This window comes from Carcharodon carcharias, chromosome 14 (assembly GCF_017639515.1).
Source record: "Carcharodon carcharias isolate sCarCar2 chromosome 14, sCarCar2.pri, whole genome shotgun sequence".
NCBI lineage: Eukaryota > Metazoa > Chordata > Chondrichthyes > Lamniformes > Lamnidae > Carcharodon > Carcharodon carcharias.
The window spans coordinates 36,208,793-36,352,971 of NC_054480.1; the positions used below are offsets into that span (position 1 = coordinate 36,208,793).

The 144,179-nt window shown below is 40.9% G+C and overlaps 2 protein-coding genes across 5 annotated transcripts; one reads left to right on the forward strand and one right to left on the reverse strand.

Moving 5' to 3' along the window:
- Positions 1-348: 348 nt before the first annotated feature.
- Positions 349-6,690, forward strand: LOC121287515. Its single transcript, XM_041205448.1, has 3 exons — positions 349-528; positions 3,460-3,911; positions 6,631-6,690. The coding sequence occupies exons 1-3, from the start codon at positions 435-437 to the stop codon at positions 6,688-6,690; spliced, it is 606 nt and encodes a 201-aa protein (XP_041061382.1). The 5' UTR covers positions 349-434.
- Positions 5,874-116,390, reverse strand: LOC121286910 (zinc finger protein 704-like). 4 transcript variants are annotated; one of them, XR_005945099.1, is made up of 10 exons: positions 115,299-115,780; positions 114,505-114,746; positions 32,083-32,192; positions 30,397-30,629; positions 24,669-24,769; positions 20,730-20,991; positions 15,581-15,685; positions 11,822-11,937; positions 9,159-9,340; positions 5,874-5,970 (listed from the first exon to the last, which is right to left on the reverse strand). XR_005945099.1 is itself a non-coding variant. In XM_041204169.1 (9 exons), the coding sequence occupies exons 2-9, from the start codon at positions 114,744-114,746 to the stop codon at positions 9,229-9,231; spliced, it is 1,281 nt and encodes a 426-aa protein (XP_041060103.1). In that variant the 5' UTR covers positions 116,194-116,390; the 3' UTR covers positions 6,780-9,228. The 4 variants fall into 4 exon arrangements, 3 of the variants coding, with proteins under 3 accessions (XP_041060103.1, XP_041060101.1, XP_041060102.1); XM_041204169.1 differs by lacking the exons at positions 5,874-5,970; positions 115,299-115,780 and adding an exon at positions 116,194-116,390 and having other exon boundaries at positions 6,780-9,340; XM_041204167.1 differs by lacking the exon at positions 5,874-5,970 and having other exon boundaries at positions 6,780-9,340; positions 115,299-115,777.
- Between the last annotated feature and the right edge of the window lie 27,789 nt (positions 116,391-144,179).

Genomic DNA, 144,179 nt, shown 5'->3' on the forward strand with positions numbered 1-144,179 from the left:
CATCTTTGGCAATCTCTTCTTTGCCTCCACCTATCATTGGCCCTCTTATCCAGCTCTACCTTTCCCACCCCCCTCAACCAGCTTATATTTCACCACATTTCTATATTTCCTTAGTTCTGATGAAGAGTCATACGGACTTGAAACATTAACTGTATTCCTCTCCACAGATACTGTCAGAATTGCTGAATTTTTCCAGCTATTTTAGTTTTTGTTTCAGATTTCCAGCATCCGCAGTATTTTGCTTTTATATAAGCTATACTTGCTTAGCTCAGCCATGTCTCTTGGTCAACAACTAATCGATAAATTCTTTACCTTATGGAGAAAATGTTTTTCTCTACAATAATAGGAGACTTCAGTGGAACGTTGATCAAGACATCCAACGTAAGGCGTCGCTATCCTGTGGAATGGCACCAATGTGAAAACATTTAATTACAATGGCCTTGAAGACATTTGCATTTAACACCACAGAGATGCAAACGTCCATACAACCCTATTCATGGAGCTGGAATCCTGCACTTTGCATAAAAGGTGATTAGTCTTTGAGTGTATTACCTTGAAGTCATATAATGGCAAAGGGATAGTCTCCAACATAACATGGAAGTGGACATGTAGGAAAGTGATATCTTGAGTAGACTCAATGAGAATTTCTCTTGAACAACAAGAGCTCAAACCACCAATTAATGATTTCTAATTATTAATTAGTATGGTTGTTAATGAATTTGGCACAGGGATTTCACATAAGCAATCATGCAAATATTATGGACAAAATATTGTATTGGGTTGCCCAATGATTTGATCCTTCTTCATATTTGTGACTACCTCCAACTTCAATCCTGTTCAGTAAAATAGTTGAATCACTATATTTTGATTTTAATATCCTTTGATGGCATACTCAGTTTTTCATCTATTGATATTTATGACTCAATTATCTGTTTCATAATTGCAATAGCTAGTTTCCTCTTCTATGATAAATATTTCTTTCCAATTCCATAAAGCCAATATCCTGGTAACATCAACCCTGTTAATCTACAAAACTTCTTGATGCATAAAACTTGATTCCAGGACAGGAAAGAAAAAAATGTTTGTTGACTTACAAAACAATGTTTTTCTCATCTCTTGCCATGGACCTTCCTTGACTCTGCCACAACTTTTCTAATCTTACTTTTATTGATACTACCATAATCATAACTTTTCAATCTTTATCTAGTTTTTCCAGAGTTTCAAATATGCTATCCCTATGCACTCTTATCCTATGTGTGGAAATCAACACATCTCATAATTTCCTTTTCTATCCCAGAACCTCGAAAAACTGGAATACCTCACACCTGCCTTCCTCACTGCTCCTCTGCTGAAATCCAGACTTTTAAAACTGAACCTTGCACCATTTAACAAAAATTGAATTGCTCATCTTCTCGCAATCCTTTTGCTCTCGGTAGTGTCCTACCTTGATCTTTTACCTGGGTTTTCCAATTTGAAAGAAAGCCACTCTTGCTGCAGCAGATTGGAAAAATTAGACAACTTTGCATCTTTTATATTAAAAGTACTTGCAATGAGAATTCTTCAATGGCGGAGAACTGCCAGGGTCATTTTGATTCCAAGTTCACTATTACAACTGACTTAATGGAATTAATGCACTTAAGGTTCATCATCTTGTCCCTAATGTCCATCTTTCATATCAGTGTATTGATGTTACCATCTTTTTCTTTACAATGAAATAGTTCAAGGCTTTTGGCTCCAGATGGAGACAGGCATGTTGTTGAAAATCTACAAGTTTTTATCGCCAGATAAACCTCTGTAACATAGGGAATCAGAAACCTCTGCATTCATTGAACTTGAGAATCATGGTGGTCAAAATGTTTATGTAGCATTGCAGCTGAGGCTACCCACTCCTTATTATCCATTTCGGGGTATAATTTGTTTCTATTTGATTTAAAATATTTTAGTACGTTCAATTATTTAGTTATGGGAGAGTTCTGAAAGTACACTATTCAACAATATTCCAATAGTTTCAGTGATTAGTAGAAGTGGATACAGCATAGTGCATGAAAGATAAAAACCATTATTAAAGTTCAAGACTTAAAAATGAGTCAAAAGGACACCAACCAAATACTGACATTTTCACAACGATACAAACAAGATTCTGATAACCATATCTAAGGAACCTTTCCATTACTTTCAAATAGTATTTTATTACAAATAGATTTTTATCTATAGCACTAATAAATCACAGAATATTTACAATGTTTAGTTAAAAATACTTGTAATTCTGAACCACTGCTTATATTACCAAATGCAATACTTAAATAAGCCACAAAAAGGCGCTAAAACATTCCGATTTGTTTTGTTCAGCGAGATGAAATTTCTTCAATTCGGATAAAACTATACCCTTAAAATGTATCATTATGTCTTAATGCTGACAAAAATAGAATCTGGTATGAGCCCATTAAAAAGTCAACGGATGGAATCGTCCCAGATTTGGACTAAGTGCAGTAGTGGGCGTGAAAAAAAAGTTGTTTTACCAGCTGGCCACAATGGCGGGGTTTTGCACTGTATGTCCCCTTCCCGGCACATCCTGCCTCGTTAATAATGCATTCATGGAAAACACTTCAGATAGCTGGAGGGCAGGCTTGGATTTGCTCGCATAACCATGACCTCAGTGCTTCCTTGCTGGGAGCACCATATTTAAAGTGCACCAGAGCACAACCTATTGCATATCCACAGACCAGGACTGCTCCAGGTGACGGATGACCCTGAAAGCAAAGAAGAAGGCAGCCCCAAATTTAGTGACGCCTCTTTGGGGGATATGCTTAACGCAATGGAAGGCCACTACGATGTCCCCTACCCCCATTCTGGCCGCAAGAGGTCCACCAGAGTCACCAATCCAGCCTGGGAGGTGGTGGGAGCAGAAGTCAGTGCCACTGGAGCACAGAGGAGGTCAGCCACCCAGTGCAGGAAAAGGATAAATGCTCTCATCTGTTCTGCCAGGGTAAATTAACCACATCATTACTCTCAACTCTCTCACTCACAAACCTTTCACACATCCACAGGGTTCTCACACCTCAAGGGACAACACCACTAATTTTCTCACATACCCTCACATCTCCATTAGGCTCATATCCTCTGGAGCTTATGTCCCCATCTCACCCATGGCCCCGCTCACCAAACATTCCACAGAGTCACATGCGGCCTGCTCTCTCACTCCATCTATTTTCATGCATGAGAAGCCTGGTCACAACAGCAGGGAGAAGTCCCAGACCGGGGATAGAGTGGCACACGTTCGACCCCTCACTCACTTTGAGAAGCTTGTCAGTGAGGACATGGACTGTGCTTGCGGCAACAGTGAAGTCACCCATGTGAAGATCCTGCGCCATATCAGCCCCCTCTCAATGCAATTGTGAGTGCTCTCTCCTGCTTTTGACTCTGCTGCCATGCACTAATTAGCTGTACTTTGATTAACAGGGAGCTCTACCAAGCAACTGACACCCTCAGCCAGTCAGTCCCTCAACTCCAGCCAAGAGGGCACCTCCTCCATTGAAGAGCTGGAAATAAGCAGCCTAGAAGACCCATCATCACGCTTACCCACTCCCTCCACAGCACAGAGACACACAGCTTGGTGGGACCTAGATCCAGAGAGGCTTGGGTTCACAGTCCAGTGGTCACTGGACATGTGTCTGCAACAGGAGGCAGGTTCAGCCAAACTCCCCAGCAATTGGAGGACTGCTGGAGAAGAGGCATCTGAGAGGTCAGAGTCAGATGATGAGCCTCTGGATTCAGCCTTCCAATTCATCGTGAAGCGTCAGCAAAAGACAGGGAAACATCACGCAGAACTGTTACAACCGAGTTGGAGTGCGTTCGCCTGCTCTCTGATGAAGTTTCCTTTAAATTTTGTCTTTTGTATTTGCAGTTTCCCTGTAAGGGGCTGCCTTTTACTTTGTTCCTTATTTTGTTAATTTAGTTTAATTGGTTGTGACCTGAAAGAGTTGTTCTCTGGTGCCCACATGTGCGCATGGAGGTCTCCATGGGAGGGATGCCGGACGCCATGAAGATCCTGGTCCAGCAGAATGTGGAGATGCGTGCAGACCTGCACTCGATTGTGGTAGCTGTGGGTGAGTTCCTGCAGTGGCAATGTGAGGGGGAAACGGGGCACCTTCACATCCCTCCAAGTGCTCTTCCCCTCAAGGAGTCAGGCCTGGGCCCGTTGGCACCCAAAGGGAGGAGGAGCTGGACACCCCTGCGTCATCCACTCATGAATCTGGGGCTGCCACTCCCTTTGAGACCCCTTTGCCTGTGACCCTCTCACCCTTGTCCTCTGTCACTGTAGGAGCAGCTGGCCCACAGGAGGACAGCAAAAAAGCCGAGGCCCTCAAGACATCAACTCTCTAGAGGGCATATGCCAAAGTCATCAGAGGCAACAGGGCCAACTGTTGCACAGGCTTTCTCCACCCCTGCTGCAGATGTCAGGGCAGCAATTAGAAGAAATTGAAGGCGTAGAAAAGTTAAGAAATTCTGACCACAAGTGGTTGCATGGGTGAACACATTTTGTCACTATATAATCCGAAAATATATTCACCTTCACTGAATAGTGTGTAATGTCTTTCAGCTTTATTGACGGGCTTCACAAGCTCCCCTCCTGCACCCCCCTGATTAGCAGTTCAGCTGTACCTCCACGAATGACTCTGGAGGGAGATTTTTGGAACCTTGTGCAAGTACTCTCCCACACACACATTTATCATCCATCACACTCATCTCATTGTCCCGCGCATTTTCAATGCTGCCTGCTGGGATTTTCTTTCAGTTGTCCATCTGAGCTGACCTGCATCTCCACCCACCGACTGCATTCCCATACAGCACCTGTTCCCACCCAACACAAAGCTCCGCTCACTTTTGATTTAAAAATCATGGTCGTCGTGAAGTCTTCGATCAGCTCCCCTGTCCTTTCCCCATCACTGTGGACCTCCCTGACATTACCTTGCACCTCCCCAACGTCACCAACCAACCCAAACTTGTCATTCCAGGATGTCCAGGTGAACGTGCACATTCCTTACCTTCGAGGAACCCACCCTCATTGACCTCCCTGATCACCTCTTACCCACCCCCAGGGTCCATGTCTGCCTCCGAGTCCCCACCAATCACCCTCGCTGCCCTTTCTACTGTTACCAATGTACCCCTCACCCTCTCGGCTCCCTGTCTCACTCACCATTCCCTCCTACCACATGCACCCTCCTCTCCCTCCCCCTCCCAAACTCATCTTCACCACCCCAGTACACCTTCCTCTCCCACTCACACCTAGACTTTCCTCTCCCACCCTCATTGACTCCACAGACTCTTCCCTTGCACGTTCACCTGGACAGCACCCCCTTACTCCCTCCTCCTCGGTCACCTTCCCCTTTCCGAACTCCCTCCCTTACACCTTCCTCCTCACTTGCGGCATTCTCCCCCGTTACACCGTCATCCCCCCATACACCTTCCTCTCCCACTCACACCTAGATCTTCCTCTCCCTGCCCTTTGCCGATCATCCATAGCAGCCCATGGCTGAGACAGACCTGAAGCATCAACGAAGACCTCCCACCTTCTGAGAGCTGCTTCGTGGCAGAGCCATGTGCATGAGGATCCACCCAGCAACGATGCACGTGTTCCTCCAGGGTCCAGTAGTTGTAGGGCTCCAATATCTTCTCCTCCTCAGATGTCCGCAATCTGAGCAAGACCCTAACAGTAAGTCCCGACTTCTGCACGTCACATTTGTCCAAACGTGGGTTCTGGGCTGATGCTTTTTCCCGCCGAGGTAATGGTCAATCGGGTGTGAACCGATTTCTGCCCTTCGTGCCGAATTGCTCCCCCCACTTCCGCCATGATACCCACCAACAGGGCTGGATGATTCCGCCCAACGCTTCTCACATTAAAAAGTTGCTCGGAACGTTTGTGTATGAGTACCTTCTTTACTTGCTGCCTTAACAGATATTAACCTGTTTCTAAAATAAAATAGAAATTAGCAAAGAACTTCATATGAATTCAACAAGTGTCAAGATATACAGTGTGGTTTCATCATTATGGATATTTATCTATAATGATAAAACAAAGCTCAAAATGCGAATAGCTAATTATTGTCTTAGCTATATTCTGTACATTCAGCTAATGTCATTAAAAAACCTTGGAACTAAACTTTGAATATTAAGAATTTATGCCTGGCTCTTGTAAAATTGTCATTTTAGTTAGAATGTGGAGATTGAATGTTGTTAACATAACCTCTAATCAGTACCATGTTCCTGATCTGCTTATGGCAGACACACTTGAGGTCTGAGGTTGTTTTTATGTTGTTGTTGCTGTGCTTAGATTAGTAACTGTCGTTCAGGATCCAGCCAGGCAATATCTCATTTATGCTGCCTGGCTTTAATGTATATTGCCCTGCCTAGAGGATAGCACTGTGCATCCTTGCTTATGTGTGTGCACACAGAGATCAACTCTTAACTGTTTAAATGTAAGTGTGTTGACCGTGAAGGTGATTCATATGAATTCTTTAAGCTTAGTTGGTTCCACAATGGGCAGTATTTTCCAGGGGATCTTGACCAATCTGCTCTGGAGTCAAATCAAGACTAAATTCAGTCGTAATCCAACTTTGTGTTGTTTCAAAGCAAAAATCACTTTCTGGTGATGCTAACATTGCTGTAAACACATCCTGGCTAACAGTGTGAAGCCTAGTTGTCAATTAGTGCTGGTGTTCAGTAAGACCATCTATTTACACCAGTGATTTTTTTTTAATGCATTACAATTTAAACAAAAGCAGTTCTGAGGATCTTTATTTCTTGCATTTTTTAAAAAAATATGAAACCCAGCATTACATTGGCACGTAAACCTCAGCAGTAGGCATTGCTGATCATGTAAGACATGACACAGCATTACAGGTGTATGTACAGAAATAAGAGGTCCTTTCCATTCTGGTTAACTTAATTATGTTCCTTTGTAAAACCATGAGGATTTTGCACCCCCACTGAAAGACAGTATGGAAACAAATGCTGCACCTCTCCAACATTAATAAAAAGCACACTATACATATTATCATCCATAACTTTTTTCATACAAAAAGTGCATTTTCCCCAAAAGGATTATGATTTCTTCACCTGTTCAATGATTAAGTTCTGAAACCAAAGTTGGTACAACTGCTGGTAATACACATTCTGTTTTCAAAGCAGAAATAAAGTTCTCTCTTGGAATGTTTACTGCCACAAATATGTAATACAAATAAGTTTGGCAATAAAACAAGCTTTGTTGTGGGTTGAAGTTTCCTTTGCATAATGACATATGAAAAATTAACCATTGATCATTTTTTCCCCGCATACAAGGAAAGAATTAATGTAATGAAAGCTGCAAAAGTTAACAGTTTACATTCATTTGCTTATGTCACCAGTTGTGGTCAAAGACCAGTTTAGAGCTACTTATGCAAGATCTATTTTACAGGTAAGCCCTTTTTTTTTTAATCAAAAAAAGAAAAAAAAAATCCAGTATATAATTAAAAATATTAGAGTCTCTGCTTTTCCATTTTACAGTTGTTATAAACATTTAAATCCTGAGAATACAGCATATCATAATAAACTGTCCATGGAGAGACTTACTTTGGTATGTTATCTCTAAAATACTACAATATGAACACTGATAAAAACCAAAGAGATATGCCTGGTTTTCCTCTCTAATTACAGAAACAAATAGTTCATTAGGGCTGGATTTTGCAGGGATTATGGAGGGGCCAGAATGTCAGCACAACTTAAGAACATCTTCATATCTGAACATTATAATGATTTTTTAAAATCTGGTATACAAAGCAATATTTTCTTTGTACAGCAATCAATCAACATTTTTTGACAATATTCATTGCCATCTACTTCAATACGTTTAAACCCTTCAAAAAGTGACTTACTCACTGGCCAGTGACTACCTGGATGGAAAGAAATCTTAAACCCTGTATTTAATCAAACTGCTAAAGTTTTAAGCTGCCAGTTCCATTCACTGTTAAACATTTGGCAGAAACTTATGCCTGAAGACCCGCGATATAACTGGTGGTAAATTGGATTGGATTTAGCTTAATATCCTGGTACGAAAAGAAGGTGCAGCATTCTCTGTTGGTCACAGTAATCAACAGTAACCAATCAAGAAAACAAAAATAAATTGCAGTGGTGAGCAGATACAGTTATGCAACAGCTGAAAAAAAATCTGTAATGGCAACCAGCACTGAAGAATTAACTAAAGACTGTGAAAGGATGGTTGTCATACATTCATGAAAATGGATCCTAAGTTCAAAACCATTTTCATCAGGTTTTCTTCTCCTTTCTCAAAATACTCAATGAAAGCTATGCTACAAGTCTTACTTTACAGTGAAGAGTCATTATTTACACCTCACATACTTCCTCACAACTACATCATGTTGCACTTTTGGCAACCTCCATGTGTTTCTAGAATTATTCATTGTGCAGTACAGCCTAGTGCAATTCAACGAGATTTTCCCGTTGGCACATCCTGAATTTTCAGGCAGGTCTGACCCTATTTTTACTTCCAAATTGCTAGCCAAATTTTATAACAAAAATAGTTTTAAAAAAACGTATGACAGCAACAAACAAGTGTTTTCACCATAAAAACAATTAAAATTTGGTTAAAAGTTTTTTTTTCTCCCCTCCACACACTATCAAAAACCAAAACTGTAAAATTTTCATTTTTTTTAAATGCAGTAAAAGCAAAGCTTTACAGCAATAAATTCAATTTGCTTTCTTCTTAAAAAAAAATCTGCATGTGTTTCCTGAAACAATACCAGTCTCACGAGGAACCCATGGTCCAGCAGTGGAATGAAGAGTCAATTGTTCTCCAAGATTGAAGATTATTTTAAAGGGAGCAAAATAAAATGAAACAAGAGGGTAAAAAGATAGCAGCCAAAAAGCCTGCTGTTTAGGAATTTCATCAAATAGGCAAAGATTTAATTATTAAAAAAAAAACCAGCAAAATTGCCAGCTGGTTCAAGTGCCATTAAAAACACAGCAAGTTCAAAGAAAACTGAAAAAGCAAAAACAGTCACCATACGTAAAAAAATTAACTTTTTTTGATTGCATTCACACATAATTACAAGTGCTTCATCCAAACAGAATCATGCATTAAGCATTCCCTGCTTTTAACATACTTTGCTCTTTTCTTGTTGCCATTGATTGTTCAGGAAACAGCAGTGTACAAAATTCAGAAAGTGCCATATTTCAGTCAACAAACCGCTGGCAGGCCTTCTTCCAGCGACAGGCAGTGCACCACATATCCCTGTTCTCCATTCCATAAACTTTTCGGCATTTCTTTCCTTCACCCCTAGGCTTCCTGAAAGGAGATGCATGTAAATTTGTGAGAAACAGTTTGTGAAAATTTTTCACTCATACTCCCGCTACCGAACTTTTTTATGAGAAAAAAACAAAAAAACTACGGATGCTGGAAATCCAAAACAAAAACAGAATTACCTGGAAAAACTCAGCAGGTCTGGCAGCATCGGCGGAGAAGAAAAGAGTTGACGTTTCGAGTCCTCATGACCCTTCGACAGAACTTGAGTTTGAGTCCAAGAAAGAGCTGAAATATAAGCTGGTTTAAGGTGTGTGTGTGGGGGGCGGAGAGATAGAGAGACAGAGAGGTGGAGGGGGGGGGTGTGGTTGTAGGGACAAACAAGCAGTGATAGAAGCAGATCATCAAAAGATGTCAACGACAATTGTACAATAGAACACATAGGTGTTAAAGTTAAAGTTGGTGATATTATCTAAACGAATGTGATAATTAAGACTCTTGGACTCGAACTCAAGTTCTGTCGAAGGGTCATGAGGACTCGAAACGTCAACTCTTTTCTTCTAACTGGGCGACCGCTTTGCAGAACACCTGCGGTCTGTCCGCAAGAATGACCCAAACCTCCCTGTCGCTTGCCATTTTAACACTCCACCCTGCTCTCTTGCCCACATGTCTGTCCTTGGCTTGCTGCATTGTTCCAGTGAAGCCCAACGCAAACTGGAGGAACAACACCTCATCTTCCGACTAGGCACTTTACAGCCTTCCGGACTGAATATTGAATTCAACAACTTTAGGTCGTGAGCTTCCCCTCCCATCCCCACCCCCTTTCTGTTTCCCCCTTCCTTTTTTTTTTCCAATAAATTATAAAGATTTTCCTTTTCCCACCTATTTCCATTATAAAAAAAAACCCCACTAGAGCTATACCTTGAGTGCCCTACCATCCATTCTTAATTAGCACATTCGTTTAGATAATATCACCAACTTTAACTTTAACACCTATGTGTTCTATTGTACTATTGTCATTGACATCTTTTGATGATCTGCTTCTATCACTGCTTGTTTGTCCCTACAACCACACCCCCCCTCCACCTCTCTGTCTCTCTATCTCTCCGCCCCCCACACACACCTTAAACCAGCTTATATTTCAGCTCTTTCTTGGACTCGAACTCAAGTTCTGTCGAAGGGTCATGAGGACTCGAAACGTCAACTCTTTTCTTCTCCGCCGATGCTGCCAGACCTGCTGAGTTTTTCCAGGTAATTCTGTTTTTGTTTTTTCTTTATGAGAAAGCTGGGCCAGCACATATTCCTCCCTGAGTCACAACTACCAGCAACACTTCAGAGGGCTCAAATGCCACTCTGATCATTTGAGGTCTGGTCAGCTGTGTTTTATTCATTGGCTTCAAACTTATGGACAGTTTGAGCCTTTGGAAATTCCACATACTCCAAACCATCTATTTCAAAACTTTTAAGGTCACAGAGTATGATACCAAAACAAACACGATTACAGAAGCAATACTTTTCAAATGTCTGCAGTAGCTTTGTAACTTATTAACTACATAGTACAAAGCAAACTTCTCACTGTCCACCTTTAGGATGGGACCCATAGTTAAAGCAAATAGGTTTCTCAAATGGTTATTTATTCAGCCTAACAGTCTGTAGATTGATCTAACCTTGATGATAATGTGATCAGGTTAAGCTGTGGTGTGATTTACTTGTCCAAATAGAGAATCCCCATCATTTGAGTTTTTTTTTATCAAGAGGCCTGCAAATTTTCACTGCTACTAGACACCCAAATCTGGCATTACTTAATTATGAAGAAAACTGACCAATTTTTAACAGAGGGGAAAAACGGCTGGCTAAATTATCCACTATTATCAGCAGAAAAAATGTTGATACATTTGCTGCCTTATTAAAGTTTGAATTTTAGTGGCAGACTCAGTTCACTGACTGCTACTTCGGACAACAGCAATGTTTACACTGCGACCTAAATTCACAATTTAGTTTCGCTTTATCCATATTATCTTTTTTCAAAAGCCGGTGGAGTATTTGAAAAAGTTGAAAGAAACTGAAGAAATGGCCTCCAAAAACATATGCATGCAGGTGCTACAAATATGGAGTACAGAAGTATGCAGAACAAATTTACAGGGTTACAAGGAAAGAGCAAGGGAGTGGGATAATTTGATTGCTCTTTTAAAGAGCTGGCACAGTTGAAATAGGCTGAATGGCCTCCTTTTGTGCAGTACCATTCTATGATTCTATATCCATATTGGTTTTGTAAAGCACTGTGGAGTTGCTATGTGATTAATGTCAACTGCAAACACTAATCAAGTCATGCATATTGATTTCCTTTTTCCAGATATAATGAAGTGTTATTGCAACTTAAAATTTCTATAAAAGATTATTAGCTCAAAATTGATTTTAAAAATGACATATGCTACAGTAGGTTAACAGAGCTTTTTTTTGCTTTTGTCACCAAAATTGAGTGCCTTGCACCAAACTAAAGTCTGGAACATAAAATAAAGACAGTACCTTGTTCCTGTCCCTGGTTTTGGGGACGACACGAGAGAAGTATGTACCTTTAAGGATGGGTGAGAAATCTGTCGCTTCTCAACAATACTGATTGGACGAATTTGTGTTAAAGGATCCTAAAGGTAATCAGAGATTCAAAATCAGTTCCTACTTTCCACAGCACTACATCAAAAAGTACAAATAAAAAGCAAAACAATGCAAATGGGAAACAAAAACAGAATAGGAATAGCCGTGTCTGAAATGTTGACTTGCTGTTTATCTCTACAAATGTCAACTAATCGGCATTGTATTTTCTGTTTTTGTTTCAAAAAGTACAATTTTAAGTTGATGGCTGTATGGAAGATCCATATTCTATTTCTAACCCATAAATTAATCAAGTGTCAATTATCATCTCTTTTGCATTAGGCACTCATTTCTCAGTTTTCCATGTACAAAGATGTGTGTTTTATGTGCTACTTTGAACCATTGATGGTTCTAAGGGTCAGCTCAATCAGCTGTTATCTTAATTGTTTGACAGAATTGCTACATTAGATTCTTCCAAGCCTCATAAGAGTACTGATCCTTTGGATAATTGGAGCTGCAAACCTAATTTTACATTCCTCTTCTGACATATCAGCTTGGACTATCCAATTTGACACAAGCCTGACCCAGAAGAAGGGTCCAGTGCAATTTGCACCAACTATTCTTTAAATGTCAGGGTCCACCATGAATATATTTTGGCTGAGCTCCAGATAACATTAATGCTTCGAATTGGGATTTTAGCCAACTGTGGACAGGAAGTAATTAATATGCTACTGGCAAAATTTAAAATCCTGCCAGCATTTTAAAGGACCAGGCAATATCATTGCTGTTGAAAGAAAGATGGTCGCAGTTTGCAGACTGGTTGCCAGTTCTTCAGGAGGCCAGAGATCTCCAGATTCTCTGATGGTGTAGCAGAAATATTCTTCAGGAAGACAAGACAGAAAATGCAACACTTAAGGCAGAATTTAGCTCTTGTCAGGTGGGCTTGGCGGGGACAGTCAGGAAGCCGTCCGCAATCAAGGCCAGAAAGCGATTTCACCTTAGCGGGCCAATTAAGGCCAGCCCAGCATGAAACACGAGTGACAGCGCTGCCTGTTTGGGGTGGGGGGTGGGAAGAGGACGAGCGGGGCGAGTGTGAACTCCGCACATGCACACATTTGAGAATCTCCCTGAGGCACAGAGCTGCCTCTGAGATGAGGTTTCAAAAAAAGATTAGAAAAGTGTTATAAAACATGGCCCCTTATGTGACTCTGTCATGGAATTTGAAAAGTTTTATTTCATTTTTATTTGATGTTAGAAACCCCATCCCGCCCGTGAATGAGGTTTCCAACAAAGTGCAAAGGCCGCTTGGCCTTTTCGCCTGCCTGCCAAACGTAAGGTTGGATGGGCAGCAAAAACTTTAAGTTAATTGATCCTTTAATGGCCTTAATAGACCTTTTTAATTGTTGGTAGCCGTGCTGGCCGACCGAACTATAGCACGATTGCACGTTGACATTGGGACGCTCGCCCGATGTCAACGTGCGTCATTTCACACTCGAGCGGATTGGGCATGCGCCTGCCCACAGAGGTGAAAATTCTGCCCTTCATCAGTGGCAAAGATCACCGCACAGTGCCATCTCCACTATTCCTGCTTGACCAGGTAGCATCTCAGGTTTAACGAACTTACAAGTCAAAGTGACAGAAATAACTAACACCATGTACAAATTCACTGCAGCACTTAGGAAGATCACAGCCATACCTGGAGTTCAGTCACAAGCTGTGAAAGAAGTTTGACAAATTTCTACAAGATATTGGCATCTTTTTTGCATGATCTACTGCTCGCACTACATTAAAATGCTTTAATAGCTTAGCAATGTGGCGAGGCTTCCAAGTGCCCTAGAGCTCAGCCTTCACTTGGATATGTTCATTCACAATTTTTCTTTTACATGAGGAATACATTGAATGTAATTGTTGCCTGGCCCCTTTATGCATGCTGGCACCTGGATTTACTTCAGGTCACAGGGGAAAAAAAAAAGGTAATTTTCACTCTGCACTTATTTGTGAGTGAGCGGGCACACTACAGAATTATGACACATGGTTCCACAAATGTCCAACCTCTTGCACCCAATGAGTGAAGGGTACAACAAATCCTGAGCACAGAAGCCAGATAACATATTAGAAAGCCCCGTGACAGCTGTGGGCTTGTGATAAACATGTGTAGCGTGTACATTAACTGTCAGAAACAATGAAATCTTCATTTCATTCCTTATGTGACCGCTTCCTCCAGATGCTGGAGAATAAAGCAAAAACTGATCATGACTTTCATTTGCTGTCCATGGTACCTTGATGAGTGCAAAACTACAACCATGCTTGTCCTCAAAATATTGACTGTACTTTATAAGTAATTTTTTTTCATTCTTTCATGGGATGTGGACATCGCTGACAAGGCCAGCATTTGTTGCCCACCCCTCATTGCCCTTGAACTGAGTGACTTGCTCAACCATTTCAGAGTCAACCATGTTGCTGTGGGTCTGGAGTTACAGACCAGATAAAGATGGCAGATTTCCTTCCCTAAAGGGCAGTAGTGAACCAGATGGGTTTTTACAACAATTGATGATGGTTTCATGTTCACCATTACTGAGGCTAGCTTTCAATTCCAGATTTATTTATTGAATTTAAATTCCACCAGCTGCCATGGTGGGATTTGAACCCATGTCCCCCAGAGAATTAGCTTAGGCCTCTGGATTCCTAGTCTAGTGACATTACCACTATGCCACCATCTCTCTCTTCATTGGCTTAGATTCCCTGAAAGGCATCATATAAATGTTAATATGACAATCATCTTGTTAAAACCAATTGCTGTTAAACAGGTGATGGGCATTAATGATACCTTCTAAATAGAATAAAATGGTACAGCTGGAACACTGTGTGTGGAAGCTAGTAGCACTGAGGAATTGTCTTGGAAATAAACCAGCTTTAACCAAGAGACCTGCCTGGATTAATTCTTTCACCACAACCTCTTATTGTGATTAACAATAAATACAACATTTTAAAATTATGATTATATCTTGCATTCAGAGTCCCCATAGAATATCCCACTCAGCTCTTTGTATGTGTGATGTCAAGCCTGGACCAAACTGACAGAAAGAAATGCAAATATGTAGGATTATCCAGAAAACCTAAGTAATGCACGAAAGAAAATGCAAAGGATGCACAAATATCCAAAAATCAATAAATGATGAAGTTACTTCCTCTTCAAGAGGTCTGTTTCAGCAGAACAGGATCTGGGTATCCTGTGAACCAAGTTATTATCATTAAGGTTTCTGCTCTAGGCAAAGGAGTGCCTCAAGATATGAATGTCAATATTGCACCTGCAATATGAGGCAATGGTTGCGGGCTTGTGTTCTTTCTCCAGCATTAAAAAGTCTATAGGGCTGATTTTGTGCTGCTCATGGGATCTTGCAAAATCAGCCCTTTGAACATTTTGACAAGAGAGGCAAAAATAGCCCATAGACAATAGTATTTGTAGACAGGAGTGAGGTCCCAAAAATGGCTCAACGGGTTACAGCCTTAGTTGTCCTGGCTGGAAGTCTGGGTTACACTGAAGGTATGTAAACAATAATGATTGAACAAAATAAAAGCAAAATAGTGTGGATGCTGGAGGTCTGAAATAAAAACAAAGTGTTGGAAAAACTCAGCCCGTCTGGCAGCATATGACTTCTTTGAAACTGAACAAAAACTATATTGTATAATGCTCACCTGTGAACCTTTAAAAATTATAGGTGGAGACTGCAATGATATGCTGAACCCAGTACCATTTGGCATAAGTTTTGATGATACAGGGATGCTCACAGGAGCTGTAGCCTGTAAAATAAGAAAATAACTAGATATTTAAGTCTGTGGTGATAATAATGAAAGAATATGCTGTGTTCCACATGGCATCTCAACGGATTGGAAGCACATGGGTGTGTAGAACTGAGAAGGTCCCAAAGTTTAAAAAAAAAGCTCTTCTCATATCTCTCAAATTTCTTTCCAAACATTATTCAGCTCCCTTCTGAATTTGCTGATGTATCTACCTGTATTTTTTTAAAATTCTTCCATGACCCATCGTTGATTGCTCTTGGGAAGGTGGTGAGCCGCCTTCTTGAACTGCTGCAGTCTGTGGTGTAGGTACACACACAGTGCTGTTAGGGAGTTCCAGGATTTTGACCAGCGACAGTGAAAGAACAGCAATATACTTCCAAATCAGGATGGTGTGTGGCTTGAGGGGAACTTGCAGGTGATGGTGTTCCTATGCATTTGCTGCCCTTGTCCCTCTAGGTGGTAGAGGTCATGAGTTTGGAAGGTGCTGGTGAAGGAGCCTTGGTGAGCTGCTGCAGTGCATCTTGTAGATTGTACACACTACTGCTACTGTGCATTGCTAGTGGAGAGAGTGAATGTTTATGGTGGTGGATGGGGTGCCGATCAAATCAGCTGCTTTGACCTGGATGGTGTTGAGCTTCTTGAGTGTTGAGGGAGCTGCACTCATCCAGGCAAGTGGAGAGTATGCTATCAAAACTGTGCCTTGCAGATGGTGGACATGCTGTTTGGCATGCAAGTAATCCTGAGTTGTAGCTTCACTAAGTTGACACCTCATTTTTAGGTATGCCTGGTGCTGCTCCTGGCATGCCCTCCTGCACACTGCATTGAACCAGGGTTGATTCCCCGGTTTAATGGTAAAGCGGGGGATATGCCAGGCCATGAGGTCACAGATTGTGGTTGTGTACAATTCTGCTGTTGCTGATGGCCAGCAGTACTTCACGGATGCCCAGTTTTGAGCTGCTAGATTTGTTTGAAATCCATTCCATTTAGTCTGCTGGTAGCTCCGCACAACACACTGGAGGATATTGTTAATGTGAAGGCAAGACAAGGACTGTACGGTGGCCACTCCTACCAATACTGTCATGGATAGGTGGATCTGTGATAGGTAGATTGGTGAGGACCAGGTCAAGTAGATTTCTCCCTCTTGTGGGTTCCCTCACCACCTGGGCCGCAGACCCAGTCTAGCGGTCATTGTCTTTCGGACTCGGCCAGCTCGGTCAGTAGTAATGCTACTGAGCCACTCTTGGGGATGGACATTGCAGTCCCCCACCCAGATTACATTCTGTGCCCTTGCCACCCACAGTACTTCCTCCAAGCGGTGTTCAACATAGAGGAGTACTGACTCATCAGCTGGGGGTGCAGGGTGGTAGGTGGTAATCAGCAGAATGCTTCCTTGCCCAAGTTTGATATGATGCCATGCGACATCATGGGGTCCAAAGTCAACGTTGAGAACCCCCAGGGCTACTCTCTCTTGACTGTATACCACTGGTGATGGTGGTGTCTGGGACATTGTCTGTAAAGTATAATTCCGTGGGTATGACTATAGTCAGGCTGTTGCTTGACTAGTCTGTGGGACAGCCCTCCCAATTTTGGCACTAGACCTCAGATGTTAGCAAGGAGGATGTTGCAGGGTCAACAAGGCTGGATTCGCCATTTTTCACTTCCTGTACCTAGGTCGATGTTGAATAAGCCATCCAGTTTTATTCCTTTTTGTAGGGTTTGTAGTGATTTCATACAGTTGAGTGGCTTGCTCAGCTATTTTGGAGAGCAATTAAGAGTCAACCACATTGCTGTGGGTCTGGGTCTGGACTCCATATGGACCAGACATACAGACCAGCAGATTTCCTTCCCTAAAGGGCATTAGTGAACACGGGGGTTTTTACGACAATCAACAATGATTTCATGGTCACTATTAACAAGATTAGCTTTTTAATTCCAGATTTATTAACTGAATTCTACCACCTGCCATGGTGGGATTTAAACCCATGTGTCCAGAGCACTAGCAAGGAGGCTCTGGCTTACTAGTCCGGTGATATTACCACTGGACCACCACCTCCCTGCAAATCTGTCTGTATTAGACCTCTGGATAGTCTATTGGCACATATTCATCATCCTGCATGAAGTAGTTAAATTATAACTCATCTGTTCACCTTCCCTATCCTGACTACAAGCCTGTGCCCCGGTTCGAGTTATGCTCAAGTTAAACTATCTATAGCGTCCAATTTATCTGTGCCCTTTAAGAGTTTTGAAAGTTACAATATTATCTCACCCAAGTCATCTTTGCTTTAGTGTCACTGGTCTCCTCACATAGCTGAAATATCTAATCACTGGTCTCCTTGTGTCCTTTCCAAACCAGCATGCCCCCATCTTAGCATGGTAATCAGAATAGTACACCAGCTGAGGCTGAAGCAGTGCATGCACGCTATTGCCCCCAAAACCAAAGTGGTGCAATCTTGCTATGATCACCTACCTGAAAAATTTATGTTCTATCCCTTTGGTACTGCGTCCAAAGATCTTGCCTGTTTTTTAAAAAAATTATTGCTGTAGCACGTTGCACTGATGAGTTCTACAAGCTATCCACCAGAACTCCTGAATTCCCTCTTTTGTGTCCTGTACTCTAATGTCATTCATCTTATATTCCCTCTTCCTCAGTTTTACCACCTGATACTGATCCACATTAAAGCAATCAGAGGCATGCTGTAGGTATCTGGAAGCATTGCGTGCCAGTAAGCAAAGTTTGAAGAAACACTACTTTACAGAAAGGGAGAAAAAAAATCTTACTCATTACTAATCCATCAGCAACAGCCAGGGAATACCTAAGACAAATACTTAAAATCAACTGCTACAAAGTTATTTGGGAGAGTAGAAAGTTGCAAGTTCAAACCCCAAAGCTTCCTGTCACTCAAATAAAATCCAAAGTTTGAAGTGGAATTCAGTTTCAGAACATTCAATTTGAAAAATGATCACTGTCACTGCCAGCTAATAGTAGAGCACTACTAACAGCAAACAAAAGAAAAAGGACTTGTATTTACGGTCTTTTACGACTTCAGGACATCCCAAGGCACTTTACAATCAATGACGTACTTTTGAGGTATAAACAGAAAGTGGTGGAAATACCCAGTTGGACAAGGCAACATTAGGCCTGCTGAGTATTTCCATCATTTTCTGTTTCGGTTTCATATTTTTCAGCATCCACCATATTCTGCCTAAGTACTTTTGAAGTGTAGTCACTGTTATAGTGTAGGGATGCAGAACAGCAAAAACAATCTACCGTCATTAAAACTTCAAGCCCGCCCATCTAATTACTGCTCTCAATTTAATCAGCCATTCATTTTACCCTTATAACTTTGGCCATGTTCTGCACTTTGATTCTTCACCCATGTTTCTTGAGAATAAAATAGGACAGATTGGGATGTCTATAAGGAAGGAACTGATTTAAACAAGAAACAGGAATTTCCCATGATATTTGTAGATATTTCTGCAAAGATTTTTTTTTGTTGAGATTCTATGTACTCAAATCAGGATGTTAATGTACAGTATGATCTTTAAAGTGCAAGTCTAAACACTGGGACCCTTGAATTATGTTGTGGAATACTAATGTATGATTGTTTAAAGCATGTGTCTAAAATTCTTCTCTCTGCTAATTTACTAATTTGTTTTCAATAAGTTAATGGCAATGCTAAAACAGCAGAAAAAGAAACTTCAGACAAACATGTTAAATGATTGAATGCCAAGGCCAAAATATGCACTGGGGCAGGGCAGTTCTATCAATAGATACCACAAAAAAATAACCTATGCATTTTCAAGTTCCCACAGGAATACATAAAATCTAGTTAAAACTTGCACTCTCTTCAAACAGGATAGTAACTTGCACTGTAGCAATCAAAGTTTTTTTTTTAATAAGTAACATCCAATGTAGACTAACACAGTGACTTAAAGAGGAAGTTAGAAAAGCTTTCACACAGAGGTTGAAGTTCTTTGAAAGAAACCACCATTGAGGCAGAGTCCATATATTTTTTAAAAAGAAATTAGATAGTCACTTGAAAAGGATTGAAGATATCTGACTGCCCTATTTGCATCCAGATCCAAGTAGCTTGTGTGAAGACCTGATGGGCTGAATGACTGGCTTCTGTGCTTCAACAATCCATTACAGCATTATAGTTTTTGTATGTGGGTGTGGGGAGGGGTGCCGAAATGACGAGCCTGCTGCCTGTGCGCACATTCTTTTCAGGTTCCACTTTCTGCAGAGCTTTATGACTGATCAGCATGGTAGCAGGGACAGGAACTCAAGCATTCTAGCCCTGATTTTCTCACCAGTGCTTGTAGCTAAAGGCTCAAAACAAACTACTCTCTAATTAGACAGCATTTTACCAGAATTATTTCTACTAAAACAGGTTTAAGACAGAATAAAGCACATTATAAACATATTAGTCATTCCTCAGAATCAGCTTACCTCAGTGGTAACATTCTTACCTCCAAGTCACAATGTTGTGAGTTCAAGGTCCGCTTTAGGACCCAAGAACATTAACCTAGACTGACACTCCTGTACAGCACTGAAGGGCTGTTGCATGATCGGAGCTGCCATCTTTTGAATGAGATCTAAAAGTAAATGGATGCATGGCATAATCTGAAGAGAAGGTACTTCTCCCAGGATCCTGGATAAAATACCTCACAACCATTAGCAATGACAGCAGATAGTCGACCCACTTTTCATTTGCTCTTTACTGTGGGTAACTGAGCTGCCATGTTTGTTTGTAGAACAGAAACTACATTTCAAAAGTATTGGCTATAAATTGCTTAGGGATGTCCTGATGACAGGAAAAAGGTTCTATATAAAAGCAAGTTTGTTCTTTCTTTCAATAATGTTTGCCGAAATAAATCATAATTTAATAAAAATTATCTATTGAAAGCTGAGCCAATATTGTGTCTGATTAGTAAACAAACCTTAACTATATTAACAGATTTCAGGTAGAGTTTTTAGCTTTGAAAACCAAGCCAGATGGGACTTGTACAGAAGTTTTAAAATCATGCTTTGATTTTTATTTACCTGGTAAGCATGGTCAGTGCGTACATGATACAAATTAGTTGGTGCGGACTGGCTCAGAGGGGTCACTAACTTCTCCTCATTCTTCACCAAAGCTGGATCTGAACACCCAGAATCCACATTAGGAAAAGCTGGTGCCATTGTGGTAGTTGGAGACATTGGTGTAAGGCTACTCAATCCATCTGTCAATGAATCTACATCCACATCAATCTCGGAGTAGTAGAAGTCTTCTTCGCCATCACAGTGATCAGAGTCACCATTATGCCTGTAACATACAACATACGTATGGTCATAAAAGCTTCGCACCATTCTTTGTCACCTACTGATGCAATTTCATAATTAGCTCAAGACATTACTTTTAAGTTTCTTGCTCAGTTGTTGAATTCAAAATGACTTTGCTTCACAGATTTGTAGGTTCTGTTCTCTATCCTGTTTATTCTTTGTTATGAGAAACCAGAGTTTGTGTTTACTCTTCCATTACCTTTCCCCAGCCTAGCTCCAACGTTTTTATCCTCAGTCTGGATTGTTGTATTTGCCACCTTGCCCATTCTACTCTCTCTGGCAATGCCTTCACCCGTTAAGACCTGCTCTCTAGAATTCCTTCCTAAATTCTCTTTTTTTCTTGTCTTCAAGTATCTCTACCTTCAAATATCTCCTCAAAACCTTGTCTTTTCATCATCACCCTAGCTGTTTGGTATCTCATTTCCTTCCCCACCCCTCCAACCCACCCCACCCCCATCATCCTTATAAAGCACTTCGGTATCAGCTTGGTCCCATAGAGACAGGTTTGAAGATGGGACCGGAAGCAAATTTGGAGATTAGGGTGTAGGTTGGCAGACAGACCTGTTCCCACAAGCTTGCTGCAGGCAGTTGAATAATGGCAGTGGCTACCCACCTTGAGAGGAGACGGTTGCGTAGTGGCAATGTCGCTGGACTACTAATCCAGAGGTCCAGGCTAATGTTCCGGGGTCCTGGATTCAAATCCCACCATGGCAGTTGGTGGAATTTAAATTCAACTATTAAATCTGGAATTGAAACCTAGCCCCAGTTACGGTGACCGTGAAACAATCATCGATTGCTGTAAAAACCCATCTGATTCACCAATGTCCTTTAATGAAGGAAATCTGCCATCCTTTCTTGATCTGGCCTACATGTGACTCCAGACCCAGTGCAATGTGGTTGACTCTCGAATGCCCTCTGAAATTGCCGAGCAAGCCACTCAGTTGAAGGGCAATTTAGGAAAGGGCAACAAATGCTGGCCTTGCCAGTGATGTGCACATCCCATGAAAGAATGAATAAAAAGTGACAGGTAGCCAGTAGTGAGCAATTAATGGCCTAACGAAGGAAATGGGAAGGATTCCGCCAGGATAATTCCTATGTTGGAGCAGACCCCCACTGAGGGCTGAGCACAGTAGCTCCGTGGAGTTGGCTTCCTGGCGCGAGGTTGGGTGGCTATCAGAGCCAGAGGCTCCATACTCCAATGATAAGGCATTTGCAGCCTAAACAATTCCTCCAGAGGGGTTTCCCCTATGCTCAGATAGGCCTTCCAGATTTGTCCCTCTTCATTTTATCTGTTTTATGAATGCTTCTGAGGGCATCTGCATTTGAGTCTCCTCACACACTCCTTTCAGCCTCAGCAGCACCCACCTCCCCTGGTGAGGCTGCCGGTCTTCCAAAGCTGCGAGCCCTCTGATTGGGCTTGCAGCCTCAGGATCCTGCAGAAGATCAGGTGCAGAGTTGGCCAATTAGGGGGCTGCCTCCTGGAAGGTCTTAACCCCAGGCTGTGGGGAAATGGTTCCCATTCCTGAAAATAAACAATCAACATAAGATTCTGAATTACCTGGAAAAACTCAGCAGGTCTGGCAGCATCGGCGGAGAAGAAAAGAGTTGACGTTTCGAGTCCTCATGACCCTTCGACAGAACTTGAGTGAATCCAAGAAAAGGGATTTCTTGGATTCACTCAAGTTCTGTTGAAAGGTCATGAGGACTCGAAACGTCAACTCTTTTCTTCTCCGCCGATGCTGCCAGACCTGCTGAGTTTTTCCAGGTAATTCTGTTTTTGTTTTGGATTTCCAGCATCCGCAGTTTTTTTGTTTTTAACATAAGATTCTGTCCATTGCGCCTGGGCTGGCTCTTTGAAAGTGCTATCTTCCTCTTCCCATTTCTCCATGCACATTGAAATTTATCCCTGTTATAACTGTCTTATCAGCTTATCCTCTCACTTTAAGGAATTTTTGTATCCAGACCTCTAAATCTCTGCTCGTCAAATTCCTTTTACAGTTTTAGCATTTAGTTTAAGGTTATCCCATTTCTTTATGTAAAATTTTACTCCCCCATAACAACCGGATTGTGTCCTCCAACAGTTGTATACAGTTCTCTTCAGTTAACCATACTCTCTACTTCTTGGGTTATCTGCAAAATTTATTACTATACCCTCAATTTCCAAGTCTGGATTATTACAGATTGACAAGAGCAATGGACAGAACACTGAGCTATGAAGAAACCAGTATTTAAACCTTTACACCAAAAAAAAAATTCATGAATCACTATTCTCCTTCTGGCTCTTAACCGATTTCTAATCTATCCTGTCACAATCCCTTTAAACATGAAATGTCCCTTGCTCCAGATCATTTTTCAAGCAGTTTGTCCCAAGGATTTTGCAAAACACCATGTTAATTCCATTTGAGATAGATGAGCAGCACAGTATTTTTTTTTAAAAAGGTTTCAGTATTAGTAAGTCACATGATAGTCTCATGTATTGCAAATTGTGATTGTGAATGGGAAAGTATCTGCGTAATATTTAAAAATACAAGTAAACTGTGGCGACAATTGCATGGAAACTTTGAATTGCCTAAAAGGGACCGTTAATTTTCCTTTACTCCATGGGCAGCAGACTTTCTACTTTTCTGGAAAGTGCAGGCATGCTAGAAGCCACATATATTCACACACAGGGTCCTTAACTTTGCAGACAGAAGGAGCATGTCCAACTAAACAACAGCTTGGTGGACAGCCATTCCCTGGTTCATTCCCCATAGCAATGCCTTGACCAGAGTTGACCTGCTTGGTTTGAATTTGAAACACAAGCTCGGCAGTTAATAGTTAACTATTTTCTGCTGCTTTCACCAACCAATCAACACACTCTTCTCATGCAGTATAATTTGCTGTTCCCTTTACTGTTGGTTTATCTTGCATAGCTGTCCTGATGAGTGCAAGATGAAAAGCTTTGATAGCATGTCTCTTTTTTCAGAAATACTCAAGAATTCTCAAATACAAGGGCATACTCAGAGCATCACAGAAATTTCAGTACAAATTGCATTTTAGGGTTAATATTTAACCTTAGTATTAACTGAATAGCAGACACTTTACAGAATGTGCAGATTACCATGTTACAACAGATGATGTTGTCAAAGAAGTGATCTTAACACCTAAATCACTCTTCACGATGTATTAGTATAGAGTACTGTAATTAATGTGGTATTGCTTTATTTGGTCAAAAAAGTTAGGCTCCCGTTCAAGGATGCAAACCTTATTTTTAGTAACTGAGCGACAGGAGAATGGGACCATGAGGTCACACTGCTATTAACATCCAAAGATAACAGTGGTCCCAACAATATGAGGAGTTTCAATTGTTCAAGAACTCTGCATCACATATACCTTAATAGGTGAAAAGTGTTGTCAATTTCTGAAATGGAAGCCATTAACCAATTCAAACCAGCCAGTCTCAGACTGCATTCAATTTGAAATTCAATTAATAATTCAGAAATGCATCAAATCACAGGTAAAGCCTACCCAAGAAGCATCTTTTTACATAAATGCTAAGCAGAAGATTGAAAATGATATGATGCTACAGATTTTTATAAATAAGAAAATGGTACTTGAGGAAGAAGCAGCAGTTTTAAGATCATATGTCTGACAATTTAAATGCTCAAGTTTCAGACCTACCCCAAATGGAGTGTGCGAACGTGTTTCTGTATCCCTGATGACGTACTCAGAACTTTCCCACAATTCTTCCACAAACATTTAAACATGACCTTCATGGAGTTCTGCAAGAGTGGAACAGATGAAACAAAGTGAATACAGCATTTATACTAAATCCCAGTAAACACCATAAGGAAAATTCAGAGTGGCAGCATTCCGAGCACATAGCTTCACTAGCAGCAAATCCAGGAGGAGACAGAATCAGGGTTATAGTTTTATGGCTTTTTGCTCGGAGGAGAGCTTCACCGAGTCTGGCTTTTCAGGAACAGGGAGAAAGCTAATACACCCTATCAAGCCTGTCCCGGTTTCATAGGTCTGAATGTCAAGCTTGGCGTGCACGCCAAATGGGCAGTCCCGGAAGCGGAGGTAAAATCTGCTCCTGGACAAGATCACGTTTCCAACGCAATTTCAGTCTGGGTGGCCAATTAAGGGCCGCCCAGCGTGAGACGCGTCTGCTCAATGGTCGGAAGTGCTGGGCGGGGGCCTGGCGACCCATGGGGGATTTAAAAGCAGTAGAGGCAGTTCCCTGAAGGTTGCCAGGGGACACTTTGTAGCTTTGAAGTTGTTTGACGAAACATTTTTTTTCAGCTGCAATGGCATCTGCACCTGCTGGGCATGCCAGGCTGGAGGGCAAGTCCTGTGGGCACTCGGCCGACCCGGTTCTCGGATGAGTGTATGGGAATCCTCACGGAGGAGGTCAGTACCAGGCGGGACATCCTCATCCCCATCCCCATGGATGGCAAGAGGCGGCCATTACCCCTGACCAAGAAAGCATGGACAGAGGTGGCAGCCAGGTCAGCAGCCAAGATAAAAACAAAAAAACTGCGGATGCTGGAAATCCAAAACAAAAACAGAATTACCTGGAAAAACTCAGCAGGTCTGGCAGCATCGGCGGAGAAGAAAAGAGTTGACGTTTCGAGTCCTCATGACCCTTCGACAGAACAGCAGCCAAGATGTTGTGTGACGCACATGGGTGCAATGCCGAGATCATGGGCGGAGACCCCTCCTAACCTGTTCATATTGACGAGGTATGAAATGGATGCCTTGGCGATAGAGAGCCAGCGCCCAGCTTGTTCCACCGGTCATGGAGAGGCAGGGATCTCTGACGATGGTAAGAGTGCAGTGCACAGATGTGAGAGTGTCAGAGTGTGTAAACATTGTTCTGTTATCTCATCTGTAATGGAAACCTCAAACCTGAAGTCCCCATTGTTCATTGAAAGACGCTGGTACCATAATGCAGATCTCCATTGTCTCGCCAGCCCGCCTAGCATGCGCAGTGACAATCTGATGATTAATTCTAATGACATGTCGTTTTTCTCCCCTAGAATAGCCATCCAGTCAGTCAATGAATGCAATACTTCGATGAGTACCCGTGACACCGGAGGACCAGTGGCCGTCAGGTGCACCTGCATCACACCCCCTCTCTGCACCAGGCACCAATGCCGATACCAACACCTCAGTGGACATCAGATCATTGGCTACAATGTTGGTGCACAGCGGTGAGGGCATGACGCACTCACATGAGGAGCAGGTGGAGGCAGAATATGCCCAGGGTGCCAGCAGTTGGGGGACTGCTGGAGACCAGGACCCATGCTGAGTCCGAGGCAGATGATGAGCCTCTGGATTCATTAGGCGGCAGATTCTGGATGTCCAGCAAGATGTGGAGGATCTGCTGGAGATTCTTGAAGGTTTCTGTGCCATGGTCTATGTCATGGAGGAGTCCATGTGGAGCATAAGTACTGCTTTGACCCTCAGCACCGAGTGCACTGCCTCCTTCATTGACAGGGTAGTGAAAATCATGGAGAGGCAGTTCTAGGAACAGGATCAGGGGTTCCTGGGGTTGCAGTCGGACCTGCAATCCCTCACGCACTGGCAATGACCTCAGGTGGTCAGTGCCAGTGAGAGATGGATGAGACACCTAGTATCTCTGCTGGGTGCCGGTCCATCAATGGCGAGCAGTGAGGTCCAGACCGACCTCACATTAGCACACGAGCTGCTTGTGGTCGCTGGGGGCTTCTCTCAGGGCGCTCCAGATGATGGCAGCAGCTCCTCCACCCCTCTGCCAGTAACTGTGGCATTACTGTCCTGCTCAACCTTTACTCCCCTGATAATTTCAATGGAGCATGTGAATTATGAGCATGGGTTTAAACTACAGTGTCCCATGGTTCAATGTGTTGCAACACAGCCACACCCTAGATGGGGTGCAGCCTCTAACATAGTTAAAACTTAATATGAATTTACATACCAACAAGGAGGAACGCTGCTCTTTTTAGGATATGGTACAAACTTACGCCCTTGGGAACTACCTAAGTACACACAAGTCAAGATCTCTTGTTCACTCATATATGGAAGTACGTGAAAATGATTAATACTTCACTATTCCACATAAACAATTTGAGCCATTTGAAGCCTTTATTACTTCTTGGACAAGAGCCAATGTGTGGCTAAAAGTAACTGACAAGGATTTCTAAAATCTATGCTTTGGACTCACCAAAATTTGTGCAAGGAACACAACCTGTCTATTCCAAAATTATGTGCAAGGTGGATTTCACTTTACCTTCTGACAATCTCTAACCAGTTCTTAATTGGGAGCAGATCCACAGCATGAGGGAACCAGAGTTCCCTAATTGCCTATTCCTTGTACAAGGTGGGAAAATGAACAAATGCAGGAAGAAGTACTCTTTTGAAGCTGTAGTTAAAGGTACAGTTTGGGTCATGTAATACAGTGATGCCCTAGAGCTAAACTCAGCCTGCACCGGACCCAAGAAAGCCACATGCCAACAAGGCACAAAAAAAGCAGAAATGTGCCACTGCCCAATGCATCATGTAAAAATTCAAACGAAATCTTTGCAATTTTATTGTGAAGTTTGTCTCCTTCGTGTGTGGTTTCCAATAAATGTATAAAAATCAAGTCTTTATAATCAGAGTCTCTACAATCTCAGCTTTTTTTCTTCCAATGCACCACATTCTAAGCTTGAGACACTGATGTTTAAGGTTCTTAATCTGTAGTGTTTTAACCGCATGCATGTGAAACAAGCTGAATATATACTTAAAAAGTAGCAATGACTGCAAAAATGTAGAGCAGTTAGATCTTCCCACTTTAAGTAATTATTAATCTAGACTAGGAAAGTGCAATGGCCATCCCCTCCCACTGTCAACAAAAGAAAATAGCTGCAAGGAGTTTTAGTGAATATGAAAGACAAAAAAAAACTCAAACCCAGAAGTGAACAAGCCTGTTCAACAGCAGAAGGCTCCTCTGTGGTTGGAGCAGAAATTACATTGCTGGGGCAGTTCCAAGTGCCAGCCATGTTACAGCCCTCAAATTAGATTTTAAGCATTATAAACACACAAAGCAAAAGACGCACACATACATCCAAAAGAGATAATTTAAGACTAACATGAGAGCTTTAGAGAAGGAATTACTGAGGCATGTAAAAAAAATGTGCTGTAAAATTGCATTGGTAGCTGATAATAAAAGAAAGCAGAAATTCCAGTCACATTTTTCCAGTAACTGCAGGATTGTATGTGGATGGCTCAAGAAATGAAAACTAGTTATATAGGGAAAATAGCTGGATTTCTGCTAACTTCCAATTCAGTTTCCCAAAAATAAAAACTTAAATGGCTTGTAGAATAAGTTCTTTATAAAATACCTCGCTAAAAATCTATATAATTTTTATTTTATTTCCAAGAACATATTTAGGTGCATTGACTTTAAAGAAGGTGTACAGTATTTATGAGACAGCCAAATCATCAGTTAAGCCCAGGCTTTCTTACATGCACAACAGAGGAATGAAAGCCTTAATAACATACCACAAGACCAAAATGAAAAAAAGAGCTTGAATAAATGCAGTGGTCTGTCGCAAGTTGCAAATTCAATGGAGTTGCATTACACTCCCAGCAGTTTTTTTTAAAGAACGGGTGTTGTTCACTTGCTAGTGCAAGTTTTCAAGTAGCCTGCACTACTGAAACAGACTCTGAAAACACTCCAACAATGTAACCATGCAGGGTGCCAAAGACAAATAGCCTGCAGCTAATGCTAAGTTCCAAACTTGAGCACTACGATAGCATAATTGGTTTTAGAATTTAATATTCTTTGCAGGCAGGCTAAGTGGTTATTTGTTCATGTTGACACAAACTTTATCTTTTCAGTTTCCCACTCTATGTACACACCTATTTCATTCTATGAACTTTCTTGCAAGACGATTTACCTTATGTTTCTGTCCAATAAAGTTGTAACGTCCTATTAGCTTTCTAAATCCATACTAAAAAAAATGATAGAATATTTTAAAAGCTTCATGCAACACTGGGAAAAAAAAATCAGTATTGTAGAAAAACCATATTACTGTGTACAATAATTGTGGATTTCACTAATAGAAGCACTTCAATCTGAGATCAATCAGTGGATTATCTCCAAATAAACATAACTTTCTAAAGTTTTTCTTATCTTTGTGATTCATTGAAAGGTGTATTCCCCTCCACCTCTTCCCCATTATTCAAACACTCATCCAAAACACAACTGATACAGAAATAACATTTATAAATTCTGCGCAAAAACATTTTGTCATGGTGCAAGTTTCAGGCGATATTCTCCTACTCCCTCTATTTTCCTCTATTTTCTGCACAATATCCAGCTGACCTATCATCCCAACCTTACTGACCTCATCTACAAATCCCTCGTAGGTTCACTCCGACCTAATTCTACAACTTCCCCGGCACTACATCCCAGCACATACACACTGTTTCATATTTGTAATGTGACGCATCCCTCATTTCTTTCACAACCAATTATGTTCCACCAAGAATGGCACAGCCTTCAGCTATCACCACCCAGTACTATTAAGAGAATTCTCTCTCTAAACCTCAAATGTTTCATTGTCTATCTCCAACCTTACCCTCTGTTACTCCCCATCCCAATTCTTTTCCACAGATGCTCCTTTATTTTCAATTACTCCCCCATCTTGTAAATCACCTTGGAATATTTTGCTATATTTAAGATTCCATAAAAGTGTAAACTGTTACTCAAGTATGACTGGAGGGGGAGACTGAAACTATGACGTTAATTTTACCAAATATGTGCTATGCTAATTGCCAAATCTTTTAAAAATGACAAATTATGTAAAGAAGCCCAAAGTGGCTGTAATGACGCTTTTATCCCAGGTGGACAGTCTCTATATGCATTTTGTGTAGCGTTATAACAGAACATATAACAGGATTCTTCAAAAAATTATATTCAGCATTACAAAATGATGCTGTCACCAATACTGAAGAAATCAGTGCTCTTCCACCATAGATCCCTTATCATTAGTAGAGCTCTCCAATGTCTCACATGGTTATTTACTTTACACACTGATCTGAATAAGTATAAGGAGATTTTATTTTCAATCCTGACTAAAATTGAGTTTGGTTGCGTGGAAGAAGAATCCTACCCAGTGATTTCAGGGCAGATGACACACAACTAGGGTTGCAAAGCCAATTATTAGGAGAGAAAGAAAAGGAAAAATAAAATGTTTAAAAAAAAGCTTAATGGTTGCAACTTTCATACCAAGCCAATAAGCAAAACCAGCATAGGCAATGACCCAGTTGGGTTAAAGCTAAACACTACATTGGTAAAGCAATTTACAGACCAATTAAATGGTTTCTGGTTAGAAAATAAAATCACTGAGCAGGTCCAGTCTTGAAATAAAAATCAAACCTTTCTTTTCCTGGGAGCGGGTTCTTCAAACAGGAAGTGGGATGCCTCTGGTTCATCAATGCCATCATCTGATTGTCCAGATAATGGTTTGGAGCTGTCACCTGGCAGTGGTGGCGATGGTGTGGATGGGTTGGAGTGGTCACTTGGAATGTCCCAACTCCAATTACCACTAGTAGTGCTGCTGCCGTAGCTGGCAGACAAAGTTGGCCCCTCCTTTGACACTTTACAGTTATCTGGAAAGCAAAAAAGCAAAGTCTGATATAGTAAAATAAGGTAAGTACAGAGGTCAACGTAATTAGTGGTACACAACATATACATAAATACACAAGACACAAATAAGTGGTTCTGAAAACCATATGCAATACTGAGTGAGCTTTGAATAAATAAATGCTTTGAAGGAAATTAAAATCCTCTATTTTCCTTCTAATAAGGTGTACAGCAAACAGACAAAGTAGGCAAACTACCTCCTCCAAATGTTCTCTCCAATGCCACTTTTCAGTTGTCCTCTAGAAGAACTGTACAGCAGCAAACCAAAGATAAATGCTTCTACAATCTTCCTTTCTCATTTAGGAATTTTCCAAAAAGGCATGCAGTAGAGATGGTAAATTCCTTGGAGCAGAAATTGGAATGTCCCCTTACTCATGGTACTATGAAATAATAGGCCGGCAAACCAGCTGGACATTTATGGATGGTATCTATTACAATAGGCAATGGACACTATCACCAAACCAAATTAATGGTTGCTGAGAAAGCAAATTGCAAAAATAATTTAATAATAATCATTGCAAAATACTTTAAAAATCTGATTGAATTGAATTGCAGATAGGAGGTACAGTATTAGATTGACAAACAAGAGAAGAGTTATCCTTGACTGTAAAAGTGAGTAGATGTGGATTAAACAAGGAAGAAACAGTACTGGATTGTAGAATGGGAAGACGAAGAGAAAGACTTGCATTTATATAGTGCCTTTCATGACCACAGGACATTGCAAAGTGTTTTACAGACAGTACTTTTTGAAGTGCAATAAGCCTCTGTTTCTGTTGCAAGAGAAAGGGAAAGGGAGAAAAAAAGCCAACTTTGGTTAAGTTCAACAATTTGAAACAATTTTTGGACCACTGGAAAACTTAATTAGCCTGTTTCCTAACCTTTTAATTGCCTTTTTTTATACACTCCCGCCCCCCACACCATAATTTTTAACTTCCAGCAATTAAGGTTTTGTATAAGAATCCCAGCTAGCAGCAGCATTCCCAATATTGTTGCTAATATTTGTTTCAAATTCACAAAGAATGTTCCTGCATTGCATGAACATGAAATGCCTGGATTCTAAAAATACATGCAGGAAACTTCCTGCTAGTGCACTGACGATGACCGCGTTTGGCTGTCCAACATGCCACTTTGTTAGCAAGCTGCGGATAATAAATGGATGCCAAGTTGCAACTTGTCAGTTTCCGAGGCTCATTCTGACTCCACAGAAACCTCAATCTCCCTAAGGGGAAGCAGTTATCCTCAACTGGGACCTTGCTCCTGTGGTCTAGCTGAAATTAGGAATTCAGCGTGTGAAGAATTGTCAGGACATGAACGCGTCTTACCACAAGCGTGTCAGTGGAACTATTTATTACAGAAACAATTTTGCAAAATTAGAATATCCCTGACTGAGCATAAAGACAATCTGGTTTAAAAGCCTACCTAATATGTGTGCTCCTGAGGGTGGACTGCGCACCAGTGGACTGGTGGAGAGACTGGTCAAAACTGCAGCTGCCATAACTTCATCCATGTCAGCTTCTTCTGAAGGTTTCCTGTAAAACCACGAATTATACTGTGAACAACACTGTTTAAAACTAAAAACTTTGCATTTGTCAAATCTGTTTACAATGCAAATGGAATTGTCACCTTATGTTCATGTTCATTCTATTCACTGTGGAAAGGAGGTAGACTTAAAAACATTTTAAAAGTTTGTTGACTTTGAAATACAGTTGATATATAGTAGAAAACCAGCTGTTTAAAAAGACTGCATGCAAAATTGGGAATAAGTTCACATTTTGAAATTTACTGCTTTCCCCAGACGACTTTGTTTTATCTTTATTAATTTTAGACCCTTATTGCATTATCCAGTGTGTTGAAATACATTGCACAAACATTGGTTCACTCCTACTCTGTGGACTGTACATACCGGCTGAGAACTTGCACTTGCTCTAAATTTTTGATCATTTCACACATGTGCTTACATTCTTGCAGCATCGCGAACATGAGTGCATGGACAGCAATGCTCTGAGTTTCAGAGAATGCCAAAGTGTTCAACATGAGCATAGTGTGAATTTGTCACCAATATTTCATCTATTTACTGGCCTAAGAAGTCACATTTGCACCAATAGATGAATATACAACAGCAACGCTACTGCATGTCTTGGTGGAAATCATGAATTACAGGCGTTCAAGCAGAGCAAACATTTCTCAACTCTTGTGGCGGGTCCTGCTTGTGATGGGGTTGGAAAATCCCGGCCTTGGGCTACTATCTTGAGTAGGTCTCAGTGTGGCAAGTTGAGATTCAGCTGCTCTGCTTTTTATGTTGCAATTACACATTTAAAACAAAATCATTGCCACACTAAACTTTTTACAGGTACACAAACAATTACACTTTGGATTACATAGATAAAACACTTAACTAATTATTTCCTCTTGGAGAATGAATGCGAACTTAAATAGCACCTACAGTGAGGATTAATAGCCAAGAACAACAACATTATGCAATGGCCGAACTCTCTTGTTTTGCTGGGATTAGATTTATCAAGACCATCAAATTAAATTTTATACATGCAGGACCAAAAAGGTTTGCCATATGGAAAGCTGGCAAAAATTAACTGATCACTCCTGACATGAAAGCTTTAACCTTCAGATTTAGAGGTGCTGATTGGCTTGGAAAAAAAGGTCTTTCAGACCCAATTTTTTGGCTACATTTCTACAAGTGTTGCTCTCACCCAAACCTCTCACATTAATGACAGGCCTGGGTAAGCATAGGGAGCAAGGCAAGCAAATTGTTTAAAAGGGCTTACAAAAAAGAATAAAAGGTTATACGAGCTACATCAAGGTACATTAGTTAGAAAGGTTGCAAAAAGCTAAAATAAGAGAGTGGGCAAGATGTGGCAACCAAGGATATAGTTAACTTTTTCAATTTAAAGACATTTACGATGGTATTTTAGTGTTTATTTTGTGGAATAGAATTAATACTGTAATGAAAGTTACTCTGACATTTGAGTAACTCTGACTTTCAAATAACTTTATTACTATTAGGATCATGCTGTCTGAACAGATACTTAAAATATATTTGTGCCAGGGAGATCAGAGAAGTTCCCAGAGTCTGCCAGCAATGTGAAGGTTAAACAATTCTTTACCATTTGCTGGAATGTTTCATTTGCATGCTAAGCAAAACACTCACTAAGTTGAAGAAACACCATGGGCAGAATTTTACGGTCCCACTGAAGTCAATGGACATTTGGATGGCTCGCCGTGTTTTATGGCCCCAACCTCACCTCAACGGGGCTATAAAATTCCACTCCATGAGCAGCTGGATGAATTCCCTAAACATAGTTATCACAGGTAAACCCAACACGGACTTAAAACGGCACAGATTGTCCCCATTCAGTGATAACTCCATTTCATCTGAAGATGAGTGGCACCCTTTACAAATATAATTGTGTATTTCTGGGCTATAGTGCCTAAAGTGCACTGTGTATTATGCCATACATGTGCTTCACATGGTCCAACCTAAATTCTTAAGTTGCATTTACACTACATAAGTTTAGCAGCATTGCAAAATGGTTTCCACTTTTCCCTCACCAAACTTGTGTCGTGAAAATTCAGACTCAGAAGTCCATTCCGACTACAGAGCGTAGTGGACATGCTTCGCAGTCTTATCAGACTGGGCTGTGAACTCTGGTTTAATTTGCATTTAGAATATACCCAAGGTGTCTAGATGGGGCTGAATTCCCTGGGTCACTTAGATACACTTTTAAAGATTGGGGGGGGGGGGGGGGGGGGGGGGGCAGGAGGGGAGTTTTAACCTGCTAAGGTGGGCAGATGCAAGTGCTTGCAGCAGTTAGAAGAGGAAGCCAGCAGGAGGAAACCCGCCAATTTCTGCATTTAACTCAAGCGTGTTTCATAACGTGAGGGAAACCCCTGTGGGACAGGCAGGTCGGTTATTAACATATGTTAGAAGGCAGTGGAGTGCATTTTAACCCTGCATTCTTTCTTTAACTGTGAATGTATGGGTTTCCTAGGTTTTCTGGAACTCACCAAGTTGAACAAGGCAAGAAGATATTGGGGATTGGCAGGGCTGAGCAATTGACAGGTTTTAAATACTGTAATATGACAGCTGTTCCTTTGCCCAAGTTTTTGTTCACAGGACTTACTGCAAAGATCATTGCCTCCTTCCCCCACTGGTGCAGTAGTGTGCATCATCAGCAAGATGCTCTGCAGCAACTTACCAAGGTTCCTTAGACAACAACTTCCAAATCCGTGAACTCTACCACCCAGGACAAGGGTAGCAAAGACTTGGGAACACCATCATCTGCAAGTTCCCCTCCAGGTCATACACAATCCTGATTTGGAACTATTTCACAGTTCCTTCACTGTCGCAGGTCAATATCCTGGAACTCCCTTCCCTAACAGCACTGTGGGTGTACCTACACCACAGTGCTACAGAAGGCAGCTCATCACCACCTTCTCAAGGGAAAATAGGGTTGGAGGATACATGCTGGTCTTGCTAGCAATGCTCACAAACCATGAGCAAATAATAACAGAACAGCAGCAACCTTCTCCTCAACCAACTGCTGCTCCACAGGACAGAGGGACTGAACACAGAACTCCAACTCACAGGAAGTGATACCACCGACACAGGATCTACAGACAGAGTAGCAGCTTTCTGGACATGATTGAACATCAGTGCCTCAGGAGGCTCAGACTTCCACGCCAGGTTGTTGCTGATATTTACAGCCTCCTGCCCCCTTCCAAGTGGGCATGAATTGCCAGTGGCACTTAAGGTCAACACAGCCCTGAATTTCTTCACCTCCAGTTCCTTCCAGGGAAATTATGGCAACATCTGTATAAGCTCACAATAAGCTACACACAAATGCATCTCCCAGAAGGTGAATGCCATATTTGCCAGGGCCAACACTTACATCCATTTCATTGCTGATGAGGCCTATCGAAATGAGAGCCCCTCAGTTTTGATGCTGTGGCTGGATGCCCACAGTTGCAGGGAGCCACAGGTTGCACACATGGCAATCAAGCAGATCACCCAGCAGTATTCCACTCCATCAATGTTCGGCTAGTATGTAATCACTGAAATATTATCTTTATGCAAAATACCCAGAAAGCTGCCATGATGTCTTCACTCTGCACCAGTCAAGACTCCCAGATATTCACACCGCAAGCAGAGTCAATGGCAACTGCCAATGATTCTCAGAAAAGGTAGAACCAAAGTCACCCAAGAATAAAAATGTTCACTGAGTAAGCCGCTGAGACACTAATGATGTAATTCAGATGTGTGAACAGGTCTGGTGGACTGCTTCAGTGTGTAGCAGTGTGTCCAGAATGATAGTGGTGTGCTGCACCTTCCACAACATGGTGCAGCAGAGAGGACTGGTGCAGCAGGAGGAGGAAGGTGATGACTTCTCTATCGTTGGAGGAGAGGAAGAGGACGAGCAACAGGAGGAAGAGGAAGGGCCTGATGTGGCGAGGGGTCCTACAGCCACTCACTTAGGCGCAAGGAATGCCAAGAGAGACTCATTCAGTTAATCTTAGGCAGCACTAGCACTTACTGACATCCATTGCTGGTCTTCTACTCCTATTATACCATTTTCCTCAAGGCTGAAGGCCATTTGTTAGGTGACAATGGGGAGGACAGAGCAATGGAGCTTTGAAATAAGTTTATGATTCATAAATATTGAACATAAAAGGGAGATTCTAACACAATATTAAACACTCAACTGATTACCTTTGTTCACCTACAAATACCACTGTGTCTCCAGCAGGCTACTCATCCCCCTGCTGTGATTGTTGAGATGCTTGTGGCTGATGTCCTCTGGGTTTTGGAGCTCCTGAGTGCTCTGCCAAAGAACTTGTGCAGGGACAGGCTCAGTTATTGGGATAAGAGGCAGCATGTGGAGCTCAAGGGGGTCTGGTGGGGGCAATGGGGAGAAATAGCAATGCTTGAACAGAGTTCCCACTCCCATGTCTCCCTTCTCCATGTTCCCCATCATAGGACATCCACACTCCCCTGCTAGCCACGAGCTGGACAGCACTTTGCCACACTTCAGTGAGAATGCTGAAGAGCCAAGGTGAGACTTTCCTCCATCCTGTTTAAAGCGGCAGACTGAGTATGCAGGCTGTTGCCTGCCATGCCTGAGGCTGCATACAGATGGCCACTCTTTTCATGGAGGTAGGCATCATTGTATCAGTCTGAGACATCATGGCACTCATGGTGGAGTTGGACGCTTCCAATCTCTCTCCGTTCGTGCAATGTCTCTGGAAATGTTGACTACACTTCTCACATTTTCTGCTTTTTGTACAGAATCATCCTCTGTCAATGACTCCTAAGGCTCAAATTCTGTGTCCAGATAAGCAGAGCTTGGAAGATCCCTTGCCAACCGACAGGGACTCTCCACTGCTGTCACGGTTTCCAACACCTGATTCTGTTCACTTATGACATGTGCCTCACCATGTGACAACCCAGTGAGATGAGCTGAGTTGGTGTGTGGGATAAGTATGCAACCTCTAAGTACTCTTCATTTTCCTTCAGCTCCTCAAGGATGCTTGCAGGGTTTTTGGGAGATGACAGACAGAAATTAGAACTGACAAGATAAGAGGATTCTCAGTTATCACTGTGCAGATCATCATTCTTCATTACTCGCTGACAAGCCAACATAAATGAGTGTTGTATGCCATGTCATCCCCAGATCTTCTATCTAATATCCATGCATGCCAAGAGTCTGTTAATCTCCACTACATCCTCCTAGGCAGCTGTCAAAATCACAATGATTGGAGGGCCATCCTTGGTTCCCTGCCTCTCCCTGCTGTTGCGTCCTCTTCACCTGCAAGGAGAAAAAGAGTTGAGTGCGAGAAATGTTGAGAGGATGGAAGGGCAAAAATTGTGGAGGATTACTGTGATGGATGGGTGTGATATGACTATAAGACGAGGGTGAGTGTCAGTTGTGGTTGATCAGATGGGGATATGAGGAGTTGCCTTGAAAGAGCTGAATGTTTTGCAATTTGTATAAATTTTGAGTTTTGTGCCTTGAATTCAGTAGTAATAAGACCAAGTCTTATAGGTTTCTTACAAAACTAAATTAAACATTTATTAACAGAAGAAATGATTTAAAAGACACACATAGATCTACAAATTACTACTATAAGAAGTTCTAAATCCCCTAGTTAACCTAACTCCCAGTTACACTTTTGTTAAGGCAACAGTAACACACACAGCTTTTAGAAGACCCAGGCAAAGAAACATGATACTTTGAATTGGATTATTCAGGGTGAGTTTTCTTTCTACAGTTCTTTGTAGATAGCAGCTTGAGGCATAGATGCTGGAGGATTTTTCACCTTCACATCTTAGGATGCATACCCTTACACACAGCCTTCTCTCCTTTATCCATATTTTTCCCTTTGAATTTAAATTCCCATTGTTTCACTATGTCTTTGTACTCCACCTCTCTAATAATGAAAATCTTTCATAGTACCAATTTTACCAATAATCTTTGGGAAAAATAAACACACTGTTTCTTAATTTCTCTTGGCTAGGTGAAACTTTTCACCCCTTCCTCTGAAATCAATCTAGTCTGGTTTATTTAAAATGCAAATGTTCCCTTTACACACGTTTACCTACTTAAAATTTCAAACCTAGCCTATCTTCTGTTACATCAAAGTCTTCAAACCAGCTGTTTTTAATTCAATTAGGTCACACACACCCCACTATTACTCTACATTACAATAAATTCCAATAACATTATGAAAATTATAACTTCCTGACATCCCCTGCCTTATTAAAAGATGAACTGTCATAATTTAAAAAGACGGCTTCATTTTCTGAACCCATCTTACCTTACCTCCTTCCTATACTTATTACACTATTACATTACCAGATTCATAACAATAAATACACAAATCCTTGGTATCAACAAAAATCATTCCAGTGTCCAGGTTTGAAATGTTCAATTTCCTTTTTTAAGCTTCAAACTCTTGACAATGCATCTGTAATCAGATTTTCTCGCCCCGCTACATGTATAATCTGTAGATTAAACGGTTGCAGTAATAAACTCCATCTGAATAGCCTTGCATTCTGTCTTGAAATTTGTCCAGAAACTTTAAAGGATTGTGCTCTGTATAAACAATTGTTTCTGATGAATTATTTGCAACATAAACCTCAAAGCGCTGCAACGCTAACACCAAACCCGAAGTCTCCTTTTCCATTGTTGAATATCTTCTCTGTTGTACGTTTAACTTCTATGAAAAATGCTCTATTGGTTTTTCAATTCTAACGTCATCTTCTTGTAACAGTGCAGCCCTAATTCCTATATCAGCTGCGTCAACAACCAACTTAAATTGCTTGGAGTAATTGGGTACTGCCAAAACTGGTGTCAGAGTTGATACAATTTTCAAACTGTTAAATGCCTTCTGACACTCCTGTGTCCATTGAAACTTTTTATTCTTTTTTAGTAGCTCAGTCAACAGAGCAACCACATTGCTAAAATTTGGTACAAATTTCCAATAAAACCCACTTATGCCCAGAAATATCAAAACTTTTTGTTTTGTTGTAGGCACGGGCAAATCCACTATAGCCTTGACTTTCACATCTTTCGGAGCCACCTTACCATTTCCAATGATATGGCCCAGATATAAAACTTGCACTTTTGCAAATTCACTTTTAGCCAAGTTCACCACCAAATTTGCTTCTTGTAATCGAGTAAATAATTCTTCCAGATGTTGTAAATGTCCCTTCCACTTCTGACTGAAAGCTATCAAGTCATCAATATCAACAGCACAATTGCTCAGACTGCAATTACTTTGATTGTCAGTCTATGAAATTTTGCAGGGGCATTTTTCATACCAAACAGCATGACTTTAAACTGAGATAAAAACAAAAAAACTGCGGATGCTGGAAATCCAAAACAAAAACAGAATTACCTGGAAAAACTCAGCAGGTCTGGCAGCATCGGCGGAGAAGAAAAGAGTTGACGTTTCGAGTCCTCATGACCCTTCGACAGAACTGTTCTGTCGAAGGGTCATGAGGACTCGAAACGTCAACTCTTTTCTTCTCCGCCGATGCTGCCAGACCTGCTGAGTTTTTCCAGGTAATTCTGTTTTTGTTTTTGACTTTAAACTGATATAGTCCATTTGAGGTCACAAAAGCTGATATCACCTTTGATCTCTCCGATAACGGTACTTGCCAATATCCTCTTAGCAAGTCAATCTTTGTGATAAATTGATTGTCCAATTTTCTCAATACAGTCTTCCAACCGTGGTATAGGATATGAATCCGCTTTTGTCACCGCATTCACCTTTTGATAGTCCACACAGAGTCTTTATGGTCCAACTGGTTTCGGTATCAGCACAATGTGTGAACTCCAGTTACTGAAACTAGACTCAATTACATCATTTTGAAGCATGAATTCGATTTCTTTCTGTACTTGTGATAACTTTGCTGCATTTAATCTATAAGGATGTTGCATTAGCGAAGATGAAACTTCTACATATACATCATGTATAGCTAAATTTGTCCGCCTCAACTTATTTCCATAAATATCTGTGCATGACTGCAATAGCTACTTCAAATCACTTTGACACTGGTCTGGAAGGTAACTCAATATTACATTTAAGTTTTCAAGTACCCCCTTGTTATCCCATGTGATTAGAGGAAAATCAATTTCAGAATCTTGCATTTCTACTTCTTTCTCATTATCTACCAACACTAACACCTCCCTTTGGTCCTCTTCCCTGTCAAAAGTACTTTGTAACCATATTTACATGATACATCCTCTGCTTCTTTCATCTCTCTGGAGTATTTATTAAGTAATTTACTTCACTCAATTTCTTTTCAATCCTGTAAGACCCACTAACCCTTTCCTTTAACAAGGCACCCAGTACTGGTAACAGAACTAGCACTTTCTCCACAGCAACAAAACTATAAGCTGTAGCTTTCCTATCTGCCTTCACTTTCATCACTGGCTCTGGTATCTTTAAATGTTCCCTGGCCAACTCATATGCTCTGTCCAATCGCTCTCTGAAGATACATAATCCAGGAGAATAGTTTCTGAATTTTAACCCACCAATTTCTCATGAATCAATTCAGTGGTCCTCTCACCTCATGACCATAAACTAGTTCAAAAGGGCCAAAACCAGTCGATGCATTAGGAGCATCCCTAATAGCAAACAACAAGAATGGAATTCCCCTACCCCAATCCTGTGGATAATCCTGACTATATGCCCTGTTCATAGTTTTTAAAGTCTGAAGCCATGTTTCCAAAGCCCCTTGTGATTCAGGATGGTAAACTGTTGACTTGAACTATTTTATCCCCAAACTGTTCATTACTTCCTTAAACAGCTGTGACATGAAATCTGAATCCTGATCTGATTGTATTTCTTTAGGCAAACCATATCTTGTAAAAACATTTAGTTAACTCTTCCACAATTTTCTTTGTTGTAATATTTCTCAAAGGTATTGCCTCATCTATTATTGTCAGTAAGTACTGATTTCCACTTTTAATCTTAGGGAGAGGTCCTACACAATTGATCATGACCCTAGTAAAAGGCTCTTCAAATGCTGAAATGGGAATTAAAGGTGCGAGCATAATCACTGCTTGTGGTTTCCCTATTACCTGGCATGTGTGACATATTCTACAGAATTTGACTACATTCCTATGCAATCCAGGCTAAAAAAAAATGTTTTTGTATCTTCGCCTATGATTTTCCAATTCCTAAATATTCCCCCCATTGGAATTTTACAAGCTATCCTCAGAATCTTATTTCTATATCTAAATGGTACTACAATTTAATGCACCTCCCTCCAGGTTTCATTTGCTAAAGCATAATAAAGCCTCAATTTTCTCATTAAAACATTACCCTCAAGGTAATAACATTCTGGAATAAACTTTGCCTGTTTCTGTGTAAGCTGTATAATATAAATGTCTTATTTGCGTATCCTTTTTCTGTAAATCTACTAACTACCTTGAGTTAAACACTTCAGCTGCATTGTCCTATGTTCTTTCCTCCTGAACAATGTTATCCAACACAGTGTCAGCTAATTGGACACACCTTCCTTCTGCCTTTGAATTTACTGTTCTTCTTGTTTCAACCTATGAGCCTATGATCTCATTATCACACAATCTGGAAACAATCCAGGATGCTCTCTCTGCAACACTTCTGTTAAAAACACTTCTTCAGGGCTGTTCAACTACCATAGGCATAACTCGTATCTGTGATCCAGCTCTATTACCCAAAATAAATTGAACCCCCGCAAATGGGCAATTTTTTCATCACTCCAACAATCACCTCACTGCTTTCCACTTGCTCTTTAAATTTACCTTCCACAATGGAATAGGTTTAGCTTCTCCATGAACCCCACTTATTATCACCTGCTCCTGCAATATTCCCTCTGAACAACAAATGTCACTATCCCACAACATTAAAGATTGACTAGCCCTACTTCGCTTCAAATTTTAACATTTTTACCTACTCCACCCTATACACATGGAAAGATTTTCCCTTCACAAACAAAAATTTTTAAATATTTCTCCAAACTGCACCTCAGAATTCTGTTGAGTAAATTGTGAACACATTCCCACTTTTTTACCTATCACTGATTCTTCCTGTTTTACAAGTACACAAACCATTGTTTTTTCCTGTGCCTGAACCTCAGAACCCACAGTACTCTTACTTCTAGATCTTTTCTGCACCCCTATAATTCCAACAGATTTTCCCGGCAATTTCCAACACAAATATTTCGTGTGTCCAACTTTATTACAACTAAAGCACCTCAATTTTCGAATGTCACTTTTACCCTCAGCATCTTCCTTTTTATTGAGAAAAAACTTCCTGGGAATTTCCAACTACTCCTTCTCTTCCCTGACTACCCACCTTCCTTTCACCTTCCCACTTTCTATCCTTATCTGATTTAAAAGGGTGACGAAATAAAGGCTTAGCTCTATGAACTAACTCATAATCATCAGCTGTCTCTGCTGCTTGTCTTACTGTTTCAACCCTCTGTTCTTCCACAGGAGTTCTCACTAACGAAGGAACAGAATCTTTAAATTCTTCCAACAGAATTACCTCTCTAAGAGTTGCATATGTCATCTCCATCTTCAATGCCCGTATCCATAGGCCAAAATTACTTTGTTTTACTCTCCCAAACTCAATAAAAGTTTACCCAGGCTGTTTTTCTCATATTCCTAAATTTTTACCTGTATGCCTCAGGGACCAACTCATGTGCACTCAAAATAGCCCTTTTTTTTAACCACATCATAGTTCATTGACATTTCTTCTGACAACGAAGCATAAACTTCATGTAATCTATCCACCAACCTGGATTTTAACAATAATGTCCAGTTCTCATGTTTAACTACCTTCTCAAATGAAATAAAGAATGCTTCAACGTCTCTTTCCTCAAACTTCGGAAAGGCTTGTACAAATTTTAACATCTCCCCTCTAGGTTCTGATCTGAAAACAAGTCCTTCCTCACCTACAGGTATCTCTTTTTTAAATGCCTGCATTTTAAGCTAGAATTCTCTCTCTCTTTCTTTTCCTCCTTTTCTAACCTCACCATTTTGAATTCCCTTTCTTGTTTTCCTTCTCTTTCCTGCCTTTCTGCCTGTTCCCTTTCTTTCTCTGCTGCTCGAGTTCCAATTTTTTCATTTGCAATGGAATTCGAGCCCATCCCAATTACCCACCCCTTGGAGAACGTGGTTTCTCGGGTACTCCTTCCAATTTCAAATGCTTGCTATACCTTCAATTAAGTCTGAATTCTTTGCTCCTGCAGGTAATCCCAATTGTAACTTATCCACCAATTCCATTAACTTAACTTTATTTACCTTTTGTAAACCAGTCAAAGTTATAACTTCATCTTCCAGACAAGCCTTAGCAACTGCCAAGGCCATATTGCAGTCTCACCACTTTGAAAAAAAGAAACCTCACTCCAACTCCTGAATTCAAAGTGCTTCTTGTACCTGTAATCTTAAAATTCACCCAGTCAAGGAATTTCAAATATATCCTGCAAAAAGCCCCCAACTTTGTTATGACACAGCCGATGGTAAATGCTGAGCTGCTCAAATCGCAAAAGGAAACCTGAAACAACTAACATAACTATTTTGCAATTTGTATAAATTTCGAGATGCCTGCCTTGAATTCAGTAGTAATAAGACCAAGTCTAATAGGTTCCTTACAAAACTAAAATTAAACATTTATTAATAGAATAAATTACTTAAGGACACATAGATCTACAAATTACTATGATAAGTTCTAAATCCCCTAAATAATCTAACTCCCAGTTAAAGAAACGGTAAGGCACATAGATTTTAAAAGACCCAGGCAAGGAAACACGATACCCTGAACAATCCAATTCAAAATAAGTTTTCTTAACTTCAGTTCTTTGTAGACAGCAGCTTGAGACATAGATGTCGGAGGCTTTTTCACACTTGTTTTAGATCTTAGAATGCCTATCCTTACACACAGCCTTCTTGCCTTTATCCATATTTTCCCCTCTGAATGCAAATTCCCATTATTTCACTATGTCTTTGGACTTTACTTCTCTAATAATGAAAATCTCTTATAGTACCAATTTTATCAGTAATCTCTGGGAAAAATAAACACACTGTTTCTTAACTTCTCCTGGCTAGGTAAAACTTTTCACCGCTTCCTTTGAACTCAATCTAGTCTGGTTTATTTAAGAATGCAACTGTTCCCTTTACAACTATGTTTACTTACTTAATATTTCAAACCTAGCTTATCTTTTGTTCTACAAAGCCTTCAGACCAGCTGCCTTTAATTCAATTAAGTCACACAAACATATTCAGACACAGATCCCACTATTACTTTACATTACAATAAATTTCAATAACATTATGAAAATTGTTGTATCTTCCTGATAGTGCACCTGCAATGTTTGTTGGTCTGAGGAGTGCTGTGCTGGTGAAGTAAGATTGCGGGGGGTTTGCACCTGAATGTGGTGTAGCACTCACCTTTCCTGCTTTGATGAAAGCATTAAACCTCTATTGATACTGTAACCAGGAGTCAGGCACATACTCCCACTGTTCACCTCCTCAACCACTTCCAGCCACTCCAGCTTTGTTTTCAAGTAGCTGGAGGCCCTTACAGCCTGCAGCAGGTTGTCCAAGGATGCATTGGAGAACCATGGAGCAGCCTATCCTTGCTGACACCCACCTACGAAGTAGCTGGCTCCCTCTTGATAATTGCACAATGCTTCCAATCTGACTTTTAAAAAAATTAATTCATAGGATGTGGGCGTCGCTGGCTATGCCAGCATTTATTACCCATCACTAATTGCTCTTGAGAAGGTGGTGATGAGCTGCCTTCTTGAACCACTGCAGTCTATGTGCTGCAGGTGCACCCACAGTGCTGTTAGGAAGGGAGTTCCAGGATTTTTACCCAGCGACAATGAAGGAATGACAATATATTTCCAAGTTAGGATGGTGAGTGGCTTGGAGTACAACTTCCAGGTGGGTGTTCCCATGCGTCTGCTGTCTTGTCCTTCTAGTGGTAGTGGTTTAGAAGGTGCTGTCTAAGGAGGCTTGATGAGTTCCTGCAGTCCATCTTACAGATAGTACACACTATAGGCACTGTGATGGTGAAGGGGGTGAATATTTGTGGATGTGGTGCCAATCAAGCGGGCTACTTTGTCCTGGATGGTGCCAAGCTTCTTGAGTGTTGTCGGAGCTGCACTCATCCAGGCAAGCGGAGAGTATTGCATCATATTCCTGACTTCTGCCTCGTGGATGGTGGACAGGCTTTGGGGAGTTAGGAGGTGAGTTACAACGCCGTCAGATTCCTAGCCTCTGACTCTCGCAGGATTCATTCATGTAGTGAAGCTTCAACAGTCTGGTGTGGGTCATCATCATTCCTGCCTGTGTTAAACGGTTGGGAACCCCAGACGTAGGATGTTAATGCAGAATATAATGTCATGGAGACAAAATGACTAAAGCAGATCAAAAAACCAGAACATGTACAGTTCTAACATCTGTGCTGGGGCTCAGTTAAAACATAATAGACAAGCCCAAAGCTCAAACTTCCAGATTCTTAATGCACTGCCAGCCTCCCACACTGCAAGTGGGTCAAAACCCATAAATTTTGAAAAGTGGGGCAAACAAATCAGGAGAATGTTCAAGCTTTGGCAGAATTGTTCATGACTTTAATTTATGTAACGTCTTTAACATTGAAAATAATCTCCAGGTGCTTAATACAACCATATGGTATGGGCTGTGCTGGTTGATCAGTACAATTACTTGTTGAACAGTTATTGAAACATCCCTTTCCTGAGCTCAGAACTCAGGCTGGTGCGGTATCATCGCTGTTCTATCAGTTTGAAGTTAAGATAGAATTAAAAAGATACAGTTAAGTTACCACATGCTTGTATTAATTATTGAGAAATGTAGAGATTAGCATGCTGTCGTTCATTCTATTAAAACAGGAAGAATGAAACTGTATCTTCAGCTGTGCAACTTGACTGCAATAAAAAGTGGACAGTTAATTACCCACTCCATCTGTTGCAAAACAATATTATTCCTATTATAATACTACCCATTAGAAATCATATGCTAGAAGACAGTCACATTTTAAGTATTTGACATGATCATAAATCATTCCATTTCATTCTTTAACTCTGATGTAGGCAAGTGACTCACCTGGGATTAAAGGGTTAAATTACCAGCTTGTATAAATTTGGCTTGATTTTCCTCCAAGTATATGTTTGAGGGGTTATCTAATAAAGGTCAAAAGATGGAGTGAAGGCACAGATCAGTCTTCATCAAATTGTGTTGGTAGATCAAGCTTGAGGGACTGCATGACCAACATCTGTTGCTGTATGATGCATGCCTACCAAAACTATCTGAAAACATGTGGAGCATTTGACTTGGATGTAACCAACCAAAACTATAATTTAAAAAGCCATTAACTAATAATAAACTGGAAGTAGCAGGGACAACTTAGAGAGGATTTCATTCATCATTGGAATGCAAAATGTAATGTCATGGAGACAAAATGACAAATTACAGCAGCAAATCAAAAAAACCAGAACCATGTGCAGTTCTAACATCTGTGCTGGGGGTCGTCCACCAGCTGCACTCAATGTGAAAGCCATAAGTACTGCAACAGTAATTTCAATAGGCATTGCCAGTGTGGGAGGGGGTATGGCTGTGGTAATGCCGCCAAGGTACATTGAGGAAATTATCTCAACGTGTGTGCACACAATAACTTCTTAAGCACTTCTTAAACTGTTGTCTGAATCTTTAAACTCTCAACAGGAGTCCTTGCAATGCTGTTAAGCTACAGAATTTGACTATGCTTCTTGGCTAGAATGAAAAATCTGTCTGTCGCCTACTGAATGGAACAGCACCCTATGGTGCCTTCACCGTCCCTCCTCCCGTCCCCAACTCTTCCAATCATAAATCTCATAAAATTCTATGAAACATCTGTTCTTTCTATTTTTTTTAAAAACATGGCAAAAACCAACAGTAGTCAGAAGCTCTGATGAAGTCCATCCTTTCAAGAAAGGAAAGCACAAACCATGATCCAAGGGTACAGTTACAGTTACGGTCCAGGGTAAAAAAAAAAAATCTGATTGGGAGGAAACCAAACTGTTGCCATAGATTCTGGAAACTCTGGATGTACATACGAGATGGCAACAAGACTGGAACAGATCCCAATTTATTAAATTGAAAAATGAACATTGATAGCAGCTCACTCACCATCACTATACCAAGTGGTTCGCTACAGAAGGTGAATTTTTCCATCAGATACACTGGGAGTTGAGTGGCTGAAGTCGGAAGGTACTACAGTATTAGCAATACCAATAAGGAGTTCAGACAGAGCATCTGCACAAAGGCAGCTCAAGTATTTTTTAGTTCTTCCCACATCAATTGCTTTATTTTGTCTTTCCCACAGCATTAAATTCTGCCCGCAATGCTCCACAGCATTATATTCAGCCACCATTACATGAATAGAATATAAGAGATGGCTACATTGTTGTGGTTGTTGGGGGGGGGGGGGCACGGACAGGATGGGTCATGCACAAGAAACATGTACAATATATTTGTTGATTTTGCCAAAATTCGCTACCGGTAAAGAAGGAGGATGTTTTATATATCAGTCTATTTTCAGTACTTTTACTTATTTCCAGATTTAAGGAGCCAGTTCAGCCAGCAACAAGCACTATCTTCAGCACCAATAGTTCCAAAGGAAAAAACATCATCTCGTAAGATGGCTCTCTACTCCTCTGGTTGAAACAGTATTATTCCTATTACAATACTACCATTGGAGTATGCAATATGACTAGTAGAAGCATAGGAACAGTTTGTTGGGCAGCGTGAGATGGAACTGTCCAAACTGCAGACGAAACCCTTCCAATCCATGCTATCAAAGCTCAGACAACTTGGTTCCATCTGTGCTAATATTTCTTAATTGCTGATTCTTTCCTGTTTGGACTTTCAGCTTTGGAAGGAGTCCTTGCCATTGTTACCCTATTACTAAGTCCTAACTCAGACCAAAATGTATTACCAACATCTTGAGATACATGCAAATTGACAGCAACACTGATTTAAGTTTATATAAAAGCAAAATACTGCGGATGCTGGAAATCTGAAACAAAAATAAAAATAGCTGGAAAGACTCAGCAGGTCTGACAGCATCTGCGGAGAGGAATACAGTTAATGTTTCGAGTCCGTATGACTCTTCATCAGAACTGAGGAAAAATAGAAATGAGATGAAATATAATCTGGTTGAGGGGGGTGGGATAGGTAGAGCTGGATAGAGAGTCAGTGATAGGTGGAGGCAAGGAAGAGACTGCCAAAGATGTCATAGGCAATAGGACAAAGGGGTGATATTAACCAAGAAATATGCTAATGGTGACATAAAGGGTAGAAAGCAGAGCAAGTGACAGATAGCCCTAGAGGGGGTGGGGTGGGGGGGAAGGGATTGAAATAGGCTAAAAGGAATGGATGGGAATACATTTAAAAATAATGGAAATAGGTGGGAAAAGAAAAATATATTTAAAAAATATAAATGATTAGAAAAAGGGGGATTGGAACGGGTGTGGGGATGGAGGAGAGGGTTCATGATTTGAAGTTGTTGAACTCAATATTAAGTCCGGCAGGCTGTAAAGTGCCTAGTCGGAAGATGAGGTGCTGTTCCTCCAGTTTGAGTTGAGCTTCACTGGAACATTGCAGCAGACCAAGGACGGACATTTACACAGTTAACTCCCTGACGCTCCACGATATGTAGCTAAACAACCACAAAGCCAAAAAGATTGGATGACCTGGTGTAGGGGGAAGCGTAACTTTTCATTTAATTAGGGTTATAATGGATTTGAGTGCCTGGAGTGATATTGGTGCAGGGAAAAAGAGTAAAGCATTCTATCCAGCATGTAATATAAAGTTCAATTAACAATAGCACATTACTCTCAACTGTGTAATCCGGTTTTGGTCAGTAATCTTGTTACATATACCTGCATTATTACACATCAAGAAATGTAATTAAGCAGGGTTCATTCAACCCTTCAAGTGTCATTCGTACTTGGTCATACATCTCCCATAATGTCTCCATTATTCTTTTATGATCTTCCATTGGTTTGTTTTACCGTTGCTCAAATAAATCTGATCTGCAAACCTAAATTAAATTTACACCACTGTAAAAGTAAGCCAAACATGATGACTCTCTAAAGATATACATACTGTACAGAGTCTAAAGATCTATATGATGCTTTGCTGAAAAAATTCTTTTGGACCTTCTACATACAAAGACTCCTTCCTACCACGTTGATAGAATATGCACACAAGTCATCAAGTACGAAAGCCATGTGTTAATGAGCTAAGAAAAGATTTCAATCATTGCTGAGAAGGCTATCAAAATTAGAACATGGTTTCAAAATTTATATTAAAAAAATTCACAACAAAGCCATGAGTTAGATTACGTCATTCTATCCATATCTTTACTCTTTGTTACAACAGAACAATGAAAGTGCCAGTTTATGCGTTAGGCATGGGGTAGGGGTGGGCGAAGATAAAGGCCTTCATTTGCACTCCAAAGTCTTGCATTTGCACAAATTTAATATCAACTTTTTCCATTATAAATTCCCCTTCCAAATTAATAATGGAAACTACTTATGTAGACATGTCATACGCAAGCATATCCTCATGTAGCTCCCCAGCCTGTACTGCAGAGAAACCAGCCAATTCTACAGCAACCACTTCCATATATATTGAGCCTTCAAAAGTAGTAAAATGTCCCATGGTGCATAATAGGATCTTAATTAGATAAAAAGATTACACGGAGTCAAAGGAAGAAACATTAGGGCACGTGACCAAAAGCTTGGTGAAGGGTACACACAATTTATCGATATGAAAAGATAAATCAGTGTGTGCTTTAAAAAAACTAAACTATCAATTGGTTTGCAGCCAAAATTAATCCATAGACAAGCCAGATGACAAAAATTTTAAAAATCCACAGGATATCCCCCATATGCTCTGTGCAGCATAACCAGTGCAAACTGGTTGTGACTGTAAACTGAGCCAAATAGCCGAAAGTCTTGGCAGGATGCTGACCACAGCATTTCAAAATGCCAAAAAACATTTTCTAGGTCAATCTGTCGATCTACTGGCCAAAGGGCAGTTTACAAAGTTATGAAATACTACCAAAGAAACAGCTTTTTTTTTCATCCAAGCTCCAAAAATGAAACATTAAAAGTGTAATGCAAACATTAAAAGCAAAGTTCTAATCTCTTCACATCTCCCTACCAGGCGCAGAGCAGTTTTAACAACCTCCCACATTAGCTCCTCCCAGCCAATGTTGACTGGCTGCAATTTAAAACAAACAAGGTCACAGTATTGACAGCCACTGCCTCAAGAGAGAGAAAAAAACAGGCTGGTTGTATGGAACCATTTCTATTGGTTGGCCTGCAGTCAAAGTAAGGCTTTAGGAGAAGTATAAAAAGCAAACAGTTGGCAGTGATCAAACTCCTGCAGCTCACTTGCTTAAAAGCAACTTTTCTGTTGCTTTATACATTGCAGCTGCAAAAGTGCAGTTTAAAAATTCGCTTATGCAGTGTCGACACACAAAGCACACATATCATCAGTGCTATATACAAAAAGTGTACTAGGCGAGCTATTATCAAATGCAAGTATGTTATCTTATGCTGAAAATTGTGTCTAGACCTGTTCTGCAATATGTCGCTATAAAACGATTAACTCCTTCAGTGCTGGAACTCCATTTCATCTCAATACACCAGCCACCATCTCTTTATGATCTGCAGTTATTAGGGTCTTTTCATGATGTGAGCTGCACAATATAATTATCATTGATCACACCAGTAAGGCACAGTTCACTGAATCCAATCTTTTTGAAGGCAGTAGGCATGCCCATGTAAACGGGTTTTATTTTGGGCCACATGTACAAACTACTATTAAAAAGCTTCATTCAGCATTACGCTATTGTGTAGTACGGGGGCATTGGAATAGAATCATACAGCACAGGAGGAAGCCATTCAGACCATCATGCCCGTTCTTTGAAAGAGTTAACCAATTATTCCCACTCCCCTGCAAATTTTTCCTTTTCAAAGAGATATTCCAATTCTCTTTTGAAAGATATAATTGAATCTACTCTCACCATCCTTTCAGGTAGTGCAATCTAGATCATGACAATTCATGGCACCGTAGAAAAGAATTTCATTTCCCATTTTTTTTTCAGTTACCGCAAATCTGTTTCCTCTGGTTATCAAACCTACCAGTGGAAACTGTTTCTCCTTATTTACTCTTTCATATTTTTTGAACACCTCTATCAACTTTAACCTTCCCTACTCCAAGAACAATCTCAGCATTACTGTGATGCTTCTTCCCTGCTAGTAAATCTCTTCTTCACTCTCCCTAAGGCCTTGATGTCATTCCTAAAAAAATGCTGCTCAGAATTAAACACAACACTGCAGCTGACACCAAACCAGCCATTTATAAAGGTTAAGCATAACTTCTTTGAAGTTGTACTCCAGACCTTGACTGATATAGCCTTGGACCCCATTCTTAATTTAAAAAATTTCTTCTCAACTTGTCCTGCCATCTTCAAAGATGTGTGTATTGGAAACCCCAGGGCCTGAAATTTTCCATTGTTGAACTGGCTTAGCGGGAGTGGTCGGGGAGTTGACTGCCACCCGTGATTGGCTCCGCACTGCGATTTCATGTAGGCAGGCCAATTAAGGCCCGTCCTGTGTGCACTGCAAGTGGTAGCACTGAGCACTACCTGTGCAGGTGGGTGGGTGGGGGGAGAAGAGCGGGCCTGGGGTGCAGTTCGCGCCTGCACATGAAACAGCGCTTCAATCTCCCTGAGGCACAGATATTGAAGCGCTTTTTAAAAAGATAAATAAAGACATAAAAACTTAATGAAGCATGTCCCCTCATGTGACTGTGTCACATGAGATGGGACATGTTCTTAATTTCAAAATAATGTTTTCATTTAATTTGTTTTAGCTTTAGGAAACCTCATCCCGCTCGTAGATGAGGTTTTCTAAAAACTGTAAATGCCGCTTGGCCTTTTGCCTGCCCGCCAACCGTTAGGTTGGACAGGCAGTATAAATTTCAAATTAATGAGCTCATTAGTTGCCTTAATAGGCCTTTCAATTATCAGCAGGCGTGCAGCTGACTTTGGCGAACAAAGTATCGCATGGGTGCGTGATGATGTTGGGGGCACGTGCCTGCACGCCGAATGTAAAATTCTGGCCCAGGTCCCTCTGTCCCCACAACCCCTTAAATTGTGCCCATTTATATGTTTTCCCTCATTCTTCCTCCAAAATGAATTACTTCACACTTCTCTGTATTAAGTTTTATCTGCCATTTGTCTGCCTGTTTCACCATTATTTTTTCTATAGAGAAATATGACTGTGCACGTGGAAGCCAGTTAATTCAGTCAATTAATGCACAGAAAATCTTGCAGGGTGTCTTGATTTCTGTTTCCAAAGTCTTGCTATTCACAACCAATGCAAGCATTGTGCCAGGAGCAGGAATTCATAAAATCTACCCTCATGTGCAAATATATTTAACCATTTTTTCTGCAAATTAAATTTTCTAATCAAGTGGAACAGGCCTACAGTAAAGGCAAAACTCCAACCATTTACTGAAACATATTTAATAAAAGGACTGCCATGGCTTTGCTCATATGTCAGAGATAACATTTTATAATGACAGGAATATTTTACCATTTAATGTAGAATGTACTGATCTGCTAAAGGAGACCAGTGTGTAAAATGGCCTGTAACCTTTCAGGCTGCAAGAATTTATTGATGTAAATGTGTACGTCCAAGGTTCATTTGGAATTTAATTGTGCTTAGATAAACCCAGAGGTCAATTAGCAGTAACAGTCACTGATTCCAAAAGGCTTATTTTCTAAAGCTACGTATATCTCTTGTTGGATATAGATACTGTGATGAGAGTTGCAGCTTTTCTATTAGGTACATCCACCAGGTTTATGTATAGCTGTTCAATGTATCAAACTGCAACCATCTACTTCCATTTCTGTAAAATTATTGATGCAGCTATAGAAACTGCATTTATGGGTTTTTTTTTTACTGTAGCATAACATCCCACAACTGGAAGGTGGTAAGGTGGAGAAGAGGAAATATTTTTAAAGTTTACTCTTGCTTTCAACCCCCACCATCAGAAACAGTAACAATACAAAAGTCCTTTGCACTTACATTTTATATTACTTATAAATTACACCATAATTTAGGATCAATAAAACAATAGGAATTTTTTGCATCCAGATGTTGTCTACATATTGTTAACGTTACAGTACTTGTTTGAAATACTGCTTCTGCTGAATTCATTTCTCTCTATCATTGCCAGGATAATGGTTATGGAATTTAGACTCATGAGGAATTATTTTGACTCACTTCACCAGAGATTATTTTAAATACTCATGGTGTAACCATGAAGAAACATCAATGACAGACTTTGGCAGAAGAAATAGCATTCTGAAACAGAGTTTTTCATTATGATAACATGGTACCATGTTGATTTGTACATACAATCCTATATACTAAGTTCTTGATCATGGCTGTGTCAGAGGGATGCTGAACTGTAATCCCCCATTATTGGCAGTGTGGAAAATGTTGCCCCAGGGAGTGATTGATGAAGAGACAACTGCATCTTTTAAAGGAAAAAAGATGAGTAAGTATTTTAAAAAGACGAATATACAAAGCTGTGGAGCAGAAAGGGGTAGTGGGATTAGTTTTGGAGCTGGTACAGGCATGATGAGCTGAATGGCTTCCCTTGTGCGCTGTAATCATCTATAGTTTGGTGTGTCACTGTCAAACACCTCTTAACAGCCAACCACAGGGCAAAACTCAATTGCCATCATGGAGTTCCACATCAACAATACCTAAAAGAAGAAAAGATAATGCACATCAATGTGTGGCCACAAAAACAGGGCAGAGGCTGTGTACTCTGATGACTCTTCAAAGCCTCTACAAGACTCAAATCAAGAATAAGCTGAAATATTTATTACTTGCCTGAATTTATTACACCTGCAAGGTGTCTAACATCACTCAGGACAGAGCACTTCATTAGATCAGTGCTCATCACTGGACCATCCCTTCTATCACTGGCATACTGTGCCTGCAGTACGCATCGTCTATAGGATGCACTGCAGGAATTCACCAAATTACTTTGGCAGCACCTTCCTCCACTGTGACTTTTACTATCAAGAAGGACAAGTGGATCAATGGTATGGGAAGACCATCACCCAGAGTCACACACCAGCTTGATGATATAGGTATCACCATTATTTCACTGTTGCCTGGTCAATATTATGATTTTCCCCACCAAATACCACTGCCAAGGGAAACTGCAGCATTTTAAAGAGGCCTACCACCATCTTCTCAGGGCAACTATTGATCGGCAGTGAATGTGGCCTTAAAGCATTGCCAACATCCAGAGAACTTCTTAAAAAAAATGTTGAAATTTTGCAAAGGCCTCCATTTAATATGAATACAGTAACCACTCAACTGTATTCCATACTAGAATTATGGAGACATGTGATTAAAAAAGAGATGCAACCACATAATCAGCTTAATAGATTCTTTTTTTTTCCAGTGCAACTGAGCCGGGCCTTTCAATGTGCCCATTATTTGCCCTCAGGCAAGAAAAATACCTGCACTTCATCGGTTGTAAATGGCTTTGTGATGCCCTGAGGACATGGCAAGGCACTGTGTAAATGCAGGTTTTTCCTTTTAAAAGGCATAGCACTTTGAAATTTGTTTTAAATGTGCTATCACAATATATATTTTAAAAACCTAGGATATAAATCACATTTTAATGTCTGCTCCTTTAACCAGGATGTCAATTTAATGACCAGCTTACTAACAGCCAACAGTATTCATTGCACTAAAGCAAAAATTTGGGAACAATTATCTGTATAATTATAATATATTGCAACTATAAAGTAAACTGACTTCTTGCAAAGTAAAAAGCCAAGCTAACTGCCAGAAAAGAATGACCACTTTGGTCACTGCATCACATTGCTTACTCAATAATACAGAAGCAAGCTTTATATAGCTGTAAACAATATTATAAAGTGCTTGCAATAGCCCAATTAAAGATAAACATATATGCCCTTTCTGAAACACAGTACTATGTGAGAATTACACAGGAATTAATCTGTTAATCCTGCAATTTGTGTGGGATTGCGCAATTCTGCTCCATCTACTAGCTGTCATCACATCCGGTTCTCACATTACTCTAAAGTATCCCACAGCAGCACAAGTTGGGACATGTCACATTTTGCATAATTGTTCATTTCAAGTAAAACATTTTTACTTTGTCAGCATATTTTCAAGGTACAACAGTCATTTTTTTTAAACTAGTGACCCACAGCTGTTCTGAATGAAAAGTAGCATAATGATTGGAAGCGCGAGTGGGTGGCATCACAGTGACAGAATGCACCATTTTGTTCTCGGTCTGAATTAGTTTAAGCAGGAAGGCAAACATTCATGCATACCTTGTAGCCACCCTACCCTGGTGGCCCAGCCAAGAATGTTATGAGCAGTGGTCTTGGAGCAAATCAATCTATTCTGTGCTCTCAAAGAGATAGCTGCAGAGGTAGTGGATGCGCTGGTTATAATCTTCCAAAATTCCCTAGATTCTATAACTGTCCCAGCAGATCATATCTGATACTACTATTCAAGAAAGGAGGAGAAGCAGGAACCAGGAAACTATAGGGCAGTTTGGCTGAGATCAGTCATCAGGAAAGTGCCGGAATCTATTATTAAAGAAGTCTTGACAATGCACTTAGAAAATCATAGTATGATCAGACGAAAGTCAACAGGGTTTTATGAAAGGCAAATAGTATTTGACAAATTTATTAGAGTTTTTGAGGATGTTAACTAGTCGAGTAGATAAAGAAGAACCAATAGATGTAGTGCACTTGGATTTCCAAAAGGCATTTGATAAAGGTGCCACACAAAAAAGTTAATACACAAGATAAAGGCTCATGAAGTTGGCAGTAATCTCCTTAGGCAGTCCCTCAGAATTGACTTGTTTCCTCTCCAGTTCAATGGGTTCTGAGATGGCGGATAGGTCCTATGCACGATCGGCAGATTCTGCCATATGCGGGGGAAGTGATGCTTGAAGAGTTGAGTAGATGGGTTATTTGGAAGTTTGTGTGCTTTGAATTCACTGCATGTTCCCGACAAAGTCCCACAATGTGTTCAGTGCCTTTCCAACGGAACCTTCGCCATATGGTCAGTCACAGGCAAGGGGCTCCCATGAGTTTAAGGGGATATCTGACCTCTTCAGGGATGCTTAGAGGACATTCCTAAAGCATTTCCACTGCCCTCCTGTGAGTCTTCTGCCGCAACTGAGTTCCAAGTAGAATAGTTGCTTCAGGAATCTGATGTAAGGCATATGAATGATATGTCCTGTCAAGCAGAGCTGGATTTGAATGATTAGAACCTCCAAGTTGGGTCTGTTGGCTTGAGAGAAAATGCTGATGTTGGTCTGCTTTTCTTGCCACCAAATTTGGAAGAACTTGCAAAGTCACCATTTGTGGTACTTCTCCAGTGTTTTGAGGCGCCTGCTGTAGGTTGTCCAAGTATCCAAAGAACATATAGGAGCATGGGGATCACTGCTTCCCAGTGAACCATGACCTTAATCTTGGATTTGAGATCCTTGTCTTCAAATCTCTTTTCCTCAGTCGCAATGTGGTTTTTACCCATCAAAAGGCACCGCAGGCATGGTCTTCACTGCATTGCAAATTCAAGAAAAATGCAAAGAACAGCACCAACTGGTGAAAGACTGTTTTCGGGCTCGTGAAAGTCTACGACTCTGTTAACCAAGACGACTTATGGAGTGCCCTCCTCAAATTTGTCACCATCCTTCACCGACTCCACAATGACATGCAAACCATGATTCTCACCAATGGAACTACCGGCGGTCCTCTCTCAGTGAACAAAGGGCTCAAATAAGGCTGTCATCGCACCAAACCTCTTCTCCATATTCCTCGTTGCAATACTGCATCTCACCTCCAGCAAACTACCCACAGGCACGGAGATAATTTACAGAACAGACGGGAAACTGTTCAATCTATGCCACCTTCAATCCAAAACCAAAGCCACTCCAACTTCAGACATTGAAGTCCAGGATGCAGATGATGCAAGCTCACTCAGAAACTGAGCTCCAGGTCATTGCTGACTCTTTCACCAAAGCATGTAAGAAAACGGACCTTTCATTAAACACTTAGCTAAGGTCCTCTTCCAACCAGCTCCCATAGCACAACACCCCATGCCCCCAGTGATTAAGATCAACAGTGAGATCCTAGAAAATGTGGACCATTTTCCATATCTTGGGAACCTACCTACTCACGACAAAGGCAGACATAAGATAACCAAATTCAGCATTGGCTCCAATGTGCCAGCTCAGCCTTTGGCCAACTGAGGAAAGCTGTGGTGATAAATTAGCATGGATAGGAGATTGGTTAACAAGTGGGAAGCAAAGAGTAAGGATAAATTTTCATGTTGGCAGGCTGTGACTATTGGAATGCCACAAGGATCAGTGTTGGTGCCTCAGCTATTTACAAGCTATATTCATGATTAAAGACAAAGAGTAACATATCTAAGTTTGCTGGTGATACAAATCTAGGTAGAGAAGCAAGCTTTGAGGAGGACACAAAGAGGCTGCAAAGATATAGGAATAAGTGGACAAAAAAAGGTGCATGTTCTTCACTTTGGTCATAAAAATAGAAAAGCAGATTTTTTTTTTAAAGGCATGAAACTTGTAAATGTTGATGTCCATAGAGTCTTTGTGTTCCTTGTACAAGTACACCCAAGTTAGCATGCAGGTAAAAGCAACTAGGGAGGTAAATGACATATTGACCTTTATTGCAAGGGGATTGGAGTACAAGAATAAGGAAATCTTGCTACAATTGTACAAGGCTTTGGTGAGACCACACTTGGAATACTGTGTGCAGTTTTAGTCTCCATATTTAAGAAAGCTTGGAGGCAATACGGTGAAGGTTCACTAGACTGGTCCCTGGGGTGAGAGGATTATCCTATGATGAGAAGCTGAGTAAATTGGGCCTGTATTCTCTGGAGTTTAGAAAAACAAGAGGTGATCTCATTGAAACATACAACATTCTGAAGGGACTTGACACGATAGATGCTGAGAGGTTGTTTCCACTTACTGGTGAATCTAAAACAGAGGCACAGTCTCAAAATAAGGGGGCTATTATTTAGGACTGAGATGAGGAGAAATTCTTCACTCAAAGGGTTGTGAATCTCTGGAATTCTCTACTCCAGAGGGTTTAAGATGTTCCATCATTGAACACATTTAAAGCTGAGATAGACAGATTTTTGGTCTCTCAGGGATCAAGGAGTGGGCAGGAAAGTTGGGTTGAAACAGATCAGCCATGCTCTTACTGAATGCACTGAGGGAGATTTGGCTTGGTGATTAAAGCATGTATATTAAGCAGTAAAATGTTCTCAATTTTCAGAGACAAGGATATCCATGAACTCCTGTCGTTAGTAAGGCTGAAAGGGACAGGGAAGAGGGGTTTAAGGAGATAGTTGATAATGGCAAAAAGAAACCTGGGTTATCATTTCGCAGCACAGTGAGCCTTCAGTTTAGACAGAGTACAACTCAAATAGCACATGTTGTGATCCAGCCAGGTCTGGCAATGGATGGCTAAGCCAGTTGTATACCAGATACGGTCAAGTCTGTGTCCCTTTGATTTAGGAATTTATTTTCTTTTACATAGTTATTAGAACATAGATTGCTTTACAAGGAGTTGTCAATTATGCAAAGATTGGAATATCCTTTAAAAGGGAATTGAATAGGTATTTGAAAATGGAAAAATATAAAAGGATATCAGAATAGGCCAAGGAAAAGAGTGCACAATAACTGAATGATACTAGATTAGACCAATGGTTGTGATTTCAAATCCCACCATTACAAGTTGCGAAATTGAATTTTGGGCTGACTTCAGAAAAAACTGCAATAAAAGCTGCCTTTAAAATCCAGCTGGCTCACTCACAAACCTGCCATCTTTACCTCATCTAGCCTACATGACACTGACTCTTAATACTCCCAGGGGAACTAGCAACAGGCAATGACTGCAGCCTTGCTAGTACTGGCCACCTCCAAAGAGCAACTTATTGGGCCAGACCTTCTGTGGAGTGGCAATCACAGCTGGATTGCCACTCTACTCCGATTTACTTACACTACAAAGCAGCCGCAACTTACACCGGACCTTCCAAATTGGGTCAGGCGAGAATAGTGTAGAGCAGTGGGTTTCCCTGTCCTTTAGTTGACTGCAGGAGAGTTGGAGTGAAAGGAAGCCACATTCGCTATTTTACAACAGTAGCTGCGCTAAAGCTGGTAAGTTTAAAAGTCCAGCCACTTTGAGAAGCCAGGGAGAAGGTAAGTGTATCAGGTAAGTGGTAGGATTGGGGTAGGGTGTGTCGGGTGGTCGATGGGGGGTGGTGGGTCATGTGGTCGGGAGGGTAGCCTGGGCTGCAGGGGGTGGGAATCACCAGTATGGTTATCCAGGAGCTAGAAGTTGCTCTAAGTCTTCTAACTTTTCCTGGGTAACTATACTGGTAAGACAGTCGGAAACGTCCCAAGTCTACAATTTATATCGGAGTATTGGATGGTTCCCACTGCAGGCTAATTGCCCAATGGAAGTTTAGACCTCCCGAGCAACTGCCGTACAACTCTTACACGGGGACTTCCAGGGTGGTCCCCCAGTGCATCTCTGGGGTACCTCCCGGATAAAAACATCCTGGAGATTAGAAGTTATGGGCCTTTATAACTTTTTATATATTATAAACATTAAATTGTTTCAGTTGAAGACTAATGACAGCAGAGTCATGAAGAACCAAATAACATCCTGTGTTGTAATTTTTATGATTCCCTGACAGAGTAGCTGGACAGATCTCAAACCCCTGGGAGATGTAACTTTACAAGAGCAAGAGCATGAGCATCCATCTTGCGGCTCACCAATATTTACAATCAGTTTTAATTTTTAAAATGTTATTTTGAGTGCCTGCACCTGCAAGTTTGGAAAGTTAATGCTTGGAGATTCACAGCTAGAGGTCTACAACCTTCCACTAGTTGACCCACTGCATTTTACAGATATGTTACACATCATCTACCATAACATTTGTATTCTTGAAGACTAGAAAGAACTTAATCAGCACTCAAAAGGATAAAACGACAATGTCCTGAATTGAACTTTAAAATTTATCTATATCAGTGTCAAATGTACTTTACCTTTATGCTAGTATGAAGTAAATTAACGCTGGGGCACACACCCTTCCCTCCAGGGTCTGGAGACTATTGAAATAAATGGGACTTACTGATGCATTATTTCAGCAGCATTTGACGAAATAAGCTCTTCCCAATCCCGTTCCCCCTTACTCATGTCTTCCCCACCCCCCCGCGTCCCCACCCCCAACCCCCCGACTCAGACCCTATTCATGTCCTCCCTCTCCTTCCATACTCACTCAGCCGTTCCCTCGGTCCCCATTTACTCAGTCCTTCCCTCCCTCCCTACTTAACCGGGCCCGGGGTGGGTGGGGGGCGCGCAGTTCAGGATGTTTAGGTTCAGGCTCTTTCCTGCCCCTGGAAGGAAAATCCAATATGGAGTTTCCTCTCAATCCTTGAGCAATATTCTTTCCAAAACTACAATACCTTTTTACAAATTAGTCCAAGAAAATGCCAACACTGCCATTTTGTGAAAAATTGGGACAAGTCATCGAACTGCAGCCTTTGCTGCAACTCATCACATTATTTGGAGATACTGTGAAGACCCCAAATGATTCAACCTCCTCCTTATAAAGAGTCAGGAGTGTGGAAACATAGCTGAGAAAAGGACCTCAAAGAGAATGCAATGGCCTCTATTAGGGGAGAAAGTGTCAAAGCACCAACAAACCACACCATTAAGTCTTAGTTTTCAATCTGCAAAGACAGACGTTAAGCAATGCAAACTGGAACAGTGCTTCAATGCCTAACCACAAACCTGTAACTGGACAACTGCAAATTTGATCCAAAGGGCAAGTCTTCACTTCTACATTGTTTAACAATATTTGACATCATTGCCAGTAAAACTACCTCAGATGAATTTGACAATGTATACATAATGATCATGAATCAGTACAAACTACCCTTCAACTACAACGAATTCAACTTCAGTTCTATCCAAATCATCCTTTAACCAAAAGTGCAGCCATAGAAGATGATTTTTGAAGAAGTGGCTCAGAGGGAGAGGGGCATATCAGAGACAATCCTGGGATTTTCAGCAAACCTAGAAAGGGAACATAATTCAAGCTGGAGAATTTAGGAGTAGAATTTTAAAAAGCTGGAAAGCAAGAAAACAGCCTCTTTATTCATGCTCTCAGCTGATGACCACATACCACCCTCTTTCAGCTGATTAATCAATTCTCTTTTACATAGAACATGACGTGGAAGAAGAATGTACTCCGAGAAGGGGTGTTCAATGTCCATCATCAAGTACAGTTTTGTAGCGCCATAACAGAAGAAGCTCTAAAGGGCAAGGCTGGACTTGTCACAGAACCAACTCGAGAACATCATTCTCACCAATCCTCCTGTCACCGATGTATTGGTTGGAGTGACCACCGCATAGGCCTTATGGAGATGAAGTTCCAGCTTCACACCGAGGATACTCTGAATCAGTTGTGGGGCATTAACACTGTGCTAAAAGGGACAGATTCCAAACAGATTTAGCAGTACAAAACTGGGGATCCATGGAGATCCTGTGGACAATCAGCAGCATTAGGATTGTATCCCACCAATCTGTTACTTCATGGTCTGGCATCACATTGCCTAGCTTAATAGTAATGGTAATCAATTTTGATACAATGAGGAGTGTAGGATATGGGAGCAGCATCAGGCATACCTGAAAATGAGGTGCCAATGTTGTGAAGCTACAAAACACGACTACACGCATGTTAAACAGAGAAAGCAGCATGTTACTGCCAAAGCTAAATAATCTCACAACCATCGGATCAGATCAAAGCTCTGTAATCTAATTTTTAACTATCTCCCTGGCATTCAATGGTTTTAGCATTGCTGCTGAATCCCCCTATATCAACATCCTGGCAAGTAACATTCGCGCCACACAAGTGCCAGGAAATGACCACCTCCAACAAGAGAGAATCCAACAATTCCCTTTGACATTCAATGACATTACCATCATTGAATTCCCCCACTATCAACATCCTGGGGGTGACCATTGACCAGAAACTGATCTGGACCAGCCACATAAATACCATGGCTACAAGAATAGGTCAGAGGCTGGGTATTCTGCATTCAGTAACTCACCTCCTGACTCCCCAAAGCCTGTCCACCATCTACAAGGCACAAGGAGTATGAGGGAATATTCTTCAGTTGCCTGGATGAGTGCAGCTGCAACAACACTCAAGAACTCGACACCATTTAGTACAAAGCAGCCCATTTCATTGGCACCCCATCCACCACCTTAAGCATTCACTCCCTCCACCACGGATGCACAGTGGCAGCTGTGTGTACCATCTACAAAATGCAAAGCAGCAACTCAACATGGCTCAGTCTACAGCACCTTCCAAGCCCACAGCCTTTACCACCTAGAAGGCCAAGGGCAATAGATAAATGGGAACACCACCACCTGCAAGCTCCCCTCCAAGCCATACACCACCCTGACTTGGAACTATAATCGCTGTTCCTTCACTGTCACTGGTCAAAATCCAGGAACGCCCTCCCTAACAGTATTGTGAGTACACCACATGGAGTGCAGTTGTTTAAGAAGGTGGCTCACCACCCCTTCTCAAAGGCTATTAGGGATGGGCAATAAAGGCTGGCCTAATCAGCAATGCCCACATCCAGTTATAAAATCAAGGTGGACAATTAAACAACTAAAAATAGGATGAGGCTCCATGAACATCCCCATCCTTAAAAGATCGTGGAGTCAAGTAAATGAGAGCAAAATTCAATACTTAAGTGTTCACACCATCTTCAGCCAGGAGTGCCAAGTGAATGATCTATCTAAGCCTCCTCCTGAGGTCCCCACCACCACAGATATGAGTCCTCAGTAATTTCGAATCACTCCACATGATATCAAAAAATGCTGAGCTCACTGGATGCTACAAAGGCCCTGACAACATTCTGGCTGTTGTGGTGAAGAATTGTGCTCTAGAACTAGCCACGCTTTTAGCCAAGCTATCCCAATACAGTTAAACCACAGGCATACACCCAAAGTGAAAAACTTCCCAGGTGTGCACTGCCCACAAAAACCAGGATAAATCCAATTCAGCAAGTTACCCCTCCATCAGCCTACTCTCAATCACCAAAGTGATGAAAGTTATCAACAACAATGCTATCAAGCAGCACTTAGCAAAAACCATGCTCACTAAAGCTCACTTTGGGTTCCGCCACGACCATTTGCCTCCTGACCTCATTATAGTCTTGGTCTAAACATGGACAAAAGTGCTGAATTAAAAGGCGAGGCCAAAATGACTACCTTTGTCATCAAGGCAGCACTTGACCAAGTGTAATATAAAAGATGTTTTGGTAATGTGACATCAATGGGAATCAGGGGAGAAACTATTCACTGGCTGTTGACATATCTAGCACAAAGGAAGATGATTGTGGTGTTGGAGGTCAATCTTCTCAGTCCTAGGACATCGCTGTATGTGTTCCTCAAGGTAGTGTCCTAGTCCCAACCATCTTCAGCTCCTTCCTCAATGACCTTCCCTCCAACATAAGGTCAGAAGTGGGGATGTTTGCTGATGATTACAGAGTGTTCAGTTCCATTCACAATTCCTCAGATACTGAAGCAATCCATGCCTGCACACAGCAAGACATTGCCAACATTCAGGCTTGGGCTGATAACTGGCAAGTAACATTCATGCCACACAAGTGCCGGGCAATGGCCATCTCCAAGAAAGAGTCCAACCCCTTCCCCATGACATTCAATGATATTACCATTGCTGAATCCTTCACCATCAACATTCTGAGAGTCACCATTCATCAGAAACTTAACCGGACCAGCCATATGAATACTGTAGCTACAAGAAAAAAATCAGAGATTGTACATTCTGACAAGTGACTCATCTCCTGACTGCCCCAAACGGTTTCTACCACATGCACAACACATGCTAAGAGTATGATGGAGTACTTTCCATTTGCTTGGATAAGTGCAGCTCCAACAACGCAAGAAGATCAACACCATCCGGAACAACGCAGTCTGCACTCCATCCAACACCATAGAAATTCACTCCCTTCACCATTGGCAAAGCATGGCTGCAGTGTGTTCCATCTACAAGATGCTCTGCAGCCAATCATGAAAGCTTCTTCGACTGTCCCTCTCAAACCCGCAAACCCTGCCTAGAAGGACAAGTGCAGCAAGTGCATGGAACTATTACCATCTCCACGTTTCCTTTTAAGTTACATACCATACTCCCTACTTAACAACACTGTGGGAGTAGCTTCACCATATGGATTGCAGCAGTTCAAGATGGTTCAAGGCTTATTACAGATGGGCAATAAATTGCCAGCAATGCTCACATCACATGAATGTATTTCTTTTATTCTTGGGATGGTGGGCATCACTGGCTAGGCCCTTGTTATACCAATGTTATACCTAACTGCTCTTGTCAACCACATTGCTGTGGGTCTGGAGGCCAGATCAGGTAAGGATGGCAGATTTCCTTCCCTAAAGGACATTAGTGAACCAGATGGGTTTTTACAACAATTGGCAATGGTTTCATGGTCATCATTAGGCTTTTAATTCCAGAATTTTATCATTGAATTCAAATTCCACCATCTGCCATTGCGGGATATGAACTCAGGTCTCCAGAGCATTACCCTGGGCCTCTGGATTACCAATCCAGAGGCAATACCACTATGCCACCACCTCCCCTAAATTTAAAAAATGATTGTCGTAAAGCCACAGTATGTTCGCAATTCGGAGCAACCTATTTTAAGAAGGATATTCCAGCCATGAAAAAAGTGTGCACTGCTAGAATTATACCTGGAAGGGGACATTAAGAAAAAAGGCTTGAAATAGTGGGACAACTTCTGCCAGAATAGTCTTATTTGTCGCCAAAACTCACTCAAATACAATTATGTTTGTTTCACCTCAGACAGTTGGTTTATTTTTCTGTTCTCCCTCCCAAAATTTCTCCTTAGTTACTTATAAGATGTTTTACACCACCCTGCCCCCCACAACCTTCTTCCCATCATGTTTTTGCAGTTCAAGCACTATAAAAATTCAGCTCAGAATTGTTTAAAAAAAAGTGATTTATCCATGGCACCAAGTGTCGTCTTTACCTTAAAACAGGGTTAACTGCCGGTATAAAAGGATCAGGGCAGGACACATAATTCAGTGCATAATTGTTCTTAGAGTCATAAATTCTGGTTTTATATTTGCATTATAAATTCTTCTGTCAATATGGATAATCAAAACTGCTTATGTAAACTTGTCATGCTGCAAATACACCCTCCTGTCAACAGTGGTCGTGTTGTATCTTTAAATGGGGAAAAGATGTAATGATAAGCAGTTTCCATTCTAGATGCAGACAGCGGAATTTATAATGGAAAAAGTTGACAGCAGCAGCATACAGATGCATGATTTTTAATATATTAAATTGTTTAAATGTAGGAAACAGTAAAGATCATTTAAGAATGTATCTTCTGTGTCTCATGCCGTAACAGTTTGTAAATATTCTGTTTAACATATATACTTCGATTTTTGAGACCAATTTTTTATGCCAAAATTCACAGGGTCAATGTTTACATGGGTAATATTTGAGGAGTTAACAAGCATGTTTGATTTGAGTGGCAACGAGTGAACTACAACACTTCGCACTGAAATCCTTCAAAATCATTCTGATGACCATCCGAATCATCAATTTGTCCCAATCGTATAACATCATATGGATCTTCCTCCTCTACATCATCATTGGTAGCAACTTCAGCACCATCTTTCCACAAGTAATATTCGTCGGCACCCCTAAGGACATTAAACATTCCACATTTTAGAAATGATTTTTTCACAATATTGCCTTTAAGTTCAATCCAGGCACCCACATTCCCTTGACACAACTGGTTGAATTATATGGGCCACCCGTGGGTGCAAAATCAAACGTAGACCTGCAAATTAGGGCACCGTGTCATTGTGCAAGTTGCCTGTCCACCCGCCAATGATTCTATGATTGGTGTGGGAGTTGTTGGGTGGGTTGCCCGTCCATGGCCAAATTGAGGCCCTTAGGTGGGCAATTAATGCCAGATTTAAGGCCTCATCTCATTGTCACTCTGATTTAATGGACGGCAGGAGGGGTCAGCACTAAATTTGCAGCCTGGCAGGCTGGTGTGCTGCTGCCCAGTTAAAATGCCTCTTGCTGGGCCCCTGATGCCAATCAAAGGCTCCCACCCACACAGGTTTGCCACCCCACATGCCCCCCACCCTCCCTTGCCAGGGCCTGTTAGCCTGGCTCCAGCGAGATCTGGGATTTGACTGAATGTGGATGTCTGGGTCCATCGCTGAATGCCACTTCCTTGAACTACCTGCAGTACCAGCAGTGGCCACTGCTCCTGCTGGTGCTGGAGTGTATAGAGCTGCTGACTTCTGATTGGCCAGCAGCTCTATGAAGTGGTACTTTATCCTGGAGACAGACGTTTATTTATACACACTTCATACTAATTAAAGGGCCATCGCCTGAAAAATTAAAGCAGGGTGAGCTGGCTAAGCGGAGGTGGGCTCACCCCTGACAACAATGCTGAGATGGGCAGAATCTGCTCTCAATGTATAAACCAGCCCAATGCTGCTGGTGAGAGTGTTTGTATATTTACGCCCTTAGTGAAAGTTTTTCAGCCTTCCAATTGTTCCACATGTTTCAGATACTATCCTTGATAGGTTTATTTATACACACGTCCAAGGGCTGAACAACTTGCATTAGACCGCTGGGAATAACTGCTGTCAGTGTTGGCCAATCTCACTGACTGCATCGATGAGGTGAGATCTGAACATGTCTTAGATGAGAAAACTTTTTTTCCCTTTGTGTAGTCTTCCTCGTCTCAAATTCCACTTCTCTGTGATCCATTTTTTGTAACTGTCTTCATTCCTCCAGCAGTTTCTCATGGATATGGATGACAATGTCTTTCTGAAATTCTTCCTGGGGAGACTTTGCACTTGAGTATCACCATTGGCTTTAATTTTCTGCCATGTGCCATACAGGATGGATCCACTGTGAATCTTGTCTTCTCTTGATCAGCCATCTTTACAAGAATGGATTTTTCACCAATCTTGCTAACAGTCTTGTTGCTGGTATGTCAAAGTTCATTGGTATCTTGTCCATATTTCCAATGCAGAATAATCAATATGCATTCTCCTCTCAATGTCAGATGACAAATCAATGGAATATGGTGATTTGTTTTGTTGAGTTCAGGTGGCAAATGCTGTGAAATTTTCATTTTCTGACACAGTACTAAATCATGTCTTTTCATAATTCTTGTGCACCGCCAGGCACTGACCTTGAATTCTGGAATAAAATTTTTCTTGGCTTCTATGATGGCATAGAGTTGAATGGATTCAGAGATGATATGAAAATTATTTTGTAATGCTTGTTAGCCCTTTCTGCCACTTTTTCTCCCACTTAAATTGAGCTGTGTACTTTTTATTATTTCTAAAAGGCATCGTGATAGATCATGTGATATACGTTAGTCTTGTTGACTGGCTGGGCAATTGCCACTAGAAATGACAGAGGGTAAATCTAAAGGTGCCTTTGAATTAATGAACCATAGTAATATATATTAATCAGAATATTTACAAACTATTAAGGCATAGGACACAGAAGATACATTCTTAAATGAGCTTTACTGTTTTCTACATTTAAACAATCTAATATATTAAAATCATGCAACGGCTGCTGTCAACTTTTTCCATCATAAATTCCTCTGTCTGCATCTAGAATGGAAACTGCTAATCGTTACACCTTCCCTTTTAGAGATACTACAGGACCATGGTAAATAATTAATAAACACAAAACCATTTCATCCCTGAAAAAGAGTAGACTTTTACATGAGGTATATGAAAAATTACATTATTTTAGGTCAAAAGTCATAGGGTCGACTTTATGAAATCAATTTTTACACAAGTATCTGCTGAAGTTATCATGTGACAAATGCTGTCACAAAAAACATGCCGAGTAGTTTTTTATTTGTTAATGCAGGCATCACTGACAAAGCCAAAATGTATTGCATATCCCTAATTGCCCTTGCGAAGATGGTGGTGAGCTGCTTTGTGGTGGAGGTGCACCTATAATGTTGTTAGGGAGGGAATCCCAGGATTGTGACTCAGCGACGCTTAAGTAATGGCGCTTTATTTACAAATTGGGATGTTGTGAGACTTGGAGCGAAACTTGCATTGTGGTGGTGCCCTTGTGTTATAGCTAGTAGGGGTTGTGGGTTTGGAAGGTGCTGTGAAGAAGCCTTGATCAGCAGTTGCCGCATTTCATTCGTAGATGTTGCAGCTAACTTCCATGGGCCAATGGTAGTACAGGCTATTTGAGGCAATTATTTAAAATAACCAAATTTATGAGCAACTTCAATAAATTTTATTTCAAAGCTGTATTTTTTTTGTCATCTATACATCACTGAACAAAACAAATGTTTGAAAATACGTGTTTGTTATGTCATGTTTACAGCAAATCAAAATAGTAACCAAATATACTAGGAACTACTTGAGCAATTTGATTTGTCTTAGTGACTGATTTCAGATCATTAGCTTTGGACAAAAAAATCAGTAGTTTTATTTTGAGTGGTTTTGTGGTTATTTCTTGTTGCGGATTAAAACTTCCCTAATTTGCCTAGGGAATCAAATTGTATTTTGCTCAATTCCCAATTGATTGGACATCTGAGCTATCAGCATAGTTAATTAAACATATTTGCGTATCGACCATTGTTTTTTGACCCAAAGACATGCAAAATTTTTAAAAGTATGCTTTCCCTGATTCTGCATAGTGAGATGTAATATTGTGGATACTAGCTGTATGCAAGATTTAGTTATGGAAATTGGTCAGCAGAAATAAGAAAGACAGACCTGCATTTATATAGCACTTTTCATGACCACTGCCATCTTAAAGGGCTTTAGAGTCAATGAAGTACTTTTGAACATAACCATGTTGTAATGTAGGAAATGCAGCAGCCAATTTGTGCACAACAAGCTCCTACAAACAGCAATGTGACAATAACCAGGTTATTTGTTTGCGTGACCTTGATTGATGGATAAATATTGGCCAGAACACTAGGCATAGCTCTCCTGCTTTTCTTCAAAACTGTGCCATGGGATCTTTTAAGTCCACCTTATAGGGCAGACAGAGCCTCAGTGTCACGTCTCATCCAAAAGAGGGCACCGCCAATAGTGCAGTACTCCCTCAGTATTGCACTGGAGTGTCCGCATTGATTTTTCTGCTTAAGTCCTGGAGTGGGATTTGAACCCAGTATGCTGTAACTCAGAGGCAAGAAAGCTATGAACTGAGCCACAGCTGACAATTATTAAAGAATTAACCAGCAAGATAGATGTAATTTTATGGGGAAGGGATGGGAGGGACCATACAGTATACCAGCTGGCAGTTTTTAATTTGCAAGGATGGAAATGAAAGAGAGGTCCCGGAACTTAATATCAAATTGTGGCCAGAATGCGGAGAAAGAGACTAATTTGGTTAAATAAGGATCAATAGTTCTTTTACGGCATATATATGAACAAGGGTTAATCACTCAGTCCATTGAGTCTGCACCTCCAGAGGGAGGAACAGTGCATAAACCTTTGCAGTTTTGCCCACCCATGGGACTGAATTCAAATATTTACTTTGAGTGTGAACAATAATGATCACCATTGACATAGTGTGTCTATAGCATCTCTGTGTCAACAATTATGCCTAGTATTTTATACAGAGATTGTTCAGTTTTAACAGTGGCACAACTCTTGAGAGCTCACCCTTTATTCTGTGTTGTTTATGTAGCAGTCTAAATCAATGAGCTCCATTTAAATGCTTTCTGCAAACTTTACTATATCAGTTTTTCAACACTGATGATGTACTGACCACTGATGAAAAAGTGATCTACTTCAAACTACATTACCTGAATACATTCAAAATTCCGTTTTGGCCTAAATTTGTACTAGGTGAAGTGTAAATTTTGGTATTTCCATATCAAAATATCGATATTTATATTTATAAAGCTTATTTAACATAATAAAACATCCCAAAGTGCTACACACAGTGCTTATATGGAAATATGGGTGTTTAGAAGTGTTTATAGAAGCATTTATAATCTTCTATGGCATAATATTTAAAAACCTCCATGATAACACAGTAACTATATAAACCAATTATCCAAGAAAAGATAAGTTGCTGTCCTGGTCCAAAAGGTTGAAATTGCAGGACTGTTTCAGCCAATCATTTTTTTAATACATATAAACCACATTTACCTATCATATTTCCTGTAGTCCTAGATAAACACAAAGTTCCAAATGAGCATATCTAGCTGCCCACTGGCAAGCTTGAAAGATTTGGGAAGTACAAGAGGTTTTAGGCATTCCAGAAATAAAATTTGTAAATTTGGCTTTGATTATGAAGTGACAAAGGGTAAAGCAGGGAAATATTAACCGCAGCCAGAAATGTACGTTCTAACCTTTTCTTTTCAGCACAGCTATAACAATCAGAACAAGTTAACTGAATATTTTACATCACAAGAACGGCATTCCTCACAATGTGAAACCAGATAAATCCCTTGAAATGATTCTGGTACTATATGTATCTGAATTAGTAAGAATGATGTCCTGCCTTAACCAACATTAATCAGCTCTAATCCCAGCCTACATTTACATACCTGAGCTCTATTTTTTCAGCAAACAGCCTATGTTAGCAGAGTCTGATTACCAAAGCAGAAATCCAGTGGCATTTAAAAAAAATGGTGTCACTTTCTTCACTTCTGCCACTACTTTTTTCCCAGTTATTCATTTCTGCCTAATTCCCAATTGCCTCAAAGGGAGTGAAGAAAGTGACTTTTGTTCTGTTTTCATCTAAAAGTAAACTGCTAAGTAGGGTATGGACAGTGTGGAAGCACCCTTGATTTTTCTTCTATTTTCTCTCTTTCCATCTTTATGGGTGGGTAATTGATATAGCGAGGGGAGATAAGGGGTATATTATCTCCCCACACAGCCTGTTGAAAAACTCATGTGGGTAATCATTGGGGAAATATGTATCCTCCCATTTCAGGGTTCTGCCATTCCTACAAATTTTCAATCAACATGAAGCAAGGCATCAGATCTGTGAGGTTAAATACAATTATGGCACTTTGTTCCTCCCACAAAATTCCTGAGAAGGAATTTTTAAAAAATTGAAAATGAAATGCCTGAAAAAGATAAATCGATCTACCAACCCTGCATCTGGAACTCCCTCCTTGAGCCATGTTTCATCTTTGAAAACCAGAAAATTTATCATTTGAATCAAGCTTTCTGTAACCTCTCCAAACTTTGCCAAAAGGGCCCTGAATCCACTCCTCCCCCAAGGTGTATGCAGACAAACAAATAAACACACCTTAATTTAGCACAGCTAACTCTGCAGGATGATTTTTGAAATGTACATTATAGGGATAATTTACAGCTCTAAAGCAATCATTTGGCCTTATTCATTTTGTACTTGGCTGTCAGAACTCTATAAATAAATTCTGGTTTCAATGACATCATCTCCTCATAACCTTAAAAACCTTCCTGCTCTTTAGCATCAAAACCTTCTACTTCCTCCGCACTTCCTCCACAGAGTTTTGTTTCCAATGCTACTGAATTCTAAATCTGTTAAATGCGAAACAAAACCTTTAGACTTTATACACTGTACATTCAGACACCGACAATCAGCAAAACATATTCACAAGACAGCTGAATGATTTATCAATAAAATAATGTGCAAAGCAAAACTCAGACCGGTATGTCAAAAAGCTGATATCTATCAGCACCATCCCGAGTCCCACCTGGAGGGGAAATCCCCCCTGATATTATTCATTTTATTTCTGCTCTGCCAGCAGGCAAAAGCAAATTAGAGACTACCGAGAGTTCAAGAGCGCACAGTGTTATGAGATTCTTATAGTGGAAACTATAGGACAAAGATACTGGAAAGTAAAAAGCTGAAAGTTGGACTATTTGAAATTCAAATACAGTACTGCAGGGGTGATCAGGAGCCATTTTGTACTGATGTTTGGAAAAACGGAAATGGACTTGTTTCCCTGCAGATCACAGCCCCCTCCAAAATTGTGAAACAAGCAAGTTCCTCAGAGAAGGAGAAGCACTCAGTTCAGTGAAGGACTAGTTGGTTAGATTTTCTCCTCTGCTTTTGCCATTTACAGTATAAATGAAACAAACCTACTGTAGAAGAAACACAATTGTTTCCAGGTTGTATGTAATTATGAGGATGATGTGGCAACACAAAGCAGAGATATATCACAAATGCACACCTTTAGAGAAAGAAAAGGGACAAGAAAAGGGAAAACATCCACTGTAGGGGAAGCAAAATCTCCAAAGGAAATCTAAACAAGCCAAACTTTTCACTGTCACAACTAGCCCATTGCAATAACTCCTCTGGCAAAGAGATATTGTAGGGAAAGAGGATGCTTGCTCTGCAGTTGTTTACCCACAGCAGTAACTGATACAAACAGCAGCACTTGCTTCCACCAAGCTAAAAATCTTGCATATTGAATGTAAACAAAATCTTTCCTTCAGTTAGTATCGGTGTGTGTATATATATATATATATATATATACATATACATATATACACACACACAAGCGCGCACGCGTGCACACACACACTATATATATATATATATATATATATATAAAAACTGACCATTCCATTCAACAGCTGTTTGAGGCTCTGCTGGAGTGTTACACTTCAGCTGTCATGGTAGAACTAAATGCAGCGTCAAATGCAATGCTGACTGCAATGAGAAACTAAGAAGTGATCTATACTGTTTCTGCTAGATGTGTGACCTGATCACCAGGAGCAGTTTAGCTTTCTATGCTCTCACACCACCAGTTCCACAACAAGGGGAGATGCGGCCAAGAGGCATGCAAGACTTGTTATAACACCTCTCAGTGAAGCAAGTTCTAGGACCAATAACAAAAAAGGGTACAATGCATTAAAAAAGGATAGCAAGCAATTATTTGATTAATTAATGTGTTTCATATTTTTCCTTAGATTTCCAGTTAGTTGACAAACTTGATGTTTCCAATATTTTTTACTCTTGCATACATGCAGAGCATATATCACAAAAGCATTTTTGTAAGTGTGTGCACACATAAGTAAAATTTAGTAGCTTTTTTTATACATTAGTGTTGTAAAAGGACATTTCAACATTCCAATTTTCTCAACCTCAACATTTGTTATACTGAATGGTCTGAATTCCCAAATTCCACTGCAAATTGGGATTGGGTACTATCTCAATTCTTGATTCCAGACATGCACTAACTTACGGTCCTGATCAAAGTGGCTGGACTTCCAAATCCTATGTATCTGAGCAGATGACTGCTACATCGCTTTCCCAACCCCCTGACTCAGTTCAGCCCCTCAGATGGCAATTTTCCTACACTTACTTTTTGCCAGAACCAACAAAATAAATCTCCAATTGAATAAAGAAAGACACAAAACATACACACAGTGTATACATGTATACTTACATACATGTTGATAGTTTCCCAGTAAAGTGCTGGCTAGGCAGCAGCAGCAGGACCAGGCCATAATATTCATTTTTAAAATCCTTTCATGGGATATGGGCATCACTGGATAGGTCAGCATTTATTACCCATCCCTAACTGCCCTTGAGAAGTGATGGGCAATAAATGCTGGTCTATCCAGTTACATCCCATGAAAGAATAGGAAAAAAATGGAGTAATATAGTTTGCACTATAGATGATTCCTATTTCTGAGACTGGGAATCTGAATTTCCCAATTTATAGTGTGCTGGTGGCAGGTTGGAGCAGAAGGATTGTATCTCTTGTGAAACCATTGCTTCCTCAAGTCACCCATATTTCAAATGTAGTTAATGAATTAATTAGTGTTCTGAACTAAAAAGAAAATAGGGTAGCTGGGGAGTGGGGAGGCAAATTTGTTTAGCTGATCTTTGCTCAGTGGCCATTGTGGTTGAAATAAAATTCCCATGGTAGGAAATAAAATTCCCATTGCTCCTGTGAGAGCTCTTAAACACTGTTTTTTGGACTTGTCAGGGATGTGGATATTAGGTTTACATATAAATTTCATCAAGTTTAACACATGATTTGTGAATCTAAAAATTAAAAAGTTTATTCCATACTGAATCATGACAACATTTAGAAGATTTAGCTCATTGTCAAGTACAAGGCATTTTCAATTGTTCCTCCCCTTCCCCAATCCTCTTCACTATGCCACTGATAAAAAAGCAACCAAGATTGTGACAATGATTACTGAAGATACAATGTTAGCGAACAGATTAATATTACCACCAATCAACGAATTTTTCTTTGAAAACTAAAACACTATTGATCACCATGAAATAGTCATATCTTTCTCTTTTGAAATTTGGGTATTTTGCATTACTAATGTACAGTCAAGATAACAGGAGAGAGTCATCAAAATGATCACACCCAAGAATATTTTTGTTCATCGTGTGCGCATTTTAAAAGCTGTAATAATAAAAAGAAAATTCCCAATCAAAATGCACCATAATATTCCACCATGGCTGTGGAAAACAATTACTCATTTATTCAAAAGGCCCCATGTTATAAACCGGTGTCCCCACCTTGAAAAAATGAGATATTCTCATAAATAACAGGTTTTCAAAGTGGGGACATACAGCTCTTGGCTACAAGATGCCCCCCAAGAGTGCCATAAATCTGACTATCTGGGACTGAGCATACTGGAGAATTCTGTATTTGTATGGCCCAAATTTTTCTATTATTGTGCCCTAATAAATGTATGTTTTTTAATAATAATATTACTATTTCCCACTGGGCAACTGACAGAAGTTAGGATGGAGGGCTGATGGGGATCCTTAGTATTTCGATAATATGGGGTTTCCCCTCTCCCAAAGGAAATTTAGAAAACCACTCTACTGACTTCCATGATAGTCAGAACTTTAACTGTAAACTCCACTGTAAACAGAAAGGTCATGATTCTTGTAATCTGATTCAATTTGTATATTATTAAAGATGATCAGACTACTTTCATACCATGCTACTATTGTCAAAACAGTGGCTTTAACTGGCTTATTATAAAGTTTCTTAGAATAAGGGAAAATTAAACTTCAAATTTTTGAGTGCAAAAATTAAGTTTATGATTAATAACACAATAAACGAGAACAGGTCCTAGACTGGAAGACTTCTTGCATCTTTGAAAGCTACCCATGATGCAATTGGATTAAAAGTGAAAATGAACCAGTGGAAATGTCTTCCTTTCCTTTAAAAGAGAAGTTTTTCCAAAAATCATAAAATTATTTTCAAAAACTGTTAAATGAAAAGGAAACCCCAAACTAAAAGAAAACTAAATTTAGTTCACAAAACGTCATTTGAACTGGGCAGACAACAAATTACAACAAAGGACTACAGTGCTGCCTTGCTTACCTGAAACATACAGCCAGCAGTTACAAACTATGCAGTGAAGCAAACTTAAATTTAGAGCAGAGGCCATTGACCTAGACAGTTATTTCTGTCATCCTGCTGTCCACGAACAACTGAGCCTTCTCAACATCCGATAGGCAACCATAAGTGGCAACTTGCAATACCAACCTGTCAAGACCTGGACAGTTACAAAGAATGTTCTACTCACAAACTATTTTGTACAATCTTATGGTTAATCACGAAAGATGCACAAACCAGTGTTCCCCCTGTCAGCATTGTCCATGATTAAGATGAGAAAAATACCCATTAATTTCAACATGTTCAGGTGTAAAGTTGCCTGGAAGATTACAATTGTAAGACTCCACTCCCAAATTGGACAAGTGCACAGATCGGAGTTAACACAGATTAGCGACTTTCCAGAGCATTGCAAATTAGGTATGCTAACATCTGCTCAGAGTTTATTTTCTAATAACATTTCTAAGTTTATTCTGGTTCTAATAAAAGAGAACAAAAAATTTGAAACAGAAACAAAATACTGTAAACGCAGAGTTCCCAGTTCTGGCAAAGGTTAATGGGCCACATCATCGTCAGATTGCCACTCTGATCCTTTTTACTTACCCTGGGCTGAAGCTGCACACTTCTTGCCCACACTTCTGAAACGGGCCTGTTGAGAAATGTGCAGCGTTGCTGCTCCTGGGGTCCCTTCCTTGCAGTGCAGGATTGTCGGGGTAAATGAAGCCACCTCCTTGGGACCCAGCGCATCTTCTGGGGTACAACCCGCCAAGGAACGGAGGAGTTCTGCAAATGTCTTTGGTGTGGGCCCAAAGGATGGACCCCAAAATCCCAGAGAAGCTGGAGAAGGAACCCAGGTTCTCAAAGCATGAGAAACTAAATAAACAGAAGCCTGACCTGAGTGAAGTGCACCTAAACTGAAGACACGGTTGGAAAGCTCCTAAGTAAATAGTGTCTTTGCAGACATGGAGGCTAAAGAGCTCCACCAGGGCACTTGGAGGTCCATTGCCAGATCTGGTCGAATGCAGAGTGTCAATGAACCTTGCTAGATCAATAAGGCTGATCAAAATTCCAGAAGGGAAAAAAGGCTGAATGGCGGAAGAATCCACTGCACAGACAAAAAGTCAGACCTGATTGGACACAGGGGCAGAGTCAAAGGACCTGACCAGATCACAAAACAGGTGAGCAAAATTCATAAAAGGGAAAAAAGGCTGAAAAAAGAATAATCCACTGTGCAGCTGAAAAGAAGAACCTGAGTGAATATAGAGTCCAGAGCCAAATCACAAGGAGGGTAAGCAAAATACAGTAAAAAAAAGCGTCAAAATTACCTTTTAAAATAGGGAGCAACCAGGATCAGCACATCCAGAGCACAGCTGCAAGAAAACGGCAGCAACGGGTCCACAGCCGGCACCACAACACATGGTGGCTGAGCTGGCCTTTGGTGAGATATTAAAAGCCTTTGACTAATATTTTAAACTCCAAATTCTTGATGGGGGGACAAACCTTAAAAAGTCTAAAACACTCCCAATAAAGCACCAATGCCACGGGACCCCAGGGCTGGGCAGCCAGGGGGCCCCAGGGCAGGGGTCAGGCCCCAGGGCTGATCCGCCAGGGGGACCCCAGGATAAGGGAGTTAATACCCAGCAGACACTATGGTCGCAGACCACGTCAGCATAATGAAGTCCACAAGTCAAAGAGTTTAATGCAGAAGAAAGAGGCTGGGAGGCAAAGAAAAGGCTTAAAAACAGAGCTTTTTAAAATGCTGATACATTATCCAAACTGCAACAGCAGGTGGCAAAGCAGAGCGAGCAGCTGGCTGTGAATGAAGGAAAGCTACCTAGGTAACCCAAAAGAAACAAAACTTGCAACAAGAAATTGAAACAATTCCACAGGAATATATTCGTATCCAAGCTGTGTTGATGGAACTCAACCAGAAGTACAGCCAAGCAAACAGCAGGCCAAAAAGGTACTCAAAGAAGTCATTACCCTGAAAGAGTCTTTGAAGACTCAACATGCAATCCTGAAAAAACACGAGGAGCTAAAAAGGATCTTGAATACTACTTCAGAAAAAGCTGCATTGAACTATCAGTAGTGACAAATCAATGCACTGAAGCGCAGCATGAATTGGCAAGAGGTCAACAAGAAAATAAACAATTGAAAGAACAGCTGAATAATAAAAGTGCAGAGGAGCTATAACCATGGGAGGGGAGTAGGATGTAATGTGCTTGACACAAGGCATGTAGTGGCTGGTCACCTTACTGCATGGAGAGTGAGCCCAAATGGGAGTGCAGCAGATGATCAAGTCTGTCCCTGTGGGTGTTGAGCAAAACCCTAACAACAAACAATGAGGCTCCTGCTTTTCCGACTCAAACAACAAAAATCAATATGTAATGATGAATTCCCACTGGGTTCAAATGAACAGTATTAAGTCTGGAATATCTGGGTCACCAAATTCCTTAACAGTTTCAACATATCACTAGATCAGTGCAGTCCAAGCCACAAAATGTCACGTGAAGACTATATAATCCCTTTGTCAGACCGCATCTTGAATTAAACTTATTAGCAAGACACAGAAGAAATAAAAATTCAAGCCACGGAGAGCGTGTAGAGAAGAGCTACTTGGTTTAACTGGAGTCAAACGATGAATTTCAAAGGAAGACCGGAGAAAATGGGGCACTTTTAGCATGAAACAAAAACTTCGATTCATTCAAGATATAGTTAGATAATCAAATATGGTTGGGAATGAACAAGCCAAAATTGATTTCCCTCATCATGCTAGAGTATATATCTAAATCAGTTGAGTGCAAATCTCCAGAGATATTGCTGTGTTTGTTCATTGCTCTTGGTTATGCTACATCCTAGGTATGGTGAACAGACACTAGGAAACATTTCCTAACACAAACAGTTAAGAATCGGTTGTCAGAAAGACTTATGAGGCCAGGATTATTGGTCGATCAAAGAAATAAATGCCGTAATGAGGAAATGGCAGGGCAGAGTTGGCATTTTGGAAGGATTAGGTATGAAGAATTGAAAGGCTTTTATCATTCAAAACGGCCTTGTGAACCTAAATCTCCCCTTAGTCATGCCACTTAAGCTCCTAAAACATATGGGGGCTGATTTTCATGAACAGAGCAGTAGGAGGATGAATACTAAGCATTTATTTGGTCAGTGTTGCTATAGAATAGATTTTTTATCTACAACACTCCAAACAATCCTGCATAATCACTCTGATAGAATTATAAACATTTGCACCCTTTTCTACCCACTTTAGCTCAGTGACCATTTGTGGTTTGTATCAATACATTGTGGAGGTTTACTTGGAGCACCCATGCAGTCAAGGCCTTCACCTCTTCTGACATGAAATATATAGTCAATCTCTCTGGGCTGAAGATAGAGCCAGGGCCAGGATACTGGGCCGGGTGGAAAGCAGCACCTGTGATGTGCTCAAAAATATTATTCTCAAAAGGAGTTCATGATGCACATAGCCTTGGAGGAGATGCTTCAATTATTCTGAATCGCCAGATTTTACAGTAGCTTTTAACCTAAACAACAATTAATATTTTGTCAATAGAACCAAACACTTTGTACACACTAGCTATGCTCTCTTAAATATTTATGAAGTATATGACAACAGCTGTATGACAACAAACAATTTTGCCCTGTAGGCTCATCACATCCACTTCTCCAGTTACTAAAATATTTCAAATAAATTTGATACCACGGACAAATAAACACCTATAAAGAGGGGTGCTGGCAGTCACACCCAGGGTCTGCCACAAAATATTATGGGGAGGGTAGAGAGCATTTCCTTGTCCTTTTATTTCCAATATTGAGTTTCCACTTTAGTTTTCTCTTGGTAAGACTAGATTCCTGTAACAACATCAGTTGGCAGTGATATATGGGGTTAAAATTGCACGCTTGGGCTAACTATATGAAATTACATAGCACCTAATCACATCCTCAGAATGTTAGCATTGTAACATCAATGGATTACAAACAGTCACTTGGTAGTACCCAGAACTTGAATTTTACTGAAAAGAGAGACATGTTGCCAAAGTTTTTTTTATCTTGCAAGAATGCAAGATTGCAAACAATCAAACCAATTCAAGAGAAAAGGGTGCTACATGATTGGCAAGTCAACTGATTGGCTGAGGTGTTGCCATGGAGAAAGCAACGGTGAACGATAGGCTCCCAAGCTCCTGGGTAATTTAAAAAAGGAGCAAGACTTGAACATATTCCTTTCTAATGTATGTCGCTGTGACTGATTATCTTAATAGCTATCAATTCTTCGTAACAGGCAGAGTACTGACTGTAGTCAAACAGCACAAGTTTGCAAAACCCAAAATAAAACATCGACCATTAAAATGTAATTCAGCATTGGGGAACACTCACTGAACAATCCTGAGTGTTAATAGCTACATTATCTTAAGTTGGTCATTAATCAGTCAAGCTCATAACATGACTCATTTACACTTGCTAGAAGCAACATATATTCATACTCAGGGACCCATTCCCTGCAAACAAAAGGAACATGTTCAAGGCTTATGCCTTTTTTGAATTACCCATTGCTTTCTCCATGACAACGCCTCAGCCAAGCAGAGTCGACTTGCCAACCAATCAACACCTTTTTCACCTGTTGTATAAATTGTCATGCTTGATTGAAATTTGATATTCATGCCTTCGTCTTGATGAGTGCAAGATGAAAAGCTTCAGCAACGTGACTCTCTTTTCAGCAATATTCAAATCCAGCACTGTAAAAAGCCCACCTTGGCACCCCGCTATGCCGCCTCCAATGTGTCTGTGGCTGGCAGGCTGGATTCCATCCAGCACCTGCCCACTGGAGCAAAGATCCCATCATTCAGGGGAGTTCCTCCTGAGCTGGGCAAAGCAAACTGCAAGATTTCCCAACTTGAGCTACTCAACTCAGGGGGCAAAAATCTGGGTCCATGTCTCTTTCCTATACCATTTACTGCCTATGCAACTTATGGTCACTTCTCACTGCATTCCTTTAATGCTGAAAAGCCCTTTTTTTCCACACAATTTTGTTCCTTATTGTTAGGGATCTGCCTTATGCCTCTTCTCTGAGATGTGTCAGAACTTGAACATTATGTGTTGGTGATCAAAATTTTAAATGGGGCTATTCAACAAGAAAGATGCACTTCAATGACTTATTTTTTTCCCTCTCCTATGAAGCTTGCCAAGACTATGCTCAGTCTTGACAAAGAAAAGAATTGGCAATACTTGTGAAGTTTCATTGTTAGTCAAGACTTGCACTTGAACCCAAAACTGTCTTGTTGAAAGTCCAATACTTTACATTAGGAGAGCTACCAAAAATTAAGCCTTCCATCTTTTGTCCCAGGAACAAGTCTGACTGCCAAAGAAATTTCTGCCTGTGACAAAATGGAAACAAAATTTTAACAAGATTCATGGAAACTGGCGATGCAAATACAGTTTAGACAAATGAGTTGAAGTTTTTTTTCTTTTGGAACCTAACAGCTCCAAAATACTTTGGCAGTTTTAAACAAGAACTGCAGACGTTCGTTGAATTGTTTCTACAAATTCCCAATTACGTGAGGAATTTTACATGTATAAACTTTTCAGCTGAGGGATTTCCACCATGGCTCAGGGGGTAAATAGAGCATATAGCATTGTGCTGACTGTAAAAAAAAATCACTAAGATCCCAGATCTGAACTTTGATCAGCAAGTTATCCAACCTCTACCCAAGCTGATCTTAGTGATCAAGGTGAGAGAGGACTTAAAAATTTTCAATCTTGCTTCCAATTGCTATCCAATAGAATCTGGCTTAGTTGGTAACAGCCAGTCAGAATTTGTCCTACTCCAGATCCTAAGCACAAAATAGTGTAAAACTGAAGAAGTGAGTACTGTTGGAGGTTCCATCATTCAAATAAAATGTTAAACTCTATCTGTTCCAATGATCATTAAGAACACAGAACTAGTGCTCTCCTCGCCTACATAACAGTAATCACTACATTTCAAATTAATTAATAACATGTAAAGCATATGAAGCCAAGACTTTTTTTTGCTCCTACTGGAAAGTAATGGATGGCAGGTGAGGACTGATTTGGGTGGATTTTATAACCAAACACAATGGGCAGTTTGCTGACACTCATTATCCAATTTCATCCAAGAATGACCACTTAAGCAAGGTAATGGAAGGTTTTCAGTACATATGGAATACCCCAGTACTGCATTTGAGACAGCAAGGAACAGGGGAAATAGTTAACAGAATGAAGGAAAATTAAATCCATTCTACTTATAATAAAAAAAAAGTGAGGCTTTGTTTTGCACGTTTGTTCATTGTCGTACATGAAAAGATAAAATTAAGCTTGATCAGTTCTTGGATGATGTCTGGATAATCTGTCTGGACAGCAAGTTGCACACTGGAGTTTGGCAATAAAACGCAGTTGCCGATGTTATATAAATCCATTGGGGATAGCACAATTCAGTAGAACATAGCTCACTGCTGTTTACTCCTTTTCAGAAATAAATTCTCTCTCTTATACTACCCTGCATGGTTAGATCTCTGCCAGAAAGCTGACATTAGTCCAGATTTCGGAATTATTAAACTTGCTATACTTACCAAAGCATTTTTTGACATCAATTGAACCAAATGAAACTTGCAAGTTAAAATTTCCATTGACAGAAGATCCTCACTGCTTATAAAGCATCATGTTGAGGATAACAATGGTAGACAAAAAAACCAACACAACATTAAAATAAAAATAAAATGCTGCAATATCTCTATAAATGTGCTCCAAAACTACGAAATTAAATACTGATTACTTCATCAGCAGCAATATGTATGCTTCAACAGACTAGTTTACAAAGGACCCATGGGTCTCTTTGTCTTTCTTTTCTAACTACTACTGCCACAGTTTCTCGCTTTACCCTGTCTCCTAGAATTAGCGACCAAGATTACAGTTCCATGGTTGTTGATATTCCTCTATTTCCTTCAAAATTGTTCATTCTTCATGTATAAACCAAGACAGTACTAGCTGATGGAATAATTTATCTTGAGCAAATTTATCTCGAGGAGCAAAGCTCCAAAACAAAGATCCAGTTCTATCTTCAGCTAATGCCTATGAACATGTGAAGTGTGGGAGCAAGAAACTCTGACTGATTTTCTCTCTTCTACTCCTACAACCCCCACCCCTGCTTCCTAGAGCAGGAACACTGAAGTCAATTAACGGCGCATCACTGCCTTCTCTCAGCCAAGCTCAGCACAGTCTAGGGCTCAAGTCTGGAACCTTCTTGGTTTGCATGCCTCAGTACCACCCTACAATGTGCATTTAGGTAATAAACCAGAGTCATGTTGGGTTTGCAAGGACATGAGTAAATCTGCAACACTATTTTCAATATTTATCAAGAAGAATTTTTTTTCTCTCACTCAAAAGCAAACCATTTCTGCACAACCTCTGCGTAGCCTTCCTGAATTAGCTGGATGCCAGCAGTAACCACAGTTGTGTTACTACCTGCGGTTCGGAAATGATACAGGTTATGTCTCAAACAGAGCACAGATCAGCTGTGCAAAATGATCTGCCCAAAATCTAAGTCCTCTTTCACTCTGCAACATTAAGGGCTAGGTTTTCGCTACTAAGGCGGGTAGCTCGAGTTGGAAATTTGCCAACTCGGCAAATATGCCTAGGCTTAAAGGGCCCTTTAAGAATCAAATTTTGATCGAGGAAGTGGGGGTAGGATAGTGTCAGGCCCACCAACACTGGAAGCAGACCCTAGATGGCCACGGGGCATGTGAGTGCTGAGGTGGGCTGGTTAGAAGACCTGCCCCAGTTCTCTGGGACTTCACCCCAGTTGTTTTAAAAGCTGTTAGGCCCTCTAGCCCTCACCCTCCAACCACTCCCCATGCCACAACGCAATTGCAACACATCTCTCCACCCATCATGCCACCTCCATAACCACTCGCCAAGTATCCACCATGGGTAGACACCAGCAGCCACGTAGATGAAAAAATACTTCTAACAAAATGATACAACTCTTACTCATGCACACGTGCTGGTGCAAAATACTTCCTTTCATGAAACATATTCAAAGCTTTTAAATCTCAAGTAGTTCTTCTCTTATAAAAACAAACTTATATTCAGACCCCACAAAGATAGATAATCACTTAATGGTGTCTTTAAAATGTCAAACAAATAGTGAACTCAGAATATCCTGCTGAGATAATTGGAACCTTTGAAACTCAACCAAGCATTCCCATAATGACATAACAATAGTCCTTGGGGAATGTTAACAAAGACCTCCATTGAAACTGCAGGACCAGATGGTATTTTTTTTTGCCTAAACTACATGAGATGGCCTGTCAGTTGAAGCAGTCCAGCAGAGGGTTTTATTAACTCTCACTGGCAGCTTCAGTCTGTTTCTTTCATGTTTAAAGAACAGGGATTTAAATCATTTCAGAGCATGACAATTAAACAGACCTATCCTTCAAGAGCATTTACATCTACTCCATCAAATTGTAGCTCCCACACTGCGAGTTAAGGTCTTTGGACCAGCCAAAATGGTGTCTGTTTGAACTCAGCAATAAGTTCAAATGGCCCCGCAGAATTTGGATTCCCTCTTGTGTGAGTCATGCCATCCCCTTGCTTGCCAGCAAAAAGTGAATCTGTCAGGAATGGGGGTGGAACCTCTACATTCAGGTCACGCCCACCATTTTTAAAGGTCCGTGGAGACTTTCCAACTCCACAAAAATCCGGCCCCAAGACTGCATTTCCCGGGTAAAAATAATGTGCATTGGAAGAAGTTACATGGATGCACACAACAAAGCTGAAGGGAAGATTTAATATGCAAAACAGTCCTCTATCACAGAACAGGCCTTAAGTACACCCATCATCTGGTTTAAAATAGGAAAACAACAACAAAATAGTGGTCCATTTACACTTAGGATTTTCACAAAGCTTGTGTGTCTGGTTAATATCTTTGGAGCTTGTCAGATTTCACAGAAGTAGGGCCAAAGCCACAATTCCACCTCCGCCTTTTCGCCAGATACAAAATATAAGGGCCATAAATGCAGCAGCATTAACAACCAGAACTCTGTTCAGCTTTCTTTTGATAACGGAATTTTTACAGAATTGTAAAATGGTAGGACAAGCAGCACCAGCAGGTGTCAGGAAAATACAGCTGGTTTCAAAAAGTGACACTTTCAAATGTGAACACACAAACTAAGTCAGATAATAAGGGAGTGGTTGAGACAAATAGCATCGATGGATTTAAGGGGTCAGATAAGCATATAAGGAGAAGGGGATAGAGGGTTATGCTGCCACAGTTAGATGAGGAAGAACGGGAGGATGTTCAAGGGTTGCTCAAACACCGACATGCACTGATTAGGTCAAATGGCCGATTCTGTGCTGTCTCTTCTATAATATAGCAAGTCAGCTAAAGGGTGTAGACACTTATATTTATTATTAGATTGAATTAAAATAGTCCCTTTTTTAAAAAAACCTAATGAAAAGGTTTTTGTAAAAGGAAAGGAAGAAAAGAATCACTGGGCGGGATTTTCCAGCCCCACCCACCACCGGGATCATCCGGTCCCACTGTAAGTCAATGGACTTTTGGCTGGTCCGCCACATTTCCTGCAGCGGTTCACACCAAAATCCCAGCCAATGTTTGTAAAAGTGCTGCGTAGTTGAGGTATGGAGACAAAACAATACTTTGGTTAGTAATATGGTGCAATGTGCAATTCGAAAACTCCCCACAGAGAATTATTGATCTTAGTCACATCATCGTCAGAAAAAAAATCTCAATAGACCCCAAGAACTTTGACAGGAAAGGAAGAAACCACATGAATGAATTCAAATATTTTACTGGTCTGGCAGAGCACAGTACATCTGCTTCAGATATTTAGATTCAGATCCCAGGCAGCTATCTTGTAGAGACACATTTTATGGATTCTAAGGCTGGCAACTATCACGTGGGGTTATAACTGAAAATTCCAATTCTGACATAAAGTTTATCAAAGAGAAAGACTCAAGAAGCTTGATTCAAAACAGATCCATCCACTCATAAAACAGTATCAATGATGACCTAAACAAAATACTGTACTCTAAAAATTAACATATCTAAATTTATTTTACTGTCTGGACTTAAAGCCTTTTAGCCCATTGCCTATTGGTTTTTGAACCAGCATCAACAGAACTTCCACAGTTACCACACATGATAGGATGCAATGCTGCTACAGGAATGAGCTAGCGCTACAGCATTTGGTGCCCATCTATCGTAAGATAGCAAACGGCAAAGCCAGAGTGCATCATCTGTCTGAAGATAAAAGCCACAACAGTGTGAATGTGGTTATGGAGCAGATGCGATAAGTGTGCTATACTCTTCTCAATTCATTCCAGAATGCAATTGAACAATCCAAGTTAAAATAGATTATATAAACACGGCCAGGTCTCCCATAGCATTGCTGCTGGCAATCAGAAGATATGCAATTTTACAGGGATAGTTCCATGTAACCTGCAATATATTATCCTGTTGCTAAGAACAGGTCTCTGTGAACTGGGCTGTCCTTTAAGATTAGATGGTCTATTTGGTGATGATTTAAGAGATTTTCTGCTGTTGTAGGATATTCCATTTAAATGTTGATAAATTGTGTTTTATAAATTAGACCTTTGTATGTATTTACTACCACACGCCCCTCTAAGCCCCTTAAAATTACCTATTCCTGTGGATTACAGGTTAATTTAACTGTGACCCATATGGAACTTAGAAACATGAGTAACCTTGGAAGCAGGTAATAACAGGACATTTACTAGATTGTTTCAATTTACACAAGATGAAGTCAAAGTACAGCTTATAACTGCTGGACAAGACCCAATAAAATGCACGAAGAGGAGTTACATCTGATAAGTTCATGCTGGAAGATCAGACTTTGATGCACAAGAAAGACTGCAAGGTTTTCATGAAATTATAAGGTAAACATACACATGCTGTACATTGTTTGCAAGACGTTTTCTAATAAAACTAGTGTCAAAACTATTCTGCTGTAGACATGCCACTGTCCAGTCAGTGTTCTGACTGGACAACACCGTTATGTTAGAAGCAAGCATAAAGGGATGATTGGACTCAGGACTATCAGTGCAATACAACTTAGTGTTAAAAGGCACGATTTAAGATTCAAACTGAAAGCCTCTCTTAAACCTGCATTATGGTGAGAATATTTCAAGCTCCACTCTGCTACAGGTAATCCTAATTATATGAACTTCAGGAGTGTATAGAATTACAAACTGGTTACTGGCCAGCACAGAAAAGAAAAAGAAAAATGTGTATTTATGTCGCGCCTTTCACTATCTCAGGATGTCCCAAAGGTCTTTACAGCCACTGAAGTACTTCTGAAGTGTAGATACCATTGCAATGTAGAAAACCAATTTGAGCACAGCAAGCTTTTATATCTCATTTGAAAGATGACAACAATGCAGCACTAAAATTGTGCGCTAAAGAACAGGAGTAAAGTCTGAATCCATAACCACCTGATTCAGAAGCGAGTACGACCCCCTCAGACAAGCTGACACTTTTGGTTTTTTTACTTTCCTCTGTTCCCGTGACATGGAGGGGTACGTATGACACTTTGGAACTTCACCATACTGGGCCAGTGCACCTCACTGAAATACTACTATATCTTTAAGAATAATCATGGACCAGTTAATCATATTAATAAATGTGAACATTTCCAATTTGCAGAAATAGGTAGGCATTGGGTGTGGAATGGATGTCTAACCACAATGTTCTCCAAAAGCATGTTATACATAAATGATACAGATGTTGCACGTGCTCACTTGTGATCCAAATGCCTAGTGCTTACCTCTAGGCTCTCTGTACCTGTAAGGCAGCATGGACAAGCTGCAATCAACCACCTTCTATGTCTTTGTTATATAAAGTTGATTTGAGGGTTCATCAATGGCGAGTACAGAGCTGGAACTGAATGCCAGGCTTCCAGTTTTCCAACTATGTAAAAGCAGCATGAATCAACTTGCCCTTCAATTTTCTCTTCCTCAAATCATTTACTTTGTACTACCTACTTTGCTGAAAAAAAATCATGATATCCCACATTGTATCATATAATTTTGCAATGTAGTATGCTACACAATCTCCGAAGGGAAATCTGTGCTGGGATCTCTTATGTTTTTCATTAGAAAAGATGATTTGGATAGAGACACAAGAGGGATTACATTAATGTGTATTGATGCTAAAGTTGGCAAACTGTCAAGGTGAATGCAGTATATTGCAGCAAGAAAGGAAGATTAATTAAGAAGTAGGTGGCAGTTTAATGTAAAGCAGTACATACTGGCAATTACAACAGTACAAAGCAATTACTAATACAACTTATATTTGTGTAGCACCTTGAAAGTACATAAATGCCTCAGGGTGATTTACAGAAAGGTTCCAGAAAACAGACAGAGTGTCTGAAAACGAGGGGTTAATAGTTAGTATAAGATTGGTCAAAGAGATGGATTTTGAAGATTTTTTTTTAGGCAAAGGAAAAATAGGGTAAGGTAGGGAAGAAGGGTAAAACATGAGGCTAAAGTCAGGGAAATGTTTAACAAGGGAGGCAAAAAAATATATAGGAGCTACATAGGGGCAGGGGGGTTTTGGTTGAGGGTTTAAACTGATTTAACAGGTGTATGAGCACCAGAGTGAAACGAGAGAAGAAGCAAGGTGCACAGAGAGCTGGGAGAGGCAAGTAGCACTGGAGTAAAAAATAGTTCAGAAATAGGAGGGATTGGATAGCTAGAAAATGCAAAGCAATCCAAGATAGGTTTGAAGTATATGTACATAAAGGCATCGAGTGTGGTAAATAAGATTAGTAAGCTGCAGGCACAGATCACTACATGGGACTATGACTTAGTGACAATAATAGAGTCCTAGTTCAAAGATGGGAAAGATTGGGAACTTAATATTCCTGGCTACAAGGCATCCGGGTAAGATAGGAGAGGTAATAAATTGGGGTGGTTGGCAGTAATGACGAAAGGAAATATTATACCACTGGAGGGATGATGTATTTGACGGGCCAAAGACAGAGGTCCAAATTTAAGAGTAGGAATAATGGTGAACTCATCACTGCTCAACAATATTATGCAGTTATTCAGACAACAACTTTTGATGTCTGCACATGTGCAGTTGATTGCTGAAATCAGCAAGTTTCCATTTTTGTTTTCCTGTTCATCCACAAGCTTCATTGCACTGGAAAGATCTCATCAGGTTGGAAAACGGGAATGCCTTAACTCCTCTATTCCAGAAAGGGGGAGGGGAAGGAGACAGGATACAGGAAACTACAAGCCAGTTAGCCTAACATCGATTATAGGGAAAATGCTAAAATCTAATATTAATGAGGTTATAGCAGAGCACTTAAAACATTTAATACAATCAGGCAGAGTCAACATGGTTTTGTGAAAGGGAAATCAGACTTGACTAATTTATTCAAGTTCTTTGAGGAAGTAACAAGCAACATGGATAAAGGGGAACCTGTAAATGTGGTATACATGGATTTCCAAAATGCATTTGACAAGGTGCCACGTCAGAGGTTACTATACAAAATAAGAGCTCATGGTGTAGGAGTTAACATATTAGCATGTATAGAGGACTAGTTAGCTTACAGAAAACAGAGAATAGGGGTAAATGGGTCATTTTTGGGTTGGCAAGATGTAACCAGTGGAGTGCCACAGGGATCAGTGCTGGGGCCTCCACTATTTATATTCCAAATCAATCACTTGGATGAAAGGACCAAATTTATGGTTGCTAAACTTGCTAATGACACAAGGATAAGTAGGAGAAAAAGTTGTGAAGAGGACATAAGGGGTCTACAAATGTTATGTGAATGGGCAAAAATATGACAGGCGGATTATAAAAAGGGAAAATGTGAACTTGTCCACTTCGGCAGGAAGAATAGAAACGTAGCATATTATTTAAATGGAGAGTGAGACTGCAGAATCTGTGGGACAGATGGATCTGGACGTCCTGGCACATGAATTGCAAAATGTTTGTATGAAGGTACAGCAAGTGATTAGGAAGGCAAATGGGATGTTGTTGTTTATATTTCATTTCCCTTGTAATAAAAGTAGGGAAGTTTTGCTTTAGCTGTACAGGGCATTGGTGAAATCATATGTGGAATACTGTGTATAGTTTGGTCTGCTCATTTAAGAAAGGATATAACTGCATTAGAAGCAGTGCAGAGAAGGTTTACTCGACTGATTCCTGGGATGAAGGGGTTGTCTTATGAGGAAAGGTTGGACAGATTGGGCCTGCATCCATTGAAGTTTAGAAAAATAAGAGGTGATCTTACTGAAACATATAACATGAGGGGACTTGATAGGATGGATGCTGAAGGATGTTTTCCTCCTTATGGGAGAGCTTAGGACGTGGGGACAGAGTTTAAAAAATAAGGGATCTCCCATTTAATCCGGAGATGAGGAGAAATTTTTTTCTAAGGGTCGTTAGTCTGTGGAATTCTCTTCTCCAGGGAACAGCGGAAGCAGGGTCATTCTGCTTAAAACCAAATTAGATTGACTCCTTTGTTAGTCAAGAGTCTAAGGGTATACAAGATACACAGGAAAGTAGAAGCCAAAATCAGATCAGCCATGATCTTATCGAATTTTGGAGCAGGCTTAAGGGACCAAATGGTCTACTCTTGATCCTAGTTCGTATTTGTGTATGTACCTCACTGAGAGATTCAGCATTAAAACACATGAAGTTGCTGTATTTACCCACTCGGTATCTCAAAAAATACCAGAAAAGTTATGGCTTGTTCATCGCTTCAAATTTTATATATCGATGGCGATATAAAAAAAAAAACTGTCTTTATCTCCCTCTCTCAATCCTGTTTTTCTTTACATGTCTTCACTTCCTGTCTATGATGTTACATTGAATTAAACATTCTAACTTTACACATCCTGGTTTAGACACTACGGGCAGGATTTTCATTTTGAGATTAGGATTAAAATGTAGGTGCCAATCCAGCACCGGGTTGGAAACACAGTCACCCAACACAATGGAATGGTCAATTAATGGCCAGTGGGCCCACTCGCTATCCAATCAAGGACAACAGGTGGGCTCTTGATGCTGGAGGGTCAATGTGAGGCCCACCAACACCAAGAGAGTGACTACCTGATGATGCAGGTATGGGAAAGAGAGATCGAAGCATACTCTTAGCACTTCTAAAAGTTTTGAAAATACAAATGGTCACAGCTGCCAGACCGTCATTGTGGAGGTAAAATCCCCACGGCCACAGCTTTGGCTACCTTTCTGCACTGGCAGCAGGTTTGGGGAACTTCAAATTATTTAGGAGCACTGGCCCCCAGGTCTGCTGCCAAGGGGCTGCCTCCTTTCACTGACCGCGTTTTGACCATCAAAAGGGCGGCCCTGCCGCCAGGTCGCAGGAAAGGGGTTTTAACAAGCCCCTTAACTGCTTCAATTATCTACCCTCTGTTTGCAGTCAGGCAGGTCATTGCACACCTCCGCCCAAGCCTCTTTGAAAATGGCCGAGGTGGGAAGGTGTCAGCAAACTGGCATACTGCTCTCCAACAGCTATTTTTTAGCCCAGCTGCCTTCGCAGCAATTTGAAAATCCAGCCCCACCTCTTGGTAAGGATTCTCTGATTGTTTGAAGATACAAACTGTTGCTTTGCTTCCACATGACCTGGAACCTCTGTAGAAGGTAACATGCTGAAAAGGATCGCTAATTACCATAGGCGGCTGCACAAAATCTTGTGAAAGTCTGTGGAGAGCTGCCAGAGTAATCAACCATGAGCTCTGTTCATTTGCCAGTGATTGCAAAATCTATTCAAATGGCCTAGCAAGCCACTCATTTGCATCAAACTCAGGACAACTAGGAATGGACAATAAACACCTGCCTCACTAACAACACCCACCTCAAATAACAAACTGGTATCCAATTTTAAAATCATATCTGAAGCAGTGTTTTAATACAATAGTGGAAATGTCTTCTGTACTACTGTCTTATTTTTATTACAGCCCTCAATATACAATATTTAATAATTAAGTCTAAGCAAAATGGTAAATGAATAAAAACAGTTGTGTTTATTGGGTGACCCACTTGGACAAATACCCTCTTCAACAGGAAGCTTGTTCTACCAAGTAACTGGTCACTATTGGCAAGGTACATAACTTCATCATCAAATAGAAACCGTTTGCGTAAATTAATTTGCCATACTTGATATTTAGGCATTGTGATAGTTGCTTCGTCATTTGCTGGGTCAATTGCAATAAACCAAGTTATTTGTCCACACTATATTTCAGTCTGCTAATATTTCTGGTCAAGATAATATGAAAAGAGCCCAGATCTAAATTAGGAAGTCTGCTTTCAAGCTGTATTATGATGCCTGATAGCATTTCAACTTCATCCACATTCTTCTACTAGGCAACAGAATCAATGAAACTACTTCACCTGTCTCAGCCTTCCAGCATCTGTAGCATTATGCTACAGTGGTGATGGCGTAGTGGTATTGTTGCTAGACTAGTAAACCAGAGACCCAGGGTAATGGTCTGAGGATTAGGGTTCAAATCCCACTACAGCAGATGGTGGAATTTGAATTCGTTAAAAATCTTGAATTAAAAGTACAATGATGACCATGAAACCATTGCTGACTGTTGTAAAAACCCACCTGGATCACTAATGTCCTGCTGTCCTTACCTGGCCTGGCCTATATGTGGCTCCAGATCCACAGCTGACTCTTAAATGGCCTAGCAAGCCACTCAGTTGTCTCAATCCACTACAAAGCCTCAAAAAAGGAATGAAACCAGATGGCCAACTGGCATCCATGAGGCACTGTGGGACATCAGCAGCAACCGAATTGTACTCGAACACATGTAATCTCATATCCCCCACTCAACCATTACCATCAAGCCGGGGGTCAACGCTGGTTCAATGAAGAGTGCAGGAGGGCATGCCAGGAGCAGCACCAGGCATACCTAAAATGAGGTGTCAGCCTGGTGAAGATATAACACAGGACTACTTTTGTGCCAAACAGCATAAGCAGTAAGTGACAGAGAGAGCTAAGTGATCCCATAACCAATGGATCAAATCTAAGCTATGCAGTCCTGCCACATCTAGTCATGAATGGTGGTGGATAATTATATAACTCACTGGAGAAGGAAGCACCACAAATATCCCCATCCTCAATGACGGGGCAGCCCAGCAGATCAGTGCGAAAGATAAGGCTGAAGTACTTGTTACAATCTTCAGCCAGAAGTGCCGAGTGGATAATCCATCTCAGCCTCCTCCAGGAGGTCCCCAGCATCACACACGCCAGTCTTCAGCCAATTCAGTTCACTGTACATGATATCAAGAAACAGCTGAAGGCTCTGGATATTACAAAGGCTATGGGCTGTGACAATAGTCCACAACAGTACGGAAGACTTGTGCTCCAGAACTGCCGAAGAATCAAACTGTTCCAGTACAGCTACAATACTGGCATCTACCCGGCAATGTAGAAAATTGCCCAGGCAGGACAAATATAAGTCGGCCAATTACCGTGCCAGTAGTCTACTCTCGATCATCAGTAAGGTAATGGAAGGGGTCATCAACAGTGCTATCAAGCAACACTTGCTTAGCAATAACCTGCTCACTGACGTCCAATTTGGGTTCCACCAGGGCCACTCAGCTCCTGACCTCATTATAGCCTTGGTTCAAATATGGGGAAAAGAACTGAATTCCTGAGGTGAGGTGAAGTGAGAGTAACTGCCCTTGACATCAAGGCCGCTTTTGACCGAGTGTGGCCTAGCAAAACTGGAGTCAATGGGAATCAGGGGGAAAACTCTCCACTGGTTGGAGTCATACCTAGTACACAGGAAGATGGTTGTGGTTGTTGAAGGTCAGTCATCTCGGCTCCAGGACATCGCTGCAGGCTTTCCTCAGGGTAGTGTCCTTGGCCCAATCATCTTAAACTGCTTAATCGTAGGATGAAGTGGGGATGTTTGCTGATGATTGCACAATGTTCAGCATCATTTGCGACTCCTCAGATACTGAAGCAGTCCATGCCCAAACGCAGCAAGACCCGAATAATATCCAGGCTTGGGCTGACAAGTATCATTTGTAGCACACAATTGCCAGGCAATGACCATCTCCAACAAGAGAGAAGCTAATCACCTCTTCACATTCAATGACATTACCATCAATGAATCCCCACAATCAACATCCTGGGGGTTACCACTGACCAGAAACTGAACTGGACTAGCCATATAAATACTGTGGCCACAAGAGCAGATCAGAGGCTAGGAATCCTGCAATGAGTAACTCGCCTCCTGACTCCCCAAGTTCTGCCCACCATCTACAAGGCACAATTCAAGATGGAATACTCCCCACTTGCCTGGATAAGTGCAGTTCCTACAACACTCAAGAAGCTTGACACTGTCCATGACAAAGCAGCCTGTTCGATTGGCACTATATCACAAACATTCCCCCCTCCATCACCAATGCACTGTAGCAGCAGTGTGTGCCATCAACAAGATGCACTGTAGGAATTCACCATGGCTCCATTGAGAAGGACAAGGGCAGCAGATAGATGGGAACACCACCACCTGGAAGTGACCCTCCAAGTCACTCACCATCCTGACTTGGAAATATATCGCCATTCCTTCAGTCGCTGGATGGAAATCCTGGAACTCCCTCCGTAACAGCACTGTGGATGTACCTACACTGCAGCAGTTCAAGAAGGCAGCTCATCACCACCTTCTCAAAGGCAACTAGAGACGGGCAATAAATGCTGGCTCAGCCAGCGAAGCCCACATCCCGTGAATGGCTAAAAGAAAATATTGATAAGTCAATTTAGTCTCTCTTCAACAACTCATCAATAAATCTGCAAGCCTCTTGGGTCTGATTATGTGGGATAGTTACAACGTATAATGTTAAATAATTTTGTACGTATCAACATTCATTTCATGAGCACTGCCTTTCAATTGATTGGTTCTATTCACTGTGGTCAGTCTACCAAACAATCTCTCTAACAAAAGCACCAGTAGTTTTTAAAAAGCAAGTTAGTGTAAAATTAACTATCTCATAATCAGTTAATGAATCAATGGAACCTAATTAACTGTAATATCAGAAAAATACCAGACGTAACTTAAACAGGCTTTGTATTGTATTTGCCAACAGCAACTTGCTTGTTCCAATATGCATTTAATACATTAGGCACCATCTGCCAGTGGACTGAACCCATCAATTTATAATTGGGGAGGGTGGGGAAATAGTTTAATCAACCTTAAAAATCACACCATGAAATACCAGCATTAGTCTGAAATTCTTACTTCTGTTGGTGCAGCAGAAGCATTAACCGATTTAAATTAAATTGATTAAAATCTGAGCTAAAATATGAAAAGGGAGTTTTAGATGAACGTGCTGAGGTGTGTGCTTTCCAGTATTTCATGGCATGAACCTATGGCCTTTATGCTCTGGGGAAGGAAGAATGATCATGGGACAAACTTCCAGACTCTATATGAAGTCAGAGGACTAGAACAAGAGGAAGAGAGGAGGCTAAATTACAGTCTTGTGCCTGCTCCACAGGTGATATTCAAACTGTGTTGCATTTGAAATTATAAGAGTTAATGAGCACCAACAATATCATGAAGCAGACTACTGGCCTTCAGCATCAAGAATTATCTAAATCCACCCATATCTCTTCTCTCCACTGGTTTTAAGCATTCAGTATAAAATTAATTTGAGCAATTTCAATCCAGTTTGAACTCAGCACAACATCACAACAGAAAGCTAACCTGAATTAGACTGTGCCTATGTATCAATGATTGCTCATCATTGGCTATGTTGTCCTTTCTTCCAATTAATATTTTTACTGAGAGGCAACAGCCTGGTTAGAATGGGAAATATAAGCGCCCATCTTTTGGGACCTGGATATGTGTAAAACCACTAAGTGGGTTCCTGAGTCAAGCCTCAAACTGATTCAAACTTTAAAACATTCCCACAACACAAAAAAGCACCGTTCACACACAAAAATGGAGGCCTCCCATGCAAACAAAATGAGCGAGACAACATTAAAAAAAAACTTCAAAAGGACCCCGTTCATCCCATTGCTCCTTCCACTCTTCATGGAGCTAGAGCAATAAACTATGTTTGACCAGGGTTGTCCAACTGGCAGCCCACAGGCCAGAAGCTGCCCCGTAACCCTTCCCTACCCAGCCCACCATGTTGGACATACAACACTTTAGATTTCAAAAATGTTGTGAAGCTGCTCAACCAATCGCGCCTGGTTTCTCCCTACATCGGCTGCTGATAAGCACAGCAAACAGTGTGAAGATAAGTCTTCCCAAGGCCAGGAGTGGGAGCGACAGAGTGCGAGGGGAGGCCGGTGGAGGGGTTCCAAGAATGAGGCCGGTGGAGGGGGTTGGTAGCGGAATGAGTGCAGGGCGGAGGGTCGGAACAACAGCGTGGGGTGGGGGGGGCGGGGGTCGAGGAGCCCGAGGGAGAGAGGTGGGGGGTGAGGGAGAGAGGGGGGGGAGAGGGAGAGAGGGGGAGCCAGAGAGAGGGGGGCGAGGAGCGCGAGGGAGAGAGGGGGGCAAGGAGAGTGAGGGCAAGCGTTTGAGAGGGACAAGCATGTGAGAGAGAGAGAGTGAGCACAAATGTGGGGGAGAAAGAGAGCGAAGGGCGGGCACAGTAGAGAGGGCGAGGGTGTGAAAGAGGGAGAGGGCCAAGGGTGTGAGAAAGTTGGAGAGGGGCGACCATGTGAGAAAAAGAGAATGTGTGTTTAAGTCTTGCTCATTCCCAGCCTCAGGGTTCTCATTTACCCTTACCCTCGCACACCAACATGTGCTCTCAATGGGTGAGGGTGAGTGAGTGAACACCCAGAAACTGGGAGTGAGCCAGATGCACACACTCCCACCCTCTTACACTCCAATGGTCATCCTTTTTTCTCATCTTTAAAAATCTATCAATTTTTTGCTCTGACTTTGTTTCTTTGTTCAGCAAGTTGTTTCTTTTCATACCTCAGCTTTTTCTTGAAATTCATGTTTAATGTTGTGCCAAATCTTATCTTTCTGAAATTTGCTCATTAGCTCTTTAAGGGAGAAAAAATTTGAAATGTGCCGCCCCCCCCACCCCCCATGCAAAAAGGTTGGACAAACCTGGATTAGGCCAATCAGAAAGTAGGCTTTTCTTGAATTCCTCCAGGTCATTGTCATAGAGCCATACCACAGAGAAACAGGCCCTTCAGCCCATCCTGACCATCCTGGGCATCAAGCAGCTATCTATTCTAATCCTATTTTCCATCACTTGGCCCGTAGCCCTGTATGCTATGGCATTTCAAGTGGTCATTCTAAATACTTCTTAAATGTTGTGAGGGTTCCTACCTCTACCACCCCCCTCAGGCAGTGTGTTCCAGATTCCAACCACCCTCTGGGTGAAAAAGAGTTTCCTCGAACCCCCTTCTAAACCTCCTGTCCCTTAACTTAAATCTATGCCCCCTGGTAACCTAAGGAGAAAAGTTTCTTCCTATCTATCCTATCTATGCCCCTCATAATTATATATACCTCTATCAGGTCCCCCCCTCAGGCTTCTCTGCTCTAAGGAAAACAATCCTAGCCTATCCAATCTCTCTTATAGCTGAAATGCTCCAGCCCAGGCAACATCCTGGTGAATCTCCTCTGCCCCCTTTCCAGTGCAATCAGATCCTTCCTATAGTGTGGTGACCAAAACTGCAAACAGTACTCCAGCTGTGGGCTAACTAGTGTTTTATACAGCTCCAACATAACCTCCTTGCTCTTATGTTCTATGCCTCGGCTAATAAAGGCAAATATCCTATATGCCTTCTTAACCACCTTATCTACCTGTGCTGCTGCTTTTAGGGATCTATGGACATGTAACCAAGGTCCCTCTGATCCTCTGTAATTCCTAGGGTCCTACCATTCACTGTGTATTCCCATTCCGTATTAGTCCTCCCAAAATGTATCACCTCACGCTCCTCAGGATTAAATTCTATTTGCCACTGCTCTGCCCATCTTACCAGCCCATCTATATCGTCCTGTAATCTAAGGTATTCCTCTTCTCTATTTACGATACAACCAACTTTCGTGTCATCTGCAAACTTACTGATCATATCTCCTATATTCACATCTAAATAGTAGTTTATAATTATAATTAGTAGGAGAGACTAGGACCCGAGGGCACAGACTCAGAGTAAAGGGAAGACCTTTTAGAACAGAGATGAGGAGAAACTTCTTTAGCCAGAGAGTGGTGAATCTATGGAATTCATTGCCACAGAAGGCTGTGGAGGCCAGGTCATTGAGTTTATTTAAGACCGAGATAGATAGGTTCTTGATTGGTAAGGGGATCAAAGGTTACGGGGAGAAGGCGGGAGAATGGGGTTGAGAAACGGATCAGCCATGATTGAATGGCGGAGCAGACTCGATTAGCTGAATGGCCTAAGTTCTGCTCCTATGTCTTATGGTCTCTAAATCATTAACGTACACTACAAACAGCAAGGTTCCCAGTAGTACACCACTCATCACAGGCTTCCAACTGCAAAAATGACCTTCGACCATCACCCTCTGCCTCCTGCCACTAAGCCAATTTTGGATCCAATTTGCCAAATTGCCCTGGATCCCATGGGCTCTTACCTTCTTGACCATTCTCCCATGCGGGACCTTGTCAAAAGCCTTACTGAAATCCATGTAGACTACATCAACTGCACTACCCTTATCTACACAACTAGTCACCTCCTCAAAAACTTCAAATTTGTTAGACATGATCTGATTAATCCCTGCCTCTCCAAGTGGAGATTAATCCTATCCCTCAGATTTTTTTTCCAATAGTTTCCCTACCACTGATGTTAGACTTACTGGCCTGTAATTATTTGGTTGATGATATTTAAATTTTAAAAGGGCTTTGGCTGAGTCATAATATGGGGCCCATTTCTTCTCAAATTAAGCACATAAACTTGAGTTTAACGACAGCAAGTTCCAGCTCCGGGTGAAAGTAACCAATAGCTGAAACTGGTTTTGTAACTTTATTAGAAGGAATGGAACTGAACTTGGCATGTGGGCTAAATGTTGGATCCTACCACAGTAGGAGGTGTTCTTTTGAGGTTGGCTGTATCATTTGCGCAGAGCACATTAAAGTCTCAGTGTACCTAACTGGAGAGTGAGTGATGCTTGTTACTAGTGCTTGAAAAATGAAATTGTTCATAAAAATTCACAATAGAGTCAAATTAATCCACAAGAAAAGAGCTCCAAATGACAAAGATTTTCCTCTGCAGCACCAATCCAAAGTATACAGGCAGGCCTAATGTCAATCTACCTGCAATGCTCTTAAGTATCATTCAGGAATATTCAGAAGCTTATCAAAATAAAAATATTAAATGATAAATAATGCACACTCATTTGCTTATTTCCAGTTACTTCTCACATTTACTTGAGATTCAGTATGGATCTTCCCCATCACCCCTTTTATGTGGGCAAAATGTGGCAGGGCAGGGGTTAACTAGAACAGTAAAACATGAATGAAGCAATATTGGGCGAAGTTTCGACTAACAAAATACTAGTTTTACACATTAAGGATTGATAATGTTGCCCAATCATCCATGAGAGGATCCAGACAGCTTTTCATTAATGATACATTCGCACAGATATACTGAAGAAACACTAACCAGGACCAAATACAAATAAATGCATTAAGTTAGTTCCAAAGATTTGAAGTTTGCAAAATTGATTTTCTTCCTGTGCTATGAGCTAAATATGAAATGAGTTCAATACTATGCCACATCACACAAATCAAGTTGCAGTCAGAAAGATAGCTTTCATTATTTGACAAGTCTTTGTGTTGACTATACTGTTAATTTGTAAAGAATAAAGGACTTGTATTTATATAGTGCCTTTCACAATCTCAGGAAATCAAAATGTGCTTCACAGTCAATGAGTGTAGCAACTGTTTTAATATAGTGAAATGTGACAGCTAAACTTGCACACAGAAAAATCTGACAAAACAGCAAAGTGACAAAGACCAGATGATCTGGTTTTAGTAATGACGTTGAGGAATAAATACTGGTTAGGATACCAGGGAGAAATCCCCATCTCTTTTGTGAACAAAGCCATGGGACCTTTATGCCACAGATGGTTTACCAATTCATCCAATGGTAAGAGTGATGAATTTTTTTAACATTTTAGGTTATACAGCCAGCTATCTGAAATATATCAAATAGTTTGTGTCAGCACACTTGGTATCAATTCTTTCTATTAATTTATAATAGAAACTGGCAAAGTAAATTTGTCATGCTGTAATAATTCTCCTGCCAGTGGAGATGCTGTGGCACGACTATTGGCAGGACAGAACAATCACCACATGACAAGTTCATGCAAGCCTTTATGAACACTGGAATTGATTCAAATATATAAAAATTATAAAAGTGCATATTTTAAAAGGGGAACAAATTACACCTGCATATCCTGATCCTCTAAATCAACTTCACTGGAAAACTAAATTTGGTTTTGACTCTTAGGAGTAGATTCTGAGTTTGTGTAGTGGGTGCCTTGATTTCAACATGATTTTCCCAATATGCGTAATTATTTTTTTAAAAGACGTTCTTTACAAACATTTGGTTCAACACGCTGGCAAGAAGGACTCAAAGGAGTTCTAGAAGCCACAACCGGTAGTTGGTGGTCAGTGTTGCAGCATGGCTGCACTTCGACTCTCTCACATAGTTGTCAACAAGTGATGGGGATTTTGGGTAGCTCAATTAGTTGTTGCAATGAAGAACAACAGGAGACTGGAAATTCTGAGCTGCTTCAAATTAGCTCAGAAGTTTAATGCAAGATCAGGTCTACCTATGCTACAAAATGTTCATTCCTTTTGTCCCTTTATGGCTATTTATGTTTCAGAGATGTTAAGTCATTCTGAAGCCACATGGTGAAGTAGGAAACAAGACACCAATCTTTTTCTTAATTTTGGATTTATTTACAGAACGTAACATTACAAATATTTGCCTCTTCCCTAACCAACAAGCAATGTCCCAGATGTCTCTCTTGTGATTTTCCATATTCTGTACACCACATCATAATACAAGACAACCCTTTTCTGGGACTTCCCCTTGTCTATTTGTGAGAACATTCCTTTTTGTGAAGCATGATGACTTGTGTCGATCCATTTTATCTTGGAGATTTCTTTTCTTTCTAGCAACTCTAGAAGGTTCAATCCTTAACTTTTCTCCAGTCACACTTTTTGTTGAATGTACATTATTCCACAGGAACAATTATCTATATAATACTCACTGGGTAAACTATTTTCAGAACACCCTTGTACAGAATTTCCCCTAAAATATTTTACAAGTAAAACACCCCATATCTTCCTTCTCCAAGAACCTGTATTGCCACAGCTAAAGTACTTTTAACCATCCTTATTATTTTCTTCCCAGGCCAATGGAAAACATTTGCTATTTTCACCCACCAAGAAATTCATAAAACCAGTTGTTCACGAATATTCATCCAAAAGATTGGCATGAGAAGCATCACTAAAAAGTCCTTCAGGTCTCCCTGGAAGCTGGAAGCTTGAGTATACATTTCTCGTATTTAATTTAAAAAAAAAGTTTCATTTGCTTTTAAAACATTGTAGCGTTTCTTCATCGCCCTTAGTTCCAATACATCAAAACTAGCATCTGGTCGTCTGGGTTCACAGCCAATTCAATTGTCCAAACAAGCTTCTTAACTGCTGTTTCTTCTTTAGATGTAAAGTCATCTTTGCATAATGACCTAGCATGATTTATCAGGATACGGTTAACACTTTCTAGATAAGATTGTTGATTCAAGGTTACTCCTGACCTATTCTACTTAATGTCTAAGCCCATATATTTAAAGGCCCTGAAGCCTGACTTCTAAACTTAAATTCCCCTTTAATCTTACTTGTAACAGATTGCCCAAATTCCACAGAACATCCCCATCATCAACATGCATTATAAAGGGGCCTGAGTTTCCTTTTGTGGTATCAGTATAACATTGCTGGACCTGCTTTCAGTTGAGTACAGCCTACTTTCAACAAGGCATAGCCAACTGAGAAATACCATACCCTCAGTGCATCATTCAATCCATAAATGCATTTGTTTCATTTCCATGGCTTCACTTCTACCTCGCTTGTCTCTTTAGATGATTTCAAAACCACTCTGAAATTTTTCTCCCCCAAAGTTGGAGCTTTTATATCGATCAACCAGTATTCCCACAAATATGTGGCCAACTAAGCTAAGAAATTTTTCAGAATTACTTTTCTTGTCATTGGGGGGAATCCACTCAAACATCTTGACTTCCAAGTTTCTCTTTGAAACTGCGAGCCACTAGTCTTACTTTAGCCTTATATGTCCCAACTGGAAGAACATTTGCTGTACATATCCATCCATGTGACAAGGCTGACTGTCCCCTATCTGACACTTCAGAGTAATCACCAAATTCCTTCTAACTATCCAACTCTTTTTGTTTTGCCTCCTTTATTACTTTATCTTTTAATTTGTTCTGAGCCGCCAAAACTTCCCAGTCATAAGGTTTCTGCATCTAATAATGTTCCTAGATTATTCTGTAATCCTTGTTCGATTTCATAATCTAGTCAAGCCATGGCCTTTCTGGACTACTACTACAGGATCTCTCCCACCCACAATCAGAGGTCCTACGGCCAGTACGTGATTGTTCCCTAGTGCAAAAGTCACTCCAAATCCACTATGAGAACTTGCACTGTTTCACCCCATTTCACCAGTCCAAATATCTTACCTCTTGTCCATCATCTTGAACGTTTAGCCAAATTTGAGCTTGCTGGTAGCTTTCTCTGCTCTCCCTATAATAGTCAATCCCTCCATCTGCTGGACCCTTCTGGTATGTATATCACCCGAGCACTCTAGGCAGTTGTCCTCTGTATACGATTGCCCTGTTCTATGCATCAGTATAATTCTGCCTATTGTCATCCAGCCCCTTTTCTATTGTATTTGTTCCTTACAACTGTCAAACATATGAGTATGTGAAGTACAGTGTGTCTTCTATTAATTGCTCCGATTCTGGAAGTTTGTAATCAACTCCAATTCCTGAGATGAATGGACCTTAATAGTTCAACTAATTTGTTAGAGAACCACTGTTTTACCATCACACCCTGTCACATTACCCAGAGTTTTCCACTCTTTATGACTCTCTCTTTCATAGTATACTAAAGCCCAAGGATTAACATTGATCTTGGATGATCTGATGTGATGCCTTAGAGCTCTCTGGATTTGCTCCAAGACTTCTGAATGCCCATCTTCCTGCATGTAAAGCATTCAAGTATACAGGAAAAAATGGAACTTATGGTAGCCCGTTCTAGGACCGGGAAATATCACACAGCACAGAAGCACAGAAGGTATTCTGGGCTTCCTCTCAGACCAATTGGTAAGAACTACAGCCCCCAACCATTTGAAGCAAATTCTTTGCATGGGCTGTCTATGCCAGGGCAGTTGTTAACTTGCAGTTTGGTTGATCAGTTAAGATATTATGTAGCATCTCATCAACCATTTCTTTTCAAGTCCACTGCTGAAAGTACTTTCAGCTGTGATGTTCCAGAGCTTGTTGTTCATATTTTCCCCCATGTCTCTTAACTCGTCATTAGCAAATTTCCCCCTGCCCCCATGGTCAATCAGAAATTTAGCTGGTGCTCCCAGTCCACTTCCTATCCATTTCTCCATGACTTAATCTACAATCACCCTTTTGTCCTTATCATGCATTATTGTAGAAAGACTGAATCTGGTTGCCATGTCTATAAAAGATAAAGGAAAATGTTATTTTGTCTCACACCTTTAATTCCATGGCTACTATCTCATTAAAGTCTTGTGCCAATGGAAGACTTACAATGAGAAGTGGTGGTGCCCTCCGATACTTTTTATGTATATCACAGTTTTCATTAACCTCTTCTATAAAACTTGTATACTCAACATCAACTACAGCTGTGTCCTTTAGTAGGATTGTTAATCTGTGACAAGAAGGGTGAACAAATTACCTGTGTAAGAAAGACAATTCACTTTCTTTCTCTCCAATTCCTGTCACTTGATGCCATTAACATTTCTTAAAGTTCTGATTTGAAATGTCAGCTTTTGTTAAGGGGATGTAATAATGCCCTGTTGGATAAACTGCAGATCTACTGACTTTCCAAAAACAATTAATTTATTGTGTTCCATGTCCATCTTCATTTGTGCCTTTTTCACAGAAGACTTGTTCAGCAGCAAGAACATCTCATGACAGACTGCATCTGTACCAATGAAGTGGCTTACTCCAGCTATTTTGCATGAAATCACCAGTCTTTTCAGTGAACTCAATATGTTGTCAGCCCCAAGCCTGAACCAAGCAGGACTTTCATTCTCCCTGACCTCACTTCGAACCTTACTACTGAGTGAAACTGAACATTTTAGTCAATCTGCTTCACAGACTGCTGACGTACAACCACTATCTAACAGAACACAATTAAATGAATCAGCAACTAATACATTCATTACCAGGCTAAAGCTTCTTGTGACCAGTACAATTCCCACAGACTGATCATTATTATCATCTTCAACTTCTGAATTCTCTGTATGATGTGTCGTTTTGAAAACCCTGTTGTTCCGCTTTGGGTGATTCATCACATAGTGATATTTTGAGTCACATCTGAAGCTCTCCTGGTATTCCTGGGGTCCATTCATCTACTAATGTTACTTCAATCCTATCATCTACCAGATCTTCTAAAAGTGCCTTCATCCTCATTCCTTCTGTCTAATTCCTGTTGTACTGATGCCTACACTCCATATCTGAACAATCACGAAATGCCATAGTCCATCAAGTCCTTCATCTTTTGTGACACCGCAGAATATCCCATTTGCACGGCAAGGCTGCTGGAAATTAATGCTTCGCCAGGTTTTTTTTTTAAAAGCAGCAGACATTTGATCCAAAAAGGTGTAATTTTTGGAGAACTGAATGCCAATTAAGTCCATGATCCTATCCAAATGAGACACTTCAACACAATCCAGCAATTTAAATGTGAGTATTGAATAAGGAGCCTGCAAAATGAATTTCTGCATCTTTTATACATTCTGTTAAAGTCCATGATATATTCCTCAATGGAATGACCATCCGTCCTTCAAAAATCAATATCTGACCATGCCTCAGTGGCATCTAATAGATCATCTTTCTTGTAAATTTCATCCATGAAGCTTAACAGAAGATCCAAACCTTCATCAGTATCCAACTGATAGGCAACCAGCTCACAAAAGACTTTGGTTCCAATTTTACTTTTGTTAGGAAGCAACAATACCAAGGTCTTTGGGAGGATGTAACCCATGTCCACATATCCACTTCATTTTTCCACTGGTCATGAGGTTCAGATTCAGAGAACATGGATGAGTAATCATACCCTGACAATTTACATTTGCTTTTAGCCATTCTTCACAAAAATAACTCAGATCACAATACTCGGAAAAAAAATTCTTAATTTCCAACCTTCATCTTTAGGCAACCAAACTCTGCTACGATGTTAATTCATTCTGAAGCCAGATGGTGAAGTAGTAAACCAGACACCAATCTTTTACTTAATGTTAGATTTATTTGCAGTATGCAACATTACACGTCTGCCTCCTCCCTAATCACTGTCCCGGAAGTGTCTCTTTATACTCTTGAGTACTGTTGAACAAATTCACGGATTCACTAAATGATCAATCCCTTAAAAGGGGCACTGTAAGAAATATACAAAATTTAAAGGAAACTTATCAAATTAAAAGAAAATAACATTTTAGATGCGTGTCGTCTCTTTATATTCTTTTGAGTATACCAAATGAATAAAAGTAAACTAATTAACTGATGAACCATCCTTTGAAAGGGCACTGTAATAAAAACAAAAAACTTTACAGGAAACTTGACAAATTAAATTAAAATGTCATTTTGGGTGCAGATAATGCACTCCAGACTCTGCAGAAGCCACCAGTGGCAAAGGCCTCCAGTGGACCCCCTTGTGCTCCCTCTCCAAGGACATCTGGATGTGGACATAACCATGGAAGTTGGTCAAACGGAACAAGCAGTTGGTCAAACGGACCCCTCAGCTGCCCGCTGCCTAGACCTGTTTATAGCCACCTTGGCCAGGCCCAGGACCAGGCTAACGAGGAGATCCTCCAGTCTGCCCAGCACCCCCCACTCCTCATCAGCTGACCAAAGATCAGGAGCATGAGGCTGAAGTTCATGCAAAACTTGAGGAGCATCCCCCTCAAATAATAAAAAACGAGCTGCAACCTCATACAACCTATATCAACATGGATTCCTCAAGGCCGCAGAAAATACAGGCAGCCTGGGATCCATGAACCACCTTAACTGATGGAAAAGGTGAGGGCTCCCATGTAGAGAGCCTCCCATCAGGGGACCCGCCATCTCCAGGTGGCAGGATGGAATGCCACAGCATGTCCGGACAGTTGAAGAGGGCGAGTGAGTGGGGGAGGTGTGCAGCAGCCCGTACAGGAAACCCTTCGGTGCAGAGTGGAACGGCATGGAGGGAATTCCACAAGATGACTCGAATTGTGGGCCTGGGGTTCCCAAGGGAGGTTTCGGGAACCAGGGCCAATGTGAACTTCCATCTGAACGGGGGCCGTTCGGACATGGGTCCACCACATGCTTGAGCTGCTTCAACACCTCGAGTGTAGCTGGGTCCAAGCAACACATTTTTAAAGGCCCTGAACGGTTTTGGCCACAAGTTGGACATTTACTGACGCACAAGTTCTGCTGGTGACATCCAGCCCACTACTCTGCCACCCAAAATGTCCCTGACTCTGGTCACCCCAGTAACCCGAACCCTCTCTTCTGCCAGCCACATGAACCCGTATTGGTGGAGTTGCGGATTCCTGAGCAGCAACTCTTTCATGATAGGCGCTACTCTTGACGGAAGAGCACCCCAGCGTGAGAAATCTCTCTTTATATATGCTCAAGGTACTTATTCAATAAATGTCCTTCACCTATGTATCCCTAATAATACTACTGACATATCATTAACAAAGCTGATTGGACATAACCATGAAAAAATAACAAGTACTGAACTGAACAAAATGCCTGGCACGCTTTATAAGTTTTAAGTGACAACTTTACAATTGATGCCTACTCTGATTTGTTAACATTTTCTTGAAATAATCAACTATCAATGTGAGGCAAAGGTGATGCAAGTGATGAGGACTGTAGTGTAAAATGGATGAGAGCAAATTAACACCCCATTCTACATTGCCCAATTTTTTTTCCATTAAGAGGTCCAATCAACACGGCTCCAGGTCATCCTTAGCAGGCATTTCTCAGGTCATCGCCCGAGGTCCAGCTGCAGGTCTAGTATCCTTTATCCGTAAATCCGAAAGCTGAACACATCCAAAAACTGCACTTATTTTGAACTTCATTGAACTTTAGCGCAGGAAGTCTCTGACCCAAGCCAACACAAATCTCACTGACCTTTAGCGCGGGAAGTCTAGTTGTTTGTCTGCACTGTTTACCTTGCAAGCCCTCTCTACAATCAGAATCGCAGATGGTGCCACAGGTGGGAACTTATTACAGGTACCTTGTATTTATTATTCAATGGTACATCTTACGAAGAGCAGCAGGATACAAGGGAACACAGCCGCCTCCAAATTTCCCTTAAGTCACACAATATCCCAACTTGGAGCTATATTGTCATTCCTTCAACATCACCATGCCTGAATCTGAGAACATGCTCCCTACCACCTTTGAACTGCTGTCTGTAAAGTGAAGCGCATGTCTCCATCATATTCTCAGGGCAACTAGGAATGGAAATGTCAGCCTTGCCAGTGACATCTTTGCCCAGAGAATAAAAATTTTAAAAAGCACGCATAGGAAGTAATGAGGATAGGGTTTGTGGGGTTTAGGAACGGTACTGCATAGGGAAATGCAGGGGAGAAACGCCTGGGGAGAAAAAGAAGTGTGCAGGGAATGAGAGATTACTGAAAAAATACTTGGAGATCTGAGAAGTATGTTAACAGGAAAGGTTCCTGTTGTGCACTTCTGTATCTAAAACTATCTGCAAATGTTAACAATAATGAAAGGCTTAATTTCCTGAACTATACCAGAATTCAAATTATATGCCTCTCTTTCATAAAACACTTGAAACAGTTTATACACAACAATTTGAAACAAGTTCAATTACGTAAAATACAAACAACTGTTGGAGGAACAAGGTGATCCCATATTTGAGCATTATTAATTTCACTGGCCAACTACTACCAAGTGAAAACTTCACTTTGATCAGCAAGGATACCTTTCTGCAGTTTAAGGGTACAGTTACAATATTACAGTTATAGTTACACTTCAGATGCTGTAGTTGTAGATGCAGGCTGAATACAGAGCCACACCTCAACAAGATACCAGCATTGCATGCCCTAGAGAAGACAGTATCTGTCAGTTTTATTTTGGAGACATTAGGTCTTAACAGGTGGATCTTAAATTAGGTTTTAACATTAGATCTTCCCTCAAGTGAAGGAAGATGTGATAAATTAAAGAGAGAGGACAAGGCAAGAAAGCATGATAGCAATAAGGGAATTGATAATCTGAGTGTGGCAGGAGGGGACAGAGCGTACAACTTAGGGGTGTGCCAGCAGATAAGGCTAGAGGTTGTGGATATAATAAAAAGGCAGAATTAAAGGCACTCTACCTAAATGCACACAACATTCACAACAAGGTAGATGAGTTGACAGCATGAATGGAAGTAAAGAGATTTGATCTAATTGCCATTATAGAGACGTGGCTGCAGGGTGACCAAGGCTAGGAACAGAATGTTTAAGCGTATTCAACATTTAGGAAGGATAGGGAAAAAGGAAAAGGACGTGTGGTAGCGCTGTTAATAAAGGATGAGATCAGTACATGAGCGAGAAAGGATCTTAGGTCAGAAGATCAAAATGTAGAATCAGTTTGGGTAGAGGTAAGAAACAGCAAGGGGCAGCAAACATGTAGTTATTGTTTTTGGCCATCAGTGCTGGTCATGTAGGGCACAATATAATCAGGGGCAGAATCTTCTCTCTGTCGAGGAGGCCGGTCTGGAGCAGAGCCTGCGACTGGCTGCGTGCCGCCATTTTACATGGGCAGGCCAATTAAGGTCTGCCCAGTGTGGCACGCGCCTGGTAGCATGTGCGTGAAAGAGCGCAGAAATCTCCCTGAGGCACGGAGCTGCCACAGGGAGATAAAGTTCAAATTGATAATTGGAAAAAAATAAGAAAATTATTCAGACATGTCCCCTCATGTGACAGTGGCACATGAACTGGAACATGTTTATGAATTGTCATTAAAAATTTTATTTAATTAATAAAACCTTCATGAAACCTCTTCCCGCCTGTGGATGAGGTTTCATGCAAAATGCGAAGGACACTTGGGCTCTTTACCTGCCCGCCAACCTTAAGGTTGGACAGGCAGCCCTATCAGTTAGTTTAATTGCTGTGTTAATGGCCTTAACAGGCCTTTGACAGTTCGGCAGGCGGGCAGCCGACTCAGGTGCGCACCCGTCGACGAAAGATTGGAATGACGTGCCTGCCCTGAACACTGAAGAGAAAATTCTGCCTCAGGAAATTAGAGGTGCACATAACAAGGGTAATGCAGTAACCATGGGGGATTTCAATCTACATATAGACTGGGTAAACTTAATTAGCACTAATGCTGTGGAGGACGAATTCCTGGAATTATACAAGATGGTTTTCTAGTACAGTATGTTAAGGAATCAACTAGAGAAAGGGCTATTTTAAATCAAGTATTGTGCAATGAGAAAGGGCTAATTAATAATCTCGTTATAAAGGAGCCTCAAGGGAAGAGTGAGCATAATTTACCATTAAGTTTTAAAGTGATGTAGTTCAATCCAAAACTAGGGTCTAATATCGAAACAAAAGAAACTATGAAGGTATGAGGGGCAAGTAGGCTGTGGCAGATTGGCAAAGTACATTAAAAGATATGATGGTAGATAGGCAATGGCTAGCATTTAAAGACTACATGGTTTACAGAAAATTTACATTCCTTTAAGCCACAAAAACCTAGCAGGAAAGGTGCTCCAACATAGCTAGCGAAAGAAGTTAATGATTGTATTAGATCAAAGCAAGGGACTTATAAAGTTGCCAAAAAAGTAGTAAGCCTGAGGATTGGGAGCATTTTCAGCAGAGGGCCAAGAAACTGATAAAAGGAGAGAAAATAGAATATGAAAGTAAACTAGTGAGAAACGTAAGATGGACTTTAACAGTTTCTAAAGGTATGCAAAAAGAGGTTTAGCAAAGACAAACATGGGCCCACTACAGGCAGAGACAGAAGAACTTATAATGGGGAATCAGGAAATGGCAGGGAAACTAAACAATTACTTTGTGTCTGTCTTCACAGAGGAAGGCACAAAAACTGCCCGGGAATACTAGAGAACCAAGGAGCTAGCGAGAATGAGGAACTGAAAGAAATTAGGATTAGTAAAAAAGTAGTACTCGAGAAATTAATGGAATTGAATGCTGATAAATTCCCTGGACCTGATGATCTACATCTCAGCTCTAGAGATTGTGGATGCGTTAGTGGTCATCTTCCAAAATTTCTGCAGATTGGAAGGTAGCAAATGTAAACCCGCTATTTAAAAAAGGTAGAGTGAAAGAAAAGGGAGAACTGTTGAACGGGGAACTTGTTAGCCTGACCTAAGTAGGGAAAATGCTAGAATCTATTATAAAGGTTTTGATAACTGGACACTTAGAAAATAATGATTAGAGTGGGCAGAGTCAACATGAATTTATGAAAGGAAAATCATGTTTGACAAACCTGTTGAGAATTTTTTTTGAGGGTGTAACTGGAAGAACAGATAAGGGGGGAACCAGCAGATGTGGTGTATTTGGATTTTCAGCAGGCTTTTGGTAAGGTTCCCCAAAGGAGGCTAGTAAGAAAGATTGGGGCAATATACTGGCATAGATTGACAATTAGTTAACGGAAGAAAACAGAGTAGAAATAAATGGGTCATTCTCAGGTTGGCAGGCTGTGATTGGTGGGGTAATGCAAGGTACAGTGCTTGGGCCCCAGCCAGTCACAATCTATATCAATGATGTGATGTGGGGACCAAATGTAATATTTCCAAGTTTGCTGATGACACAGAACTAGGTGGGAATGAGAGTTACGAGGAGGATGCAAAGAGACTTCAAGGGGATTTAGACAGGCTAAGTGAGTGGACAAGAACATGGCAGATGGAATAGAATGTAGAAAAATGGAAGGTTATCCAATTTGGTAGGAAAAACAGAAATGCAGAATATTTCTTAAACAATGATAGATTGGGAAGTGCTAATGTCCAAAAGGACCTGGGTATCCTTGTTCATAAGTCACTGAAAGTGATTGAAAACACAGGTGCAGCAAGCAATTAGGGAGGCAAATGATATGCTGGTCTTTATTGCAAAAGGATTTAATTAAAAGAGCAAAGATGTCTTGCTGCAATTGTATAGAGCCTTGGTGAGACCACACCCAGCGTACTGTGTACTGTTTTCATCTCCTTACCCAAGGAAGGATTTACTTGCCATGGAGGAAGTGCAACGAAGGTTCACCAGTCTGATCCCTGGGCTGGCGGGACTGTCCTATGAAGAGAATTTGAGGAGACTGGGCCTGTATTCTCTAGAGTTTAGAAGAACGAGAGGTGATCTCATTGAAACATGCAAAATTCTTATAGGGTTTAACAGGACAGATGAAGGAAGGATGTTTCCCCTGGTTGGGTGGTCTAGAACCAGGGGACACAGTCTCAGACTAAGCAGTAGGCCATTTAGTACGGAAATGAGGAGCAATTTATTCATTCAGAGAGTGGTGAATCTTTGGAATTTTTCTACCCTAGAAGGCTGTGGAAGCTTAGTCATTGAGCATATTCAAGACAGAGATTGATAGATTTCTAGGTATTAAAGGTATCAAGGAATGTGGGAATAGTGCGGGAAAATGGCATTGAGATCAGCCATGATTTAGCTGAATAGCAGAGCAGGCTCGAGGGGCTGAATGGCCAACTCCTATTTGTTAACACCCAATTTACCCTTGACAAGTTTAGAGAAAAATACATTGCAATCACCCTAAACTTGAAACATATATGCACCCTAAATATCACCCTTCATATGTTCAGATGAAGGTTTTAACAATGTGAAGAGGGGTCTAGTTTTCTATTGTAGTTTAAACAATTCCTGTGGCTGGATCCAATTTGAGTTATATCTATGATTTTTCAACATTGGAAGCCCTTTGCTTACTAGCAGAAGTAAATTCAACTTCAGTGTCATTTTTAAGTGACAATACTTAAAACACAGAAATACACAAAAAAAACTTTCAAGGTAAAATGAAAAGCTCGAACATTGCTGACAAATTCTCTCCTTTCCATATCAAACTGTTATTTGTCCCATGCGTAATGAGCCTATTTGCATTACAATGTATTAACGAAATGCCTTAAATGGACACTTAAAAGATTTCAATTGCAACATTTCTGTGCAAAAAATGTTTCAAATGACAAACTCAAAGTTAAAGTGCATTGTACTATGAAATAAATTAAGATAAGAGCCAGAAGACAATAGATTTGAGACACGATAAGAACGTCATGAAAGAATGCAAGAGAATATGAAATTTCACACACAAATCCTTCTTGCTTTTTCCAGTACACGAGTTGGTAAAAAATTTCAGATGTTCCAAGCACTGTATTAAGGCTATAAGAATGCAACACATTGAAATTTTCTGAAACTGTTTTAGATTTTATTTAATTCAAAGTTGATCTCCAGTGGTATTGCTCAGTTAATCTGGGGTCTGGCGCATGGTTGTAGAAATAACATGCCAAAAAGGAAGTTGTATTTATCTGTCCCTTTATACCACACAGGTAGTACCTGTGAGCAAAATTCCTGAATAGAAACATGCTAAGCTCAATTTGAGGCTAATTGAAAGTAAAATAGTTCTGTAGACTGGCAACTGCTTAAATGTCCAACTCTTTCCCTTGTGAAATGGCAAGGTTATTAACCCAAAAAAATGAAATAACCGCCTTCCTTACCTTAAAAAATGAATTATTGAGTGCAATATCTGAAGCGGAATGAATGGAAATGCAGAAACAATTGACAATCCCTCACTCCAGAGGGGTTTAATATTACAGGAGTGACTATGGAACTGGACTGGAACTAACCCCATAATTAGGACTAGCTTCAGAAGCAACATAAAAGCTCTGAATGGCAATTGCACAGAGCTGTGGGAATGGTGTGTGGGGGTGGGGAGCTGTTCCCTGACCATATTGATAAGATTAGCTACACAGCCAGCTTCTTCTGCCTAACTACATGTCATCCAATATTCTCATGGCTCTTGGTCACAGACATTTTGAAAGGCCTGATAAACCTGACCAATGGATGCTCTGGCGTAATTATGGTAGGGGTGGCATAAAGGGCCAGAATCTACCTACTATGCAGAAGTGCTCCTCTGCATTTTTGGTTGGATCTCCAACTTGGGTGACACCAGGAGTTGGCCACATGGAGGATCTTGTGACAGATGCAAATCCCCAACAGTGTTAAGATCTGGACACAGATCCCTTTTCTTCAGGCATTCTGATGAGCTCTAAACCCAGGCATGTCTTCACTTTCTTCTGAGGCAGTGAAGGAGGTCTTGAAGTTACTTCAAATCTCAGTGTGGAAGAGACAAAAGAATATTTTCATTAACTGAATTTGGACTATGAACTGTATGTGCTTTTTTTTTAAAGAAAAGCTTTTAGGCAGAACACATGATCAGGAGCACAGGACATTACACCCATCAATTAGCAAGGATTTATCAGATATAATATGCAAGTTAACAAAAGTATTTTGAAATGTAATCATAAATATTACTACTTTCATAAAGAACAGTATGCAAATCACTTACCACTACTGGAATACTCAAGTGGAGGCAGCTGCTTCAGTATCTAGATTACTTTAGCAACCATTTATCTGGCCATATAACTATGTTACTCCAACACTAACTAGTTTTCTCTGTTACTGTAAACATGTTAAATTGATGAATTTTCTCTATCTTCTGCATGCCTAAAATCTGAATGGCTGATTACTAGAATTTCTAACCATCACACTTTGTAGGTGTTATTGCTTTGCATCCAAGAAATTAAACTATTGCTTTACCGAAACAAAGGTTTGACCATACATTTGTCTTTTATGTAGTCACCCTTTTCTGGTAGTATATTACTTCATTTGCATATTTCAATGACTTCAGCATTCAAGTGGATGACAACTAATATTAGAGAAAAATGCAGTGGAGTCACAGCAACAGCAGTAAGCACAAAATGCTGCTGCTGACAGTTCACGATTGAATGAAGACCTTTACACCCAACAAGCCAAATAATTGTCCAAAGATGACAAACTAATATTTGACCACAATATTATGCCATTGGAGCCTTAATGGTAATGCATGACAAAATCAAAGTACATAATGACAGAACTTTTAAACATGGAGAGTCGAATGATTTTTAAATTTCAGCAGCTAATAAGTACAATGGTATGTACGTTCGCCTGATTTTCAATTGCACTGCAACTAATGATTTGTGATCTAGAATGCAACTGAACTCTGCGTATATGTAGGATATCTTCATTTCAACTAGAACACACTCCTAAAGTGGGGAGAAATGGACATTTATTCAATGCACTCAAAGCATGTGGAATTGTTATTTCAATTTGAGGTAGTAACGTGACCTCATCCGTTCCTAGATGTCCGAAAGGCAACTCGGATTGCAAAAATAAAACCCTACCGCTGAGGAACGTCGATGTTTGCCGAAGTAAGGAGGCGTTTCTGTTCTGACACCGAGCCAAGGGGGCGGGTCGCAGGCTCCTTCTCCACCTCGCGAGTTCTGTTACATTTGTTTTCCAGATACCGGTCTTCTGGTTTTTTGGCTGTCAGGCCGCGTGGCTCTGGGGATCTTAAAGGGACATCATTTTTTTCTCGTTCTCGAAGCACCACCACTGATTCGCTGCCTTTGCAATTCAGAAGCATCTAAAATTTCACAAAACCCGAGTTATTGTCATTTTTTCTCCGCCGCAGCAAAAGAAAGCTTTTCAAAAGGAATGCAGGCAAATCAACTTAAACGCTGGCTGCTTTTCCCATAAAAACATTGCAGGCAATGCCTGTTGCAAAACAAAACTGAACATAACCCAGTGCCAAGATATTATAAGTGAAATGATTCAAAGTCCACAAGTGGCAAAGTTGGTTAGACAGTTCACCCCAAGGAACATACTGTATCCAGACTGAAGTGCTTACTTTCAAAAACGGAATCATCGCTAATAATTAATAATGGTGAAGCATTTTTTTTTGGTGCCGGTGTTTAGTCTCGCTACGGGTGGGCATTTAATTATACCGGTTTCCTTGCTCGACTCTCTTTAAACTTTGGACGTGCACTTCAGACGCCATCTTAGTTGCAATATATTTCAAATATAAAAAGTAATATGTCTGATTGCAAAACAAATCATAAATGAAAGCATGCATCGGGTTTGCAAACGATAGAAGCCACTTAACCGCTCTTTAAATTAACAGATAATGCTTAAATACCTTTTGATTATATCTGCATTTTCCTTTTCCAGATACTTTGACATCGATGCAGATTATTTCTTCTTCTGCATACTCTCTGAGTGAGCCATCATCTAACATGATTGTGTATAAAGTATTGCCTGCAGGGTCGTTCTTACAAGCCTGGATCACTCCAGAAACTCTGACTTCGCCGGCTGAACTTGGCGCGCAAACCTTTGTGCCTACAACTTTGTATTTTTTGGTAAGGCGTTTGGAGCTCATAGTCTTTCTTTTTTTTGGAGGTGTACGGGGTCAATTAAGCTAAGCGTCTGCTTTTTTTCCGCAAAAGGGGCTAATGCAATTTTACATTCGTGTCAGGGTATGATGTTTGCAGAGAGGGAGAAGCTGCCCTCCCCTCCTCTCTGCAAGCCGGCGTTCCTGCTGATTGCAATTGTTTTGCTTCTCTCCGGATTGACCGTCCCCGCCCCTCTCTCGCGCTCCGCTCCGCTCAGTCGAGCCCGAGAGCGGCGAGCCCGCCCCGCCTCCCGTTCACACCGATTGGTGGCCGCACATTATAAACATTCCATTATCGAATGCTGACAATGGCAACAAGGCGCGCGGCTGGTGTAGCCACTTGTCACTCAGTTTGCTCTTGGTGCCCTGGCAGCGCAGTTCATTTGCAGATCCGCCGCACCCCGCCAGCTCCTTTTTCCCCCTTGCAACTAAAGTTGGGTCGAAACATCTCAAAAGTAACCAATTCGTTTCACTGACATGTGCATATCACCAATTTTCAACCTTGGCCCCGCCTACTTGATTTATTTTTAATCCAGTCTCAATATGATTGGATTTAAGAAGTTACGCCTCTTCTATTTTCGTAGATTGCATTTTTCCCCCCTCGAGCCATCTCCGATTCTCAGTTTAATTATTGGTTACTCACTTAGTTGGCTCGTCCACCTGCGACCTGCTGCTACTTGGGTTGATTTTCTTGATGCGTTGAGAAGTGCTTGGGGAAAGTTGCACGGAAGAACCGGTGTTGATTCCTCCTGCGATCGGTCTGTCGACCAGGAGTAAGGGAACGGGCTGCAGACCGCGCCGGCCGGTTTCTCCGCCCATCAATCATAACAGAGCGCTGGCAGGGACTTGACACTGTAATGTTTACAGCACGTAGCGCACGTCGCTATTCAATCGGAGACCAATAGATCTGCAAGCGGCCGGAGGGAAAATGGCAGCCGTGTTGAGTCTTGCCCACTTACTTTTCTTAAAATATTAATCTAGAGTTTTCAACCATTACAGTAGGAACACGGCTCTTGTTTACCGCGTTTCCTTTTAACGCGTATCCTTTTCTAAGTGGTTTTCTCAGGGAGCGAGTCAGGGGGGCTAACCAATTCCATTTTACCGTACCTGAAACCTAATATGGCTTAGAAAGGTGATAAGTGATAGGCAAATAATTTACACTTTGCATATAATTAGGATGCACTAACATGGCAATTATGTCATTTTTATCTGTGCTAGCAAGTACACAAGACCCTATGGGCCTTTTACATAGCATTTAGGGCAGGACGAAGCGAAATTTCATTACTGACTTATCCATAGAACAAAAAAAACTTCATCTGACACCAACGAATACCTTTTTTAACCTCTATTGTATATTTATTTATGAGAGAATGTGTGAAGAGAGTTTCCACTACAAACTACTTGTTTAAACTTTTTCTATCGTCCCACTTGTTTTGGAATGAAGTTCTGGGGTGGGGTGATATATCTGGACAATTCCATATGAGTGTTGGGAATTTATTTCTACAGCGCTGCATATTTTTAATCCGGAGCTTTTATTTCACATTGCAGTCTTTACTTGGAACATTGCACATTTTTGTGCGATTACAAATTTTAAAGCACCACTGCTGCTATTTTCATTAATTTGGGTTCCTGGACTTTGAAAGTTTCTCACAAGGAATAAATACCAATTGATGTTGGGATTCTTGAACTGGTTCCTGGGTTAAAGGTACAGGAGGAAAGTAGGCTGGTGGTGGTCACATCAGTAGGTGGTTGCCTGTCAATCACACACCTTGGATGAAGATGGAAAAAAATACAAAACTGAATTGTGCATTGCTACCTCTTGTTTCATTTTCAGACCTATATAATTAATTAGTTCTACTGACCACCTTTGTTTTTTGTTGTATGTGTGGAATATATGATTTTTGATTAAAACAATCCATTAATTTAATGGGGTTGCAATCAATCTCACTTAAAAACACTCCCTGCTTCTGACGATTTAACCTTGGCAACACATATTGAGAATGTGTAAGTACTGGGCATTAAGATATATTAGAAATTAATTTTTACACTTTACATGAATCATGTAAGGTGCCTGGAAATGTTTATATCTTATCATAGGCACATGCAGCATTGAATCTGAAATTTTGGCAGCATTTCTTGAAGAGCAAGTCAGTAAAAGCTAAAAATCAATACCTCATTAGAGAATTCCTTCAGAAACTGCCAGTCTGGTGGCACAGTTAATTGTACATAAAGTTCAGCTGCCCATATCCTAACTTGCACCAAGCTCTGTTTACCCATTAGCCCTGTGCTCACTGACCTACATTGGCTCCCAGTTTGACAACGCCTCAATTTTAAAATTCTCACCCTCCAGATTCTTCCATGGCCTCAGTCCTCCCTACCTCAGTAATCTTCTCCAGCCCTCCAGGATCTCTATGCTCCTCCAATTATCTTGGGCATCCCCTATTTTAATTGCTGCACATTGGCACCCATGCTTGCAGCCGCCTAGGCCCTAAACATTGAAATTCAATCCTTGTAGCCTCTTGACATCTCCCTCCTCCTTTAAGATGCTCCTTAAAATCTGCCTCTGAGACCAGTTTTTGGTATCTAATCTCTCTTTATGTAGCTCAGTGTCAAATTTTGTTTGATAATGCACCTGGGAACGTTTTACAATATTAGAGGTGCTATATAAATGCAAGTTGTTACTGTAAATGCACTGGTGCTGAACTATTAAGAGGGATGCAGTTGGCCTTAGTTCCATTTTAATGCTGTCTTTTGATTAGCTAGGAAGGTGAAATTGTCCATAATTCCTGCAATTGATTGTGATCCTTGCTGGAAAAGCACATTGGGTTAGACATGGCTGCAATGTCCCATCCACTGCCTATGTTCAAACAAGAAATACAGCACCTGGGTGATGTGGTAGAGGAGTATTGGCTACCCAAACTTTAACCCCAACATGCATATTTGCGTTAGGATAGAAAGTTAAAGGATCTGATAAGATATCTTCCTAACTTACTTCAGCGCCATAAACTATTCCTGTGAGGGGAACTGGTTCAGTTTATTTCAAAAACTAGCTAAGAATGATGAAATGCTTGTCTCGTCTTTGTTCACAGTGAGCCTCCTACATGACATAATTTTGCATAACAGCAAAAGTACAAAACTGCTCATGTTATGTAACTAAGACTTTTTATTGTTCATGGGATGTGGGCATAACTGGCTGGGCTAGCATTTACTGTCTATCTTAATTACTCTTGCCCAGGGAATTTTTAAGAGTCAACAACCATATTTCTGTGACAATGGGTATCACATGCAGGACAGTTTTGTTCCCTTAACTAAAGGTTGTTAGTGAACCAGATCAACAATGGTTTCACTGTTATCATTAGACTTTTAATTCCAGACATTTATTGAATTCAATTCAAATTCCACCATCTGCTGTGATGGGATTTGAAACCAGGTCCCCAGAGCATTACCCTGCTTTTCTGGATTACCAGTCTATAGCAAGACCACCACACCATTGATGAAGGAAATGTTGAGTTGCTGTATTGATGGGTGCTCATCTGAGATTGAACTAAGATATATTGTAACAGGAATGGATTCCACTCTATTCATTTTTAATATATGCTCTATGACCAAAAAAATGTGGGTGAGGGTAAATTTTTCACTCCCTTCACTGGCAATAATGTGTAGTATTGGCATCAAAAGAGGAAGTTTTGATTTCTGATTAATAATATTGATACATTGTGAGGTAGTAATTTGTGAAATATACTAGAAAGTTCAAATCTACAGAGAGGAAGATTGTAAGTCAAGAAGTCAGACAATAGCTGTTGAATGCGCAAAACCCTGAAGAAAATCTCTAATTTAATTGTTGCTGTCTACTTAAAATTGTACTTCCAAATGTAGTGACTCCTAGCTGCGGCAGTGAGCATGATGTGCACCCGCATGACAATCTAAACTTCACCACGAAAGAACAAATGGAAAAATAGAATTTGGAGGAGCTAAGAGGCTTCGAAAGAAGATCGTAGGAGTTACATATAATTATATATATTACAGCATACAGCGCAAAACCCTCCATTTGGCCCAACCAATCCTGTTATCTATTCAAGATGGATCAGAACAATCAAGGCCAGCTTTAACATTACACAGAGTTTATCCTGATTCTTGTTTACAGTGCAGGACATAACCAGATCATGAAAAGTGAGTACAGTTGCTGATTCATCTACAGCTGTAGCTTATGACAACCACCTGCACTCCCACCCCCAAATCTGTCCAGCTACCCCGTCACATTACTCCTTACATCCACTTAAGTTTTCATGAGCATGCATGGTTCACTTTTCATGCACCTCCTCATCTCCACGTTTATCCATCACTCACCCTAATCGTTATGCAATATGATGCATCTGTCTCATAGTGAGCAAATTCACTGCATCTGGCAGTTCACTCATTCATTGCATTCACACGCTGTTCAGATGTGACCAAAAAACTGAAAAGAGAGAAATAGGACTGGAGTTGGTCTGTCACAAATTGTGCAGCTGACAAATGTGGAGGAGGAAGCCATGGAGATAAGTGGCAACTCTACATCTCTGATAATCAGGGATGGAGAGACTGGGAACTCACAGTTGCCTGGTGACAAAATTAAAAATATCTGACAAATGTTTGACTTTATTTCTTAAATGGCAGATGAATGAGGAGCCTGTGGCAAAATGGTTACTTTGCCAGGACTAATTCAGATCTGTTTCGAATGTCTTCCTAGACCTTCATACATGGAGCAACAGTCTGTGGACATGCCTGATGACAATTCCTCATAGAAGCTTGGACCTTTTGAGGATGTACCACCATAGGATGTACAACCAAGCTTCAGCACAAATACTCACACTTTAGTGGGTTCAGTTAGGTAGGTAATTGGGTTTTTCACCAAATGGTTCACAAATCAAAAAGTAAGCACACAGAGGCACCAGTAGCAGGGACATTTGTAGAGAGTCCACCAAGTGGGTGGGCACTCCTCTCCAAGCTTTGCTAAGCTGGACGTAAATGTTGAAGCCCAAAGGCCATCATTGGAAAGCAGAACGATGGAGGGACAGCAGTAAATTTGCAAAGAACTTACAAATGTGCCATGCCCACGATCCCCAATAGTGCAGAGAATGGAGAAACCCAGGTTCAAACTTAGTGGACAGACGTAAAAATGCCTTGTCATGGACTGAGTGGCCACTTCCATGGAGCTTCAAGCAATGCTCCTAAATGAATCTCTGCAGGTCATGACCACGGCTGTGCAGCAGATGTCATCCTCCTTAAACATGGTGATAAATTCCTTATCCATGAACTCACAATGTGCCACTGATCTGCACCAAGCTGCTCTCCAGATAATTTAAAGCAGTGATGTGACACTTACACAGGAAAGGGATAATAGCAAAAGGGAACATGAGAGTGGGAACACCACACAAAGTTCCCCCACTTCCCAACCCCTCCTCCCACTTTTCCTTTTTTTAATAATAGCACATAAAATTTAATGGTTTGCACCATTTCTCCATCTTGTCTATTATTGTGCCTTAAGGGCCAACTCGCCCTTTCACTTGCTTCATGATGAATGTCAACACATTATAGGACCAGTGGGAGATGTACGCTTGATTGAAGGACTGTTTTGTGCAATGAGAGGAGGGTGGCAGAAGAGTTGTTTTTATCCCCCAGTGTGATTAACTGAACCTTTGGGCTATGAAGGCATCCCCAATATCCTGAGCAGCAAAGTACATGGCTGGCTGCCAATTGGTGCCACATCTTCATATTGCTCCTTGTCCTGCCCCTATTCAATAGTCTCTTCATCAAAAGATGATTGATGAACACTTTGGTTGTGGCCACCTCACCTTTCCTGCTGTGCAATGCTATATAGAATGCAAGCACACCATCATGATTCTGAAGACGCTCGCTGGTGACTACTGAGGGTGTCTCCAGACTGTCTAGACAGTTGAAGCAAATTTTTAACAAGCCAAAATGATACATCTGGTGGTCATTTGGCTCTCATTGAAGCACTCTTGCACCTCATTAGTGGGATTCCACATGGTGTCAATAGCCAAGACTGAAGGGAATACCATTTGTCTCCCATCAGCTGTCCTTTAAGCCTGATTCCTGGTACAAAGAGGACTGGGATGTTAGAATTCGGCGGTATAAATGCAGCTGCCAAGGAATCTGGCACATATCTGCATGAACCTTTTCTTGCGGTTGCACACCAGCTGTACAATGATAGAATGAAATCATTTGCAGTTGATACACACTCCTGATTGCTCTAGTGGTCTTTGGTTTGTCACATCTGTGCAATTGATTGCACTCCATACCTGTGGGAAGCCAGCTAGGGATGGCTTCTACATTTATATGCAACCAACTGAAAGACTCTTTACGTACCAGGTGAAATCCAGAAAAAAGCCAGCAGTCAAGAAACTGAGATCAGTGGTGATTTTGACAGCCGCTGGTAATATGTGGTTACTAGGTCCAGCAGAGAGCATCTCTTCTGCTAGGAGGCTGCAGATGTCCATTCTCACCTGGCGCCAATCTGAGCCTTCTAAGGCACGGCTCTTCACAAAGGCCAAATAAGCCAACTCTTTGCATGTAATACCCTGTTACATGGGTTGTGCCTCCTGCTACTTCAATCCCTTTGTTCTTCTTCTCCCTGCTGTTCTGTACTTTGCTTTCCTCTCTCTCTTGGGCAGCTCTGTCTTGGCATCTTTCTCTTGTACTTCAGCTTCCACCACAGTATGACCTTTCTGCTGATTGTCATTATCTTCCTTGTCCGAATTTAAATGAAAAGCACCTATCGTATCCCTTCCTTTCTGATGCTGTCTATTTGAAAGCCTCCAAACAAAACATGTGTTAGCACAAGAAGTCAAGGTTTGCCAGAGGGAACTGAGAAAGCAGCTGTAAAAAAGAGCTTTATTCATATTGAAGAATCAGAAGTTTAAACATCCCAAGAGGTGCCGCTTATTCTTGCTTCCTTTCCACTGATAAGTTTCCCGAGCTGCTGGAGAAGTTCATTTTAAATCCCTGATAAAATCTCTTCAAATGAACCTTAATAGCATATCATAATGAGCAACAGGTTACTTGCATGGACCCAAACGCATCTTCGTTAAAACCTAAAGTGGGCATGTTGGAAGCAGATTGTTGTTGTGTTTGAGAATTTTGGCAGTTTTATCTTTCCAGCTACCTCCAAACCGCCTATCCTGTGGGATGTATGGTGGGGGTGGAGGGGAGGAGTGGGGGGGTGGGTGTTGCAGGGTGGTGTTAACATTCCCACATCCACAGCAAAGAAAAAGGCTATTTGGCCCATAATTTTGGACTAGCTCTTTTAAATTGCTGTCAAATTAGTCCCACTCTTTTCCTATAATCCTGCAAAATTTTCCTTTTCAAATATATGTATTTTTTTTATTCATTCACGAGATGTGGGCTTCGCTGGCTGGGCCAGCATTTATTGCCCATCCCTAGTTGCCAGCTCCCTTTTGAAAGTTACTATTGAATCTATTTCCACTGGCCTTTCAGGCAGTCCACATTTTTTTTATTCTTTCATGGGATGTGAGCATTGCTGGCTAGGCCAGCATTTATTGCTCATCTCTAATTGCCATTGAGAAGGTGCTGGTGAGCCAATGTTTTGAATGGCTGCAATCCAACTGGTGGAGGTGCACCTACAGTGCTGCATGGAAGGGAGTTCCAGAATTTTGACCCAGTGACTGTGAAGGAATACTGATATAATTGCAAGTCAGGATGGTGTGCAGCTTGGAGGGGAACTTGCAGACGGTGGTGTTCCCAAGCATCCATGGCCTTTGTCCTTCTAGAAACTGTGAATTTGGAAGGTGCTGTCAAAGGAGCCTTGTGAATTGCTAATCATAACAACTCACTGCATGAAAAAAACTCAACTCCCTTTGTTTTTTTGCCAATTATCTTAAATCTGTTTTCATAAAGTCTTATAAGTGTATCAGTTATCTGTGGTTACATTAGTGCATTCAGTCAATTGGATAGTTCATGATGTAAAGATTGCCTGGTAAGGGTTTGCCAAAGGGTCTGATGCCATGCTATTACCTGGAATAATTGACCAGTGTTTTTTTTATTGTTAGAATAAATATACCTGGTTTAAATTGACCTGGCTGCAATGGGCTTAGACCTATGTCACTAGACTTTCATTTAGTTTCCCCAGCTACGGTCTATGCATGGTCTGCCTTCTGGAAATCAATACTGACAATATTGTAGGATAGAGGGTGAAGGAATAAATTATCTTTAGTCTAATTGGCTGCATTTTCCGGTCGGTGAGCAGGGAGCGGGGCCCACTCGCCAACGCGTAAAATGACGCGGGGTGATGTCGGGCGTGTGTCCTGACGTCACCCCGCATCATTTAGATTTTCAGTTTGGCGGGCGCATAGCTGAGTCGGCTGCGCACCTGCCGAACTGTCAATGACCATATAAGGCCTTTAAAAAAGTAATTAAGCTAATTAAAGGTTCTGCCCGTCCAACCTTAAGGTTGGCGGGTTGGCGAGGAGACCAGGTGGCCTTTAAAAAAATCATGAAACCTCAACCATGGGCGGGACGAGGTTTCATGAGGGCTTTAAAATGTTTGCGAAATGTTGAAATAAAAGAAATTAGTATGTCCCAGCTCATGTGACAGTGTCACATGAGGGGACATGTCAGGAATTTGTTTCCACACTTCCACAAATTTTTAAAACTTCCAGTGATCTCCCTGAAACGTCATTTTGCCTCAGGGAGAGCGCATTCCTGGCTCAGGGAATCCCCCATGCCCGCACAGGGAACGCACAGCATTTCCAGACATCAGCTGGTATCCTTGTTAACCTGGTAATGGTTGAAAATAGCTTGTGTGTTTTCAGATGCTGTTGATGAGTTCCAGGGAAGTTTATGCACAGAGATGCCTAAGACTACTGGGTATATGCAGTCCAATGGTGGCTAGCAGACTCTTTCTCCTGTCAGCTGCGAGGGGTTTGCTTTTTAACAGTCTGCAGGATGGTGTGAAAGCAGGAACTAGATTGACATTTATGTTTATGGATTTCCATCTGACAATTCCTGCTTTTGAGCATCTAAAAATCAAGTATTTTAACTCAATAAAATTCAAAAACATTGGGAAAAAAAATCAGAGTATTGATACATTCATTCTGAGCAGATTACTTTCTATCTGATTGGATAGGCAAGTCTGAGTTACTCTGAAGTATAATTGGTGCTTTTATATGGTCTGACAGTCCCATGATTTTGACACATGCCTATGCGGAAGACATTATGCTAATTATTACCAATGGAGTTTTATGAATTCTCCAGTACAGTACTCAGTTTTTCATCTTTATTATTTCAAAGATTTTACCAACATTATTGAACTTCTAAAAATACTTCATTGCATTTTTAAATCAAACTTTATTGCATTTGTTATATAAGCAGCTTAAAATAGACCTTTTTGATTTGGGAAAAAGCGATACTTTCTTTATTGTTAAAACCATGAATTAACTGGCCTCTAATGTGTATCACCATTTCATATTCTTTAAAATCTTGCCCATATATTACAGACTCAGACTGTTTGAAATATTAACATGTTTGTTTATAATGGCCTGGGTTTATCTGGAGCAGGACATCTCATGGTATTTCACATTAGACATTTTCCTTCGTTCATCAGCTCAAATGTTTTGCCTGGTGAGTTGCTGGAAGTGCCGGCCGATGACAATGCAGCAAGTTCAACATGGCATCTGCGACTTTGGTAAATGAGAGGACCAACAGACCATCTCCTTCACCATTGAGCTTTAAGGATTGAGAAAGAAACAGGAACAATGGGAAAGGAAATGGGGTGACTTTGAGGCAATTGTTATACAGAGTGAGAAATAAAGAGAAGGAAAGTAAGATTGGATTAAGAGAGAAAAAGAGATAGCAAGGATAAGTCAGAGTAAGAATTATTAAAATATTAAATAAAAATTTTTAAAAATCTGTAACAATTTATCTCCTGTAAGAATAGAATCATAGAACTTTATAGCACAGAAAAGGACCATTCAGCCTGTTGTGACTGTGTGGCCCTTTAAATGATCTGTCCAGTTTGGTCCCACGACCCAAGATTTTCCCCACATTGCTGCAAATTAGTTTTCTTCTAATGCATGTCCAGTTGCTTTTTGATGGTTCCTATGGAATCTGATTCCACCACATTTTGAGGTAGTTTCCTCCAGATTTTAACAACCCCTGCATGAAGAAATTTCTCCTCTATTCTTTTGCTAATTTTAGACCTATGACCTCTGGTTATCAAACCCACTTGACAGAGGAAATAGTTTGTCTCTACTTGCACTATTAAAACCTCTCATAATTATGAATATCTCTATCTCACTTAACCTTATCTGCTCTAAGAAGAGCAATCCCAGCTTCTCCAATCTCTCCACATAAACTGAAGTCCCTAATCTCTTATATCATCCTGGTAAATCTCCTCTGTACCTTATCCAAGGCCTTGGCCTCCTTGATAACATCCTAAAGTATTGAAACCAGAATGAGACCTCATAGTTTAAATTATTCCAAATCTGGGCTGGGGTAATTGATTGGCATTGTGGGAACATAAATCTCATTAAAAAGCTACTTATGATGTTAAGTAGCAGTTGTAACTTTCCATGGCAAATTTAATTGTCAATTAATGCGCAAATATGGCAACTTCATCAAACTGATGGGGAACTGTGTTTTTGTAAGGCTAACATTGGAACTGTACAAATTGTCTAGCAACTTGAGACAATTTACAATGTATTTTAAACATTGCCACAAGTTGCTCTATGATTTATATATTAGTAATGGCTAGCGCCATTAAACTTGCTGTTATTTTGTCAGCAGGATCTTGGCTATTATACTAGGAGATCTCTCATGGCATTGTTTGTGATGAGTCGGAAGTTATTTTTTCACAAAAGAGTGGAATGAGGTTTACTAGCATGTGGCATTGGGAAAGGAGTGCTAATAGCCACTGTAAGAGTTTGAAAATGAGAGTTTGTGAGAGATATGTTCTGAAACAGCAAGTTAAGTTTTTGATTGGTTTCTGGAAAATAAATCACCTAACTACAGCCAGTGGTTAAAAACATTTGCCCTTGTACATCATATTGCTTAACAAAAAAAATCTATGGAGAGGATTTTTCCCTTGTTGGACAGCTTCGGCAGGGGCAGGCCGGAGCAGTTGGGAAGCTGACCGCCGCCCGTGATTGGGGCCGCACCACAATTTCACACTGGCAGGTCAAATAAGGCCCGCCCAGTGTGAAACGCGCACAGCAGCACTCAGCGCTGCCTGTGTGAGGGGGAGGAGGGCAACAGCGCAAGTTCACACATGTGCATGGGTGCTTGCTGGAAAAGCTTCCTGAGGCACAGAGTTGCCTCAGGGAGATGAAGAGTTTTGACAATTAAAAATAAAGATTTTTGAAATGTTAAAAAACATGTCCCCTCATGTGACTCTGTCACATGAGCAGGGACATGTTAGAAATTAAGATGAATTTTTTTTAATGACGGATCGAAACCTCATCCCGCCCGTGGATGGGGTTTCACAAAAATGCTTGGCCTTTTCGCCTGCCCGGCATGCTGCCAATTCCCGTGTGCGCCCGCCGACCAAAATATTGCGTGTCATCTTACACTCGCGTGGGTCGGGCACAAAAATCCTGCCCTATGTGTCACCGGGAAAAGGAGAAACTAGATATTTGGCCTTAGCATGTGCATAGTTGGTATTGTGCTTCTGAAGTTGTTTTGCCATGCACAGGATTCTGATTCTCTCTCTTTCAGGCACCGATATTAGCTGGATGTGGTTATAACAACTTCTCTTATTCAGCCACAAAGATAGTTTATTGAGGGCAGACCAACTGTGCCTGTTACATTATCAAATGGACAGTCTTGGAGAAAAGATCATTTCCTCAGGAAACTAAAGTCATAATATAAAAATTTACATTTACACTCAACCAAGTTATGGCTCTGGGTGCTAACCAACATTTAAAAATATTATAAATGCAGGTTGTGATTAGAAGTCTTTCTATGATTACTTCACAGGCACAAGTATAAACTACAGCAAAGGAATCATTAAACCCTCAACTTAGCTCCTCATGAAGGAACCATCATGCATTTACCATCCAATGTAGGTCTAGAAGTAACTGATGCCTAAGTTTGGCTTGTTGAACTGTTTTACGTTATGCAGTTTGCATTGAGTTCAAACTTACCTTACCAACTCTCAATTAGTATATCCATAGGCTATGGAGTGAATGACTTAAACCTTTTCAGAACCTACACGATAATGTTGTGTGTGGTATGGTTGAATTGATCTGCTTTGTCACCAGGATGGCAGCATTAACTTCTGGGATGTAGAATTATTGGGCCTCTTTAAAGGAAAGGTTATCTGTTCCACTCAGATCCTCTTCCAGTTGTATCTGCCTAATGCACAAGTGGCGATATTTCAGCTGACTGGCTTAACTTTCACCTTCCTTGATCTCAGACAATATGTACAGTTAAATGGCAGACACCCACCTGTAACTGGCTATTTTGGCTGCAAAGTCTGACATTTCATCTCTAACTCTGTTTTGTATTTTTGAAAGTATCCTTTTAAGTCTGCTAGGTAAAGATTAATACAGAAAAAGACAAAGAAAATATTTTATCTCCAAAGAGAATATTTACAAACCATAGGCCCAAAGTTCCTTTCAAGAAGATTATTTTTGCCACCTCATGGGCTGCATATTATGAGGGTAGGGGATTGGATGGCTTGACCCCCATCCTCGATCCATGCAAGCCCACCCTGCTTCCAGGCAGGCCAAATTGTTAGAGGGGCTTCCACCCTTACTGGGGAGCAAGTCCCGCCCTCAGGAGCTGCCAGCCAATCGGATTGGCCAACAGCTCCTGCAGGCCCAGCAGCGCCAAGGTCTTATTGATGGTCGCTGCTGGGACTGCAACCAGTCCCAAGAAGGCCAAATGAATCCCAAAGTAAGGTAAAACCAGGGTATTGGGCGGGGAAGTTTGGCAAGTTTAGGGAAGGGTGCAGGGGGTGGGGGTGGTAGATTTTGGAGAGGTGGCGGGTAGGAAGAAAGGTGGGGTACTATCTTTGGGGGCTACACCCATTGTGCTAAGGGCACCCCACTTGCTTTCTCACCTTTAAAAACATTTGAACAAAAACAGCTTGCCCACTCCTGCCCAATAGTTCACGCCAACTGCATTGTTTATAAGCTCAATTGACCTCTAATTATTTATTTAAATATGGCAGGCAGGCTATTGATTTCGGCGCCCACCCACCTACTGTGTCATGGGGGTGCGATCAGGGGTGCATGGAAAGACGGTGGGTTGGGCACCTGCCCTATTTTATATGCCCCCCCTACCCCACTGAAAACATGCCCAATAGAGGCATGTAAAATCCAGCCTCCTGTCTCAAGTTACTCATACTGTATCCAAAAATGTTATTTTCTAAAAGGAATCTATCAAATTTACATTGGCAAACATAAAATTGGTGATAATAAAAGCAAAATATGACAGATCCTAGAAATCTGAAATAAAAACAGAAAGAGATGGAAATACTCAGCAGGTCTGGCAACATCTGTGGATTCAACAATTTCCAGTTTCCCGGCCCTAACTGCTTCCTCTTCACAATGGACATCCAATCTCTGAACATCTGCATCTCCTACCTGGACAGTCTGAGGGCTCTCTGCTTCTCCCTCGAACAGAGGCCTAACTAATCCCCATCAACACCACCCTCCTCCATCTGGGTGAACTTGTTCTCTCATCGAACAATTTCTCCTTTAACTTGTCTCACTTCCTCAAAATAAAAGGTGTTGTTATGGGTACCTGCTTAGGCCCTAGTTATGCATGTCTTTTTGGAACATTCCTTGTTTAAGTCTTACTCAGGCCTCCACCTGCAACTCTTTTTCTCAAACATTGGTGACTTAATCGATGATGTTTTCTGCTGTCACCTGGAACTGGAAAACTTCATCAACCTTTTTTTCCAAGTTCCGCCCCTCTCTCACTTTCACATGGTCCATCTCCAACACTTCCCTTCCCTTCCTCAACTTTTCACTCTCCAGTTAGGAGGAGACGGTTGTGGCATGGTAGTAATATCACTGGCCTAGTAATCAGAGGCCTAGGCAAATGCTCTGGGGATATGGATTCAAATCCCACCACAGCAGCTGGGGAAGTTTAAATTAAACTAATACATCTGGAATATAAAGCTATTCTCAATAATAATGAACATTCACTAATGCCCTATAGAGAAGGGAAATCTCCCATCCTTGCCTGGTATACATGTGACTCCACTTCACCAGCAATGTGATTGACTCTTAGCAGGGCAATTAAGGATGGGCAACAAATGCTATTCTTTCCAACAATGCCCACATCCCATAAAAGGATAAAAAAAATTTCTGGGGATTGGCTATTGACTAGTAGGCTGTCTCCTGCAATTGTATGGGAAGGGGGATGAGGTGTTGGGGGCGAATGAGGAGTGGTCTGGGGGGGGGAAGGATGTGTTTGGAGGTGGCAAAAATTATGGAAGATGATCCTTTGAATGTGGAATGGAAGATGGGGACAAGGGGAACCCTATGGTGGTTCAGGGAGGTGGAGGGAAGGAGTGCAGGAAATGGGTTAGATGCAGTTGAGGGCCCTGTCAACTACAGTGGGAGAAATCCTCAGTTGAGGAAAAAATCACTGATGGGAAATGTTGCATCATCAGAACAGATGTGTTGGAGAAACTGGGAGAATGCAATGGAATGGAGTCCTTACTGGAACTGGAAAATTTCATCAATTTACTTCCTCCTCAGCATCCAAGACCCCAAGCACTCCTTCCAGCTGTGGCAGTATTACTTTCTGTTTACTACACTGTATTCACTGTGATATCCTCTACAGTGGGGAGACCAAATGCAGATTTTTAAAAATTCATTGGATGTGGGCATCACTGATTCAGCCAGCATTTATTTTCCCCATCCCTTGTTCAGGGGGTGTTTAAGAGTTAATCACATTGCTGTGCATCTGGAGTAACACATAGGCCAGCAGATTTCCTTCCCTCATGGGAATTAGTGAACCACATCAGTTTTTATGATAATTGACATGGTTCCAGATTTTTACTGGATTTAAATGCCAGCATCTGCTAGTGATGGGATTTGAACCCAGGCCCCACAGAGTATTACCCCTGAGTTACTAGTCTAGTGACCATACCACTACACCACACCTCCCCCTAAAGATTGAGTGACTGTTTTGCTGAACATATCCATTCAGTCTGCAAGCATGACACTGAGCTTCAGGTTGCTTGCCATTTTAATTCACTACTTGTTCCCATGCTCACATTTCTGTCCCCAGCCTGCTGCAGTGTTCCGGTGAAGCTCCATGCCAGCTTGAGGAACAGCAAATCATCTTCTGGTAGGCACTTTACAGCCTTCTGGACTCAATATTGAGTTCAACAATTTCAGACCATGAACTCTGTGCCCCATTTTGATTCCTTGTTTTTCCCATGTGCCGGTCTGAATCTTTTTTTCATATTTTGCTTTCAGACAGAGTGGTTCATTATTCTGCCAATCACACTCACTCTGGACAAATGCTTTGTTTCTTTACTACAACCATAATCACTCCCGTTGCCTTTTGTTCCATGACATCTTTGTCATTTAATCTTTCCCGCCCTCTAGACTATCCCAGACTTTCATGTGTGATCTTCCTCTCTCTCCCCCCTTTAAGGGCACAAAACCCATCACATTTCTATCTTCCTTCAGTTCTCAGGAAGAGTTATATTCGTCTGGAAACGTTAACCCTGTTTCTCTCTCCACAGATGCTGCCAGACCTACTAAGTATTTCCAACACTTCCTGGTTTTGTTTCAGATTTCCAGCATCCACTGTATTTTGCTTTTATTTTAGTGGAAAAGAAAATGTTCTTTCTGTCAAGTCCCTTAAGATAACACACAGCACATGGGTTGGCCTACTCTATTCTGCAGGATAGTATAGAAATATGTCTGAGCTATCATTCTTCAAAACAGTTATCAGTTACATAGTTCTGTATTATTCGTCTTGGTGCCAGAACCGATATGTATACCAGGAGCCAATGAGGAGCCATTTCAACTTTTTGTATCAGCCTAAGAAGATCAGAGTACCAGGTACAAAGTTTTCTACCTCATTAACTTCTTCCCAGATTGTATTCCTGCCCAGATCTCTGTGGCACCTATGGGGGAAAAACATTACTCGCTGCCCCAGAATTGTTGCCATATCCTCTTCCTTGCTCTTTAACACCCAGAAAATTTCTCCAGATTCATTTGTTCGGTCAAAAACATGAGAGTTGAACCTTGCAATTACTCCTGCTGCACCTGATCATTAGTATGATTCAGTCTATCCATTTTTTCCATAAAATGAAATAGCATGTGTGCAACTTATCTAGGCCGAGGAGATAGGGAACATATGAAATAAATACAAGGAAAGCAAGTAGCAGAACCACCAATACAACATAAACAGTCATCAAAATGTATCAATAAGAGAAAGACCTGGAACCAATCCAATCATCCTGAAAATCTTTTTAAACACCTTTTGAATGCAACTTTGTTTTTTCAGTAAGTATCTAGTTTGTAACATCATGAGGACATAAAAAAAAACTTATAATATGATTCAGCTTTCCCATAAAATTCAATTTTGTACATTCATCCACAATTTTACTCGAATGTCTCAGCCAAACCCAACGTATAGAATTTGAGTTCTTTCCACAATTACTAATTTTTCAGCCTGGTAGGACTTTATTCTAATTTCCAACATACATTTTATTTCTCAGAAAATTGTACCCAGTACGGTAATTGAGTTTATTTTTCTGAATGACTTTTGAAGTAGCTAAAATAAAGGGATTAGAATTTTTTGTTGAGAAATTCTGGTGGGAAAAGCATGTTCAAGTGCTTATTTCTACTTCAGACAGAGAAAGAGATCCTGGTAGAAATTTAAGACCAACAGGATAGAATCCTTACGTTGAACTTTTCTCATGCTGAGTTTTCAAAAATGACTGTTCATATAAATTTTAATTTGCAGTAATATTTATTGACCTGTAGTGATTGGTAAAAATTATTAAGGAAGGACATTTAAAGCTGTTATTTGGTTACAGCAAGCATGGGGTGCATCCTATTGATCCGCGGTTGTAATGCAAAATTAAAGTAAATATTTAACCAGCCAATGCTCAGCACATGACACATTGAGTTAGCAGTTGGATTATCAAGTACATTGCAAAATTCCCCATGGTCCAGGAAGCCATTGACTGCACATATGTGGCCATACATGCTCCTCATTTAAATTAGAAGTGTTCAGAAACAGGAAAGGATTTCAGTCCTTCATTGTGCAGCTTCTCTGCAACCAACAGCAGTGTATCATGCAGGTAAATGCCTGCAATCCAGGAAGCTATCACAGTGCATTTATTATGAGACAGTCAGCTTGTCCAACAGATCTTTGAGCCCCAATGCATTGTGCATGATGGTTACTAGATGACAAAGGATATCTTCTGATGCCTTTGACACCCCTCAGAAACCCCCAGCTACCAGCTGAACACTTGCAAGAAAGTCATTCAGCCAACAGAGCTATAATTGAGCAGACTACTGGGTTCTGAAGTAGAGAATTAGATGCCTTGACAGGTCAGGATAGTATTGACAGTGTTCAGCCAAAAAATGTCCAGATACATGGTGACTTGCTGCATGCTTCTCAATCTGACATTCATGAGAAACTAGGCATTTCCACCAGCAGTTGTGCCATAGAGTCAAAGTGAGGATCCTCAGAAGAGGAGGAGGAAGATGAGGAGGATCATGGTGAGCACTAGAGATTTCCATACCTGAGAGGGATGCTCACCACCAACTAATTGAAGAGCACTTTTGTGAGTCATGCTCCACCATCAGACTCTGGTGCACTGTTACCCACATGATATACTTGCCACAATTTACAATGCATCAGGCAGTCCATCATCTACATTCAGTCCTTTCAATCCCTTCCCCATGAAAATCACAATTAAAATAGATCTATTTCACCACTACCCAATTACCATTTTCATTCCTTCTCCACATCAAAAACAAACTTTTGAAACATTACACAACCAACAACACTTACAAATATTAAAATATTCACCTAGTGCTTGCCTTAATGGCTATCCATAAGTGTCCTGACGTAATCAAGTGCTTTTACGAAGTACAACCCCAGTGTCAACAGCAGGCAAGATGCATGACTGCTGAGAATCTGAAGGGGGCAGTTCAGATGTCTGCTTGAGAAGTCCTTGATAGACTTGTTGGCCCCATGTCAAATTGCACCATCTTAGCATAGGCTTCGGCAGACTGGGCTGCCTGGCTGACAGGGTAACACTTGCCAGGGCAACAGTGGAATGACGGGACAGGGACAAGCCATACAGACATCTGGAGAAGGGTCGGTGGGTTCCTGATTTTTGATTCCACAGCACTACTTCAGGGGCCCCTGTTCAGCCAACACAGCAATCTAGTGGATTTTTGGGCATTAGAAACAGACTCTTTCAAGTGAGGAGCCCAAAGCACCATGGCACTTGCTTGAGCTTTTATTGCACCACTTTGTCATTCCATGAAAGTTTAAAGACTGAATTAGAAGCTGCAACACCAGTCACTAGATGCTGCATGATGTTGGTCTCCAGAGTTCACTGTCTGGAATTGACCAGCCTCCACACACTTGAGAAGATGGATTCCAGGCTCTGTATCAAACCACGGACCAAGGTCAAGGCAGAGTCAGTCATTCCCCCTCGCCACAACCTGTAAGTTTTCAGGCAGATTGTCCATTGTACCAAGCACTGAGTGTGTCTGCGGCTTGGTTCTGAGATCCTTTTCTGACTTATTTACAGCAAAACTAATATGTGACCTTGCCCTGGAAAGATATCATCTATTGTGCCCCTTCCGTCCTGCGTGGCTCCTTCCCACTGGTGCTTGGTGCGTCCCAATATAAGGAATCTTCTTCTAAAGTAGCCTCTAAATTACATGTGGTGGTGGTATCTGAGGCAATGCCTGCGAAAGTGGTAGCCATTGATGCAGTACGTTTTTATTTCTTTCCTCCCCACATATGAGAAATATTCTTAAAAATATTTTATTGGGGCTCATTCAGCTGAGGTACTCCATCTGCTTTATAACGATGTGCCATGGGAGCAGACACAATGAGGGACTGTCACTCATTTTGAACTTGTTCTGGGGTGCCAGGGTGGGGGTGGTGTGGGGGAGACAGTGGTGGTAGGCGGTACAGTGATGGTGGGAGTGAGCAAAGGTTAGGGTAAGCGCATGTGGTCACTATACAATGTGTGGGATGAGACCATATAGAGCTTGGTACTGAGAATAGCTTGGGTGTTGAGGGATCAAGAACAGTTGTCCATCCATAGAATGATGGAGTGCTCACGTATCTATAGATAATATATCCATTGTTCTGCCTTGGGCCACAGCAACTCTAACCCCAGAGGGAAACTTTAAACGACTGTCATAATCTATATTTTCAATTGGTATGTTTGTTCTGAATTCAGAAATGAAACCCACCAAGCCACAAGAGGTTTTTATATAAATTAAATTAAACATTTATTAATTTAACAAGAAATTAAATACAAACACATGTCTACAAATTACTACTATAATAACATAATAATTCCCCAAATTAATCACTCCCAGGTTAATATCTTCACCAAGGCAACAATAACCCATAGACTTAAACAGAGACCAAGCAAAGCACATTTTATCTTACAAATTCAAAATGAGGTCCCTTTCAATTTGTTCCTTCGCAGACACAGTGGTAGGGCTTACATGATATTACATGCCTCTGACTCCACACAAAACCTGTTCTGTATATACCTAGCCTTCCCTTTGAATGTAAATTCTCATTGTATCACCAGGCCATTTGAACTCCACCTCTTCCAACAATAAAACCTCTTTCATAGTACCAATTTTATTAATAATATAAACATATTACTTGGTATCTCCTAGCTAGGTGCAAGATTTCACCCCCAGTCTTTGAATGGTTTATTCTACGAAACGCAAATATCTTACTGTTTAACATCTCAAAACTACTATACATCAAAGCACCCAGACCAGCTGGCTTTAATCCAGTTAAGGCACACACACTCACACCCATAGACACAGACCCCACTACAAGTCCAATTTAAAATAATTTCCAATAACATTATATACGTTAATATCTTCATGACAGTAGTGCCTTTGAGGATGTGATAGGTTGGGGTGTGTGAATGGTAGTGTAAGACGGTGAATGATAGTGTTGAGGCTGTGATGCTGGGGGTGGTGGTGCAGTTATTGAGAAGAGTGATTGTAAGATCGGATCTAACCCTGAACACTTCTGTCAAGGCAGTAAATTTCCTATAGGTCCATGTCCTATGGCCAAGGTTCCTAACTATTATCTCTTGGGAACTCTCCTCCCCATACACCACAGCAGCTGCCTCTGTGACCTCCCTCTCTCCTGCAGGTAGAAGATATCCCTCCTCCTCTCTACCTCCTCCACCAGGACCTCCAGTGCTGCAGAGAATCTGTGCATCCTCTCTTCAGGTCCGGACACATATGTGCATGTTGGTTTCTCTCCTAGTCAGTACACTCCACACCTTCAGTCAAGGTGGATGAGTGTAGGCCACAAACAGGAAAATTGTGTCACTTGTGTGCTGAACCTGCAGTTGTTGGTTTCAGCACCTGTTGGCACATTTATGTCATGGATAGTCATAAATTAGCCTGAAAACTGTGTGCTAAATCGAGACTTTCAAACATATGTTTTTTTACTAGCCCAACACCTACTTAGTGCCTGTTTTCACCCTTTGGTCAAAATAACCCAAGTGTATCTCAACTGCATGTCACTCTAAATTTGGTACCACATCACTAAGGAAGAATGTACTGTTATTCCTGGCTACTGTGTAATGTTGGCATATCAAATATTGGCATGGTCTATTTAAATGTGTCACCCAGTTTGTCCTGAGATGAATTACTATGTACAAGTGGATTAATTGTCATCTTGAGCTTTATACCTCTTCACACCCACAGAAAAATAGATAAAATTACATTGTTCTATCTGAATTTTAATTCAGATCGTTTTCCTTGTTTTTCCATCAAAGGAGATATTGAAGAGAGCGGACAACAATGAAATAAAAATTGAGTTGTTTGTTTGCACTACTTGAAGGGGAGGGCGTGCATCTTGACTGTGAGATTGCATAGAAAAAATCTAGAGAGAAAGAAGTATATCAAAATTGAGGTAAAAGTAAATCTCCCCAACTAACCAGTGACTGATACTGTTTAAGTTAAATCAATGAATCAAATTGAAATTGAAAGATTAATAACTGAAAATGGTAACAGAATCTTAGATATTATTATATTGTCTGCTACCATCATTGAGTCAGAAACAATGAACCACACAATCAAAATGTGCAACTGCTTTTACAGTAGTTTCATAAAAGCCTTATTAAATTAGAGCTGTTGTGCGTAGCTAAGCTTAAATGTGTACCTTTAACATCCTTGGATAGATACCCTTCCCCCTCCAACAACCCCCCCCCCCCCCCCATCCCCTCCCGCCCATCCCCTCCCTCCAGCAGTACCAATCAAACTTAGCTGGAGGAACATCTCACATTTTGTGGCTTGGCTAGCACCTGGGCTGGAAGAAGGTTGATCCATGGAATCTCCCTGATCTTTGGAGTGTCAGTGGCTGAAGCTGTTTTTGTGGAGTATGGAGGAACACTCCTGTTCTGCTGGGGACAAAAATATTAAACAATAAATGAGCTTCCCTTTGGTCAGCCTGCCAGATGATACTGTTTGGTCCAAAAATGGCAACTGGGGTCCTGTGTGCATCATCAGATTCTGACTCGTATTTTAGACAAATCTGCCTGTCTTGAGCTACTCCAACTGTTCTGACTACAGTGATTATAGGAATGGGTCAGGAGGTCTCTCTATACCATTTTTTTATGGTGCTAAATTCTGCTTCTGCCACGCGGTAAGCTTGAAAATTCAATCTCTCATCCTCTGTACTCAAATCAAACATGTCTGGTTTGTTTTTCTGCTTGCAAGAATGTAAGAATAGTGCAGCATGAAGATACTAATGTTGAAACATTTGGTATTGTCATGCTAACTTTCACAAATCCTATGTGGTGGCTTGATAGTGCATTCAGATGTTTCTTTTTGCAATTGGCAGCTTCGCAATGCTATTAGGTCTTTAAGGGATATGATGGGCCAAATGGCCTCCTTCTCTATCGTAAATTTTCTATGACTATGAATATGATTCCTAATTACTGAAGCAGGGAATAGAATTGAAAATCAACAAAAACTTTTGGGATTTTTTTTTTCCTACTGTTACTCTGCTTCTTTTTGATAAACATTTTTCTTGGTTTTTTGATTCTCTTCCTTCTATCCATCTATTATCTCCCCTCCCACTTGCTCTCTCATACCCACTGCCTGTGTTAATAGAAACATAAAAAACATAGAAAATAGAAGCAGAAGTAGGTCATTCGGCCCTTCGAGCCTGCTCCACCATTCAATATGATCATGGCTGATCCTCTATCTCAACACCATACTCCTGCTATCTCCCCATAACCCTTGACACCTTTTGAGTCTAGAAATCTATCTGTTTGCTTCTTAAATATATGCAGTGATTTGGCCCCCACAGCCTTCTATGGCAGAGAATTCCACAGGTTCACAGCCCTCTGATTGAAGAAGTTTCTTCTCATCTCAGTCCTAAATGGCCTATCCCATATCCTGAGATTGTAACCCCTTGTTCTAGACACCAAGCCAGAGGAAACATTTTCCCTGTATCCAATCTATCCAGCCCTGTTAAAATTTTATACCTTTCAATGAAATCCCCTCTCATTCTTCTAAACTCCAGTGAGTACAGGCCTAGTTGGTCCAAACTCTCCTCATACAACAATCCTGCCATCCCAGGAATCAGTCTGGCGAACCTTCGCTGCACTCCCTCTATGGCAAGTATATCCTTTCTTAGGCAAGGAGACCAAAACTGCACACAATACTAGAGGTGTGGTCTCACCAAGGCCCTGTAAAGCTGCAATAAAGCACCCTTGCTCATGTAATCAAGTCCTCTGGTAATGAAGGTCAACATACCATTTGCCTTCTTAACGGCTTGCTGCACCTGCTTGCATGCTGTCAGTGATTGGTGTACAAGGACACCCAGGTCCCTTTCTACATCAACATTTCCCAATCTATCACCATTTAACTAATGCTCTGCCATTCTGCTTTTCCTACCAATGTGGATAACTTCAAACTTATTGATGTTATACTGCATCTGCCATGTATTTGTGCACTCACTCAACTTGTCTAAATTGCCTTGAAGCCTCTTAACATCCTCCTTACCACTCATATTCCCACCTAGTTATGTGTTGCCAGCAAACTTGGAAATATTACATTTGGTTCCCTCATCCAAATCATTGATATATATTGTGAATAGCTGGGGCCCAAGCACTGATCCTTGTGGTACCCCACTAGTCATCATCTGCCATTCTAAAAAAGACTCACTTATTCCTATTCTCTGTTTCATGTCTGCTAACCAATTCTGAATATATTACCCCCTATCCTATGTGCTTTAATTTTGCACACTAACCTCTTATGTGGGACTTTACCAAAAGCTTTCTGAAAATTCAAACACACCACATGCACTGATTCTCCCTTGTCTACCCTGCTAGTTACGTCCTCAAAAAAACGCCAATAGAGTTTGTCAAACATGATTTCCCTGTCATAAATCCATGTTGACTTTGTCTAATTCCACTGATATTTTCTAAATGTCCTGTTATCAAATCCTTTATAATAGGCTGTAGCATTTTCCCTGAAGCACAGGGTAACTATTCCTCTTGCATTTCATTTTTGACAGTGGGAATACATAAACCTTTAGTGTTGCTGAATAAAGAGATATGCTGTCGAAGCTTTTCATCTTGCAATCATCAGGTTTTAATAGACTCCATCCTGCGCTCAAATTCACCTTTGAAATGGAGGAGTCAAATGAGCTCTTTGCTCGATATGCTGGTTGAGAAATCTGCCACTGGGTTCTCTATTATTGTCTACCACAAACCCACTTTCACTAGCCAATATACACATTGGAATTCCTGTAAGATTGTCTTTCTCAGCAACCCTGTAAATAGGGCCCAAGCCATTTTCTCGCCATGCAAGTTTGATGCTGCAATAGGGCATATCAAAGCTCTCCTGTGCTATAATGTCTACCCTGATCAGATCATTGCTCACTGTATATCGTGTAAACTCATGAATGGGCCTAAGGCTTCCATTTTCAGTTCTGAAAAGTGTCCACTTTATCACGGTAAGGTGTCTCAAAAATTTGAGCACAGGTGAAGCTAGCATTTCATGCCTTTATTATGCAGTAGCAACATGAGTGGTATTCTCCAATAACAGGATGCTGCTGTCAAGCCATAAAGACGTTCTGCGTTATAGGCCATTAAGGCCTATTACAAATGAGTAACGTGGCATATGAATTTTAGTGCGCTGTGATGCCAGGTAGGTAGGCCATACATCTCAGTGACTGGGAGATCGTATCAAACAACATGTCCCTTCGGCTGTTCGCAACAGGCAAAGTACTGACTGTACTCAAATAGCCTGTGCTTGCAAAACTCAGAACATAATGTCCAATATTAAATGTGATTCTGCGACTGGACAATCTTACTAAAGAATTCTGATTGTGCTAAGAATTACACTGAGAATCAATTTAAGCTTATCAGTCAGGCTCACAGTGTGGCTCATGTTCACATGCAGAAGCTACATATATTCACACAGGGCCCTGTCCTTTACAAACAGAAAGAACATGTCCATGCATTGCATCTTTATCAACTAAACAAAGTTTAGGGACAGTCTTTACCTGGTTCAGTTCTAATGACAATGCCTTGAACAGTCAGTGTTAATCTGCATGGTTTGAATTTAAACAAAAGCTTGGCAGTTAACTGTTCCCAATCAGCACCCTTTTCTCATGCAGTATAAATTGTTGTTCCTTTTGAAATTTGGTATTATTGCGAATGTGTCCTGATGAGTGCAAAACAAAAGGCTTCAACAGCATGTCTCATTTTTCATTAATATTCAAGTTCTGTACTACCAAGTGACTATAAGTAAACCTTTGCTGTAGCCTTGACAATTGTGTGCATGTTGTACTTTACCCCATGTGTTCTGAAGCAGCAAGTTGATGTTGGCTGTTATATTCTACTACCTTGGTAGTGTTTCCTTGCAAAATGCCACAATTGACACTTATGTCACTCACCAGATTGATGGGGACTAGCTCTACCTTTGACAAACTGTTGTGAAGACTCTAACAGGAATGAGAGAATAGTTTACCAACAAAAATTGCTACACATCAAGCTGCAGACCTCGCCATCATACTATATGGGTGAGAGTCATTGATCTGCTTTCAATGTCAAATCAAACAATTTGACCATTTCTACTTGTACTGTCTATGCCAAGTTATATCCTCAAATTGTGCAATACAACTGAATTGAGACCATGACCATAAAGGTCTATTACAATCCCTGTAAATATTGATAACTTTTAGAAGAATTTTTGAATCCTTCCAGTGGTTGACTGCAAAGGATCACACAACTCGACTTCAAGCTTTTAAAACGTTTTTACTGTAATAAACAAAATAAAAGCAACACCATCTAAACACTATTCAGTAGGCAATTTATACTCTAAACCACAGAAAAGATCTCCCATTCAACTTTTAAAGTGACAGAAAACCCCCCTCCTTGATTAAAATTATTCTGTCCCTTAAGTGGATACTTCATTCTGCAGGAACAAGTCCAAAGCTATTCTCAGCTCCTGATGACTTGCTTTCTTTTTCCTTTTTCAGCCAGATAACTTCTGATTCCTGAACTGACTTTCATAGTGAGGGACAAATTGGAGGGATTCTTCCCTCTAGCCAAGCTAGGCAAATCTTCCAACCTTGTTCAAATCCTCACAAAATCAATCTCTTCAATCTGAGTGTGAGCTCCCACACACTTGGTGACCAACAAGGCCAGCATTTTGTTTGCTTAAGGTACAGAACTAGCTGCTTCCATCTTTCTGCTCTCTCTCTCTCTCTCTCTCTCTCCCAAACTGACTTGTCTATGAGGTTCAGGGATCTTTAAGGAAAACCTGTAAGCCAATTTTATAATGGCTTTCTATGGCCTGTTGCCCCCTTGAAGTCCATCTCCATGGCAACATGTATCCAGGCAGAAACGCTGATTAACTATCTTCTAAATCCCAAATCCATTCTATCTTGGAATTAAATAGATTAGAAAACATAACCATTTATAAAACCTGACATTCCTAACACCTCCTTGTGACTGGGAGACTACAGTCTATCCATTTTCAGCACAACTGCTGGTCTTTGTTTACAAATTTGAATATCTTGTTCCTTCTTCGCAGTAAGAAAACCTGAAACCCCTTTAACTTTTAACAATCAAGCCGCCCAAACTTGTTGGGAAGGATTCAGAAAAGGTCATAAGTTCATTTTACCCTAAATTAAAAAGACAGTCCCAAAATATAACAATCTCTCAAAGTTCACATTTGTAATAGGTCCAGCTACATTGGCCTGGGTTTATTATTTGCATGTCTGATTATAGAATTCCCAAGGCCACCTTCTATGGCAAGCTGCAGTCTGGATGCTGAAACAGTGTTGGGTAGATTTAGTGTTTTAAGGACATACTACAGGCCATCTTAACATCTTACAGTATTAATCCTGACACCTGGAAGACACAACAGTAACGGACCACAATAACATCATGTCTACCAGGTCGGTTTGAATAAATTTGAAGACTTAACTGCCAAGTGCCTAGCAGACAAGATAAATCATCTACCATCTTAACATGGCTTCCAATGCATTACATGGTCCCTGTCATGAAGAGATAGTAATAGTAACTGACAAACAAAGTAATTGCAGTTCTAAGCAATTGTGCAGTTTATGTTGATGATCTGATAGTTTTTAGTCAGACGTGGGAGGAGCATTTACAGCATCTGGAAGAAATATTTTCTTGATTACAAGAAGCTAATTTGGTGATGAACTTGGCTAAAAGTGAATTTGCAAAACAGCAAGTTACGTATCTAGGCCATACCAGTGGATATGGTAAGGTGGCTCTGGGAGGTGCGAAAGTCATGTGGATTTCCCAGTGCCTTTACCAAAATTAGAAGCTTTGAGATTTCTGGGGATGGTGGGTTTTACCAGAAATTTGTACCAAATTTTAGCAGTGTGGTTGCTCCATTAGTTGAACTATTAAAAAAGAACAAGAAATTTCAATGGGCACAGGAGTGTCAAAAGGCATTTGATAGTTTGAAAATGGTATTAACTGCAACACCAGTTTTGGCAGGACCCAATTATGCCAAGCAATTTAAGTTCGCCATTAATGCAAGCGATATAGGCATTAGGGTCGTATTGTTACAAGAGAATGACACCGAAATTGAAAAACTGATAGGGTATGTTTCACAGAAGTTAAATGCACAACAGAGAAAATATTCAACATTGAAAAGGAGATGTTGGATTTGGTGTTTGCATTGCAGCATTTTGACATCTATATAGCAAACAATTGGTCAGAAACAATTGTTTATACAGACCACAATCCTTTAAAGTTTCTGGACAAAAGTTGAGACAAAAGTGCAAGACTTTTCAGGTGGAGTCTATTATTACAACCATTTAATCTACGGATTATACATGTTGCTGGTGGAGATAATCTGTTCACAGATGCTTTCTCAAGAGTTTGAAGCTTAAAGGGAAAATTGGACATTTAATAAAAAATATGGACACTGGATTGGAGTGATTTCTAGTGATACCAAAGACTCATGTGTGTGTATATATACTATGTTAATGCATACATCTGGTACAATAGTATAATAAGTATAGGAGATAGCATGAGATGGCTTATTAAAAAATGAAGCAGTCTTTTAAAATAATGACGGTTCATTTTTCGATAGGGAGGGGAATGTCAAGAAGAGATATTAATGTCTGTAACGTTATTGGAAATGTTTTTAAATTGGAGTTGTACTAGGGGCTGTGTCTATGGGCAGGATTTTACTGTCAGCAAGCGGGGGCGGGGCCTGCTTGCCGACGCGTAAAATGACTCGTGGTGACGTTGGGTGGAACTCCCGATGTCACCGCGCCCCATTTAAATTTTCAGGAAGGTGAGGGCACAGCAAAATCAGCTGCGCGCCCGCTGACCTTTCAATGGCCAATTGAGGCCACTGACGGATCAATTAAAGTAATTAGTGGACCTGCCCGCCCAACCCTAAGGTTGCCTGGCAGGCCAGGATCCCCGGTGGAAACTAGAAAATACATGAAACCTCATCCACAAGCGAGATGAGGTTTCATGTAGGGTTTTAAAAGTTTTAATAAAGTTGTTTTGGAAATTATGAACATGTCCCAACTCATGTGACGTTGTCGCATGAGGGGACATGTAAGCAAATTTTTTTTCTTCTATTTTTAATATTTTTGAAAGTAGAGGCGATCTCCCTGAGGCAGCACTTAGCCTCAGGGAGATGAGTGCGCACTTTCATGCGCATTGATTTTAGGCATTCCCCCCGCCCACACAGGGAGCGCATAGCACTTCCCTGTGGACGTCACGCTGGGCAGGCCTTAATTGGCCTGCCCACGTAAAATGGTGCCGTGCCTCCAATCAGGGGCACCGATCGGAAGCGCACCCGTACGCGCCCACCCATCAACTTCCCCCCTGACGGGGGGAAATTCTTCCCTATGTGTGTGTCTGTATGTGGCTTAACA

Coding starts and splice junctions, on each gene's coding strand:
- LOC121287515 (XM_041205448.1), top strand. CDS start 435: ATGGCCTTGAAGACATTTGCATTTAACACCACAGAGATGCAAACGTCC. Junction 529..3,459: donor TCCTGCACTTTGCATAAAAG/GTGATTAGTCTT, acceptor TTTGATTAACAG/GGAGCTCTACCAAGCAACTG. Junction 3,912..6,630: donor TTTGTATTTGCAGTTTCCCT/GTAAGGGGCTGC, acceptor GTTGTTTCAAAG/CAAAAATCACTTTCTGGTGA.
- LOC121286910 (XM_041204167.1), bottom strand. CDS start 115,538: ATGAGCTCCAAACGCCTTACCAAAAAATACAAAGTTGTAGGCACAAAG. Junction 30,630..32,082: donor CTCAGGAGCACACATATTAG/GTAGGCTTTTAA, acceptor TTTGCTTTCCAG/ATAACTGTAAAGTGTCAAAG. Junction 15,686..20,729: donor GCACTGACCATGCTTACCAG/GTAAATAAAAAT, acceptor CTTATTTTACAG/GCTACAGCTCCTGTGAGCAT.